Source organism: Pezoporus occidentalis, unplaced genomic scaffold (assembly GCF_034315485.1).
Source record: "Pezoporus occidentalis ecotype Australia unplaced genomic scaffold, CSIRO_AGI_Poc_V1 ctg86, whole genome shotgun sequence".
NCBI lineage: Eukaryota > Metazoa > Chordata > Aves > Psittaciformes > Psittacidae > Pezoporus > Pezoporus occidentalis.
Genome location: NW_026916220.1, coordinates 2,752,311 through 2,896,489, shown reverse-complemented (window position 1 = coordinate 2,896,489; position 144,179 = coordinate 2,752,311). Strand labels below are relative to the sequence as shown.

The 144,179-nt window shown below is 38.4% G+C and overlaps 1 protein-coding gene across 4 annotated transcripts; it reads right to left on the bottom strand.

Annotated features, from left to right (window-relative positions):
- Window positions 1-34,566: 34,566 nt before the first annotated feature.
- DTWD2 (DTW domain containing 2) lies at window positions 34,567-125,146 on the bottom strand. 4 transcript variants are annotated; one of them, XM_062604446.1, is made up of 6 exons: window positions 103,881-104,909; window positions 97,700-97,790; window positions 91,934-92,028; window positions 72,469-72,658; window positions 39,636-39,764; window positions 34,567-35,785 (listed from the first exon to the last, which is right to left on the bottom strand). In XM_062604446.1, the coding sequence occupies exons 1-6, from the start codon at window positions 103,883-103,885 to the stop codon at window positions 35,615-35,617; spliced, it is 681 nt and encodes a 226-aa protein (XP_062460430.1). In that variant the 5' UTR covers window positions 103,886-104,909; the 3' UTR covers window positions 34,567-35,614. The 4 variants fall into 4 exon arrangements, 3 of the variants coding, with proteins under 3 accessions (XP_062460430.1, XP_062460431.1, XP_062460432.1); XR_009961905.1 differs by lacking the exons at window positions 34,567-35,785; window positions 103,881-104,909 and adding exons at window positions 71,010-71,147; window positions 124,878-125,146; XM_062604447.1 differs by lacking the exons at window positions 39,636-39,764; window positions 103,881-104,909 and adding an exon at window positions 124,878-125,146.
- Between the last annotated feature and the right edge of the window lie 19,033 nt (window positions 125,147-144,179).

Sequence of the window (144,179 nt, the reverse complement as noted above, 5' to 3'; positions counted from 1 at the left end):
GACCCGGGTAACTATAGACCGGTCAGCCTCACCTCCATCCCTGGGAAAGTGATGGAACACCTTATCCTTGGTGCCATCTTCAGGCATATCAAGGATAAGAGGGTTATGAGGGGCAGTCAACATGGCTTCACCAGGGGGAAATCATGTTTGACCAATCTCTTAGCCTTTTATGAGGAAATAACACAGTGGATGGATAATGGCAGAGCGGTGGATGTGGTCTACCTTGACTTCAGTGAAGCATTTGACACAGTCTCCCACAGCATCCTCACAGCTAAATTGAGGAAGTGTGGTCTGGATGATCAGGTAGTGAGGTGGACTGCGAACTGGCTGAAGGAGAGAAGACAGAGAGTTGTAGTCTATGGGGCTGAGTCTAGTCGGAGGCCTGTAACTAGTGGAGTGCCTCAAGGGTCAGTACTGGGACCGGTATTATTTAATATATTCATCAACGATTTAGATGAGGGAATTGAGTGTACTATCAGCAAGTTTGCTGATGACACTAAGCTGGGAGGAGTGGCTGACACGCCAGAAGGCTGTGCTGCCATCCAGTGAGACCTGGACAGGCTGGAGAGTTGGGCAGGGAATAACTTGATGAAATATAACAAGGGAAAGTGTAGAGTCCTGCATCTGGGCAGGAACAACCCCAGGTTCCAGTATAGGTTGGGGAACGACCTGTTAGCAGTGTAGGGGAGAGGGACCTGGGGGTCCTAGTGGACGACAGGATGACCATGAGCCAACACTGTGCCCTTGTGGCCAAGAAGGCCAATGGCATCCTGGGGTGTATTAGAAGGGGGGTGGTTAGTAGGTCGAGAGAGGTCCTCCTTCCCCTCTACTCTGCCCTGGTGAGACCCCATCTGGAATATTGTGTCCAGTTCTGGGCCCCTCAGTTCAAGAAGGACAGGGACCTGCTGGAGAGAGTCCAGCGCAGGGCAACGAAGATGATTAAGGGAGTGGAGCATCTCCCTTATGAGGAAAGACTGAGGGAGCTGGGTCTCTACAGTTTGGAGAAGAGGAGACTGAGGGGTGACCTTATTAGTGTCTATAAATATATAAAGGGGGAGTGTCACGAGGATGGAGGCAGGCTCTACTCGGTGGCAAACAATGATAGGACAAGGGGTAATGGGTACAAACTGGAACACAAGAGATTCCACTTAAACTTGAGAAGAAACTTCTTCTCAGTGAGGGTGACAGAACACTGGAACAGGCTGCCCAGGGAGGTTGTGGAGTCTCCTTCCCTGGAGACATTCAAAACCCACCTGGACACATTCCTGTGTAACATTATCTAGGTGTTCCTGCTCCGGCAGGGGGATTGGACTAGATGATCTTTCGAGGTCCCTTCCAATCTCTGGCATACTGTGTACTGTGTACTGTGTAAATGAAAGAAGTGGAGTTTGTTTCTGTTTAGCAGATTTCCAGTCCTTCCATGACAGAATTGAGACTTAACAGAGGAAAGTTTTTAATTGGGCTACCAAAGCAATAGGGTTGAAAATGAATGCACTTTCAAGAGAGAAGCATTTCTCTATCACATTTTGAAAGTAGGTCATAGGTGAAATAAAATAATATAACTTTAAAATAACTTTAATAAAGATCTTCCTTCTTAGGATGGAATGCTATGTAAGTATGTCTCCACTACTCTAATATATGTACATGATAAAAAAGACATTTGTCACATATAATGTTTGAAGCAGGTAATTTGATTGCTTCCTTATATAAAAAGAGTCTGAAATACTTGATAGACCTCCATATGACAATGGCTGCTCCATTTTTTCAGAGGAACTGCTGAGCTATTAGCCAGGGAATACTGGAGCCTGAAGGTTCTTATGGTTTACTTTGCAAGCATGACCTATGAGTTTTTAGTTTCATGTGTGTACATCCATCTGTCACAAATCAACTTCAATTGTGAAATAGTTTTCCTCAGTGTACACTTAGATAATGAACTCTCCCTGTTGCAGTGACCTCTAGAGTCTGAGAACTTGTTTCATTTCAATTTCTGTCAATGAAATACTTGACAAATTGCTCTATTTAGAGTCACGTATATCCTAGATTTCACTGCTGAGCATTGCTTCCCCTCTGACAGAGATAAATCAGGGTAAGGTTTGCCCTTTATGTCATGACTGCAATTACAGATATGAGCTCAAAGTGCAGTATCTGAACAAAGTAGGATGCATCACAGTGACACATATTTACTTTTGTAAAGATTGCAGGCATCATGAAACTTGCAGGTCTTAGAGCTTTAAACAGAGTATGAGGCCTACCTAAGGAAAACCAAACACACTAACTAGTAAGTGTATACACTTTTTTTTTTCTTGTATTTTGTTCTTTTTTTTTCTATTTAAGTGAATACCAGTTAGATGCACTGTCAGCTCAGTTTAGCATCGAGGCTATTGATTTAAGTCTCTCTTCAAGATGCAAAGAGCATTTCTGGAGGGAAGCCACATCTTGGCTTCTTTTGTGACTCTGCAGGATTCTCCTGGAGGAGCCATAATCCAATCTTCTTTATTAACAAAGAAAAAAAAAAAACAACAAAATTTGTATACTATTGATCTGAAGGAGAAGCCTTCAGAACATGGATGATGAAATCATGTGCTTATGATCCGCCCTTCCATATGCTGCATTGAGAGAAACCAATGTTTCTTGGAGCAGCTGTCACTTGTTTTTTTTTTCCTTGCTCCTAAATTATTTGAGCTTCACCTGTTCTTTTCTCAAATTAGCCCAAAATTGTTTTTCATTTCTAGGCTTATGCCAAAACTAATAACTGTGCCAACTGGTACCTAGGCCTTAGATCAGTGGACCATTCATTTCTGAAATAATGTGTCCTTAAATTTCTTTTAATAGAATCAAAGATTTACTAAATTTAAAAAAATTGGAAACTATTCCTGAGTTCCAATGCAGATGCAATATACAAACAGATACTATCACGTATCTCCAGAATAAAAAATTATATAATGTCATCTCCAAGAAACTGAGCAATGAACCAAAACCATAGAAAAATGTTTTTGTTAAGGAGCCTGTGATGACATTAATTAGAAATGGTCTGACTCCAAAATCCTCAGACTGTTACAAACTTGTTACAGTTTTCAAGTCCACATCCAAATCAGAATTGGAATATTTCACTGCAGATCTTTTCTCTATTTCTAAATATTTCTAAAATATTAGAAATATTTTTTATCACGTTAAGCTCTTACTGACTCTAAAATAATCAATAAGCTTTACCTAGACAATATCAACTTAGGACTTATACACAAATTATTATTTAAAATTACAACTAAATTTCATGTTTATAACAATAAAGTTATTTTGTTCAAAAAAAAGAAAGAATGCAAAAACATGCATGGGTTGCATGCCTTAATCTGAAAGTGAGAAAATCAATCTTCTATACAGTTACTTTTCTGATATTTCTGAAGACAAGAGAATGTAGAATTTGTACTTAGTCCAACTCCGTTTTATATTTTCAATTATATTTCCTGGGGAAGTATAATTTCTTTTTTTAAATGCGCATTCTTTTTTCTCAAGATCTGTTTTTTTTTTTTTTTTACGAATGATTGTTATCCTACAGTTGCAAAACCATTATCTCCTATCTGATCCTAAGGAATGCAAGATGGTGTTTCTATACCTTCCAGTAAATGTTTCTAACTCAGCTCTTAAAAAAGCAGTGGAAAGCTCTCACTCGCTGTGTTCAGTGAAAGCTGAGCACATCTTAAAACCTGTAACAAGTCTCATTGACTGGAGATTACAAAAAGAATTCAATTTCCATCTATCATTTATGATCCTACATGACTAAAAGACCATCATCAGCCACAATTCAGAATCTCTGACTTTTAAGACTGCTCCCAAAGCAAAAGCCCTAATCAGCTCCTAGAAATAATTATCAGTAGACAAGATGAATAAGGACTCCTTGCTTGTAAGCTTTATAGCTGTAAGAAGACCTATGAGTAGAATTTTCCATATGCTTAAATTTTTGGGACTGGCATAAAGCCATTGGTAAAAAAACATATCCCTACAGGGTTTGAAGAACTGAGACAAATCAGTGGTGAAATCCATACCTTATTTATTTAAAAGAAAACTTAGAAAAAAAATGTATAGCAAAACTTCAATATATTCCAATCCACACTCTACAAGGACATTTTGAAAAATATCACTATATCATTACAAGGAATACTGCTGTTATCACTTTGGAAGGAGAAAAAACAAACTCCATATAACCATGGTTTCTGGAAGCACAAGCATTCTGCCTCCTCACATATAGACATAGTAAATCAAAGTAGACTTTTATGCAAACTGGATTGGAAAGAAAAAAGGGGGAGATCTCAATTTGATGCCATGATTGCTTTTGTTTCTTTAAGTGGGGTTTGAATTGAAGATTTTTTAAATTATATTGAAGTAAAATTAAGAAAAGGCAAGATGTCATAGGCAGGATCGCTAACCAAACACAGCCTAGATAATGTGTATCATGTCTTGCTCAATGGGAAGTAATTACTATAACATTAGCTTTGCAGTGTTTAAACAACCATTTCATTTTTTCTACACTGATTAAATTTTCTCAGCATTTATAATGCATCAGTACATCTGCTTTGTGCACACATAATGCACAGCATAGCTACTCATTAAAACTTCCCTGACCTCCTTCATAATTTTTAATAAATCTAATTTGAAGGATTTGCATAAAGTTTTAAAAAGAATAGTTAGTTTTTTCTTAACACCATATCATAGGTGTGAAGTGACTAGGTTAGCACTTGTCAAAAGCAGGCTTTTTTCAGTTTCAAAGCCTCAGGGAACTACACAGGCCAGAGGTAAATAAGAGTAAGCTCCAATCACAAACACTGGTATAATACAGTGGCCCACATCCAAGCATCACTGTTGCATGGCATGAGTATATTTTTTGCCATTCCTTATTGCCATTCCCCTTGATTCTATGACATTTTCTCTCATAGATGCAGTAATGGAAAAACAACTTAAAATCTCAGTCTTCTGACATATAATAAGCTTCATGGATATAGAATCATGGAATAGTTAGGGTTGGAAAAGACTTTAAGATTATTTAGTTCCAACCCCTCTACCATGGGCAGAGACGCTTCACACTAGACCATGTGTCGTGGTTTAAACCCTAGCCAGACAGCTTGTTCACTCACTCCCAGTGACTGGTGCCAGGCTGAGAGCAATGGAGGCCCCCCCCCTCCCCCCCGTCCCGGGGCTCTCCCCTTCCCCGCTCCCAGAGGAATGGGGAGGAGGATCAAAAGAGTGCAACTCCCACGGGTTGAGACAAGAACAGTCCAGCAACCAATGTACAACACAAATCACCACCGCTACCACCAACGACAACAATGATAAGGGAAAATAACAAGGGAAGAGAATACGATACCACCGGCCAAGAAACGAGTTCCACCCGGAAGCCCGTGTCCTTCCGGGTAACTCCCAGTTACCCCCCACCCCGGGCATGACGTGCTGTGGTATGGAATACCTCCTTGGCTAGCCTGGGTCAGGCGCCCCGTCTCTGCTTCCTCACAGCTTCCCCTCCTCCCTAGCGGAGCATGAGCCTCACAAAGTCCTTGGTCAGGGTAAACATCACTTAGCAACAACCGAAAACATCGGTATCACCAGCACTGTTCCCAGGCTGGAAGTCAAAACACAGCACTGCACCAGCTACCAGCTTTGAGCACTGCCAGGGGTGTAGCATTCACAGCTTCCTTTGGCAACCTGTTCCGGAGCCTCACCACCCTCACAGTAAAGAACTTTCTTATGTTTAACCTGAATCTATCACTTGCTTCTAACACTGTTCTGGTCAAGATATTGTATTAAACTAGACTGACTCCAAATAGTGGATGATATTTTGATTATAGCTGTGCAAACAGGTGGTCACTCCCAGCAAACAAGCTTATATTGCAAAACAGTGAGGTTGGAAAGTGGTGAAAAATTTTGTGACTCATTTGAAAGATGTCTATATGCAAATCAGTTGTGGCTAGTGATGAACCATTGCACTGGGAAATATTTCTTTCCCAAAATCATGTTGATAATTTTTTAAAGTCCCAACAGCCTATTTCCCTTCTGTGTGCAAGCTGATCTGGTTTAGACTTGTTTCTGCTTGCTCTACAGGCACTTCACAATAGAAAGAGAAAAGGCATCTTCTATTCTTGTTATAGATGCAAATATTTTCTTTCAGAAGAAATGAAGACTTTTATCTGATCAGTAGATTACAACTTGTCCTCTGCTCAAAGAGAACATGTCTGATTGGAAAATTTTTTTTGATGGGAATTGAACACCACCATTTTATTCATGTATCTGGTCTATACTAACTAGATAGCAACAGAAGTTTTATACTAGACATGAAAGCCTAGCATCACTTTCAGCTTTATGGGCATGCTGCCAAAAATTACTCCTTAGCAATCTTTGTCTCAAGAAAGATGACTCCTCTGAATGAGGACTGCTCTGTCCTCACGCATTTCTGTAGGCAGAAGTTCTTGAAGTCCTTCTCCTGCATTTATACACAACAATACTATTTCAAAAGGATGCGCTGGGCTGTGATCAAATAGAATAAATACTTCCCCTTCCCCTTTCCTCCTCAGAGAGGCCACACTATTTGGATTTTTCCAAATCAGCCAAATACAAACAAAAAAGAATCAAAATATTGTAAAGGAACAGCCTTTCAATAGCCTGACATCAGAAAAAAAACTCGTAAAAAATAAGAAAAACACCAGAGAATAACACCTGTCTTGAAACTCAGAACCACTCTGCAGTGCCATAATAAAATATTTTTTTAAGTTCCTTTCATTAGACATAATTAGAAGTTTCTCTTTTGAAGAGAACAGCCTTCTTCAGAAAGCTTTACTCTCCTCTACCTTCAGCTACCAGAAAAACTGGGACAAGCAGAAGTCTTAAGGGCCAAGCGCAGTACAGTTTTTTCATCCTTCAAATCATGAGACCAGATCCTTTAGAGGTGAACAGCACAACTCTCCAGAAATCGCTATCTTCTCTTTCTTTGCAAACAACTGGAGAAACAAGTGCCACATGGCTCATTTAGACTCTTCAGTGAGGACAATATTATAGTTCTCATTTTCTTGTCTCCTAAAACCACTTTAGCACATGTAAATGTAGCATGTTGGGTGCTAGATTATTATTTTCTAAAATTATTTTGAATGAGAATTGCCCCTGCTCTGCTCCAACTAGCAACTTATTATTAAAAGAATGGCTAAAGGATAGTGACTTCATTACTCAAATCAACATCCTGCACTGGACATAACTCTGAAAGTGTTGCTACATAATTCAGGCAAAATACATATGTTCTCCCTGCCTTACTACCCTAATTGTAAAACAAAGTCAGTTACTTCTCATGATCACACTTTGGTCTAACTAGCTGATCAACATCCTTAAAGCTGGAATATTTTATTACTTTTTTATTTACCTGCAGAAATCCTGCAGTCACTACATTGACACAAAAAACTTAGGTGATAAAAGCAAGAGGTAGAAGAATTTATGGACAAACCAATGAATTCAGATTGTGAATTTGAGGTCAAATAGCAGGAAGTGAAGAAAGAGAACAACTGAAACTCATATTTATCTAAAGAAGCAGACCTGATAAATAGCATGACCACCTTGGTTAAGAAGCAGCCAGATCCCATTTTCAGCTAAATGTAAGTCTTGGTGCATTATGAGTCTCTTTATTTCTGTTTGTTCTTACATAAACATCCCTGTTACCTCCACACCATCGTTTTCCTATGGAGTCCTTCCTTAATGCAATTACATCCGCTGGTCATAGAAACATCCCAAAGCCTCTTTGGTCTTTTTCCATTACTAACAAAATTTGTATTTTGTTCTGCCTTCATTACCCCTCCTAGAGCAACTATCTATTATTTGCCAGCTACAGAAAATGATTTTCTCTTCTACATTTAGGAATACTTGACTCCAGACATCTGAGTATAAGAGATGCCTTTGCATCCTCAGTAAAGACTGCTAGCTAGATGACACAACTAGGGACAGATTAAAGTAGTACAAAAAAGAATCTTTAGCACAAAGCTTTCTGAAAAGCTTCCCTGAATCTGCAAAGAAACTCTAGAGCAACAGTGCATTCAGGATACTAGAAACAGGAATCAAAGTACTATAAATAATTAACTACTGCATTCTCAATTAGAATAAAATTCTAATGAAGTAATTACTTTAGTACTGGAATAAAAGCTTTCTTTAGTGTATGTAATATGGTGTTATCTGATGGTAAAATTCATTCAAAAAAGTTGTAGATTAAATTTATCCTATCCATTCCCCTGTAGATATAAAGTGGAATAACCTTCACCTCAGAATTGTCACTACATATCTGGCTTTGCACAGAAACACCTTGGTTTTGTCCCAGCTATTGTCCTCAAGTTTTTCCTCTTGCATAATAGTTTTCCATATTATTATGGTTTCTGTAACATAGGCAGGCCAAGAAGTTTAAACCATTTGTGCGAGGATGAAGACTGTTTAACCAAGCAGGAGCTTCGTGGAATTTGGCACACCAGCGCTCATAACCTTATCAAACAGTTCAAGAGTGCAGGTGTAGATGTGTAAATGGACACTCCTACAGAAAGACATCTTTTTATAACTCCAAACACTTTCATACCTGTGAACAGAACACAGACTTAACAGTAATTGCTATTTGGCATATCCAGGATAGAGCCTGCACAAGTGAAGTGGCCAGCCGTAGTAGACTGGCTGCAGGGCACCAACACAATGAGTACTCTGTGTGGAGTGGCATCTACTGCTGTTTTCCACTCCCTATCTGGGAGCAGCAAAAGTGTTCACAGGCATTCTGCTCCCATCTCTGTTCCTTCCCTCTGTGGCCATAGCCTGACCAGATGCAAGCCCTTCAAAGCTTTAGTCTGTATATTCAAATCCAGTTCAATTTCAATAAAATTAAACTGTGACTCAAGTTTGACCAAGAAAACTGAAGATTACTACAAAATCAAAACTTAGTCCAGCCAACACGTTAAGTGTGATTGCAAACAGCCCACTTCTCACCTGGGAGGAATAATGCAGCACTGCCAAGAGATCTAGCAGGCTTAGATCAGATAAGACTGCCTCATAGAAGATCAGTGGGTGCCATTCTAAGAAGACCTCATCTCTGCTTGCAGACTGTTCTTTGGAGTTAGTTAGGCTAGAAAATAATAAAAAAATAAAAAAATAAAAACAACCAAAAAGAGAGAGTAAAATGAATGTTTTATTATTGTTCTGTTCACCTAAGGAGAACAGAGATAAAAATAGAATTTGGGGCAGGAGCACATTCTGGCAGTGAGCACACTCATTTCTTTCTGAAAGACAATACTACCTGTCAAGATCTATCCCATAAAAGGGTTTCACATGCTGCTGTTCTACTTCCTCACATTCAAGCTGAAAAGATCAGAAATTATTTTCTAGGAGACTCAGAGACATAAATCATTCTTTCTATCCAGGTTGCTCTAAGAACGAAAAAGGTTAGCAATACTAAGACAATAAAGGAAAGATACAGTGATAGAGGGAAACCTGAAAAGAGATGTGGGTAAAAGAGGAATTCAACATGCAAATTCAACACAACGTACTAAGAAACTTCAGCAGACTGGCAGGAAAAATTAGTACAATCAGTTGCATTCATAGTAATTCCCTCAGGTAGACGTCAGGAAATGCAACAAACAATACTTTGCTCTGATACACCATTTTAAACATTACCACGCTAAAAGGAAGCCCCTGTGGAAAATGTTATACCAATTTCAGATACTACTACTAAAAATGCAAAGTTACACGCAGGAGAGAGCTTGTCACTCTGTCAATTACTTCTATGTCCAGACTCTCCCAAGTCTCTGCATGAGAAAGCAGTTTGAGCTGGTTTGAGCTAAGCTTTGCTGTCTGTGCTCAGTTACAACTTCTTGCAGAAGTCTGCAGATATTCTGCAGCACACACTGACTACAGACAGAGGTAACACTGAACATCAGTCTTTCAGAACTCAAAAAGTGACATCCCCTACACTACCACAGTGCAAATTCTGAGCAGTAACAGGGAGACACAGAATTTAGAATTCTGTGCCACAGAGATGGCACCAAGGACTTTGTCCAGAATCCTTCATATCAGTCTCATTTCATTTCCCCTGTGGGAAAAGGACGGCTTCTTTCTCCCAGTGTACAGGGATCTCATTCTCACGGTACCTGTGACTGGGGAATGCAGGTCTTCATTCAGTGTCTGTGAAGTACTGCCCACAGATAAAAATGTTACCAGCAAGCAGCCAGAAGTAACTAGAAGTACAGCTATCAGTACTCCTGTTACATAAAATGTAATTCTCAGGTATTTGAAGGCTGTTTGGATTGAAGTCCCTATGCCATAGATCATAGGGAGTGATGCTGGAAAAACCCTTTTTCAAAAGTAAGCCCTTTAAGCTATTCAGTTTCTTACGTTCCTCAAAATACTTGCATTAAATCACTGAAGTCATTAAGCTGTGGCTTCTCTATCTTTTTAAAGAAAAGAAGGGTACATAATCTTCTCTGCCCATCAGAAGCATCCAGCAGCCATATTAACAACTATCTCAAACTCGGTATTTCTCCTCTTTTCTATCTTTTGTACTGTCTTTAAAAACATAGATCATAAAATTAATTTTAAACAATAGATGGACTCAAATTAGGAAAAGACAGAAACATTTTAATAAGAAATATTACTTCCAATGGTCATACAGATACTAGACATATTAGGTTATGATAGACTAATTTGATTACTTCCACTTATCACATTTTCAGCTTCATCCACATCATCAGAGATCCCAGGTGTACAGTGGCTTTTTTGAAGGTTTAGGGTATGGAGAAAGCATGAGGACTTTTTGACAGGAGCTCTTTCCACAGTTGGCCCATTTGTTTTCAGCTGAACACTTAGAGTTTCTATGCATTTCCCTTCCCCTTTCACAGTTGTATGGGAGGGGAAAAAAAAGCTAGTTGAAAACCTACATCTGACCACTCTGACAGGTGCTCTCAAAACGGTTTTCCCATCTAATATGGAATACAATTTTTCCTAGTTAGTGAACAAGTACAATGTTGCTTTTCACATTCCTTTAAGCAATGCCACTCTATTATAAACTAATTAAAGCTGTAAGACATATAAGAAAAAATCAAAACAAACTCATAACAAACTACTATCACTGCTTGAAAATACATAAATTCAATACAAGTTCTGAATTTTATCTAAGCAGTTCATTTTCTTTCCTATATAACATGATATAGAGAGTGGAACATTTTAACTTATTGCAATCTTTTCCTTCTGGAGATATTTTTTGACAGTGTTGCATACCTTTGTGGACTTCCTTAAACATTAGTTATTGTGCCCAACATGTGTCCTTAATGATCTGCTGATACATAGATTTGCAGGATTAAAATATTGAAATTCAAATCTTGAGGATACTTCCTCATAATTCTGAACACAACTGAACAAAAAAGAAGAACAAACTATGGAAAAAATAAAATTAAAAATAGCAGAGTTTTTGTTGTTTGTTTTTTTTTTTTGATAGGACTGTTTGGTCTTCCTGCCATGTTGGAAGTTAAAAGATCAACTTGCTTTACCTGTTGTTTTTTCTTTTTTTTTTTCTTGAGCCTCAGTATGCAGTCTGTCCTTGAATTCATGTCTGTACTGCAGCACAAGACCTCCTCCCACTTTTCCTTTAGTCCTTCCCCAGCACTACCACCTCTCTTTGCAGTACTCTATCAGAGTCTCTGTCTCCAATACAGATCAGCAGGTATGCCAGAACTGCGAGAACTCATTTCAGCATAACTGAATGTGGGGAAAAGGGTCAGGAAACAATCATGCCATAAGATAAACTAGAATGCAGGCTCTCAAAAAGGTTGTAATTCAGGGATCCCAACTGTATGTAGCCCCCTAGGCATCTGCTATGTGTCTGCCGCTGCCTTTTCATGTGATGTTGAAACTGTTGATGATTTCTGTAGAATGAATTGCTTTATACACATGGCTTAAATGGAATGCAACCACAGACTATGAAGCACATCAGCATTGCCACGATTCAAATAACATCACAAGCTCTATCAGGCCTCTGTGGAAATTATGTGCTTCCTATGGAGGTAGCTCTGTTTATGAGCTGCAAAATGGTTTTAATCAGATATCTGCTGTTCAAATCTGTTACTTCTGGCAAGTCTTTTGAATGATACCTCAGGGAGCAGTTCTGGACAAGGAGAGGTATTATCTAAAAAGTTTACAAGAGGCCATTCTTTAAAATATCCTATGCTATACTTGATCATTTCGTACATTTTCACTAATGCACGACTCCCTCCCTAAGGGCCTCACCTCATGAAGCCAGAAATTTGTCAGTTTTTCATGCTTTTTTTTCCACTTGATCTCCTCTTGTAAACTGGGACTGTGGAGTGTCAGGTATTTTGGACTGCGAACATAAATTCATTGGAGGTCTGCTTTTCACATAGCTGGCAAAGTACATAAACCAAAAAATGAAACATAGAAAAAGAATGTTCATTTCTAAATTCATTTGCGTATCACAATGTACAAGGGACTAACAATAACTGGAAATTCCTTTCTGTAAGCATACAGATGACATCTGAACCAGCAATGATCAACATGAGCAGATGCTAGTGCTAGGATAGAACTGAAAGTCACTGAATTCTCTAACCTGTGCATCTCAAATGCACCCCATTTCATATTTTCCAAACAGTAAGTGCCAGCAGCAAACAGGGGGAAGCTTCAGCATAGGTACCAACTTCATGGTCAGCAGGAGCTGTAACAGACTTCTGAGACAAGCTCAGAAGACACTAGGCAAAGAGTATTATTTATCAACACAAATGGAAAAATTAAAACTTCAGAAAAGCACACAATGGGAATTTCTTCACTTTCATATCCCAGATTTCACAGACGTGTGACACAGCACCGGCTACAAAATAATTTCCTGCCCTGGAAAGTCTCCCATCTCTAAAACAGGTACTAATGCCAGTAATTAAGTCACAGTGGAAAACTCAAGTCCTGCAGGATCATCATAAAAGAGAAGATGAGAAAAAAATAAAAATATACTAAGAAATGCAAAATGTGCTAAGAAATTTATAAACTTTATCAGAAATAACTGCTTAAATTGGTTCAAACAGCAAGGCTTAAGTCACTGACATCATACACAAATTGCGTTCCATTACAAATTACAGGTTATAAGGAGGTGATTGATAACCATCATATTTTTCCTTCTTCCAGTATCCCAAACAGCAGATTGCAGCATTCTTCTGTCTCATTCCCATCTGCCTTTAGGTTACAATCTCTCTTTGCTTATTCGTATTTGCCAGTGAAAGATCTGAAGGGTCTGGGAGGAAGCATAAAACCTGCCAAACAGTGCCAGAAATGTAACACATGAACTCACGTAGACACATTATTAGTTTTTTTCTGCAAATGGATTAATGTGGGAAGACAGAATTATTCTTTTTTTTGTGCAAATGGGGCATAGTGCATGCCCTTTCAACAGTAAAAGGCAAAATCACTGAATCAGTACAGTAGTCCACCCAGGTCTTGACCCCACCCCTTTGAAATTAACAAAAGTTTTGCTACTTCAATAGTACAAAGGTATATTCTGGTAATATCTAAAGCTCGATAGATGTGTGCATGAAATGCCACAGTGGAGTATCAGGAAACGAATTTAATAAGACAGCGTATCCCTCAAGTCAATATACTGCTCAAATGTAACATCCTCTGCCTTTCAAAGATAAGACTCCCTAAAACAGGAATCACAGAATGATCTCTGTGGAGAAACAAAGGGCAAAAAGAAAGACCTTTCAACCAAATCAAAAGCCATTTTGCTGGAGGACAATGTATGTAAATCATAAATGCCTACTTTAGCCTCTAAAACAGTAAATTCATGTCACTACTCAAACATTTTCTAGACAATTTTCTTTACTAATTTGGCACTAATTTTGCTCCAGGAACAAGACTCATCAATGCATATCTATGTCTATTACTAAAACAGATAGTAGGATGCTGTAATTCTGCATCTTTTATTGAAACTAGCATTCATGCTTCATCAGATGCAGCCTGCTTGCTGTTTAAAGTTCCTTTTCACAGTTCTTGCTATGGAATTACAGTTGTGCCTCACACTTGTATGTCAGGGCTTCAGGCAGACACACACCAGGACACAACTCTTTCAAAGTACCCTTGTTTTGGAACAGTCTCCTAGAATTGGTTATTCCTCCCAGCGACCACATTTATAACTGCATCATCCATAAGGCTGAGACTGATAAATACGCTGAAAAGGTCATGTCATGTAGCAGTTGCTAAATGGATACTTCAAAAGGCCACAAGTAATAAGTCATGCAGGAAAAATTTACTCACAACACTTAACACTCTCATTGTCCTTCCTTGCAGAAAGGAAAAATTGCTTGCCAGAGCAGAGGATGCCCCTGTACAGCCAACATTTTCAGTATCTTCCTGTTCAAAGTCTTCTACTGAGACTTACTGCTTGGTACATTTATATTGTAAAGTTGGGGCTTTCACAGCTACAGAATAAAAAAGGATGAGAATTTGCACATGGCTTCTGTTTTGTCAATTTAATTCATTAGCTTTAATTCATCCATTTACTATTTCATTGTGATCTACCACAGCACATGTAATGCCACAAACAAAACTGAAGCTGGTTTTCTTTTTCGTACTTCCCCCTTACCCACTACAAAATAAAACCAAACACCTGTGTGGTGTAAGGGTTAACTCCAGAAATGAGTGCAATAAACACTCTCAAAGCATTTGTTGTCTCTTGCAGCAATGCATGGATACTTGAAACTCATCTTGGATACAGACTGTCTTTTTATGATAGAGAGTGTATTTAGAAACAAAGTATATGGAACATTAGCTTACCTCACAAGATAAAATGATGGGAATATTTGTTTTGGCAGAACTCACAGTGAAATGGTTACTGTTTTGTAGGAATTTTTTAAAGATAAAATAAGGCTTGGTGCACCAAAAAAGTAAACTAAACTTCAACAGGAAGCAACCCAAGAAACAAAGTTTCTCTATTAATCCTTTTCATTGTTGTTTTTCCACTCAGCGACACAGATCATTTAAAATGATAACCAGTAGTAAGCTAAAAGACATCTCCTGATAAAGAGCAGCTTTAGGAGGGCAGGGAATTTTACCAGAAATATATTCTGCTACTATAAACTTTCAAATGCAAACATGAAATCTGAGTGCCTGGCTACAATAGTGCCCCAGGTGACATGCTTTGTTTCTATCAGTTTTTCCTGTGCACTAATGCTGTAACAGCACTGAAAAGGGACATGTATCAACCTGCTTAGGACCTGTACTTCCAGTTTTGAGCTACAGCTCATGCCCTGGAAAGTCTGCAACACACGTACAAATTCCACTTCAGCACCAGAAAAGAGCTGTGAGGATCAGCCTGGGTCTATCTCTTACCCAGTCCAATGGCTCTGACAGGAACGAAATAAGCTTCCATGCAATGATGTGGTATTACAGAGGTGCTGTTCTGTACCTCTTTGACAGCTGTTTCACGTAAAAACATTTATTCATCTACCAATATTTGCCAAGTGGAAAAATGCTAAAAAAAAAAAACAAAAAAAAACAATGCTGGGAAACAAATGGGAATTTGCAGGTGAGCAAGACAAACCAGGCTTGAAGAAATATTCAGTGACTGAACAGATCAGCCTTTATTCTGATCTCTTGCATTTCCTGAAGGATAGCTAGACCTCCTTTTTGGCCCAAAGAAAGGTTCAATCTAGGGATGGAGGTACACATGATGTTTCTAGCTCCACCACTTTCAGTCAAACATGCCCGGTCTCAGGCATTGCTAACAAGAACGGAGTGCAGAAGATACAATCCCTCAGCATCCTTACAAATCTGCCCTTGAAGCACAGACTTCGAATTCACATAGCATCGAGGAGTATACTTCACCCATTCCTGTTATCTATCTGCCAGTGGTCTCCAAAATCTGACTTAAATACATACCTAAAGCATAGGTAGGTGAGCATGCATGCCTTGCATTCATGCTGCCTCTCCTGAACTGGTCTCAGGAGTCTCACTTAAAGCGCTTTTACATTGCTGAAAGCCCAGATGTAACCGGCATGAACCTTTCACTGTAGACAAATTGAAACCAAGATGATTTAATAACTTAATTCTCCCAAATGTAGATAATTTTCTTTAAAAATTAGCTATAAAGGACTCTGAAATGTCAATAAAACTTTGTCTGTCAAACCATCAGTTCTGGACCACAGATCATTCCCAGTTAATTCATAGAGGTTTCTCCAAGAACACTTGCAAACAAATGAGGTCAAGATAGGCATATGCTGCTCATAACTGACTGAGAAACTTGGCATGGACTGAACAACATATTTGCTATTCATCCACCAAGACTTTCCTATTAAGAGGCACCTGATTGAGTAACACCGCTTTCCAAGTCTGCACTGCTGTTCTTGCATCCATTGAGGTGGAATTAAGATCATCATGTCCAACAAGGCAGCACAGGTTTGCAAGTAGACCAGGAAGAGATCTTACCCCACCCTAGAAGATATTTAAACACATCCTTAGGCATGTGTTTAAATACAAGCAGGCCTTGAAGTTTCAAGTGCTAGGGACCTTACAGGATTGAAGCCCCCTTCTCTAGAATCTGTGTGATATCTTTCTGACTGGTGAAGAAGTACAGGTTCTTCAGGCAGCAGCATTTGCGTTGGTTTGGGTTTGAGATTTGCTTGGGGTTTGGGGTATTTGGGGGGCTTGTATGGGGCTTTGGGTGTTGTGGGGTTTATTTGACAGTTTGAATTTAATAGGGAATATAACTGTATTTTCACTTGCTGCCAGGGGAAGAAAAATCAACACCTGCCATTTTTTAATCTGTACAGTAGAAGTGCTGGCTGCTACAAACATTTAATCAAAAGCTAGAAATCCCCAGCTAGCTGTTCCAGCTTATTAAGGGTGAAAATGTTTCAAACACCTCTGATTCCAGCTGTCTGTGTAATTTCTTTTCATAAAAAAGAAGTGAGGCCAGCTGTAGCTAGTTGTTTTCTAAACACTTAACCCAAGTGACTGAGTCATCTTCTCCATACCATTAATAGGCTAGTCAGCAATGCCCTTTGCTTCTGCTCAATAAGAGATAATATATTCAGGAGCTATCAATGGATTTTTTCTGTGATTTCTTCTTACTCAGGTTGTAGACTTAATAGGAATTTTGGATCTATTTCTTTACATATAGACTATATTGTTAGTAGGGTGGAAGCTAAGTGGACACCACTTAACCCCAACTGGCAAGATTAAAATCACTGCCATGGTGAAAAACCTATTCTGACCGCCTATGGCACCCCAAGTGCAACAAGTTTGAACACCGGCCTTTGGGAAGAACACAAAACAAAACACAACAAAAAATCAAAACTATGGCCCCATTCCTCCAAAAGCCCAGAATTTATATGACAATTTTCAAGTCAGTCAAAAAATAAAAAGCATGCATAAAATGGCAAACTAGCATTTTTTTCCCCAAGCTTTGAATTAATTCTGAATACCCTTCCACAACAGTATCCAGAATTAATTCAAAGGCTGGGATGAACGCTTGAGGTGGTAGGATAAAAGCACACATCCATTATGACTTTTGTTTTTATCACAGTGTTAACGAATTACTGCCTTTTCCCTTGTAAAGAGTCAGAAGCCAAGTTAGCTAGTCATAGGCTTTTTACTCTTACTGCAACAAAATACTTCAGCTGCCACCTCCTGGATAATCGCCCCTAGTGCACTGCACCAGGCTTGTTTCTAATCTCTGTTCCTAAATCCTGTAAATACAGACAAAACAGTATTAAACGTTTTCTTACCCCAATCCAAACAGATGCTTTCCCAACCGTACTTTTCACTATTAGTAAAGGGGGCAAACAACGCTAGATTTTCAGCCTTGATCCCAAGTCTGCATTCAGGAGACCAAAAAGGACTAGCAACTTTGATGCAATGCAGAAGCAAAGTGATGGGTCAAGTGGAGAACGGGGCAGGTACTACAGACCCACCTATCCAATACGATGGCAGTACTGAACTAGGCAGTCTCTCTTCTGCCCAGATCTGCCAAGTCCTGTCAAGTCTAGCTTCATGGGGAAGATCAAGAAGCTAAAAAGAGAAATCCTTGATAACCAGTAACAACACATCAAAAGTTTTAATAACATGATTGGGTACAAGTGGTCATTAAATAACGCATGTCAAATACAGGTTTGTGGTGAGGAAGAGAAAGATGAGAAATACGCACATATTTCTTCATTTGATTACTATCATGACATCACCTGCTACATAAGCCAGCATAGCTTGGTCATGGGTGATATCTGAGCAGTGGTGAGAATGAAGTGAATGCCTCTGAGTGACCCTGGACCTCTTTGAACAGCAATGTTTAAGGTCACCGTATCTGCCTATCTATCTGCTGCAATGCCCAAACTGAAATACAGAGAAAATGCGTATGATAAAGGCAGGGATTTAATGCTGGTGACTCAGGCTAAAAATAAGAATTGTAGGATTCTACTTAGAAAACTGAAAAAAAAGAGGACCCCCCCTGCCAAAAAAAAAAAAGGCAAAAAAACAAAAACAAAAACAAAAACAAAAAAACACACAACCCCCCCCTAATAAAACAATCCAAACATCCTGGATCTCTTAGAGACTATGCCTCAGGGCATCCTTGTACTACAAGTCAACAGAAACTTGTTGAGACAGTGACAACATATCTCCCTACTCATCGACCCCATGTGACTCTCTGTTGGACAAGCCAAGGTCATAATTGAACATTTGATCTAAACAAAGCATCACAATTAATTAAAAGCAGGGCCATAGAGAGTGGAACATCACAGGTACAGAAACCCTATAACCACAGCCATCAGCAGCATTCAGTTTCTCTCATCACAGACTAACTTGCTTCCAGTTGGTTTTACCTCATTCGTACAAGCCTTCAGCAGCTCAGGGGATTCTGACACTGTGAAACAAGTATATCAGATTCTCAGGAAATGTGAGGTTTTTTTAGGCAACGCCATGGCTGCATCCTCTATTCAAAACCTCTGTTCAGGGATGAGAAGACCAGAGAAGCAAGGCAGTAGACTTAATCCCTGGGTTTATAAAGCAGCAGCACTATTTCATTGTACCATATCACATTTACTTCCAGCCAAGCAAGACAACACTTACATAAAATAGCACACTACAACAAAAATTGCTTGTACATTTGAAGCTTGCATTTTACTCTCATAATCTCCCTGCACTTTTCCAGTTGTTGTTTTTTTTTTCTTTTCCCAAGTATGGTACTGACTTATCCAGTGCTCCGTATCAGTGTTTTTCTCTATGTGAAAAAGGCTGGGGATCTCTGGCATAGAAGCATAAAGATTATTAAAATGAAATTTCTAATAACTTAGACAATAAGATAATAAGAAAATCAGCATACTCAGCAAATCAACATAATGAGAATCTGGAAAGCAAGCTTAGGAGTTTCATCTGTTTTGATTCCTCTCTAATGGGAGGTAGCAGCCTGATTACCAGGTTCTCTGAATAAGCTAGTTTTTGCCTTTTTTACCTCTAAATCTCAGAGTGATTCTTCATGAACCTGAAAGTAAAATTTCCCACTTGTTTATCCCATAATGCAGAGCAGCGAATTTTCTCCTACTACTCACCTGAGAAAAGCACAGTCACTTACTCACATTAGCATCACATCCTCTGAGTTTTCTAACGCTAAGTATCAGCCATTCAATGCCATTTCTTCCCCACTAGTCTGCATTCATAGACTCCTTCCTCCCAGTACTGTTGCCAACCTCTCAAGAACACCCTGACTTCCTGCTGCAGCTGAACTTTTCCTTTGGCTACTGCCACTTTTGCCCCACAGTCTAATACAGGCAATTTTTCTTATCAGCAATTTCCAAGTAATTTTTTAAGGTGGGAATTACACTCTTTTGGCCTCTGCCAAAACCATATAGATTTGTGTATAAGCCACAATCATTTGCAAAGCACTTTATAGTTATTCTTGATGAAATGCACTGCATAAAAAAAAAATTGTATTATTTATTTACATTCTGTATCAGTGTTGCACTCAGACCTCACACAATATTTCATAAGATTTGGGGGTTGTGACAACTTTCTTACAAGCTGTAATTAATATTTTTTAAAGCAAAACAAAACAACAAACCAACTCCCCTCAAATTATATAGCCAGTCTTTGATCAAATCTTGGAAATACAGGCCAAATTGAATTAATCCAATTACCCCTCCCTCTCCTTTACTCTCTGTTTCAGCCACTTGTCACTAAGATGAAGCAGGAAAAAAAACTTTCCCTTTTATCTAGGAATAAAGGGCTTCTTGAAACAGAATGCTTTTTCATTTTGGTGTTGACCTTGCCTTCAGTTATTTTCACTCTTTATAGGCACACCACAACAGCAACGTTCCTAAGGCAAGGAGCCAGGTATTATCTGGCTGTTGTAAAGAACAACATCCAAGAAAGTATGTGCAATTCACATGCAACTATTAGGACAAAAACTTCTTGAGGATTTTCCTTCTTTCCACTAGCTGTATGAGGAATTTGCAACATCCTTCATGGCTGCTCTTAGCCCCATTTCTTCAGCTCTCAGAAAGCTGTGGGAAATTTGCATTCTCTTAGCACTCTTATAATGTGCAAATTTAATACAGCATGATGGTATTTAACTGCAGTTTCCCAAGGGCATCAATTAGTTTCCATTCTTTCATCTACACTTTCTTGACTGATACTTGGTCACACTGAAGAAGAGCTATCACCACTAGGGCTCTCAAATACACAAACTGCACTGTTCTTCTGAAGAGGGCAGTGCAAGGAATAAACATGAGCATGAGCTTAAGGAAATGCAGTGTAACACAGCTGCAGGATTAAATATGTCCACATATTATTTTTCTGGTTCATCATCCAGAATTGCAAGTACTACAGCTCAGAACTGGTGTTGCATCACCTTGAGGAATTCACAGCTATGCAACATCAGTCAGAGCCAGATCAAAGATCACTGCTAGAGGCAATAACTTTTTGGTCTCAGCTTGCTGTGTTCCGGCAATGTGGTTTCTCTGCAAAAGCCAGACTACTAACCTAGAAAATTCATCAAGCTGTTTCTTTCAATTAGTCATCACAACATGCAGAACGGGTTTTAGCACTTCTCAGTATTCTGTACAGGTCAGCACTGGTTTCTGAAGATCATTTTGAAGTAGCAAGGCTGGAGGGAGGATCAGGTTATTAAGTTTATCACTGTTATTAAAAACACTTTCATCAACTTTTGCCGAAGTTGATTGTCCATTACTGTACTCACCAGTTTTCCACACATTCAATACTGCCTTACAACCAGAAATTGAGGCTTCTGTTCCCCTTGTTTTTGTACTTCTTACTCAGAGTAAGAGAAAACACACTTACTTAGTATTCTCTTTCTCAAACTTTAGTAGGAAAAATGTCACTTTTATTCCTGATTGAAACCCTGTCAATGGGATTTATGAATGCAAACATGTATTGTTTGAAAATCAAGGAAGCTTAGCAATGAACAAAAAAAAAAATGTTGCAAATCAACCTGAAAAGAATCAAATCGGAACCTCTGCATTCAAAATAATTCAGAATACTGACACATAAATTACGCTGATTATTAATCGAGACTGCTCACTAGGATATAGAGCAAGGAAGTAAAAAATTACATTTGGGTCCTCCATCTCAGAGAGCTGGAGCAGTCATTTTCTAATAAAGTGATAGCACCAAGACTTTTGTCTATTTATCTAAGCAACTTACTGAAAAGCTTCAGACGAAGCAATATCAGCAAGAGAAGCTTGAGCACAAATTTTGGAAAAGGTCTTAAAAGACTGTCATGTATGCCAACTTAGCCAAGGTAAAATAAGGGCAAAATAAAGTGGATGTGAATATCCAAAGGAAAGAAACGGCAAAGCAAGAAGGATCATTTGCTGAAATAGAAAGCTTGATATGTTGAACAGAGATTAAATTAAAATAAGGACATTTAATATGGCTATTACCAAAACCAGTTTGTGCTAAAATACATGAGGCTATGGGAAATGTCACAAAGAGAATTGAAACTTCATAAGTATTTAGAGGAAATAAAACCCAGTATTTTTATATACAATCATTTTGCAGCAGAAATAAGATGATACAGAAACTACCAAACAACAGTGATCCTGTAACACTTCTGCCACAATGTTTGTAACTGTAGGACTGCCAAAGTGTTAAAAAGCTGCAAACATTTACATGCTGCATTGGTAATAACACTACACAGTTATTTTATTAAAAAGTTGGAAACTTGGCAGACCCTTGCAATCACTGACATGCTTTTCTACTTCACGTAGACATCCAAAACATTCAAATATACAATTCAAAGGTATTTATGCAACCTTTCACAATAAAAGTTTCAGGCAGTTTTCTCTGTTTCAGTTATTCCTCAATGATATGATAACGACAGAGAGTCCCACAGCAAAACACAACAACAGTATAGATGCCCTTTGTGATACTCCACCATACCATACAGGGCAAACCAGCATACCCTATACACAGAAAGCCACTTCCCAGGTGATACTGACACACTCCACCCCTGTGGCAGCACAGGGACCAGAAGAAAGCACCAGATTTTTAAATTATCCATAACTATTTATATTATTCATTTCATTAGTATTAAAACACTGACAGTGTGACAAAGATAGCAGATTTCTAGATAGATCTGCAGAACAAAGGGGCAGAACGCCCCGCAGCCTACACACAATTAAAATGATCAAGCTACAGAGACAGATGCAGTCCCCCCTGACCTTAGCCATGTTGATGTTTACATATGAACCTCCCCACTCCACTGCTGATAGGGAATGACAGACAACCCTACAAATTAGTGAAGGTCAATAGAGGAGGAGGCAGCAGTTAGTCAATTACAAAAACAAACCCTCTGCTAAAGCATCAAGTCCTGTGTTTTCTCAGTATAATCAACTGCCCGAGTCATGGAGTCTAGTAAAATTGACCTGTTTTTCTGTTGTCTAATTGACTGATGGAATTGCATGAACTTTAGGTGTGCTAGAATTTAAGTCTTAACATCATGCAGCAAAAGGCAGACATCTAATTAGTCCATCTTCAGGTCTAATGGCTGCTTCTGCAGTGAGCAGTTCCATCCAACCATGAAAAAAAAATCTTTGCTTTGAAAGTGTTTACACCTTCACAAAAACAAAATACACCTTTACAAAAATAAAAAAACTGCTTACAAGCTATATATGAACTCTACCGGGTGCTGGTAAAGTTGCTACAGCAAAACAGTTCTTTTGTGAAGAACAAGGATTGAATTAAAAACAAAAGTGAAAAAAAAAAAAAAACAACAAAGCCCCACACTTTCTTCAGTTAATATGTGTTCTTTCTGGCAGAGAGATCAAGAAAATCATGAAGTTAGTTTTCTTGAAATAGCTAGGTGTAATAATTTCCTGATTTATTTTCCAGACTAAGTGGTTTCCAATACTAAATAGCTTTATAGATGTTTTCCCCCCCTTAGTTCTGAGGGTCATCTACATAATTATTTGAGCCTTTTAGAAAGCTATACACAGCTTCAAGATTGTCAAAGAGATTTTTTCCACATATTCCCTATATATTTTGAGCTTAACTTACAACAGCCTTCCTATGGATGTCTCAAAGATTGCTCTCTGGTGATGAGTAATATTTTTATTTAGCTGTTGTTGTTGCTTCATGACTACTCCTTTACCCAAAAAATTTATGTGTGTGTTTGATCTTAGACACCATTGCTAAGCTTTAATTGAAATAAAGTTGGACACAGGTCTCAAGTATTATTTAACACTTGGGTTTTCAAATGAACCCAAGGACACCAAGATCTCACTGCAAGGGCTGGTGCCTAACAAAATCTCAATCCAATGCAGAACGTATCTTGCTAGTTTTTTGCCAGGTCTCAGAGTAAAAAAGTAGTTTGACATGGAAGGCCCATGAGGTTTCTTTAACTCAAGGCTTTATGATGCTCTTCCTCTCAAGCTATACTCATTGAAGTGAGAAACTGGAAAGTAGCTGTAAAAACTCCACTAATATATCACTTGCAGTATGAGAAGATACAATTTAAAAAAAAGTAATTAAAAAAAATAATAAAAATTTATACAAACTCCAAAAATGTTCTTTCTGTGTACAATTCCCTATGCATTCATAACAATATCATGTAGTTCTGCTTTGGACAAAACAATCGCCTAGGGTTATGACTAGTAAATTCTGTTTGAAAATACCTTATAAAGTTCTTATAACCGTGCACCACAAAGCACAGCCCCCACAAAGGGATTCTTCTGACACCAGAAAATACATTCCGAGGGGTTGAAAAGCACATTCTAGAAAACTGAAAGCAAAATTACAGCCTTTATTTATGCATGGTTTTGTGACGAAGTATACATATTCTCTCTAATCACACACAATATTTAATGTGTATGTTTACACATTTTTACATACATAAATAAAATATACAACTTGGAAAATCAACTTCCAAATCAATTCTATTTCGCACTGTTAGATTAGTACTTTCTCTGCACCACTAAACCTCTACCACAGTTTTCAACAGTCCCTCTCTTTTGGCTGGAAATTTCCTTGTTATTTTCCTTCTCTCCCAGCTACACAGTTTCCAATGCCTCACTAACACATTTCCCTTGAAGTGATATTGCTTCTTAACCACCTCTGTGCTCCCCAGTGTCATACTGCTATTTCTGGACTAAACAATGCATTCTATCATGACAAAATAGTCATCACCTACCCAGCAAATCAATTTATTTGCTATTTCTCATTTCTTTTACCAAAGGGCTACTTAGCTGAAAAATGAAAATTTGTTTTCAACATTCTTTAAAACATCACACTTAAAATGCACACCATGAAACTCAAGTTTTTAAAACAGCTTCAGTGCTCACATACATTCAGAAGTGAGCTTCCAATGCTTCTAGAAAGTATTAAAACAATATTTCATGTTGCCACATAAGGCTATCTAGATCTACAATAAAAGGCAAGGAAAAATGTAAAACCTTTAGTCACTGACACGAGCCTGTTACATGCATGAACTGTTGCAAATAGAAATATTTCAGAACCAGAAAAAGGGAAAATACGTCAACTTCATATCTGTTGAACAGATTTAGTACATTGTACAGGTCCATTCAGTTCCAGCAAATTCCACTGTTAGGTCTTAGAAACCTTTAACAAAGGTTTTAACCTTTAAAGCTTCTCTCAAACTGACCCTTATTTTATTTAAGGAAGTTCACAACAGCTACTAATCCGACAACATTAGCATTGTCACGCATACTGTCCTGGGTTCAGTTGTAACAGTTATTTTCCTTCTTCTTAGTAGCTGGTGCAGTGGTGTGCTTCAGCTTCAGCCTGAGAACAATGCTGGTATCACACTGATGTTTAAGCTACTGCTCAATACTGTCTACCCTGATCAAGGACTTTTCAGTCTCTCATGCTCTGCCAGTGAGGAGGGGCACGGGAAGCCTGGAGGGAGCAGAAACAAGGACCCCTGACCCAACCTAACCAAAGGGGTATTCCATACCACAGTACAACATGCCTAGTATATAAAATGGGGCGCATTATCTGGAAAGCCAGATCACTGCTCAGGTTGGGCTGGGTATTGGTTAGCAGGTTTTAAGCAATTGTATTGTGAATCACTGCTGGTTATTGAGTTGTTCCTTTTTCCCTTTCCACCCATGTCCTGGTACTCACATTGGCAGGATCAAGTATTTCCCATCATACTGGGTGTGCAATGCACGTGGACCTAAGTCCAGAAGGCTTGAGCTTTTACTGACCATACTGAACTGACACAAAAACTGCCTCTGGAAGACTCTGGTAAATATCTACACCACTGCATGCCAGTTGCATCTCCACCACAGTATACTTGGACCCCTCTAGAGTGCACCAGTGGCGTCCACTTGGAAAAGGGAAGGTTTGTTTCTACAGTTTGTGTTCGGCACTAGAGCTTCCTCACAAAGGGAAGTAGATACAAATCACAGCCAAGGCCTGGTGTATACCAATATACCAGTTACCAAGGGACAGGGTTTATGTGAGAAGACAAAAGAGCACCAACATCACCTTAACAACTCACCCACATACATCTACTATAACACAGTTAACAAATCTTGAGCTGGCTTTTGTATTTTACAGCAGTTAGTGCTCCACACAAGTTAAGATCTGATAAAATGTCAGTTAGCATACATGAAGACCAAAGAGGTCCCAAATGGGATAATTAGTGAAATCTTCCTGAACAGCAAATTTAAAAAATAACAGCTTATAGAAAACAGATGCCATGGCAGCACACAATTGTATGTTGCAGTTTTAGTTCAAGATACAGCCTTATGAACCATAAAATATCAGAAATTTATACTGAGATATGAGGTCTTTTGAGCAAAGAAAATGGATCTTTGAAAGCAATGTTAATAGAAAGTGGTTAGCACAGCAAGGCAAATGAAAAAATGAATTTACACGCAATTAAAATCCAGGCACTTGCAGAAGTAATTCCCAAGTCTGACCAATCAAAACTAGGCTTATAAAAATAGAGAAAGAATCTGATAATTCACTAGTTGGGAAAATTGGTATGCTGGGTTTTTTTTAGTAACTTGTCAGACAAAACCAAAGGAAAGATATTTAAATGCAGCCTTTCAGAGATGTGGGTCAGCCTATTCTCTTCTTTGGGAAGAGGGCATGTCAAAAGAGACATCAAGGAGGCTAGAATCCAATTCCTAGCATAAAGAAGATGTTGAAAATCAAGGAAGTCAACAGAGGAATTTGAAATGCTCAGGAAATCCAAGCAGTTCTGAAGAGGTATCTGCAGTATCCCATGCTTCTGTAAAGCATAAACAATGTTTGCAATTTCTTAGAATTACTTTACGAGAATTTTGCTATGGATAAATTGTGGCTTGAGAAACCTTTAGTAAGACTACAGACCTGATTTCTGTTTCACAGAGAGACAAAGTCTACTAAGACAACAGGAAAAAGCACCAGTAAAAGTTAACATTCTTTAATGCTGAAATTAGTTTGTGGGTTTTTTTTTTTGCCTGAGTATTTTTGCAGGAACAAGTCTAAAGACAAGTTTGACCTACATTGGTCTGCTGAGCATTTGCGGCTCACTGGATAGCTCACCAACTTGAGAAACACGATCACATGATGCTACCATTGTAACTGTTTGATGTTAATTACTCTACATTGCAGTTTGTATCAGTGACACACATGACCACTTACCGCATCTCACCCATCAAGAAATACTGTAAGTCTACAACATCTCCTGAAATCTGTTTGATCAGATCATTAAATAACAATCATGATTAACCATGTACTCTTTGAGATTTAAGCACAAAAATGTACTTTTGCTTGTTCGTTTTTAGCCCATATTTCCTAGCTTTTGTTTGCTGAAGTTGAATCTGACCTGCAATATGGCATTAATGTTTTTAATTTCCTGGAAGTAAATCAAAAGCTATAGGGAACCTGAATTACTGATACTCTTCCCAAAAACTGTCATTAAATTTCAGTGGGATCACGTCTCCTTTCCTGAAATCATGTCATACCATTCCCTGCAGCCTTAAGAATCAATGGCCTATGTATGTGTTGGCACCACAATGAAAATGCACAAATTAAGCAACCTTTTGAAGCTCTTCAAAGATTCTCATGTAAGTCATTTATCCTCTGTACAACTCAAGCTCCATTCATGACTGGGGCGTTATTTGCACAACAAATACATTTGTTTAATAAATATGGAAATTGAAACACAACAGTTGGTATTTACTATGTATTTCTTACATGCGCTACCAGAGTTCATTTTTAAAAGATACTTCTATTAAAGCTTGCTTGTGTTCCTGCTTAGATTAATTACGCAAAGGAATTCAACTCTTCAGGAAGCAGAGCAACATTGAGTGGGCTACCTGCTTCTTCCCTTCCATACCTATCTGTAACATTCTGTCACCATGCTCTCTTTTAAAAGCCAGTTCCACTTACCTGAGAACTGGAACCTGGTTCTACTTTAGGCTACAGTGATCATCCACTTGATTCTGTTTTAAAACAGAGCACTTGTGACAGCTTCAGAAGAGATACACACAAATTCTGTTTGGGGTTCAACCCTACTGCACCTCTAGCTATCCCTACAGGACAAAACTTATTAATACTTAAACATCAGCATTAAAACTATCATGCATTTTACATAGGATGCTTTGGTTCCAACATGATTTCTTCATTGAGTCATTGGCCAGTAAGGCACTTGTTTCCATCTTACCTGAATTATTCATGAGCCATTCCCCTGTAGGAATCAACTTAACTGGAAGAATCACTCAACAGAACGCTCCTGTCATATTATATTTTTTCCCCTTTATTAAGTTCCAATGTTAATCAAAAGCATTTCAATTTTCTTTTCCCAAGAAAGAAAGTGTGCAGCATTTATTCATGAATGTCTATTAACCTGCCAGCCATCAAAAACATCACTTGGACTAAGAGGTGGGAAATCTGTTGTACAGATGACAAAGTTTCTAAAAATTACTGAATAGATACAAATAGGTAGATAGAAGTAACATTTTGATATAAATACAATTTGATATAAGTAACTATTTGCTCTAAGAAATAGTATTTTTCTCAAAATAAAAGAACTAGTACAATTGTAACTTTAGATGAACTTATGAAAGGGATGAAAATCAGCTGTTGCCACTGAATAGACACAATTCATATAATTCAGGAAGATGATGTTTCATCAAGAAAGCTGAAAGCATATACAAGGTGCAACTAGGCTTCAATCCTCTATGGTTGCTTCAGCAATTTTACAGGCAAAAAATCTAAAACTTGCAGCAAATTCATTCCAAAATTTAATCTAAAGCTTCACAAAGTTCACACCTCTGCAAAGGGCAGCACAGGACCTCTTTTATTATTTCAACAGAATGTAAAGACTGAGTTAGCTCTCTGAAAGGTTATAGCATTCACATTAGAAATTTTCTGAATTGAAAGTGCCAAGAACTCAGAGCGGATGCACATTACAGGGTCTAAACTCATACATCTCTCCAAATCCTAACCAATTTCTCCCACGCTCCTGAATTTTAGAGATACCTTAAAAAATGAATCAAAATCAGAAACGCCCAATTCCCTGTCTGCAAATATTTATCACATTGACTTAGGTATCATTTTCTCATAAACAGAGTGAAACCAACAATAAATTCAGATCAGTTTATGTCTGAGGTCAACAATGATGCCAGGTAAGTAAATGTTTCTTACTTGATTTTTAACATCCTTTTGAGGTAAAGTCCTTAAAAGAGAACATTTCCTAAAGGAGAGGCTGAATCCATCCACAGAGTCACCTTTACAGCAGTAATGCAGTGTTACAACAATTTTGAGTTACACAATAGTCATGACCCTTTCCCTCTGTCTTTGAAGTGACACATGCCTCTAGAGAGAGAAAGAAGGAACTGTTCTTCCCTTGAACAGAAGGGCTGCAATTTTCCTTGCATCTTGTGAAGGGCACATAAGCAAAGACCTCCTGTTACCTGCTCCTAGGCAGTGTCTAAAAACTGGTCCTTAAAAGTACACTTTCATTTTTGTCCTTTATCATGCGAAAATACTGACTTGAGTTTCTTTTTTCTGTTTCAGATAAACCCCTATTAAACAGTAACTGCAACAGAAATTGATGTTCACACCGTTTTCTCATTCCTTGTATCAAAAGCACATAATGCCCCAACAGTGCCAAAACAGCTCAGCAAAATATCACCGTGACTCCACAGTAACAACGAGGTCAAAAATGAAACATGACTGCTGTCTGAAGAGAGAGGTAGGGGTGATTTAATTTTGCAGTTAGGCACGTAAATTCAGGCTGCACAGTTAAAGAATGTGAAACTCTGGCTGATGACAGGAAGACAAGAAGCAGGAACCCCAGAGGGGAGAACTGCTGTCTGAATGTGGGCAGACAGGTGAACAAAGCCAAGCAGAACAAGAATTGCAGAAGTGTTTCAAGGTCAAGTGAAGTACATATTTTGCCTATTACAAATACCTGCTCAAAATAAAAGAGAAGGGTCACAAATTGCAAGTGTTCAATCCTTACTGGCTAATACCTGAGTATCAGCATTACTGATACAGTCCAGAATGAAACAGACTGATCAGTAAAATTCCAGTTCTGCATAACTCTCTATGGCACACAAATGGAAAGAACATAGAAACTACTCCACAGACATTCTCAGTGGGGAAAAAAAAAAAAAAATCCACACAATCTTTCTAGGGAAAATTATATAAATGCTCTTTTCATCTAAACTTGGTAGTCTTTACAATTCTGATTCTACATTTGGCATACAACAGTACGTCTAGCACTGACTCAAGACTCCCTATCTAATCCCTGAAAAGAATAGGGAACTTGATTTTGTACAAAGTTATAATCTCTTAGAGTACTACTTCAAGTAGAGCAAAATATCAGAAGCTGATAAATTAACATACTACAGTATCACATTTTCCTCATTACCTTCTGCTAGTAGTTATGGAAAAGATTCAAATGTAACGTAAATTACCTCAATTCTTCAAATGCTTAATCACAACCAGTATGTGACCCATTTCTCAACACATTCAATAAAAATATATTAAAAAAGCATATATATATTAAAAAAACTAAAAATCTACTTTTTTCTACACATCCACTATATACATACACCACCCTTTCATCAGGAAAATGAAAGCAAGGAACTAGAAAACTACAAATTTTATTTTACCTTTAAAACATATTTTAAAATGGTGATAACTTTAAATAATTATGTATTTTGCAAACATATTATCTATAATTACATGTATGTTCAAATGCAAATGGTTCAGATATTATTAATTTGCCAAATATTCTATGTTGCTTTTCCACTAACACATAGGGGAGTACATATGTCTTAAGGTACTTTAAATCTTTTGTATGTACTCTTTGATACACTTTCTTATTGAGAATAAATCCCAGTACTCAAGCCCCAAATAATCTTTCATATGGCAAATAAAGCTCCAGTTTCAGTTCAGCTATAAAAGCTAAAATATGTTACCTATCCTTACAGACACAGTAGGCCACAGCACAGCATATGGTCTATTACAGCTACTGAGGTTTTTAATTATTACTTAGAAGGGCAGAGCAAACAGTTCAAAGCTACTTCCAGCTGAGCATCTGCTGCCTCTTGCATCTCTGACAGAAAATGTGCAAAATGCATGGTCCAACCAGATCAAGTGGTGTATACACATCAACTTAAGCCATAACTGTGCTGCAAGCATTGCTGCCCCATAGCTACTGCAAATTTTTCTGTTGCATAGTGATAAAAGTCCCTTCTCACACAGAAAACTAGTTAGCATCTTTTAGGAAATACAGAGGGAACCAAATAAGTATTTAGTCAATCTTAAACCAGCAAAACAAAGCAGCTGTCCTAGGATATACTCCACAGGAAAGTCAAAAGGTTAGGATAATCCTGGCATTAAATGAACACCAAACCATAGTGATAAGTATCATGCTTTACAGCAACTGTACCCTAGCAACAGAAGCAACTTTTATCTAGGACCCTTATTCAACTTCTTGAAGCACAAACCTTTTTCTCCTCCACTCTTTAGTTTCCCCAGTCATCTGTCTCCCATCACAAAAGCAGCAGCTCTCAGAACATGCAGTGCTGGGGCTTTGTAGGGATTGTGAAAAGGAACACAAGGAACAAGCCTGGTAACTAAGAGTGTTATGGAAGTCCCTAAAGCACGGGTTTTATGGCAGGGGGATGAGGAATGGCTGGATAAGAACAGAGATAGCTTTTTCTTTAGGATGAGTATGGCAATGTGGGGAAGGAAAAAAGTGCGTGAGATACAGGATGTTCAAATCATTAGTCCTAGTAGGGTACTGAGCTGGAGAGGCAGCACTTGGGGGATGCTAGAGTGTGGGAAGGTGTGTATGTCTGTGGGTAGCAAACAGGAATGAGCCACTACTGCGCAAGAAACTGAAATGTCCAAGAAATTGCCATAACAATTTAGTCTTCATGCAGGTTGCACTGGATTACAATGGAATCCTTTTCCTCAAATGGCATAAGAAAAGCAACATCTTGTCATTGACTGAATAGTGTTATACAGGCACAGAAAAGGATGAGGCTTACCTCTTTGTCATTCCAGTACATGCAAACAAATTCACTTCTGTAGAGACACGGTGGCACAGGTTCACAGTAAATTAGATCTTTTATTGCTTCGAAGCAGAAACAAATACATAATTTATGTGCATTTATATATGTAGGCATAATAAACACAAACCTCAGGAGAAAAGCATAAACCACTATCTCTTTTTAAAAGTTTTGGTTTTAATTAAATTTCCAAAAAAAAAGCAGGTATGTTGTAGAAAATAATGCAGCATAAGCAATTTTTTATCTAATGTAACAGTTGAGAAGAAAACCCTTGGTCTTAAACTAATTTTTGCCCCTTTTGAAATGAGTGTAAAAGTTTTCTTTTTATTTCAAGAGAATCTAATATAACAGTAATTTCTTGGTACTATGGTAACACCATCTTCCAGCTGGAATTCCAATAGCATTATAAGGCAATGAAAGTAAAATCTTGAAGAGAAATAAATTTATGCTTGCCCTGAGCATCTCTTCAATTTTAATTTGATAGCTTTCTAAACAAAAGGTGTAGTGTGGTTCTGCTCTTATCTTTTAAGATTTCTAGCTTTGTCTTTTTCTTAAACTTTACCTTGTGGATTATGAATATAGGAAGACTTAACAATTCCCAGCCTTTATGAACATTTAAAATGTGTTTGTGCATTCAAACAACTGATTTCCATACCTAACGATTCTGTGATTCTATGATTCTATTCTATAACTATTCTATGATCCATGTCACCAGTTCCCCAAAGAATGACATAGTGGCATGCGGAAGGGAGATTTCATTTTGGTAGCAATATTTGGAAGAGCAAAGTGGATAAGGACAAGGGACCAAACATCAGAAGCAAACAAATTCCTTTCTTTCTAATCAATATCTTGCTAAAACTGGTGAATTTCACACATTAATCTTTTAGTAAGTAAAAAATGAAACAGACTGATCACTACAGCAAAAAATAAAATTGCAAATTCAACTCATTCTAATGCTGTTGCTTACAAAAAAACTGCTACTTCATCACACACAACTTCCGTCAAGAGTCTGGACTTTGAAGTACACATGTATTTGAGGTAGTGTATTTAGAGGTAAATTCTGAATACGAAAGACCTGAAAACAAACTTTCTAAACAATTCCTCCCACACTGTGTATATTTTTAAAGCCACTTAAGTTCCACCAAAAATGTAAAAAAAAAATAAATTCTGTGTTTAATAGCTTTGAACAAATCTGAAATTGAACTTCACGTGACTGTGTTGCAGCTACACGATCACTATGTTATAGCTCAGATGAGACAACTTAAAACAATAAAATGCCTGTAGGTTTGCAATGAATTGCTTTTCATTTCTTCAGCAACTGCTGCAAAGTGACTGATCTAGTATTGTACAACACAGGAAATTAGCAGTTAAAATCTTCCATGCATCCAGCATTACATCCTACAAATCTTGTTAACCACAGGAGCAAAATTAGAAGAACAAGAGGAATCAACAAAACTAAGAAGTGCTTAATGTAAGCCATGTGGAATTTGTTCTTTGGTGAAAAACATGAAAACTGTGCACTGCATGCACAGGACAACTATTTCTCTGATCCTGTAATTCTAAGGCATTTTGCAGATGTCTGTGAATCTCAGGTTGTAATACAAATTTCTTTCTGTTCTCCATAATATAAACTCACATTTTATGAAAAGACACATTTAGCGTTCTGTTCAGAAAAGTAATCTTCCCAATGTAGATCAAAAGATACACTACTGTTCCAGATGAATCTAAAATACGGTAAATTAAATTAACATATACAACATTAAATGTGAATATAGTCCATATATGTAAATATTGCATTAACAATAAAGCCTAACTGATACCCTTGTTTCATTAAGGAATGCTTGGACCATGTTCCAGAGCACAGGGGAAGCAGACTCCCAGTCCAGCATGAGCCATGCCAAGCCCAGAACTGGAGGCAGTGCCATACACAAGGCTGTGCACACAAGTGGCACAAGACTGCAACTTCAGACTCGTAGCTATCAAGGAGATTGCTGTGCTGTGCTTTGCTACAGGAATAAACATGCCCTTTCTCTGTTCCAATGTGAACAAAAGTGCATCTACACTGTCATTAATCATATGAGACTGTTTTGCTTCAGATTTGTCAAAACTAATTCACATTTGCTGAACTTAGCAACAGATACAGGATTTATCTACACTGGGAGAAAAAGGTTATATAAACTTTGCTAACATAACCAAATTAAATTGTTAATCCATGCCTAAGCAAAAGGTCATTATTAGCTCAGGGTTAACTAAGACTTCGTAGCTAATCTCCAACCTAATTTTGCCCTCTGTTGTTAATTGCAGAAATGCTTTCAGTTAATATATTGGTAAGCTGCGCTTACATCCCCCATTTCTGTAGTTTCTTGCCTTGCAACTCATAAATTAAAAACAAACTATTTTTTTCTAAGACTAATTAGTGCCCAATTAGATCTATGTTGTTACCTAGAGTGGAAACAACAGTGAAGACAAACATTAAGTATTTTAATCTGTTTCATGAAGGATGCTTTTAAGAACATGAACAAAGGAACACCAAAACCTTTATTTCACTTTATTTTTTCCTCCAGATCATAAAATATTACTTTACAAAGCTTGTAAAAATACCCTATTCTTCCGCTTCTAGTGATTCCCATTAGAAAGAGGTACAGTTATACCACTGTTAAAACAAAACTAATTAAAGAATACATGAAATTAAAGGATCTGTAATCATATTAGTAGGTTGTATCCAGCCATAATAATTTCTCATTGCATATAGTTCTTACATAGCTCCTTACACTGGGCTGGCTTAATTCCTTTAGGGTATGGGTATGAGGTATCCACATTCATAAAATGTCCTGTTTTGTGGAAGAGTAGTTTTTGCTCAAGTAAAAGTGAAGTACCTGAGTTATAATTCCAAAAAACATTTCTCTACATTCACTTTCTTGTTTTTTTTCTAAGTTGGAAATGTTCAGGTTCTGGTAAAAACATATGCAGGCTTAATTTAAAAGTTCAGTCTGAGAGACAAACTAAGCCTGGCTGCATTGTAAATTGTATATAAATTTACAAAAAAGCAATTCTAATAATGTAAGAAATGAAAGTCTCAAAGTTAAAAAGAACTATCCAAATACCATGCCTTATGTTCATCTGAATTAAGCAATATAAGGAATTACAGTTTGAAAACCTACTGTAATTAGATCCTGAATTTCAGAAATTCAATATATTTCTAAATGCTGAAGCCTTACTATTCCATATTTCTTGTCTTTTTTGTCCTGATAAAAACTTCTTCAAAGTAAATTTATCCAGTCATATTGAGGATCATACTTGACACCCAAGAGATAACATAACTCTAAATTACGCTCAGAGTTTTCTTCTTTTTTTATAGGAAATGAAAATGATCTTCTATTACCTGAACAAAGGCACCTGGCCTACTGTGAACATGAAAAAGCATGTCCGTTACTGTTTGTCACATTGGTAGACAAACTCTTGCCTATGAAGGGCCTAAAGTTTTTTTTTATTACAGTACAGTCAACTGTTTGGATCAAATCGAGATTCATATTCATTTGCTAGATGCAAATGAATCCCACTGTACTGTCAGTACAGTTTTCTTATATTTTAACATTATTCACCAAAAGCTCCATTCTTCTGAGTTTGCGCTTATTCTTTGGCATTGGCTTGCCATATAAGCCATTTTTGAGAAGATGCTCCTTGCTGTGATGGATCTGGGCACCATGCTGAAGCTGGAAAGAGCATAAAGCTTGAAGTGGACGTAGTATAGTCTGCAGAAAGATGAAGGGGTTGGGGGAGACAAAAAACCCAACTTTTTAGTAAGTTCTTTAGATACATCAATTATTCCAGGTTTTGTATTCAAGGACTACTTAAAAATGCTGATAAAATATAATTTGGATTAAAAATACTGGCAAAGTATAACCTTCGGAGACACAAAGGGTACAGCTGAATAAGAGATGTACTAAAAGGAAGCCATATATTAGACATACATCCATCTACGTGCTGTTATTCCTTACTCTTTTCCTTGGACCCACTCAATCCTGACTTCAGCCCCAGCTGCATTATTTTAAGTTACGGCTTTAACTTGACCTTACCAAGGGACTAGAATCAATTACTGTGGCTCAGCTAACAAGCTATAATAAAATAAGTAACAATAAGCTGTTTGTGCTTGCATGAAAATACCTTGAGGCAAGGTTTTGGAAAAAGAGGAGAGGTGCATGATAAAGGCCCTGCTGTCCTGGAGACTGGACTGTATCCCTGCTTCTGCACAGTGATATTACGTAGGACTAATGAAGCCACACAACCCAAATTTATCTCAAGTGGTTCCTAATTGTAATTTCTTCATTTTCTGGTTGCCTGACTCAGTATCACAAGGCCTCGTGTGCAGATGTGTAAAGCAATCCTGCAGTCAGCAGGAGCTGAGTTTCTACCAAGTAAAATGTGACTCTCCCAAGCATAAAGGAAAATCACTTGACTTATATTTGGCATCAAACTATGTTTCCATTTTTAACTTCCATGGCTCTCAACTTCAATTCACTATCTTATATGCTGGGAATAGCACTCACTTAATTCAGAGAGGATATTAAAAAGTGAATAAATGTTTATGAAGCTCTTAGCTATTGCAACATTTATAGAAGCTCCCTTCAGCAATTGATAATTTTGTCTTTGAAAAAGAGGCTGAGCTAATTCTAAGGGATAGGGATAAAACAGAATACAGGACTGGGAACTGCAGACACTAATGAAACATTCACCCTGTATCTGAGTAAGGCAGATGTCCTAATGAAGGAAAAATATGCCAACATCATCCTAGCACACCAAATGAAAAAATAAATATACAAAACCCATTTTAATTTCATTATTTCAAATTTTTCATAACTCTAACTACTACAATAAATAATTACCTTCTTTTAGCATAAAAGCATATGATAGCTGCACTGCCATAAAAGAGACACAAGCTTTTAAAGAAGTTGCTTTATGCAGAGTTCCAGTTTCCGAGCCACAGTTTCTTGTGTTCACACACTTTGTCCCAGCCTGGTTCTAAATGCAACTGATTTAATGTTAAGGTGACTCTCTGGTGCCACAGAGTATGCCAGGAGTGGCATGCTCTCCACTATGCCAATTGCAGAAGCAATTTTTGACCTGGGAACACTTTTTAAGAGATGGAGGTCAAGTATCAAAATATTCATTATCTGATGGAGAGGGACTGGAGCACCCCAGGTTGGACAGTAGAATGTAGTGAATCGATGGATGAGCTTTAAATCTCTTTTCACAGACCCTTCTGTATTACATACCGGGCACACAATCAGATTGCAGACCTGGGTCTATGGTGTGAAATTACGAGTAGGTCTTTTTTAAAAGGCTTATTAAATTGACATTACTTATGTCATCAACAAAAGATTAAGAAGGACATTATCTGAATAACCTCTTCCTTCACAGACTAGTAGGATCACAACTTGCACAGAAAAAGGTAATGTCCAATTAGTATTCTCTGACCTGGGATAAACCTAACCTCCAGAACTGTTCAGTCACAAATTCCTTCAGTGACATGTAAGAGTTGTAAGCTGGCTGGAAAGAAGACATAACCCAGTGGGTTGCATTTGACAGTCACAGGAGTGCAGGAGGTCAGCAGGACAGGTTTACAAAAGCATTTTATCTTTGAGCTGGCTGTGAGGGGTTATTCAGATCATCTCTGCTGTCTAGTTTTTGCAGAAAACAACTTACCACTTTCCATGCATTAATAAACTCAATTTCCTCTCCCAAAGTCCATCAGACTTTGGGTTTTTCAGAGTCAAAGATCACCTTACTGTGCTTTGACTTCAGAGAATCACTGAAAAATAAGGAAATATTCTGACACCAACATGTTAAAAATTATCATAGAACCACAGAATGGTTTGAGTTGGAAAGGGCATTAAAATCACCTAGTTCCAACCCCCTGCCATGGACAAGAACACCTTCCACAAGACCAGGTTGCTCAAAGCCACGCCCAACCTGGCCTTGAATACTTCCGGGGATGGGGCATCCACAAATTCTCTAGGCAACCTGTTCCAGTGTCTCACCACTCGCATAGTAAAGAATGTCTTCCTTATATCTAATCTAAATCTATCTTCTTTCATGTTAAATCCATTCCCCCTTGTCCTATCACTACATGCACTTGTATAAAATGTTCCTACCCAGATTTTTTGTAAGCCCCCTTTAGAGACTGGAAGACTGCTATATTGTCTCCAAGAACCACTTCTTCTTCAGCTTAACAACCCCACCTCTTTCAGCCTGTCTTCACACGAGAGGTGTTCCAGCCTTCTGAGCATCTTTGTGGCACTCCTCTGGACTTGCTCCAACAGGTCTATGACCTTTTTTATGTTGGGGCCCCCCGAGCTGGAAGTGGTACTCCAGGTGGTGTCTCATGAGGGTGGAGTAGAGGGGGAGAATCAGCTTTCCCTCCTTTTGATGCAGCCCAGCACAAGGCTGGCTTTCTAGGCTGCAAGCACCCACTGACAGCTCATGTTTTGCTTCTCACCAACCAACATTTCCAAATGCTTCTCCTCAGAGCTCTTCATCTGTTCTCTGCCCAGCCTGTAGTTGTGTTTGGGACTGCCCCAAACCGGATGCAGGGGCTTGCACTTGGCCTTGAACTTCATGAGGTTTGCACTGGCCCACTTCTCAGGCCTGTTGAGGCTCTTCTGGAGAACATCCCTTCCCTCCAGCATGTCGACCGCACCACACAGCTTGGTGTTGCTGAAAAACTTGCTGAGGGTGCATCAATCCCACCGTCCATCTTGACAAGAAAAATGTTGAACAGCACCAGTACCAAAACCAACCCCTGAGGAACACCACTTGTCACTGATATCAAGTAACATCAAGCTGCTGATGTGGTCAATGGCTCCAAGTTATTTGGACATCAAGCCACTGACCACAACTCTTTGAGTGTGACCATCCAGCCAATTCCTTATCCACCAAGCAGTCCAACCACATGTCTACAATTTACAGACAAGCATGTCATGGAGGACAGTGTCACATGCCTTCCATAAGTCCAGGCGGATGATATCAGTTGCTCTTATCCACAAGTGAAGTGGCCTCATCGTAGAAGGCCACCAAATTTCTCAGGCATGATTTGCCCCTAGTGAAGCCATATTGGCTGTCACCAGTCATGCCTTTATTATTCATGTGCCTTAGCACAGTTTCCAGGAGGATCTGCTCGGACACCAAGGTGAGACTGATAGGCCTGTAGTTCACTTTTTCCCTGTTATAAAATATGCATTATATTTCCCCTTTTCCAGTCAGCAGGAACTTCACCGGACTGCCACAACTTCTCAGATATAATGATTACTGGCTTAGCCACTTCATCTGCCTTCAATCTGAGAGCAATATTGAATAAAGAATAGAAAAACTATAGAGACTTTTGGAATACAAGAAAAATTACACATTAATCCGAAAATACTAGAGTTAATAAATAACGTAAGAAAACCATTTTCTATTGATACATTCTTGTTTGAGTTGCTATGCAATAAAACCATTACAATGCTGTTAAGATTTTAATTGTCAAATGTGACATTAATAGGTAAGTACCTTCACTGCCCCTCTGCGATCCAATAAAGAAAAACGCAGGTGTTTACAGTTACATACCTCTTGTATATTCTTATTTTTTTCCATGATCGTAAGAGCAACAGCTGCACATTCAAGTGTAGACAGACAGGTGTTTGTTGGCTGTGTACGAATTACATATTGACTTGAAATGTTGGGTTTTATCTGCACCTGAAAAATAGCAAACTCTACTAAAACAAACAGGTCAGTATACCAAACAAGATACTTCTTCCCTACACTAAGCAAAACACAGTCCCTTCCACTCCATGTTCAGTTGCTTTCTCTCCTTTTTGCTGTTTTGTCGCCCAGTAGCCAATGACCTTATGCTACTTAGTTTAATACCATAATACCCATGAATTGTCCTAAGAGAAAAGAACTGCGAATTTGTTACTGTACAAACATGAAAATAAAATATAATTGTTTGTTAGAGAAAGACTGAGTGAATTTTTAGCAACCAATTTCAGTTGCCACAGATACATAACAAAAATAAAATTATTCATCTATGGTTGTTTTACTGCACTCTAAACATACATATGATCCAAGTACAATGGACAATGACTGTCTAGTCACTGACACTATTTACCTTGGTTAAATACTGGTCAAGTTCTGAGTGAAAGACTTTTAGAAACTACACTTATTCACACGATGTACTAGCTCACTGATTAGAATTATTTGCTTACCTAAATCATATTTGAATATTATTTACAGGCCCTTCCTCAAATGATAACCACTCTGTAAGCCACAAGTTAAAGGCTTTTAGGGAAAAGAAATTGAGTACACCCACTACACTGCCTGTTTCATCAGCTCCAAAAGCTTTTACTGAGTTTATAAACAGCAGTTGAAGCAAAGAATTTACATTATTCAACTTTGTGTGAAAATTTAGGTATTATTAATTTATTCCTAAAATTTGCATCTCCACATATGTTTCAATATAATCCAAACAAGTTAATGTCTTAGCAACATTGTGACCATTCTTAACCAAAAATTATCAGTTTCTTCTCAAAAAAAAATATAGTACAGTACAAAAAAACCCTAAGGAATTATTATAAAAAAGCAAGTCAATTTTCTCTTTTTTTAATCTCATCCCACAAACTCTTATTCTTTCTTCTTCTCGAGAAAATGAGTGACTGTTTCCCATGGCCATTACAATATTGCTCCCATTCTGCTTGCCAGGGAAAACATTTTTCAGTTACTTCACTTCACTATTTTCCCTCTTTACTTTTTCCATTTTGCTTTTATTTATAATGCTTCATTTTCCTTCATCTCTTTTATATGCAGTCACCCACTCTTAAAGGTTCAAGGTATCTTAGCACATCTTACAAAATCCATTTTGCTCCCTCGAGTGAAGATCGATGCCTTTGTTATTTTAAGGCTGCTTACCACAATAATTAACTCCAAAGCACTGTATTTTTAATCAGGTTATATGATTACCAGCTGTTAATTGAACTGAAAAAAAAAACAGTAGTCTCAAAGAACATATAAATGTATCTTTAGAATCACAGAATCATAGAATAGTTAGGGTTAGAAAGGACCTTAAGATCATCTAGTTCCAACCCCCCTGCCATGGGCAGGAACACCTCACACTAAACCATGTCACCCAAGGCTCTGTCCAACCTGGTCTTGAACTCCGCCAGGGATGGAGCATTCACAACCTCCCTGGGCAACCCATTCCAGTGCCTCACCACCCTCACAGTAAAGAACTTCATCCTTATATCCAATCTAAACTTCCCCTGTTTAAGTTTTAACCCGCTATCCCTTGTCCTATCACTAGAGTCCCTAATGAAGAGTCCCTCTCCAGCATCCTTGTAGGCCCCCTTCAGATGGAAGGCTGCTATGAGGTCTCCATGCTGCTTCTCTTCTCCAGGCCTAACAGCCCCAACTTTCTCAGCCTGTCTTCATACGGGAGGTGCTCCAGTCCCCTGATCATCCTCATGGCCCTCCTCTGGACTTCTTCCAACAGCTCCATGTCCTTTACATGTTGAGGACACCAGAACTGCACACAATACTCCAGGTGAGGTCTCACAAGAGCAGAGTAGAGGGGCAGGATCACCTCCTTTGACCTGCTGGTCATGCTCCTTTTGATGCAGCTCAGGATACGGTTGGCTTTCTGGGCTGTGAGCGCACACTGAAGCCGCCTCATGTGAAGTTTCTCATTGACCAGCACCCCCAAGTCCTTCTCTGCAGGGCTGCTCTGAATCTCTTCTCTGCCCAGCTGCAGCTGTGCCTGTGATTGCTCTGACCCAGGTGTAGGACCTTGCATTTGGCATGGTTAAACTTCATGAGATTGGCATCAGCCCACCTCACAAGCATGTCGAGGTCCCTCTAGATGGCATTCCTTCCCTCCAGGGTTATCAACCGAACCACACAGCTTGGTGTCACTGGCAAACTTGCTGAGGCCACACTCAATCCCAGTGTCCATGTCACCAACAAAGATGTTGAACAAGACCGGTCCCAACACCTATCCCTGAGGGACACCACTCATTACTGGTCTCCAGCTGGACATTGAGCCATTGACCACAACTCTTTGCGTGCAGCCATCCAGCCAGTTCTTTATCCAGCAGGTGGTCCAATCATCAAATTGACATCTTGCCAATTTAGAGACATGGATTTTGTGTTAAACACTTTGCATAAGTCCAGGTAGATGACATCAACTGTTCTACCCCTGTCCATCAGTTCTGTAGCCCCATCATAGAAGGCCACCAAATTGGTCAGGCAGGATTTCCCCTTAGTGAAGCCATGCTGGCTGTCACCAACCACCTTGTTGATTTTCATGTGCCTTAGCATGCCTTCCAGGAGAATCTGCTCCAAGATTTTGCCAGGCACAGAGGTGAGACTGACTGGTCTGTAATTCCCCGGGTCATCCATTTTCCCCTTCTTGAAAATGGGGGTTATATTTCCCTTTTTCCAGTCGTCAGGAACTTTAGCTGACTGCCACGATTTTTCAAATATGATGGACAGGGTTTTAGCAAATTCATTTGCCAGCTCCTTCAGGACCCACAGATGGATTTCATCAGGCCCCATGGACTTGTGCATGTTCAGGTTCTTAAGATGATCTCGAACCAGATCCTCTCCTACAGTGGGCCTAAGGTCTTCATTCTCACACTCCCTTCATCTGCCTTCCAAGACTTGGGTGGTGTGCTCAGAGCCTTTGGCAGTGAAGACTGAGGCAAAGAAGTCATTAAGAACCTCAGTTTTCTCCAAATCCAGGGTAGCCAGTTCTCCTGATAGCTTCCAGAGAGGGCCCATGCTGTCCCTAGTCTGTCTTTTATTTGCAATGTACCTGTAGAATCCCTTCCTGTTATCTTTCATATCCCTAGACAAGCTTAATTTTAACTGGGCCTTGGCTTCCCAAACCTGGTCCCTAGCTTCCCAGACAGCATCCCTGTATTCTTCCCAGGCCACCTGTCCTTGCTTCCACCTTTTATAAGCCTCTTTTTTTCCCCTCTAAGTTTCCTCAGCAGCTCCTTATCTATCCATGGAGGTCTCCTGGCCCTCCTGCTGCACTTCCTTCTAGTCAGGATGCAACATTCCTGAGCTTGGTATTCAGGTGATCCCTGAATACCAACCAACAGTCCTGCACCCCCGTGCCCTCTAGGGCTATATCCCATGGAACCTTACTAAGCAGGTTTTTGAAGAGGCCAAAGTCTGCTCTCTTGAAGTCCAGGGCAGTGAGCTTGCTGCACGCTCTTCTCACTGTCCTGAGGATCTCGAACTCGAACATCTCATGTTTGCTACAACCAAGGCTGCCCTGGAGCATCGCATTTCCAACCAGCCCCTCCCTGTTGGTGAGCAAGAGGTCAAGCATGGCACCTCTCCTTGTCAGCTCCTCTATTACTTGCAGGAGGAAGTTGCCTTGCACACAATTGAGGAACCTCCTGGACTGCTTGTGCCGGGCTGTACCGTCCCTCCAACAGATATCAGGATGGCTGAAGTCCCGCAAGAGGACAAGGACCTGAGAGCATGAGGCTGTTCCTATCTGTCTATAGAGCGCTTCATCCATAGGGTCCTCTTCATTAGGCAGTTTGTAACACATCCCCACAATAATATCCCACATCACTGTTCTCCCTTTAACTCTGACCCACAAAGTCTCTGTTCACTGCTCACCTGTCCCCAGACAGAGTTCCACACTCTCCAGCCTATCCCTAACATAAGGACAACTCCCCCTCCCCTTCTGCTGGGCCTGTTTCTTCTGAAGAGCCTGTAACCTTCCATTCCAACACTCCAGTCATAGGCACCATCCCACCATGTTTCTGTGACACCTATTATATCATATCCCCGTAGACAAGCACACATCTCTAATTCCTCTTGTTTGTTCCCCATGCTACGGGCATTGGTATAGAGGCATCTGAGCTGAGCTCCAAATGAAGCCGGCTCATTGGCTGCAGCAGCTGAAATATCTCTACATTGCTCCAAACATTTATTATAGGTGCTGGCAACTGACTGGGTGTGTTGGGATGGAATGATGCCCCCCACCCCCAACACATCTAGTTTAAAGCTTTCTTGACCAGCCTGGCAAGCCTCCTACCAAAACCGCTCTTCCCCTTTAGACCAGCTCCACTAGCCTCCAGTAGACCTGCCCTCCCAAATTGAGTCACATGTTCTAGATACCCAACCCCCTGACTATGGCGCCACTCTTCTAACCATTTATTAACCTGCCAAATCCACCTGGCCTTTTTAAGGTCCTTCCCTTTAACCTAAAGAATTGATGAAAAGACAATCTGAGCTCCTAACCACGTCTCCCGGGGCTCTGTAGCCCTTCGTAATGTTCTCTGGGCTACTGTTACCTATATCACTATCACCCACATGGATGACTATGGGTAATAGTCAGAGGGACTTCCTAGACCAGACAGCCTCTATGCAACATCCCTGATCTGAGCCTTTAGTAGGCAACACACCTCCCTTGAGACTGGGTCAGGCTGGCAGGTGGGTGCCTCTGTGCCTTTCAAAGTAGAGCCCCCTACTACTATGACCCATTGCTTTTTCCTGGCAGCACTATTAGTGATCTTCTTTACCGGTGCATCAGCCAGTTGTTCATGTGCTGGTGTGTGTTTCCTCATTACCCCCCTGCAGAACTGCGAAGCGGTTCTGGGTGGGCACATGAGATTTAGGAAGAAGCCCCTTGCTTTTAATTGTTCTCTTCCTCCTTTTTTTTTGTTGTCTTTTTTTGTTAACTAGTTCCCAGCTTCCTGGGTTAGCGGCCTCCTTCTTTCCTCCATGAGCTACAATGGACAGTTTGGGCGCGGAGTAAGCAGTCCTGCTTCCTCTCAGCCTCCCTGACATCTTGCAGCCTATTGACAGTGTCCCACAGCTCAGCCCCTGCTGCAGGAGGGCCTCCACCAGGGCGCAATGACTGCAGCCCTGCCCATTGTGCCCCGCCTCAAGAGAACAGTGCAGGCACTCTCGACACCCCGAGCTCTGCCCTGCAGCCTCCCCTCTCATCGGCTCTGTCTAGGTGCCTACACTGACCACCGCTGGCCACCAGAGATCCTGGTCATGAGGTGAGTGCTCACCATCCCACTCACTTGCCCACTCACCTGCCCACTCACCCTGCCTGCGCAAACTGCAGCACAAACTTCTTGAACATACTTACTATTCTTAGATATTTGAAAGTAATGGTTACAGGTATTAATGGTACTGCAAATTCAGTGGTCATCTCCACTTAAAACTCATTTTTATTTTCTGCATCTACTCAGCATATTTCTGCAAATGAATTGGCACAACGTCTGACAAATTACTCAGTGAATGCCTATTACTTACTATAAAATCAAACCTGATATTAAATATTGAAAGCCAAGGTAGTTGAAAAAGTTGATTTGTCTGCAAACTCACGGTCTTTAGTTTCTAGCTCTGTATGCTGTCTAAAAAAAAAAATAAATTTATACCTAGCATCTCATTAGCAGATTATACTTGCTATTACACTCTACTGGAAGACCATCATAAAATCTTTAATTTATAGGAATACTGTAGAATCTTTATCTATTGTATGAAAGATATTAATAGTTATTGGATATTCAACAGCAAATTTAGCCCATCTTCTACGGAATAGATCCAGGGCAGATTTAAGAATGAAGCTAGTGGATACATAATAAGATTTATCATACCTTCTTCAATTTGGTATTGAAAAATCAAAAGAGAATAAATTTATTTAGGAAAGAAAATGTAGAATTTGGACATCCGTGTATGCAATGAAACGCAAAAGAAAATTAAAATGAAATAAATATTTGTATTTGTTGTTCCTCAAGGTTTGCTTTGTTTTTATGCTCCCTTTACTGGTACCAGATATGGATCTCCATCATGACAGAGCAGGAAAGCTAGTTATTTCAAGCATACAGAGACCTAGTTTTAGTCCCTACTTAGAAATTCCTGTCGAGGTATTAAAACACAGGGTAAATTCTGTTCATGGGTTCTTCAGCGAGTATCCTGAACAGCAGAGAAGGCACATATCCACACTTTTCCTCAACAGCTGACAGCCACATTCTTGACAGAGTCTCTACAGAAATTGAAAATACCTCATGGACTACCTGCAGGCACACTGGCTTCCCCCTTTTCAGACATGGACAACAGTGTATTAAGGAGGTGGCTGGAAATACTTCTACCTGTCAGTTTTTGTATTTCATTTATTGGGTCTTATCTTTACAAACTTTTAAGATCATCAGCATTCCAAAGAAAAGGGAAATTACTCATGATTTCAAGACAGCCTCCATGGAAGAGAAGCTGCCTGCACACCACCTTACACTGTGGAGCCAAAAAGTCTAAGTATAGCTCTCAGAACAGCTGACAATATACAAAACACCAACTCTATTTCTAAGAGCAACAGCAGCAGCAACCAAATTTGTTACTTCCTGGGAAGACTGAGAGAGTATGGAAACAAGTGGTCCCCATCCATTTTTCCAAAAAATTACATATTCACTGGTGTGAGGTGAAAATACCATAGACAGCACAGTGGTAGTGATCAGAGGATGAACACCTGACCAGGTCAACTCCCTGCCAATTTGTCTCTTTGGCTTCTTTCAACAAGCACGCATTTACCCTATTCTTGACTCCAGAGTGGCATAGTATGTAAACAGTGATCTTTAGTCACCTGAAACACAGTCAGGGTACCCTTTGTCTATCATAAATTGTACAGACTCACCAAATGACTGTCTATCAGAAGCTAATACACTCACTGGAAAACACAAAATGAGGAGCACCAACAATTTAGAGCATATACTGAATGGTAAAGCCAAAACAATATAGAAACCTAGATGAACTAATATACCTAATATGTATTTCAGACACGGGAAGAATTTCAGACACGTCTCCTTGAAAAAAAAAAAAAAGCCTAGATATAAGAAATATTTACTGTTCTCAAACATCACTGGGTAGGGAAATGACCTCCTTCATTTTCAGCCAACAGATCTAAAACTTGCCTTGCCTTTGTGGAGTCAACAGTTTCAGGTATTGCATCAGCCTCATGAAAACTGCTGCACTACCTAGATGAATAAATTGTCTGTTACCTGCTTATCTTAAATCCTGCTGAACAAGCTTAATTACAAGTTACAGAACTGTTCCTCCTCAGTTCATGTAAACAAAATCTGATCATTTACCATTTACACTTCAAAAACTCAGAATAAGTACATACAAATACCCTATTTAAATGCATTTCAAAACAACAATCATGATGTTTCATAGCCACTTCTCCATAAAATGATAAGTATATAAGGATACCATGATATAATAATTTTCTTTTTTTCTCTTTAACTGTCAGCTATTTGCAAACGATATGCACACTTAGGAATCAGTTACTCAGCAATGTCAACTTGAAAAAAAAAGCAACCTATTTAACACCACTCAGTGAAATAAACAATAGTAATAGACAGAAGATGGAAACTACCACAACTAATTCAAACTAGAGACCAGAATTTAGATAAGCTGAATGAAATTACTGGAATTTAGCCAGGACACTGAAATCAGTGTATCTATTCTCTTTGTAAGTGCAAAGGAGTTTGGGGGCTTAGTTTCCAAGCCATCAGAAGCATGAAGCAACACATACTATCAAGTTTCATTTTTACGTGTAACTCATGGTTTCCAACAGCCTGAATGTCAGCAATTCTCCATAACTGGTACATTAACTTAATAAACACCGTCTCCTCTACTAACAGACACCCTCTTAGCAAATGCTACAGCCTTTGAGCATTTACAAAGGAGTTGAACCACAGTAGAAATACTGCATCTTCAGTATTTCTCAGGGTTTCAGAGTTCTTCCAGGGCCCTCTCTAGGGATGCTCCAGGCAAGGGGCAACCCAGCTGATCCTGTTCAGCTGTTCAGAACTGACAGAAGCAAAAGTGTTGCCTTGATGAGGTCAAAGACCAGCTGTTTGAAACTTCAAATATTTAAGTCAGTAAAGACAGGCAACTGATTTACACTTTTAAGTATCAGGACTAAAGCTCCTGCAGAATGCTCTAAGTGCTATCCTCAGTCCTCTCCTTAATGCCACTATCTTTATCCTTTTACCATCTCTGTGCTGATTTCTCCATCATTACTCATACTAGCTTTACTCTCTAAACAGTATCCATCATTTTGCAAAATTGTACTTGGAAAACAGTGCACAGAAAGTATATTAAGTCAGTACACCTGTCTCACACAAACACACTCAATAGTTCTTTGTTTTGTCTGTCCTGTTTACTGCAATTAGACTACAGGCATCTCAAAACTGGCAGGAACAGCATAACCTTCTGTGGCTTCCATGAAAAAAACAAGCATGTACTTTAAGATCCACTCCTCTTTTACTTACATTGATAGTATCCTTATAAAATCCAAATTTGTTTGGAAATTAATTTGATCAACCCTAAGAGAATTAAGAAAGCAAGTACCATCCGTCATGCTGCTTAATATAGGCAAAAGTTACTGTTCATATGTACTGCTATTTTGACAAATATCTTCCAGATAAAGTACCATAAGCCATTTTTTGAAGGAACTCAAAATGCACAAAACCCCCAGCAAGAGTATAACTACATCATGCCATCTTGGCCATCATTCTAGAAACTAAGAAAAAATTTTTTTAAGATACTGAAGGAGAAGACCATTCTCTGTGTGCTACTGCACAGACAACATCAGACAAAATGGAGCCAGGCATGGGAAAGATCTTTCACTCAAGTATCCAGCTGGCACAAGGACCTTTTACCTGTAAGCCAAATCAAACTATTTTCCAAATGTTATAGAGATTTCATGCAGTTAAACATAATTACCTTTGTGACAGAGAAGATTGTATGAGTAAATTTAATCTCACAATGATACTGAAATTTAAATCAAGAATATAAGTAAGTTATTTTGTTCAAAATTTTGGCTTTAATGTAAAGTGACATCTTAAGAGCACTCTGTTTCTAAATACTGGAGGGAAAAACTGCCATGCAACTGTGACAAATGGATAGCCTGAAAGAGTACATAGATGTCACAAAAACCTCTGTCCAGAGACATGCATGCCTTTTGACTGAATATTTAGGCATATGATGCTCCTGTATATGTTCCATGTAAATGGTGAAACAGCTCATAAATTATACTGTTACTTTCAGGTACACTTCAAGAAATTTGTTCAATTTCTACAAAATGCAACATATTCTGCACATTCTCTTTGACAATTTCCAATGAACTCCCAAAAATTTTCTTTTTGGGTATCCCACAAATCATTCCTCTCAGGCAAATTATGGCACCAGGTGACATTCCAGAGTCATCGTTAGAAGCCTCAGGATATCTCACTACTGCTATAATGGGAACTGCTGCAAACATGTAATATTCCACCGTGGCAAGAGAAGCATAATTGTTTCTGCTGAGCAGTGGCTGTGTGTATGTTCTATCTACTTAGGCTCCTCTCAGCCTGTGCAGAAGAACCTGAATTCAGAACTGCAATGAAAATTAGCTCTTTCACAGTTCAAACCCAGAAATCTTCTTACACCCCTTACACCCATGTAATAGCAGTGTCAGAATTTCTTTCATCAATTAATGTATGAAAATATATTAACTTTTATGCACTTTTGAGAATGCCCTTTCTTTGTATTAACCAAACAATATGAGAAACAGATACTAATGCTATGGGATATTACATGCTAAGGATAAATGTCCCAAAAGAAATCAGTAGAACTACCCACTGAATGAGCTAAGGCTCATCATCTGCATATAATCCTACACAATGTCTCTTTGTTCCGTGACTACATCAAATGACACCTCTTTTAAAAACGTCACCTCTGTATTTCATTAAGTCTCTTTCCTGTTACTATATAAACAGGTTTGGAAGAAAATAAATATCCTGTAATTTGATATATATATAAATATTTGAGAATGCCACGAGTATATTCTGGGAAAAAATATTTTTAATGTTTCACAATATTCTGACCTCTTTTTTAAAATATATTTTTAATGAGGATAACTCTGATTGTATACAGCATTTCTCTACTGTGTTTTTTACATGCATTTTCAGACATAGTTGATTGACAGGAAAAGAAATTAAATCACAAAAGGACTATGTCCTTCACAGACAGAACTTCTTATACCACATTCCACATTTTTGGGGAGCAAGAAAAAGAAGAAGTTTGGCAAAAAAATCACAAGTACAGGTACCTTATCTACCTCACCCCTGCCAAACTTTAAGTTTTTCGAGTACTCCTAAAGAAATTCAGCCAAATTCCTTCAATAGATATTCTTTCCCAAGAGCTGGGCAAGAAAGCAATGAACGTTAAGAAGGAAATACTGCCTCTAAAAAGTAAATCAGAATAAACACAAAGCTCTCATGATTGTTCAAGACAACAAAATATTTTTCACATGCAAAAATTGTGATAAATGAACCAGGGCAGAAAAAAAACACTATAAACAAAGAAAACATTACTTATACTATTATTTATCTGCAGAAGACAACTTTCTCACATAGTAATTTAGCTTGTGCAAAGACTGGAGAATTTGATACATAACCTTGACATTTGCATTTATTAACTAGTTGAAAGAATTGCAAGCTAAATACCTACTAAATTTAAAAAACATCCACCAAAACAGATACCTCACTTTTCTTAATGAATCTGTAATCTAATCTATATGTTTATATTAATCATCTTTAGATACGATACTATATGAAGTTAAGGTTAAATTCACTTTCCAAACTACAATTTCTCTTGTAGGAGAACCTGGTAATTCAAAATATTTAGTACCACATATGCAGATTGTTTTGAGAAAGTCCAATAACTACATAATAATTCCTTAGGCTATATATTTCTTTAATGTACTATGAAATCAAAGATCTACACAAAACATAGAATATTTTGCAGTGGCCTCCTTAACACTTCATTTGTTTTATAAAACTATTTACATCAGGCCCTTCTGCCTACACAATCATTTCTGAAGTGTTTTCACCAGGAATCTGTCACTACATTTTTGTCAGAACTCAAATTTTTTAGCATCTTCCCAAAGATGCTAAGAGAATTCAACAGTTTAGCACTTGTCACATCTTGCAAAATCAAATAAAATTGCCAACTCTTTAGACTGTCAAATACAGTATCAGCAACACCTGCAGACTTTCATAGTTTAGAAGTATCACCAAAGTAAGCAGTGCTTTTGAAAGTTATTTCAGATGCTTATGCCCGTCTGCATACCCTAAATCCTTAATGTTACATATAACGTGGAAGGAGTAAAATTATGGAATCACCAAATTTTTAAATAATTTCCCCCAATGTTTGTCATCACTTACACCATGCATGGAAAATGTATAATATGCAGCAAGTATTTGCCCCCAAAAGAAGTTTAGAAAATAAACCTGAGAACATTTATTTATTTATTTATTTATTTATCAAGCCAGAAAACAGAATATTCTGGCCTACACTTCAGTAGCCAATCTCTGCAGTATTGCTTTGTTGCTTAGTTTCTGCAGAAACTAAGTAACTTACTAGATAAGTAACACAAACTTTTACATTAATGAAAATCTTCACCGGTAAAAGTTATTTAAAATGGCATTTCTTAAGATGTCAAGACCAGGCTGCTGACAGTGACAGACAAGTTTCAGCCTCTAGTGCTGCAAGAAAACTGAAGAAAGTTTTTATGAACGTCTTCTGCTTCCCTGGAAGACAAGACATTGGACTTGATGTCAGAAAATAAACTGAGCTCACTATATCAGAGTACAGCTTTAGGCAAGCTGCCTACCTTCCTTCTTTGAGCTTGAAGGTCTCTATCAGTATGATGATATTTACCCAGTACAGTCAAGCACTTTGAAAGGTGGAGGAAGGGATGCTGGAGAAGCTGGAGACAGTATCAGAAATGTAAGTGCTGTTACTGGAGATAAGAAGTGAATCTTCTTTCTGATATTTTTTTGCGATGTGTATCTAAAAAAGCTATGGATATGGTTAAGTAGAAAAAAGCAAACAAGAATTATGACAATCTCTCTTACATATAGGTATAAAAGAGAATCAACGTTCCCTTCGCTATTTGCCCTGTGTTTCTTGTATGAATATTTACAAGCACAAGAAGAACTACCAAAAAGAAAGAAATAAAAGCAGAGGCCCTTGATATACTTAAAAGAAAGAAAAATAGTATGGTCTTCAGTTACAACAAATAACTGAAATAAAGTCCAAGTGCAAACAAGCTGTAGTTCTAAATATAATACTTCAAATTCCTGTAAAAGAAGGCAGCCTGAGACTGACCCAGCTGACATAAATATTGAGCTAAAAAAAAAAAAAAAAAAACACACAGAAAAAGCTAACAGTGAAATTGTAAGGGGAAAAAAGCTAAGATGTAACAGAAGACAGTACTGATCTAGTCATATTTGCACTACATATTTTTCACAAATAATTGAAATACTACCTGGTTAAGGTCTCAGGTTCTGAAATTGCAGGATTTTGCCTATAACTAAAGAATAAAATATCTTAATACTGCCATTATGTTATGCGAAAATAATTGTGCAAGTTGTAGAGGGTATGGCTGACACTTCATAAAATGACTATACATTTTTAGCTAATTTTCATGCATTGTAGTCTATTGTATTTAGAGAAAGAAAAATCCAGAAATAACTTCTGGTAATATTTCTCTTACTCTTCTTAACATTTAAAAAATGAATGTCAGGCAGCAGATCAATATTTTATGCAGCGCTATTCTTTTAATAATTAATACAATAGGAAAGTGCTGCAAGTAAATTCAGTCAGTGAGCAGAATACAGATCTAGAGAATGGGGTCATGAAATGAAGGAAGAAAATTTAATTACATGTATTGTCACAGACATTTAATTACCTGCAAATATCAGAAAACTGAAAAGGAAAATTAAATACCTCACTGTCAAAAAGTTGCATCAACAGAATGACATTGTTCTTTGGAATCTACTAATTACTTCTGCTTTCTCCAATTTTTTTTTTTTTTTTTTTTTTTTGTTATATGTGAATACTAGTAAGCACTTCCTTAGATATGGAAAAAGAAGTGGAAGAAGCACCACAGAAGAACTTTGGCAGAGGCACAAGGGAACATGTAAAGAAAGATTAAAAGAAGAAAAAAGCTTTCAATTAATCTAGCTATTTTAAAGCAAGGTCAATCAAAATGAAAAATATTTCTAGTTGCCTTTTTACAAAGGGTTCATATCCCATGAGTACTTCAGCATGGATACAATGATACAAAACCTTTCTACCAATTGCTCCTTAATCGTTCTAGCAGCAGGATATTGAGATATTTGGCAAAGAGTTTGACAATAATTATGAAAGAAATGACAAATAAAAGCAAAGTTTCCACCGAAAAGTGAAAAATGCATATAGTTCAGGCATCTGGCAAACTACCAGAGACCTTTCAGTCACAACGAAAATGTCACTATATTGAGAAGTAATAAATACATACTTATGACCAGAAAAATGTCAAAGCGGACCAATGTCATTCAAATTAACGTAAATGTCAGAAGGAAAGACTCCTGTTGATTGCTTAGCATCATATCTCAACTGTGCACAAAGTCTTGACCCAAAGTAATTCCCAGTTCTCTCCCTCTGATCTCAGTCTTCTCAAACAGCAATTTCTACCAGTCCTAGCATTTAAAAAATTTGTTTTTCAGGGTTCATAATATTATTTTGTTTTTAATGTTTTAGTTGTAATGAGACAGCAGCTAAAACGTGAACATAAAACATTTCAGAATATTTAATAGATTTTTATGAGTATCTTTATCCGTCGGGTCACCATACAGCAGAAGATATGAACTGCTTACTTAATGAACTCAGTTTGTCTTACTGTATCAAAAATTACACAATTTAAAAACACCAACATAACTCACAAACAAAGACTTCTACAGCCTACAGGTAACGAGGATTTTCTGCAGCATTAATAGTAAAATCACCATTGTCACACACATACAGATAAAAAACATTTATAGAACAAGTCAGTGAAAGCAAGGTATTTTTCTTCCATTAGTATAAGGATCCATGGTTGAACGCATACCACTTCCTGGGACCTATGTTACTACAGCTTTCCTCACAGTAACTTCTAATGGCTGGCATTTGTCACCCTGGGTTCTGACTTGCCTCCTGCCTACCCTGCACCCTTTATACACCATGTTCCCTCTTTCCTTTGAAGAATTAAACTGGACATTGTCCAGTTACTTAGGTTCTCTTGCGCTCACGAAAACTGGAATTGTGACGAAAGAAAACACAGATAGGAAAACAGAAATTCAAATGGGAGTATATTGGAAACTGTAATAAAATGTATTTACTACCTGGCACTACTTATTATTTGGTCCTCGTATGTTCATTTGCCTAAGTCCCATAACTGTTGAGGATGAAAGAACATAATTTTTCTCTGCACATTCTCAGCTCACTGAATAGGAGATTTTATAAAAATACTTCAGAAAGTAAACATCAGAAAAGGCATAAACTAAGATACAGCCAGATAACAACAGTGACTCTTGATGTTTTGTTCTTTTCTTCTGGGTGTTTTCTGTATGCAATGTTTTTCTATTTATGTTTTTACACTAAATGTAATCCTGTCCCAAGTTGTTCAGGCTGTTGCATTACATGACTGTATTGCATTCATGTCTGTGAACACAAACTATACTAGAAAAAGTTTTTTACTTCATCTAGAAGGAAATTAACTAATGGCAGATTGCATTTTAGAATACCTGTCTGCCCCCACAAAGAAATTATTCTAATTTTTGGACATGTTTTCAGAAATAGACTACTACACCTTCTTCAACCCTCTAGGCTTGAAAACAGCAAATATCCAGATAAAGTTTTATTATCTAAACATACGAGGGGACTAGACAACAAAAACCACTTTAGTTAAAAAGCACATCAATGTAACTTTTCACACATCTGTACCCATTACAGTTTGTGTATCAACTGGAAAACAGAATTAATTTCAGCTTCTGGTCAACTATGCATGCTGACAATCTTGTATCGATAATTCTGGCACTCCTCCAAGTTGAACTGCTGGAAGCTAAGAGTAAGAAAAAGTTGCCCCTGACATTGCTAAAATGCTCTTTCATTGACTGGAATTCAAGAAAGCATATAACCTTGACATTGCAGATTTCTAGAGCCTTTTTAGCAGACAGCACATTAACTATAAACTGGTAGCAACACTTTTAATTAACTAGTTTATGAGGTCAAAGACCATAGCTTCCTGTCATTGGCAACACCTTTCCCAAACCTTCCCTTTCCAATGAAGACAATAAAGCATTTTTTAGTACTATGGTATTACAAATTACAAACAACCTGCTTGTATTGTCTGCTAATTGGAGAATGTTTAGTTGTGCCCATTATGCATGAAGTGAGAATGTTACACTCAGCAGCAGTCAGAAAGGAGTAAAGACACTTAGCAGAAAGGAACCTGTTATAAATACAGTGCTGAATAACTGTGTGGTACCTTGAAACTCTGAAGCTTACTGTCACAAATTAGTTCGTAAGCAAATAACCCTGAAGGTCTTGGCTCAAAACCATTACGTTTACCTGCAAAAGTACAACCTATTTTAATAGCTTTATAATAGTGCATTTTACTGCAGAATTCCTAAGATCTCATATAAATAGGGGTAACTTGCTGTAAAAGCTTTTTTAAAAAAGCATATGGTAGCATTTACCTCACCTACTAGTAGGTCACATTTTTTTCTAGTTCATTTAACAGTTCATTTCAAGGCCATAAAACTATGTAACAAAGAACACTTAATTCAATTGGAAAAATAGGGGAAATTTAATTTAAGAGAATGTTTAATTACTCCAGGAAGAATCTGGTTAGGATGCCTGAGCTAACAGCCCATCATTCATAGGAAGACATCATAAAAACCTCAGGGTTTTGCTTTTTGTTTTGTTTAAAAGAGTTGAAAGCACTTCAGCAAAAGAGCATTTCCAGCAACAGGGGGTTCCTACACTTATCTTGTTTGATACAGAGAAGAGAATATGTGCATGGGCCTAAAATCCTGGTATCATTTGAGAGCAACCTGCAGACTATTCCATGCAGTCAGGCCCAGCCATTTGGAGCAATCTATCTGAAAGGGAAAACCTTATTTACCACAGCTCACCACCTATTACATGTCTCCTCAGTCATTCCTACGCTGGTGGTATGGAACACCTTCCCACTTCACCCACTGGACAGAGGGACACCACTGTGCTGCTCCCTGAGCCTTTCTGAGCTTGTCTTGGAATCTTCACAAGGTGAGGAAGTCTCAGCACAGAGATGAAGACCTAAAACTTGTACATTTACCCTTAACTGCCACTGTTCTGGTAGCAGGGGGCAGCAGGGCAGACCTTGATGGGAGGACATGCCCTGCTGCCCCTGACCCTGTCACACACAATTTCAGACAGCTCCACAATAGACCTGCTTCAAGTGCATGACCTGGTAGGTTTAGCATCCTGGGCCATCACTACAGGAAGACCAGGACCGCTTAGCAGAGCTGGGGAGTCCAGCTAGCACTGTGTTGGAATAGGAGGGCACCACCAAGTGCTCAGCTCTAAGAGAACCAGCAGCCAGCAGTTCTGAGCTGCCCATGTTTGAAGCTGCTGCCCAGGCTGCGGAGGAAGGGAGGACACTGCCAGAGAGTTGGGAAGCTACTGTCCCAAGTGGGCACCCCAATAGCTGGGACAGGAAAACGGGGGCCCTGATGCTGAGTAAACAACACAGACAGATCAGACCACCCCAGTTACAGTACTTCACTTAGAAAAGAGAAGTCATCTATCCTTCACTATGAGGGTAGCGAGGCACCGGAACAGGCTGCCCAGAGAAGTTGTGGATGCCTCATCCCTGGAATTATTCAAGGCCAGGTTGGGCAGGGCTCTGAGCAACCTGGTGTAGTGGAAGGTGTCCCTGCCTGTGGCACATGGTTGGAACTAGATGAGCTTTAAGGTCCCTTCCAACCCAAACCAGCCTGTGGTGCTATAACTACAAAGAAGGAATTCAGACCTGTATAAAAGAGGAATACCTCTGGTGTAGCAGGATAGTATTTAAACCTGAAAAGCTACATATATAATGCTACAAATAAGAGAAGCCTCCTCATATATTCCCAGCAGTAATGAAACAGCACAGCAGGCTTCAGCTTCCTGCAGCTGTTTTCTCAAAACTTGTTTAATGGCATTAGCTAACAGTGTGGCTCCGCTATTTTAAAGGAAATTTGTCTTAACTTTCCTTAAGTTAGCCACAGAACATAGCACCAAAAGAATGACAGCAATTCTGCCATCTGTAGACCACCAAGCACAGCACAGAAGGTCCAGCTTTGCATTAGAAAATGTAGCTACACAGTATTCCCCATAACACTCGTAAGAACCACTGTCTCCTAATTAGTTCTCAGCTTAACAATTTTGCAAAAGCACACATGGCTCTTTTACTAGAATCTACAATGGGGAAGATTTTATTCCTCTTCAGCCTTCAACTATTTAGATGGCATTAAAAACAAAATAAAATAAAACTTTTATGTATATGTAGAACAGTTATCTAAAAATAAGCCCATGGCAATCCACCTGCAGTTCATATCAGGGTTACTGAAACGAAGTTGGCAACTATTTTAAAATTCATTTTATTTTTCTGAGATTAAATGATCAAAAATTCCTTTTATTAATAGGATGGTTCTGTATTCTAATGAATAAATCTGTATTAAGAAAAGTTGAAATTACTTTTCCAAGACAACAAAACCTTCTAGACGACCACAGGCTATTGAATAAAAAGTGTTTTGCTTTTGCTCCCATATGCACCTATGAGGACTTCCAAAAATGTGCTGCAATAAAAATAAAATTCCCCATACTTCCCAATATTAACTAAAGAAAGAAGATACTAGAAGATACCTACTCCTTTTTTTCAGAGCTATAAGCACTTCTTGTCCAAGGGACTTCAGCATTTCAACTCCAAATTTAGCTGTTTCACTCACAGTTATGTGTATATCTAACTATAATAATTGTTACTATAAAAATACAAATGCTTAACTAACTGCAAACAACTAAACTGACACATGTATGAACTGTCAGATGGATTAAGCATGAGATTTACAAAGTCCTTGAATCCATTTTATCAACTCCCCTGATACTTTTGACCTTGCATTTTTTTAAATACAGAACGTAAGTCCCTTACATTCTGCATAATTCTTTTTCCCTCTCTATGAAGTGACATTGTCTCTCTTTGGACAGAAAGGAATCTCTGGAACCTCATGGCAAAGTAAGAACCGATCCCCTGGCTTTAGGTAACAAGAATTTTGTCTTGGGATTCAGGAGTTAATCACATCTTCTCCCACTGCCTTTGGCATAATACAGTAGGAGCTTTTACTGCCTCTGAATTCGTGACTCATCACAAAAAAAAAATAAATATGTGTTTCAGGATTTGCAAGAGAATTTTTTGTATACATTGTAGAAGACTTCAAACTAGTTGCCAAGGCAGTAAAATACAAACAGGTGGGATTTATCGCTGAGCAGGAATTGACTCACATCCAAATAAATGCTGGACAGGGTGTTACATTTCATGTCATGGAAGTAAGTCTACAAACACTGCAGGTTGAGAGTCTTGTATGAAGTTCATCTATAATCACATTTGATCACTATTACTTAACAGAATGTCAACTAATTTAAATCCCACTTCTAATTAACTTCAAAAGGGTTAAAAAATTAGGATTTCTGCCCTGGACTGTTTTTTTTAATTTATTTTTTTATTTGTAGTAAAGAAGCATTCCACATGTCATTGGTGAAGCAATTTTAAAGCAGACAGTATGTGATCCACAATGGTAATGCTTAGGGACATGCCAACTTAACATTTTCAAATCTGGTCCTGAATTTGAAATACTGTCTTGCTTGTACATAAAGTCCAAACTGTACAGAGATAATGTAGTTAGATACTTGGGTTCTGCCCTTAATTGAAAATATCTTTAAGTAAATGGAAAAATTACTATCAAACATCCAAGTTCACAGGCTTAAGGACTGCAAGAAAGCCACTACCTACCTATTGAGCAGTTTCTTACATGAATATTTAGTATCTGCTCAGTGATATGAGAAAAAAGATGGAATGAAATTTTTAAACTAAGGACCAATTCTGCCATCTTTTATCTGCACAGTAAAATTCTAAGTAAACTCAACTTTTCAATAAATGAAACTGATTTGTCACATGAGTAAGACAAGTAAACTCTGGTCCTAATTTTTCTTCTTAAATTCTGAGAGCTAACTTTAAAATTATGCTTCTAAAATTAAAGCACGCATAGTCATCCCCTTTTTATAATGAACCCTGCAGAACCACCACTCCACTAGAAAGTGGCTGCAAAGTGACTTTGTCAATAGCAGAACTTTCACAAAAGAATCTGCAACAAAATTGTTTCTGTAAGATGAATTTTCAGGTGGTGAGGTCAAAAAAGTTTGCTTCAGCTTTCTCATAAGATGAAGATAAAAGACCTTAATAAAAGAAACAGTTATTCTAAAAATAGAGTGACATGGGGACAGCTGGAGAAACATAGCTTGCACTGGGGAGGAAATCTAAAATAAAATGAGGGGTGTGATCAAGTACAGAATCTGCAAAATCACAGAAGTGACTTTCTAAGTCAAACAGTCCAGCAGTTAGAAAAAAAAAAAAAAAGACACAAGACTAAGTAACATAAGAGATCATTCTGAAGTTTAAACAAAAAGAAAGCCTGGTTAAATCAGCAGTAGGTGTACGGAAAGGAAACAAAAAAGAGCAAAACGTTGTCCATTTTCTGTCTTCTTAAAACTAATTTATACCAAACACACATAAAGACAACGATAAAACAGAAGCTGTAGGTAGTAAATCTGCAGAGGAGAGGTCAGCCCTACTGTGCAGAAAATAACTCTAGAAAACAAACAAACAAAGACAATGGAGTGTCAGTTTTAACAAGTTTTAGTACTGAAGGAGCCAACAGTAGTTGTATTAGCATGGCAAAATGATGCGATTGGAGGCTCTTGGAAAAATTACTTCGTATCCTCCTCTCTCTTGAAAGGTGTCTTGTTCTCACCATCAATTGCTATTTCTCATTTACACTAACACCACCCACTCAAGGGTCCAGCAAGTTTCAGGGCCTCAGTGTCAATCTCCTCAGTGTCACTGTCCCCCACATTATTTCATCTTTTATTCTATTTATATTTTCTACTTTCTCTTTTGGGGGAGGGATGGCACAACAGACTATTTAATTTGCAAAGTAGATTTACATGTCATTAATGGGAAAAAATATAAACAGAAGAAGTCTATAATAAAATATATATATATAAAATACTTCCTCTGAATGTTTTTCTAGCCTCCAACAACTCAGGGATCTCACAGCCTGGAAGTGATCCCTTGGCATTTAACAATAGTTTAATCCTTGATGGATTTTTCTTGCCTTACTTTGTTCAGTTACTTTCCAAACTTCAAAAAATATACAAATTCCAATGGCTCTGGCACATGGGTGAAGAACTACCACTTTCTCATCTGAATTTCTCACTACTTTTTTCTTTCAATGCCTTTTATTTCATGTGTTGCAAAAGACAGTCATTGATTGGTCCATATTTACCCTCTGTGTGTCACTTATGCCTTCATAAATCTTTATTATGCTGAACCAGTTGTCTTTACAAACTAAAGAATACTCCACTTTGCTGTTTGTTATATGCAACTCCTCCTATTCGATAATTTCTTGGCTTTCTTTGAACCTCTTCTAGTTGTTGGGTTGGTTTGGTGGTTTTTTTTAAATACAAGGGCTGCTGGCTGTGAAAGAGACAACATGCATGCAAGCAAGCAGATAGGCATCTAACATTAAACTTAATTTTTTAATGTTTTGGGCAGTGTAAACTTAATTTTTTAATGTTTTAGGCAGTGAAGAGAGATTTTCATGGAATTTGTTATTATAATAAAAAAATTTCATTGCTCATGAGTAAAATGCCCAGTTAAAAAGCTTTTTTTTTTTTTTTTAAGTCAAATCAAGATAATTTTTGGCATATGCTTTCCTTAACATTTATCTACAGTGAATTTCTTGTACTATGTTAATGTTCAGTTACTGAGCTTCATAGTCTTTCTAGAACTCTCTACAGCTGGCCATTCTCATGATCGTTGCAAACAAAATTTCATTAGGACATTAAGTTATCACTTGACTAGTAAACACTTGTTTGTATTAATTCAGAATATGCTGAACAGCATGGATTCACTGGCGCCAAAAGAGGCCTCTGCACACTGCTTCACTCAAATTGCTTCTGAAGGAGTCACGAAGCAGGTGAGTAAAGAGCTTCAGGTAACTTGTGAGACATGCCATCTGTTTTCAACAGCAGTACTGGGCTAATAACATATTTATCCACAGATCTTCTAATTCTATTCTTTAGCATCTTTTCCATTAATTTATTACATAATTACTGCAGCATCTCTGGGTATGTGGAAGGATAAGCAGAAACACAGCCAACATGTTGGGACTATGATAACCTTAGCCTGTGGAGATGTTCAGACTTCCTCATGCCCACATTCTCCAAGTCTTTGCTGTTGACTAGGTGAGACGGCAATGAGGCATGACTGTGCTCAGAAACCTGATGAGTCTAGAGCTGAACATAAATTCTGTGGGCTTCTTTCAAGGGGCATCAAATGTCCTGGAAGTTTAAAGCATAGGTTTCTTCCTTAGAAGGGTCTGCATGTGCTTAAATACATGTCATGATGTCGAGTACATACGACATTAACACCTTTTCTGACACAGATATTTTATTTGTCTGCTAAGAATTACTAGGTGCATAGATCAACAAAATAAGTATGATTTTAAATTACATGGCCCTCATTACAAATGTTTATAGAGAGATCCTGCTTCGCATCAATTGAAATAACTTCTCTTACAGGTTGCTCTTCCCCTAGGGTTACTGCAAACAGACGCTCTCAACACTGAACAAAAACACTAGCCTTCAAAATCTCTAAATATTCACCAAAATATTGTGACCAGCATTTGCTAAAACATCTCAATAACAATCAAAGTCTGTACATACACATGCTTGTCATTTCTGGGTGCCGTATATTCTCAAGTCAGCATTTGGTACTCTGGCTTCTCTTGCAGGCAAAGAAATACACAAATAATTTTGAACTGTTAAAACAATGAGCAAATGCTCACACTAGTCAAGCAGATTTTAGCATACAGTGCAAGCTGAATTGAATGGTAAACCTCAAGGCTTAAAAATTTTCTTTAAGAAACCAGATTATATCTGATTATACCAATTTTCATATAACAAGGGAAGTATAAAGAAAAAATTTTTGTCAGAAATTGCGAAAGCATGATGGGAAAGGAAATTGAGTTGAATATTTGAATAACAGCAGTGCTGTGATTAATGTATAAATAGATGAGATGATTTGTTGGCATTATGCTACTGACATTATTATGCTCATTAAGTAGCAGAGGAGTGCATCAACAAAGAATTACAGAGCCAAAGTGAATATGAAGCTACCCCAGCCTCAAACAACGCCCACTCATGCACAAGCAGGCACACCATTCAGACTTGCAGTGAATTAAGCTAGAAGCAAAAAGTTATATATACTGTGTAAACAGTAACATTACAACTGAAATACTCTATGAAAACTTACTGCACTTTCCTGAGACATTTACTCTGTGACTACAAAGTATCAAGGAATTATATATTATTAGGTATAAATGTTACGCATGACAACACAGGAAGAAAAAGCAAAATACTTAAAAGTGAACTACACTTTACACCTCTTTCCTGTCTGAAATTATTTCTCTTCACTGTTAGCTAGATTGATGTCAGCTTAAAAATCACAGAGAAATACTCACAGTTTTCACAGATATATACCCAAAATATCATTGTATATTCAGATCAAATTATTTTTGATATGTGAATACCAATACATAAATTCCTCTCCCACCCCAATTCTCCAAATCAAGTGGGTAGCACTTTTCAACACTTTTAGGAGATGAATAATTCTTTTTTTTTTTTTTTTTTCCTACAACTATACAGCGTAATGTCTCCAAGGAGATTTTCATTGGCTGATTCAAAAATGAAAACACGGTATCCGGTGACAGAAGTCAGGATTTAGATAGCGGATGCTTGGATTTACAACAGTAGCCCAGAAACACACATAAATAAAACTGATTCCTGTATTACCTACTTCCAGTAAGACAGTAAGTACCTGGGATTTTGTATGCTTGTCACTAGGTTAATTTTTTTTCAGCCTTTTTCTGGTGCTGAAGAAGTAGAAGGTCAAACGTTTATTTTTTGGCCATCTGTTCCCACTATGCTACACTTATCTTCACATAAACAGAAACGGCTTCACCCACAGCGATCTGGGATTGCTTCATGCAATACACTACCAGCCTAACTGTGCCAAGCACGCCTGCTGCGCAAACCAGCTCGTTCTTCCCTCTGAACTAATTGCATCCAAGTTAACAGAATATTTCCACCGCTCCAAGTTAACAGAATATTTTTTGCTGTATCACCTTTGCAAACCACAACATCTGCTGCAAGAAAGCCACACACTAACACCTGTGGCTTACTCCTTAGCTGTGGCTATGCAAAAAACTTCCTGGGATAGTGTGCTTCTCTAGAGGGTGCCAGCTCATGGAGTACAAGACATAATCAATGTAATCATATTAAAAACTATAAAAGTAACCTTAAGCCATGTATCCGTTTATGCTATAAAGTTTGTCAAAGCTCATGCTTTGTAAAAATTCCAGACAACAATTCTTGATCGAGACATAAATTTAAATCTTTCTGATTAAGTTAAATATGTTATATTCATAAATATATTTCCTCTGGGACTTTCTGGAAGAGCTCAACTAAAATTTCTTCAAAGATTCTTTTCAGAGAAAAAAGCTCTGCTGTCTGAACTGTTGGTTAAAAGAGCTTTTGGTTGAAGATCTTTAAATTTTTAATACTAATTTTAATCAACAAAGCTTATTAAAAATATCCTACAGTATCTTTAAAATCATTCAATATAGCAATTTGTAATACCCAAAATCAGTGAAGCTGTGAAGCAACACAATTAAATGTGATCCTCTACTGCCTCCAACCTATAGTGTCTTTGTAGTCTATCTTGCAATTAAGAATTGCTAATCTCTTAATTATGAAAATAGCTCTTTTCTGCCAGCAGAACACAGATTAAAAGTTCAAACTGCCATTTGTGGAAGAATTTTAGTTGTAATAATTTATTTTTCATTTACAGATACTGCCTGCAGCAATCATATCCACTTTTCCTTTAATATCCCCTTTCTTCAGATATTGTCATATCCACCTCATTCTCCTTCTGGGACAAATCTGCACCCTTAAATTTCAAATATAATGCATTCTTCTCATTTTAATCTTGCAAAATTGCATTATCAACCTGAAGTTTCAAAACATAAAAACTATTCAGATATAAAAAACATTGACAGAGTATTTAAATATGCATTGTAATGTAGGAAAATAGGAAATAATATAGCAACAGGAAAAAGCCAGAAAAACCCTACAGCGTTGGCCCTCGTATCTAGCTCAAGGAGAAAGGTGAAACAGAACACAGTAACAAGGACAAACAAAATTCAATCTGTAAGAGTGCTGGTGTTTGCTTACATGAAATTGTATTATACTCTTTTACCACCTGACTGCTAATTTTAACCATTTGGAAGTTACAGTAGACTGCACAAGTATCTAGCTCATTTCAGCACAAAATGATCAAACTTAGTTTAATACACACCGCTTTAGCACAGCATTTGCACTGCTCCATGTTCAACTGGTGTCTTCGCTGAGTGCTACCCGTCTTGTAGATGACTGACTGCCTGTAGTAACAGCACAAATTCTGTTGTAGCACTGGACCACCAGGACAGCACAAGCAAAGCTCAAACAACACTCAAATAACTAAACATAACCTTTGGACTTAATCTAAGAGACTAAAGCCAGAAGATCCTACTGCAACAAGGGAAAACTTTCCTTTGTCCTGCAGGAAGCTATTTCTGCATCTGAGAACTCCAACAACGTAAATAAAACAGCTCCATGTGATCTGAATTACAGCAAGTACCAACCAGCATATAAAATGAAAATCAAATCAAATACTGATTTTAGGTCTGGTATATTTAGTAAGAACCAATTATGCATCCTATTTTTTAAAAGTATTCTAATACACTTATCAACTTAATACTTCAGGAACCGCTGTATTTTTCATTTTTACTAGGAATTTAAACCCTTCCAAACAAGAGTTGCAATGCAATTCCAATAAAAAGAACGGTAGGACAGCAGAATATTCTTTTCCTTTTTTTAAAAAAGGATCATATACAAAGTGCAGAATGTGAATTCAGACAGGCTGTAGATGCAACCGTTAAAGGCTGTGATCCATGCAATACAGAACTGAATTATGCACAAAGAAACAAATCGTTTTGAAATGTTTTTGATATTCCTGCTTATATTTTTTTCCCCAGGAGCATAGGGTATGATCCTTTGCATTACTGCCTCACCAATCAGTGCCTTGTAAGTTTCTCAGAAGGAAAGTCTGTGACCCATCTCAGTGACAAACCACGTTTTTATCCATGTTCATGTACAGAGGGCTCCAGAGTAACATCGCCACACTTACCTTTGCTCCTACATCTATACAAGTTTGCACAAAACACTTAAAAATCCACAAAACTGTTAAGCTTCTACAAAATCACATGTAGATGTGATTTATGCCTAGTCTTTCTGGTGTAATCCAACCCAAATCATTCTATGATTCTATGATTCTAATAAACACCTACAGTAAAAGCAGATTTGTTTTCAAACAGCAAATGTTTTTCCATTTCTGGTAGTGCACAAATACATTTTAACATCCTAGTGAAATCTAAAATAACAGTAAAGTAAATGTAAAGTAATAAACTGGGGTTTACTGGATTTTTTAATACTTATTAAATATCTATATTTTGTATGAAAATATGAATGCTTTGGAAAAAAACATTTCACACAAAATCAAAAATGAAAGAATAAATCTTAAGAACATTAATTCTAAGAAGACTTTTTCAGAATACCAATTATAAGCATGTAAAACTCAACATTCCCTCTGACTACCATTTTCTCATTAGTATCATTCCACTCTTAAAAAGCAATCCCTAGTCTTTTAATGAAGAAATGCTATTATGCTCTATCATTGTTTAAGAAAATATTATGTATCCAGACCGATGTGTAGGGACAAGTATATTTTTAAGCACAGTGGGAATGATGAGAATATCCAGCACATGTTTAATATTTCAGTTTTGCATACAGAAGCTCATTTCTATCACCATTTAGTGGTACTATCTCAAAAAGCAAAGAATGTTTTGTGCAGCATTGTCACTACTATTGCTCTCGTTTCCAAGAGCTTCTTGGCATATTATCTTACTTTACTCTCACTACATTATTTTTACTCATCCTACCACTTCAAAGTCTTTTCCAGTTCTATTTTGCATTAGGTAGGATTTCAGAATTTTAAAAGAATAATTTGTATATTAAATTATCCTCATTTTTTTCTCCCCATTATTTTAATAAAGCAAACTTTATAACGGCCTCAGGGATACTAATTGCATTCTACACTCCACTACAAGGCCCAAGAAAATTTAGGCAGGTAAAAATGCCAAAATTCAAAAGTAGTTAGTCCACCTCCCCTTAACTTTCAGTAAATGATCAGACCTGAATGTTCATATGGAGAATTTATATAGCTAGGTTCAATTCCGTCAGTACTTAACAGCACTGGCTTACGCCACTGTTTACCAGATCATAGCCACACTTACACAGCACATGCTGTAACCACATACTGCTGTCGTAAGATTACTATTGTTATTTATGTAAGTCAGACTAGTTTAAACTGATTGCTTCAAAACTGTCTCAAGGACATATGCATAATCAGGAAACAACCCTCTCAAGCGTAATGCAGATACAATTTTAGACTCAAAGTGTCAACACTTGAAAATGTAATTAAACACTGGAGTCTCTTCAGACTTGAAGGATGCCATATCAAGGTGAAATATCATCTTTAATATTTGACTGTTATTTCACCCAGCACTGCAATGTTTCATATTTTTTCTCCCTGGAAAAGAGAATGTTCAGTGGGACCTCATCACAGTATTTCAGTACTTAAAGTGCAGCTACAGAGGATAGAAGCGCTCCACAAGGAATCACATGGAGAGGACAAGGGGCAACAGGTACAAGTTGCATTGGGAAGGGTTTCACCTCAACATAAGGTTTTTCACAGTGCATACAATCAATTGCTGGAACAACTTCCCCAGTGAAGTGGTGAAGTCCCCATCACTTCAGGTTTTCAAGATGTGACTAGGCAAAATGATAGATAATCTCATCTAGGTTTCCTTTCCCACAAATGACTTCACCAGATGGTCTTTCAAGGTCCCTTCCAACCTGGGTCATTCCATGATTCTATGATTCCAGTTCAGCAGACTTTTTCAGGGGGTCCCATGTGAATGAAAAACAAAACAGTTCTCCCACATGGAGAACTAAAGAAATTAATTATAAAATGTAAGGAAAAGTCTGAAAGGATCACAGGAATTTTTTAAATGTATGGTGAGGCTGAGTATTAGAGGGCTTTTTTCAGAGCCTCTATGGACCCCTGCTCTGAAGAATTATTTTTTATGAATCCTAAAATTTCACCCAAGGATTCTTGCCATAAGATTAAATCACTAACATAACCCAAAAGGCCTAATATGACATTACATACTTATGACAAGGAAAAAAGAAAAAAGAAATAAAACAACCCCAAATGTTGAAACCATCTGGATTTTGAAAATAAAAGAACTTTAAGGAATGTGTTTTTAACATTAAGCTCTTTCATAATGATAATGTATAGACCAGATTCTGGCTTTTCAGATGCTGCAATCAGAAATCAGTGAGGCAGAATTCGACGACTAGTAGGTCAGCAGGGTATATTTTTTCATAGATATGTTTCTTGTCTGACAAGCACATCAGGTGATGTTCTAATTACGTTGCTGTGACCAAATTAATTTATTTGTGTCCTGGGTTCAGCAGTAGCAGTCATTTTTCCCCTTCTTGGTAGCTGGTGCAGTGCAATGTTTTGACTTTCAGCTCGGGAACAGAGCTGATAACAAGCGATGTTTTGGTTTGGCCAAGGACTTTGTGAGCCTCATGCTCTGCCAGGGAGGAGGGGAAGCCGGGAGGAAGCAGAGACAGGACACCTGACCCAAACTGACCAAAGAGGTATTCCATACCACAGCACGTCATGCCCAGGATGTAACTGGGAGTGAGCCGGAAGGGCTGGGAGACTGCAGGGTTGGAGGAGGTATCGGTCAGAGCTTGGTCGGGCTGAGGGGGGGCAAGTTATCGGTCGGCTGGTGGTGAGATGATGTATTCTCTTCCCTTGTTATTTCCTTTATCATTATTATCATTGGTGGTAGCAGTAGTGATTTGTGTTATACCTTAGTTACTAAACTGTTCTTATCTCAACCCGTGGGAGTTGCATTCTTTTCGATTCTCCTCTCCGTCCCTCCGAGAGCAGGGGGAGGGCAAGAAAAAGGGGGGGAAGTGAGTGAACGAGTTACCTGACTGGGTTTAAACCACGACAATTTGTAATACAGAAGGTTAAGAGAGGACCTTATCCTGAAGTATTATTCATTTTCTGCATGTTATTTACTCAGTGTTATGCTTCACAGGGTACAAGAAGTATTTCAGTTCTATGTAAAATACAGATTCTTGTTATGTCCCTGAATTTACATATGAATATGTAACATTTTACTCTTTGGAACACTGCAGTTTTCACCTGAAAAGAACTTCTCAACTATTTGACAAAACTGGATCAACTATCTCTCTTTATATTCTTCTACTTGTCAATGAAAAAAATGCAGTACCACAGTAAAGGGTTTCTTCATTTAAAAAGAGAGAGAAAAGAAATAGTGTCAATTTCTTTCAGGTACACTTATTTTTATTTCAACAGGTCATAAAATCTATATTTAGTTTACATGTTTAGAACTGATTAGAGAAAAAATTTATAGTTTATAATACAGGATAAGAAACATGTCCTACATAGCACTAGCAAATAACAGTAATCTGAGTAACAGCCCAGAAATTGAAGATGATGCTAAGTAGAAGAGACAGATAACAAAAATGGTTTATGTATCTACACACAGTCCTCTCTCATATCACAATGCTCCTACTGATCTGATCTGCCAAAATCACTGACTGTGGGCAGGCACAGGTAGTAGTTAAATGCCATAAAACACTAGTCACCTGGAATATACTCAAATAACTGACCTTCCAAAAATCAAAATCCACCATTGAAGACTTGTCAGCAGAAAATAAACAAAACAAAAAAAAAACAAACAACTAAAAAAAATTATCAGGTTTCAGCTTTCCAGAGGAAGGTAGTATGAACATCAAAGAAACCTGAATCAGACACAATACAATTAAGTAACTTAAGTCAGTTTTGAAATGACTGGGAAAAAAACCCCACTCTTAGAAAACAATCAATACACTTCTGTGCACATAGGTTTTGCAGAGATTACTTTACATGAACCCACTGAGAGGAAGTTCTGTTGGCAGTAAGCACACAAGAGAAGGAAAGTGACAGGAAAATGCTATCTAGAACACCTAAGCTACTCCCCAAGTTAATTGCCAAGAGAGGAACAATAATCGCAGTACAAATTAATTGAAAATGGCTGTTGTGGATAGGGGGCTGGGTTTTAGCTGCAACCACTATACCTTATCTTTGAAGACATAAATCTCTTTCTCCCAGGGAGGGGGAGAAAAAAAAAAAAACAAACCACCAAAACCACACACATACATGGAAATCAAAACCACCAAACCCAAAGCCACAAAAGAACAGGAATACTTTGATAAATAGTTTTAAAAGGAACAGACAAGGATGATAACTAATTTGTTTTCTTTATCTACCCTTCCCTCCAAATGGATAAATTAGGAAAAAAGTGTTTTCTTCTGCTTCTTCTAACACTGCAATTCAGAATAACCATTTTACAGAATTTGTGGGTTTTTTACTTCTGCTGGCAAATTTGATAGGGCTCCACTAAAGAGATTATGAATGGAAACACTTTCTCACTCACAAAGGCAAGTCATGTATCTATGGTCAGTGCCTCAGCATGTAACAAATGTTCTGCAGAATTTGAAACAGATTGTAGTGAAATAAATTCTATAAAATCTATTCATAAAGTTGCAGTTAAATGGAAATACACTGAAATGAATCCCATAAATTCCTTGATGTAAATTCCATCTGTTTCACCATCTTCCTCTGAAGGCCAAAGTAATTTGACTAAAACAGAATCTACTCTTCTGTTTCACTCACAACAATATAACCTAATTGCTATACTATAGTAAAAGCCTAAAAACAACTCCCAGATTTGATATAAAGCAGATTGCATCCCCCAAAGCAAACTACTTCTAAGACTTATAGTAGCTCTTTTTTTGAATTAGAAACATGTTGACTAACAGTACTCCATTTAAACTACTCTCACATCATAGTCATAAGGCTTTGGTTTTTACATTTTCAAATTGCCACCTTCTCTCCCCTCATGAAGAGGTAGTCACCTTTTCACTGACCAAAAGTTGATCCAATGATGAAGAGAATTTTTTCTGTTAGTAAAACTGTTGATATTAATACACCTTCTACAACAGACTCAATAATTCCCCTTAATGAAAAAGGCAGCTTTGTCAACAAACTACAGTTGGTCTTACAGAAATACTTAACAAATAAGAAATTAAATCCTTGTTTATACCACCTAGCAGGCAGTATTTTTCATACATTTTGAAAAACTTCCCTCTAAGACAAACTGTTATAACAATATTTGGGTAGAAATACCTCACAGGCATCATGTCATCTACAGCAACTGAAGTGATCCCATCAAATTTCTGCCCCATTTTGATCTGTAGCAAAACTGCTCCTTTCTGTGATTTTGGACAGTCAAATCAAGCTAACTGATGGGAACAAATATTCCAGAACACTTACAGAGTTGTGAATCCACACCAAGAGCCTCCAGTCCCCAGAAGTTTAAAAAGCACAATAAATGAGGATCTGCAAACTAGTTATAAACTAGAACAAAGACTGGAGACTTTTTTAAGACAGAAATTTACACAAGAGCTGTTTTCACTGCATTTGACTGTTCATAGAGGTGCACATCTTTTTTTCCAGAATGCCCAAGGCCCTTCACCCCTCCAGGAGCTGTGTTATATGCCACACCCCAGCTTCCCTCCAGTCTGACCATACGGAAACTGGTCAGGAACGAAATCAAGAATTTCATTGCAAGAACCAACACAAAAGGAAATCTAAAGCAATAGCAGTGCTAAAATTTAGTCAGCATGTGACTTCCAAACAAATTCAAGCTTATGGTATATCACACAATTTCCAGCCACAAAAGAAATGTAATGGTTCAACCAGTTTTTCCATGCTCGACTGACAAGCATATGACAAAATTAGAAAAACAAGAAGTTATGTTTCTTTTCAAAAACTCAAAGAACCCAACCAGTAACATTTTACAACTTCTGGATTTAGAAGTTATGAATGACGCACAATGCAGCTACATCGTGTGAGAAAACTGCAGTGTGCAAAATAACAGCCTTTCCCAGAAAACCTGCAATTTGAGCATTTAACTCAGACACACCATTGCAGTACATAATGAAATGATGTCTTGTGGGTTTAAAGGACATAGATATAAGTGAGTCTGATTTAATTACATCTTGCTCAGTAACAGCAACTGAGTCACACAAGATTAAGTTTTACCATCAAAATTTATATTCAAGACTCCTGAGCCAAAGCCATACAATTATTCACTAAAAAATTCCTTGAAAAGTAGTCATACCATTGACAACGCAGCAACAGGAACCTATGTGCACTAATATTTTCAACATTGTGTTACAATCTAGGGTACTTTTGCTACAGTAAGGATAGCTGTAACAATTGTACAGCCATACCTCAACTACGTCAGGTGATATTCGTAAGGCAGGGACGACAAATAAAAACAATCCAACAAAACCCCCAAGCCACACATGGCCAGTATTGTTTTGCTTAAGTTCTAAGGAAAACTTACCAAAAGTCATAAAGTTTTTAGTACAGTGGAGACGAAACATGTGGGAAAGAATGTGACACCTTCATAAGAGGCTACAAAATTCTACTTTCAGTGTTCCTACCACTGCAATGCAAAATACTTATATGGAAAGGGAGGGGAACAGGAAATGCTTATGTGATCCCATATGTTCTAATGTCTTTGGCAACAGGCAAAACATTTCTACAGAAACCAGTTTTCAATTTTGCAAATCAGTGATTCACTGTAAAGTTAGATGCATTACCTCGAAACAAAATCAAATTTCAAGTGACAAACTGAATCCCCCTTGCCCCCCCATATTTGCAGTCATTTTTCTCACAGTCCTATAGGCTGTTTTATTTAATTCTTCAAGTTTTTCTTGTCACCTGGTTAGAGCTGAGAAGGCAAAAAAGATTTCCATTATTTTCATCCTCATGTAACCACTTCTTTCTGGCTTGCCAGAAAGTAATCATCTGTTAGACAAAATTTTTATTATATACATTATAACTCACCTGCTTGGGAAGCCGGAAGAGAGAATTTTTGTAAAATATATCTTTAGCCTGACTCCATGTTCCATCGATGATAATCATAACAGATGGACTAGAAGACACCACAACAATTTCCTCCAAATTGGTTGCTTCAGCTCCAGGATACAGAATTAGAGTATTGGGATTTCTGCACACAGCTGCTAATTCAGGATACCTTCAATGCACAGAAATATTAAATTACAATAATTATTAAAATTTTTCACAGCAAATACATATTTCCAGATATTTCAAGTTACTAACCCCCACTCATCTCCAAAATTTACTTAAATTTCAAAAAAGGTCCCTTTGCTCAGCTACCACTTTCTCTTTTCAACACCTCTAAAGTTGTTGGTTCTCCTTCAGCTCCTGAAGGGGGAACGAAAAAAACACCCACTAAAGTAATCAATGAAAAACTGATAAAGTGATACATCAGGAATATTTTCCAATGTTTTAATCATTAAGTCTCTAATCATAGAGCACTTAGGGTTAGAAAGGACCTTAAGATCATCTAGTTCCAATCTCCCTGCCACAGGCAGGGACATCTTCCAGTAGACCAAGTTGCTCAAGCCCCATCCAGCCTGGCCTTTAACACTGCCAGGGATGGTGCAGCCACAATTTCCTTGGGCAGCCTGTGTCAGTTCCTCACCATCCTCACAGCAAAACTTTCTTCTTAGATTCTAATAGAAATCTCCTCTGTTTAAGTCCTGTGCATCCTTGTAGGCCCCCTTCAGATACTGGAAGGCTACTACGAGATCTCCACACAGCCTTCTCTTCTCCAGGCTGAATAGCCCCAACTTTCTCAGCCTGTCTTCACACGGAAGGTGCTCCAGCCTCCTTATTGCCCTCCAGGCGCCCCGTGTCCTTCTTATGTTGAAGTCACCAGAACTGCACACACTACTTCAAGCGCGATCTCAGAAGAGCAGAATAAAGGGGCAGCATGACCTTCAACCTGCTGGTCACGCTCCTTTTGATGCAGCCCAGCATAAGGCTAGCTTTCTAAAAGGCTGATGTCTATTAGAAGCAAAGATGTCTTGAACTGCTTACCAAAATTTAACATACATAATCTAGCAAAATTTCTTCAATTATTTGGCCCAAAAATACTACAGTCACCCAAATTAGAACCTTAAATATATAAAGAACATCAACAGTTCACTGTCCACACACACAGGTTATTTTTGAAAATTTTACTATCTCAATTTTATTTTTTTTTAAATTACTACTTTTACAGTTACAGTCCCCTAACTTGTACACTCTCTTCTTCCTTCCTGTTGGCTTCTACTTTTGACAATGGTATCAGAGGAACAACTAATGCCTTTAAAGTCTTCAGTGAATGTACATAGAAATTCCTGAGGTTTTTGCAGGATACCACTGTAAGTCAGTTTATAAAAAACTATGAAAGGCATTGTCATTTAAGCAGTATTGCAAGCCTCAAAAACTACCTATTCAAGTAAGGCTGGTAAGGGAGAATCTCAAAAAGCTGGTCTTGTAACAAAGACAGTATTACTTGTCTTGAATGAACTTCAGCAGTATCATCATATAATCTTCAGAATCATCTCCATTAGAAAGCAAGAAGAAATACAAAGAAAAAACTGTCTGAAGCATGTGACAATGAATAAGAAATAAATTCTGCACAGTACCTCAGAGGTTATAATATGGTTATAAAAATTAAATTATGTGGGAGGAGGAAAAGAGCAAAATGTAGGTGAAATAGTGTGTGACTTTTTGCGCTCTAAAGTGGAAAGGGAAGCCAGTACAGCTAATCAGAGAAAATAAGATGTATCAGAAGGAAGTTAAGAAGAGCCAGCACACAAAATGGGCTCTCCATGCTACCTATCAAGAACCCACAGGTGCAAGAGCACAGACACAGACACACAAGCAGGATGTCAGTATGTAAGTTCACACAGAGAAACTCCCAACTTTTAAGCTCCAGAAACTGGGTATCTGCACAACTCCTCCAAAACTAAAGAAAGAACCCCTTTCTTATGGGGGGGTGGAGGAAGGTTAGAGAAGAAAGAAGTGGTTAATAATAGGGTTTGAGTTTTTATATACTAGGAGTACTTCAAATCTGTGCACTAAATTATCACTCTCTAGGGATATATGTGAAAACACAATTTTAGCAGTGTTGAGGCAAAATTGCAGTGCCTGAGACATACAAGTCCTGATCTTAAGACTCATATAGGACCATACAGGAAATATCTGAAATGAAAATGGAACTATAATTAGTATACCAGAGTTAATATTCCAGTATTTGACCTTCCTTGCTCCCTCAGGCTGCCATGGTTTAAACCCTAGCCGGACAGCTTGTTCACTCACTCCCAGTGAGTGGTGCCGGGCTGAGAGCAATCGAGGGCATCCCCCCACTGGGGCTCTCCCCTTCCCCACTCCCGGAGAAACAGGGAGGAGGATCAAAAGAGTGCAACTCCCACGGGTTGAGACAAGAACAGTCCAGCAACCAATGTACAACACAAATCACCACCGCTACCACCAACGACAACAATGATAAGAGAAAATAACAAGGGAAGAGAATACAATACCACCGGCCAAGAAACGAGTCCCACCCGGAAGCCCGTGCCCTTCCGGGTAACTCCCAGTTACCCCCCACCCCGGGCATGACGTGCTGTGGTATGGAATACCTCTTTGGCTAGCCTGGGTCAGGCGCCCCGTCTCTGCTTCCTCACGGCTTCCCCTCCTCCCTGGCAGAGCATGAGCCTCACAAAGTCCTTGGTCAGGGTAAACATCACTTAGCAACAACCGAAAACATCGGTATCACCAACACTGTTCCCAGGCTGAAAGTCAAAACACAGCACTGCACCAGCTACCACGAAGGAGAAACATGACTGCTACTGCTGAACGCAGGACATGGGCAAACAGTCCAGACTGATCATCATTCATCACTACATCATTCATGCCCCATCCATGGCAGTGTTCAAGGCCAACTTGGATGGGGCTTTGAAGCAACCTGGCCTAGTGGAAGGTGTCCCTGCCCATGGCAGGAGGATTGGAACTAGATGATCTTAAGGTTCTTTCCAAGCCTAACCATTCTATGATTCTTTGACTACTGTCAACATCATTTACTAAAAAAAATAAAAAAAATAAAAAAAGCAATGCTCTTTCAAAATGAATAGTGAAAACAGTGACATGAAATGTTAAAGTGTAATTAGAGACAGGAAACCTGTAAGATGAATCTGTGGCAAATAGAAGAACATAGAAATTCTCTGACCGCTATTTTTTTAAACTTTTTATTTACATTATGGTAATTTGGTATCATTTTAGTTTAGCCTATCTCACAACAGGCTACTTAGGACTCAAGGTTTAAATCTAGAAAATTGGTCATTATTTTCCGATGTTTGTCTTCAGAACGCAACTCCTCGAAGAGCAAAGTATCCTAATTATGGGATAGCAGAGTTTTCAAATCATTGATATGTCTTAGATGATTTTTAAAAAATAATAAATTCTTAAAACTAATCCAAAACCGTAATGATTATGAAGCATTACAAGTTCACATCATGAATACTACAACTCAAGTCTTTGTCTTCAAAATGCTATTCATCTGAAAACAATTATTTTCAATGCATATTCATCCAAGATTTCCAGTCACTTCAGTCTGCAACAGCAGGGCAGCAAAGACAGGAGGTTGATTCGAACAAATTGTGTAAATTTGTCCCACAGGTTTAACCTAGGATCTGAGGGCTGATTATACATATACTGCTATAAGAACTCATAGCATTTAACAGACTAGTAGGAGTTCAAATCTTCAAATTGTTTACTGTCCACCAACTTCATCTTAGAGTGACACCAAGCACATGCAGAAAGTTATTTAACACTCTGAACAGGTTCTCAGAAATACATGCTGCATAACCCCTTCTAGGTTGTGGTTCACACTGACGTTCGGTGTTACTAACTTTATTAAAACATGCATAAAACATGCTTGTACTTCCTTCCTTAAAGAAGCAAAGAAGGAATGAGCTAAACATAAATACCTAATGATTTGCTTACAAAGGGATACAGCTTGTATAAAAGAAATACAAAAAAATTTCTGTATGTATTTCTATACAGGTACATCCTGTTAATTCCACTGAAGTTTTTGTATTTGCTAAGGTTTAAGGCTTTGCTTCCTGTTAGTTTGTTCCTGATATATAGTGCAATTACACTTTTTCTATTCACATACTACCACTCTTAAGAATTTGTCCCCCAAAAAAGTTTTATGTACAACCTTCAACTTCATTTAATTAGAAACGTGAAAGAAATTAGAAGTCTCTGTAGAAGACCGATTTTTTATCTGGTAAATAAGAATGAATCTGTTAACTGAACAAATTGCTATGGCATTCAAATGGCAACTACATATCAATAATATCACTTTTCACAGCCAGTTAGAAAGAATATGCTTCTTACACTCTTGTTTTGGGCAAACACTGTAATGCAGTATATTTAATCACACGCTACTTCTGAAATACTGCTGTAGGGAGGATTTTCTCTACAAGAGTCAGATGTTTTTAAAGGAAACTTACAGGAAACAATTGTGAAAAATTAGTCACTTCACCATAATGCTGAAATAGGGCAGTTGCCCGCTGAGCTATTTTGAAAACCTGAGCCACACCTTATGTAGATCACACCCTATATAAGCTTTCACTTGTATGCTTAAACTTACTACTGTATGTAAGTAAAAGGACTAAGAATTAGATTTCATTTTCTGAGTTTTACTTCTAGAAGTAAGCACATATAATCCCACCATAAATTCACATTTAAACAATGTAAATATTTATATTTTTGTTAATACCAAAAATGTATTCCATTGTTTAATTACAAGAGTGATTTCAGATAAATAGTATGTCTTATTAAAAATACAGGAGATAATTTCATTAAGGCTGATGTTTGCATTCATGACAACTCATGAAATATTAAAGCATATATGCCAGTGTTGAAACTCTCCTTGAAGCAGCAGCAGAAGCTCTTTGCTCAGTCCTGTGCTGCCTGGGAAAACGTATTTTTGCTTTTCAAGCCTGTCTAAATTTCCCCTGTAAAACAAACGTGAGGTCAAAAACTCAGTACCAGGTCAGTTGGCAGTCCAGACTGCCTTGTTTAGAATGCCTAGGCAGAAATTTCAGGACACACACTAGATCGCTGCCCTGGGAGGTAGATAAGCAACTTTGCAGCAAGCCACATCTCTGGTGCCAAGTCCTCCAAATTGCTAAAAGGAGAGAATTGCCTAAGTCTCACCAGGCTTGCAGCCACTCTTCTGTGAGCTCTTTACCATCTGGGGTGATTTTAGTTTGTTTGTTTCTTTTAAATTCAAGCTGGTTTTATTTAAATTCAGGAACACAGTTCTATATTCCAACTGTACTTGTATACGTGGGGAAATTAGACCCAACAGAAACACAAAGGTAAGTTAGGAGTAGAGGGCTGAGTTAGGATAAGCACAAGGACATGCTTGGGAGCATAAGCACGAACAGTCACACCAGAGTAAACTAGTCCAAGCTACCAAAGGAACAGTTGATTATGATGGTGGAAGATTTTCACACAGCAGCTGCCCACAGTCAAAAAACTGTCATCTTGCTCTTCTTGCAATGTTGTAGCATACAGCAATACACAGTTTCACAGCATTTGCAACTTCAAACATGGCAAAAATACAACACGTCTGTCATCAAGACATGTAACTTTGGCAGTGCAGATGCAGAATGAGGGGGGATGTTTGTGCTGGGGACACCAGTCGCTGTAGGCAAGATAGCTGGACAACATGCCCCACAAAAAAGCTTTGTTTATGAAACATCTCTGCAAATGAGTTTGTCTGTTAGTTTATGACAACCTGGATTCAGAACAATTAAGTGAAAAAAGTTCCTCCTTTAATTGTACCTCCTCTCCCCAGCGTCTCCCATATCTGCAAATGCTTGAACATGACTGTGAGCTGGTACCAGCACACACATCGAGGCTGGGCATAGTAAAGGGGTATAGCAGTAAGCTCAAGAGGCTAAAATGGGAGGGAAAGAGGGTGAAGAATAGTATGGTTATGGGTCAGTACTGGAGACTACTTGAAGTTACGTCTTATTCCACATCACAGTTCTAGATCCTTATACAGCACTTTTGTAGAAGTCTGTCTTAGTGTGAAGCATGACTAACTGTAGAGAATTAATGGGGACTTGAATTTTACCTTCCATTCCAGTCAGAATGGACATGTTGATAGCCCGCTCCTTGAAGCCACCAAATTTCAAGAGAAGACTGAGAAGCAGAATTTCTAAACAAGTACTTTTCTTCTACAGATCAGAAGATTGTTGACTTCTAAAGAATTCAGAACTTTGTGTCAGGGCAAAAAAAGAAAACATTCCTACACATGAAAAAGATCTCTTAAATGGTCTGTTCCTCTTTAGCCTTCCTTAAAGACACTGCAAGGAATGGTATAAACTCCTGAGTGACAACGAAAACTTACTTCTTAAGTTACTTAAGTTACTACTTAATTTAGGTACTTCACTTCAGTATATTACCAGACTTAGTGGGGTTTGGAATTACTTTGTTTTGCATGCTACTTCACAAACAACTTTTCTTATTAAAGGAGTGGACCAGGTGAAGAATTTAACATACAAAGTTGTTCTATGTTAATTTAATAGCCATGAAGACAATCAATTAAGCAAATCATTTCTTATATGTCACATGCACTAGTGCACTATTAACAGCACTTATCAAAAGCTTCCTGTAAATTGGTTATGACTACACTTCAAAGCCACAAAACTCAACACTTAAGTAAAAATCTCAGAAGAATACATTACACATGAAAGGTGTCCCCGCCCATGGCAAGGGAGTTGGAATCAGATGATCTTTCAGGTCCCTTCTAACCCAAATCATTCTATGTTTCTGTAAACACCTGAGGAAGTTACAAATATACACAATTCACTCATACATGTGTAACACCGAAAAAAAGATGTGCACCTCAGTAATGTTTGCCTCTAGCCAAGGCAATCATTAACTGAGATCTTTACTGTCAGAGCAGGGTGGAAAAAAAACAGGAAAACTTAATTTTTCCTTTTGGAAATATTACAACTGTAACAGTTTATAACAGTTTTCATTTGATGTTACCTGAAAAGGCCTGATAATGAAACTAGGTTTGTCGCCTGTAAGGCATGATTTACATTTGTGAATTACTGTAAAATGAGTATGTAGCAATATAATTATAAAAATATGATACAAGTGATATAAGTGACACTTGGTAGGAACTAAAGGGATTTTAAATTCACATATGTTGGACATTAATAGAAGAAGAGCTTGCCTGAAAAATACACTCAGGTAAAAAAAGGAGTTACTTTCTTGCTGTGCCTTGCAGGCTTCAGAGATGTATTCTTTTCTCTGTGGATCTCTAGCTAATAACTAAAGAGGAAAAGAATAAACTGGAGACATATGAAGAATCAGATGGTTTCAGATTTTCATTTCTAACCATTTCTAGGTTGCTAAAAACTAGCAGAGACTCTCCAAAAAGCTTTCCAAACATAGAATCATAGAAAAAAAGACAACAGAATTCTAAAAACAAAAGTTGCTCACAGATGTTCACAGAATTGGCAGGCAATTCTAAGAATAAATATGAAAGGAAAGAAAGAGTTACTATTTCCAAGGAAGAAATAAGTGCAAATTATGGGAATAAAATGCAAAGGATGAAAAAGAAATGCAACAAAAACTTTTGCCAAATCCTGACACTGATGTCATAAACCCTAAAAATATAAGAACTATAAGCAAATATGAATATTGATACAACACTCACTAAGATGATAATGATGGTTATAAAAGCATAGAACAAGTCTAAGTGAGTTCCATGAAAACTACGTGAAAAATAAGCACATTAATATCGGAGTGAGAAAAAGCCCAAAATGAACCACTAAAGTGAAGTTTAATCCATGGGAAAAATTAGTTATAAATAAAATCAGGAATAAGTAAAACCACAAAAAATTGAATTTCACAGTTGACCTGTTCAGTGAAATCATGTGGGCGATACAACCAGCATCAATAAACAAGTCAGCTGTTATGTCAGAATATAGGTCACCTCAAAAAGTACTCTACTGAAGTTAAAAAAGGGTCCTTCCTTACAAAATGAAACTAAAAAATGCAGAACCACAAACATACAGGTGTTAACAAGCTGGAGAATGTCTACTGAAAAGTACAGCAAGACACAGAGAAAATGAATAAACTAAGGTTGTAGGGAAAACCATAGAGAAACCTAGTTAATAGTCTCCAAAGCCACAAGAGGAAGGAAATAACCTATTCTCTGTGTCCACAGAGGGCAAGAAAAGAAATAATGAGTACAACTGCAGCAATGAAGGTTCAAACTAAACAGGGACAAAACCTCACAAGCCTTCTAATGGTAATAAGTTAAGTTTACATGTTAAAACAGACCCACTGAGAATTCTGCAGCCTCTTGTGTCCATGGTATTAATACCATTGCTGCATGCAACTGATCTCACTTTCATAGGGGAGTAACAGTGGCATCCTGAGGATCTTTCTCTCCCTACTTTTCCAGCTATGCTGTGATATATATGTCTGTTATGAATATCAAATACCAACGCTGGTTTTTAGTTGATCTTAAGGTAATGATTTCAAGTAATGGAACTACACTGAAGGAATATCGTCTATACACACACCATGCTTCCAGCGTTCTTAAGGAGGTACTAAATAACACATGATTTTCCTATGGAAATTCATTCCTGGCACTGTACTTGCTGCATTTTTACATATTGTTAGCTGTGTGTTTTCATAAGCCATTTGTAGACTTTAGACAATGTTAAAATTCCCAAGAAAAAACAATTTTTAATCATTTACAGTTGAAGTATTCCATTTCAATCAAGGTAGCAATTTACTGCAACAATTAAAATTAAGATCAATCTCAAGGTAATAATTTTCTAATTCTATAAATACATCATTACAAAATTTCTTACCTGTTACCCATATTTCCATGACTGACAGCTATGTACAGCTTAAAAAGATGATGTGATCTGAAAGATATGTTAATGTGCAACTATGGTCTTGAACTGTATAACAGAAATACTTGCAATACTTGCTTCTCATACAAAATCATTGTTCAGCCTTCATTTTGGTATGCAGCAGGCATTGCAGACCTATATAATCCATTTAGTCTGACAACAATCTCTGGTAAGCAGAACTATTCATATCTTTCATGCATGCCTGAACTGTATCAGGCCACTTTGCCATAGCAGATTTGTATGTTCTCATGACTGTACTTAAGGCAAGTGGCATTTCATTGTTTCTGGGATGCATTCTCTTGAGATGTGTAATTTAAACACTATCTTATCTCATTATAAACCAGTTTTTGTATCATAAACATTTTATTACACATCTATATTCAGCTTCTCTCTAAATGTTTTTAATTCAACAGGGATCTATTAAACTTTGCCAGTGCAAAACGTAAGTGTTCAAACTTCAAAAATCCAACACTGCTGTTCATGGCAAACAGTTCTAATATTACAGAACAGACACTTATTTATTATCGGTGGAAAACATCAGGTTAATGGGAATTTCTCAGCTTTTCTCATCAGTTTTACTATTTCACCTTGGTCATAAGTATGTGCCTTTGCCTCTCTCAATACTCCTGACACCTGAAGATTGTAGGAATACTGATCTAAATAATTCCCATAAGGTAATAAAATGATTAAAACTAACAGCAACAAACCTCTATCATCTCCACACTTGGAAACAGTCCCTTAGGATCAGAACTGAAGCATAAGAGATACCCAGAAAGAGGGGAAAAAAAACATTTTCATATTAGTTATTTTTTGTAGATAAATGACATTTGGTATCTAGCACAATTTGAAATTTTTCTTCCCCTTTAAACAGATCAATTCTATAAAAAAATTATCTTGGTCAAAAGATCAAATCATGAGATATATTTTTAAATTTTGGAAACTGTAATTTTACAAGTAAATATTTTACCATCCACTAGAGAAAAGGTCATAAATACAGCTTATTAAATAATTCTTTTTGATCTATGAAAACCTGTATATAAAACACTTCATTAGCAAAAATTCTGAAAAGTTCCCCAATGAAAAACATTGTTACCAATGCCTCCATTGGTTCCTACAGCATAAATATGTAAATTAAACAGAGGTAAGTTTGTCTTTACCAGCACCCTAGTATGTCATACCAAGTTTCTTGTTACTGTCACAAGTGGAGCTAGCCTGCAACACTTAATAAACTAGAATAAAAAAGAATAATGGGTAATAATGGGTTGGGTTTATTGTGTCTTCTATTATACCAGTTTCAATTTATTTCTCTTCACTGTGTACTGTGCTTAAATTAAAATAAAAATAGAACATAAGCTAGTAATAAAAGGATAACTACTTCCTGTCTGTACTATTAGAGTACTAATACTTACTTTTTTTTTCCTAGAAAAACAATTTTCAACCAATCTCAACATTTAAAAACTTGAGTCTTCTAACTAATATGACAACAACCATATTTGGTAACAGGGGCAGGTCAGCTTTGAAAATTAATTAAATGGCAGCCCAAGGCACAGTCCTGTCAAGAAATGAAAAGCATGAGCCATTATCTTGGCAAGTGTTTGCTTTCTTAGCAGACCTCAATACCAATTCCCTCAAATATTTAATGACTTCCTCAATGAAGACGTTATTGCAAACTTCTCCCCATTCCTCTGCAAAAAAAAAAAAGTAATAATAAAAATAAATAAAAAAACACCCACAAAACACAATCCAACAGATTATTATGCACTAAAACACAGGATGCCACATTCTACTGTAGATACATTGTTTCTTTACACTGCATTCAAGTAACCCCTTTCCATGCTGCTCATACAAGAGTTATCAAAAAAAAATTATGGTTTATCTAGCATCATGGAAAAAAAGAAAAATCAATACACAATTTTCTTATGAAGAAAATGAATATTCTTTCTATGAAACAGCAGCAGCAATCATTTGATGAAGTTATACCCAGTTTCTTTAAGTAATTAACTGCTAGAGAATCCTAGCATAATTTAGCAATACCTAGATGCCATAACTATGGGCTAAATCACTTCTCTAACAAATACATCCAGCCTAAGAATTCTAATCCTTTCTCAAGCAGCATGTGGGACCTGTACAAAAAAAGCAGCTGGAGGAACTGCAGTAATTCTAGCAGACTTTTACAGATTTTTACTGAATCTTAAGTTGCCTTTTACGTAACACAAGCTAGCCATCTGTTAACATCTCTAAGTAACCTAAAACCTTAATTTCAGTAACAAATTCCTTTCTACATCTGCAAAAATCCAATTAAACATTTTCTGAAATACCTGTATTGCATTATTTGCAAGTTGTTTGCTAAAATTTAGGATTTTAACACACACACATTCTAAAAGCCTGTACTTCTCTCCAAAACAAGCACATTGAAGAAGGGGAATAAAAGAGGAATAGAATAATAGAATAGTATCCTGGTTTCAGCTGTAAATGGTTACTTTTCTTCCTAGCAGCTAGTGCATGTTTTCAGCTTTAGACTGAGAACAATGTTGATAACACACTGATGTTTTAGTTGCTGCTTAGTAGCAACAAAGGCTTTTCAGTCTCTCATGCTCTGCCAGTGAAGAGGGGCACAAGAATTCAGGAGGAAGTAGAAACAGGACACCTGACCCAAACTAGCTAAAGGGGTATTCCATACCACAGCACATCATGCCCAGTATATAAACTGAGCTGCTCGGGTCAGGTTGGATATTGGTCCGCCAGTGGGGAACAATTGTACTGTGTATCACTTGTGTTTACTATTTTTTCCTTTACCTTTCAGTTTTATATTCTCTCTTCTTGTTATTCTGCCTATCATTATTATTATTATTAGTAGTAGTACTATATTGTACTTTAGTTATTGGACTGTTCTTATATTAACCCATGGAGTTTACATTCTTTAAATTCTCCTCCCCATCCTGCCAGGGGGAGAGCAAAAGTGGGGGTGTGAGTGGCTGTGTGCTGCTGAGTTACTGGCTGGATCTAAACCATGACAAATGGTTAGAATTCCAAGGGACCTTAAAGATCATTTAGTTCCAACTCCCCTGATGAAGAATTTTTGAAGTGTCATCACCAGAGACAAAAGTAACCTTCAACTTGTTCTAGTAGAGAAAAAAAAACTCAAAATGCAACCTAACCCCAGTCAGTAGCAAGGGGGAGAGGAAGGAATTTCAAAGCTCCACCCCCAGAATACTAGGAAAAGAGTATCTCAGGTATATCAAGAAAACAAAGCAGAGAACTGTACAGAGAAAACTTCAGAACAAAACCCCTAAATAGAGCAAAAATATACAAGAAAATTAGAAACTGAAGCTCAGGAAATAAAGGCACATATTTAAAACAGCAGCAGCAATAAGTGTACCTAAAAATGCCACATCCCTTTAAAATAAATTACATCCATTACTGTTTCTCTAAAACAGGTCCAAGTTCTGCTTCAAGAAGTAACACATCTGTTTCTCATCTGTAATTTGGGCTAATGCAACTAGCTTTACTATTAACACGAAGTATCCGCAACGAAGTTCACTTAGAAAAGTTAAACAGAGAAGAAATTACTAATACCAGATAACTGCTACTTTGTACTCAATGGGACAAACAAAAAGAAATCAGTATAAATTTTGCACTAGTTCATAGAATTATAGAATGGTTTGGGTTGGAAGGGATCTTAAAGATCACCTAGTTCCAACCCCATGCTGTTGTAACAGACTGATCTCTGGGTGCATTTACTCGTTGATTGAGACAAGGAGTAAAAAGGTACATATTTAGTTTAATAAACACAATGACACTGAAGCACATTAAAAAAAAGCCTTACAAGAAAGTTGACTGAATACAGAACCATATGTTGCAAATAGTTTTAGATTATTTGGTAAGTGATAAAGCTCAATTAGTTGATATTTGGTACAGTAAGAATATTTTTATTCATGAACAAGCAGTAGGAAAGTACCATACTTACAGTATGAATTACTAGAAACAGCTTTATAAAATTAAAACAAATAACTTGCATTTTGTTATTTCAAAACTGGTTGAAGTTACAAATTTTCTCAAGTCCCCAGTTAATTTCTGATCTAAACTACTTAACTGTAGCAGAGCTAGCAAATATAATGTGCAGAGTGTACTGGAGATTTGCATAGCTTTATTTCAGACAGCAATGCAAAGAAACTTGCAATTGCCCCCTCACTGTCCTAAATGACAAGCTGATGGATGCAGAGATATTTGCATCTGTTTTCCTGTTCATGATAATTCATTACACTGCAGAATTTTACCTCAATGCCCAGAATTAGCTAACTACAGAAATGTGAATATTTGCAAAGAGGGAAGGCTTGAAAATTAGACTACTTTCCTGGAAAGAAAAAAAAAAAGGCAAAATCACCCCTCCCAAACTGCCACAAACTATGAAATTAAAGTAAAAGCAATAGTTATAAGGCTGTTTATATGACTATATATATATATATAAACTATGATACCAAATTTATTCAAATTTTTTACATTAAGATTTTAGATACAGTTGCTACCTCTGCTCAGTATATGCCAGAAATGCCTGCAGAGCAAACAGTATTATTATTCAGAAACAATTGCCTGCAAAAAGTTTATTAGTAGCCTAAAAAGAACACAAATTCCAGAAGTTATATTTTACTAATGAATATAAGAGTATAGTTGTTTTTTTCCCTAATATGTTCACAGTGAATATCAAATCTACTGCTCAAAGAATGTATTCAAAGTATCATGTCTCTATAAAGAGTATCACAATAAACATCCTTCAAATGTAAATGTTTCTGTAACTGCAGTTTCAGAAAATCATACTGCTCACTGTATGTTCAGCTATATAAACTAGCCCTAACTCTACCTTCAGGGAAGAATAATTACCTAGACAAATTGAGACGATAGATGCCCTAGCTACCCTACTGTCCTCCCCCACACTTTTTAATTGCTGTTGCTCACTATGTCATGTGTACTAACGACAACATTTCATTTTCAATGCATGGCTTGCAATCTGTATCATAAAACCCAAACTTATTGTTGAACATATTTTACTGGGCAGACTTTTGGATGTGATCTTCTTTCAAGTGTGCCAAATGGGCATCTTGGTCCCCCTTTATCACCTTTATCATTGCTACTGTGCAAACTTCATAATCTACTAGGAGCTCAATAGACTTCTTTTCCTGGAGTACTCCCAGTGCAAGTGTAACACACAGGAAACAGGCTCTGCTAAAAGGGGTTTGCGTACACTTAAATTTACTGCTGAAAATGCCCGAAGTCAGAATTTCAAGCATTTAGTGCAGAAGTCAGCCAGCCCTTGTAGGATATTTAACAAAACATTCAGTGAAACATTTTCTAAGTGTCATCACTTGAATGCAATTCATTATGAAATAGTTTTCCAAAAAAGCGCAAATTTATCTGGTGGAAGAGCAGGAGGAGGAAAAGAATAGACATTCAGTGTTCCAACACCAACACATATGTTCATGACCAAATTTGATTTAAGCTATGTGTGTTCCTGCACATGTAATCACACACTAATGTGCTTAGAAAGCCACAAACGTGATATACTAAAAATAGTACCTGCTACACTAGCACATGTAATATTACAACTGCATATGCAAATTGGACGTAGAAATTCTAATGAATTAATTTGTGTTATTCAAGCACTGAAGCCCTCACTTTTTGAGACCAGACATCATCAGTTCACTGAGGAGTTGTAAGCCCAAAGATATCTAGTCTCTATCAAAGTAATTAATAAACTAAATCTAAAACAGATTAAGTAAAAGACTAAGAAACTTATAATAAATATAATGCTGAACACAAACCTCACGTATTTTCAGTACAGTTGAAGACTGACTTATGATTCTGCATGCGCATATTAAAATCTATGGCAAAATGAGGTAAAGCAAAGACTAGCTACAAGTGTTTCCAGGACAACCAACCAGGCCTCAACAGATCCACACGAAAAAGTCAACTAACAGTCAAAACCAAACAGGCATCTTTGAGTAACAGGAGGTAAAAGTACACATTTCAAGAGTGAGTGGTATGATGGGGCACCAGGCAAAGAAAAGCTCTGAAAACAGTGTATTTCTTTTCAGTCTGACAACAAGAGATAGCATACTGACTTGTAAAACAACCAGGTCAAAGCAGTTCAAATAAGCTGAGAAAACAATTGTTCAGCAGGATTTTGGATGGACCTTCATGGGAAAAGACTCTTATGTTTACCAAGTCCAAAGAAAAGAATGCTATAGCATTTGAAACAGATGAGAGTCATGACAAGAATTGTAAGCTCAAGCTTAACAGTTACCAGAACATGTTAGAGAATTAGGACCTCTCCTACTCCAAAAGAGCATAAATATTCAAGTTTTCATCATTTGGCCAAGATATCACCACATCTGTAGATAATCAGCAAAATCAAAAAATCAGGGAAAAGAAGCAGACTTCTATGAAAACAATACATAAAACTGAACCAGAAAAGAACATCATTTCCAAGTCAAAATCATGATAGAGGGACAGAAACAGAACAGTAAGAGAATATAAAAATGTAGAAGATATCCCACCATTAAAATAAGGTTTTGAAAGACAGCTAATAGAGGAGAGGCAACTAGGCCAAGAGAAATCAGAAGATAAAGTGTCAATAGAAGAAATATGTAACACAGAAGAAAGAAATGGAGGAGAGAAACATAATTTTTTGCCAGTGCAGAGTGGAATGAAGGAAAGTCAACAAAACAAGAACAAAACCCACATTACTATGTTCTGTCACTATTATCCTAGAAAAATCATCAATATTGAGGAAAGACAGCAAAATAGTTGGAGGAATATCTGCATTTTTCAAGGAATTAAATCATGATGGGTGGCAGTGAAGGCTGTAAAATACACTGGGTTGACTTAAATGAAAATGTATTTTTTAGTTGCAAAGATAGCAGAACTGAAGAAGAAGAGAACAAGGTGAGCGCAGAAAGTAAGTTCTGATATACCAGTGGACATCAGGAAGTGGCTTTTAGGACTAATAATATTGGCAGTGAACACTGTCAAACTGGAAGCCATCTGATGACTGACTAAGAGCAGAAAGTACAAAGGTGCTAGAAATTACTCATAAGGAGGCGAGAATATTTAGAAATCTAAAAGAACACTACATTTGAAGAATTTTATATATGCCTTTGATAAACAGAAGCACTGACCCAGAGATACTGATTTAATAAAAATAGGTCTTGATCAAGAACTATGAAGCAGAAGTTATCCTAACTAATCCTAGAGAATTTGAGATACCAACAACTAAGGAAGACCTAGAAGTCTTAAGTCAAACACAAAGGGCTTGGATAGGTGGTAGCCAATGAAAACAGACAGGGATTTGTAAAATAATCATATTAAGTAATAGTATAAGAGGCAAAACATTAGGAAATATTATCTGGATTTGTGCTGCTGAAGACTTAAAGAATGGAAAAAAAGACAGAAGCCATCTGTAATTTCCAACATGTGAATGTACCAAGGAAGGCAGAGGAAAAGGGAAAGAAAATTATGCACATCTGAATGCTGACAGGCAGAAAAGGACCAATATGAATGGCATGAGATGCTAGTACAAAAAACAGAATTAAAAAAAAAAAAAAAAAAAGAAGCAAACAGCAACTGCAGCCATGAGAAAACCAATGTTTCTAAGTGAGAGAGGAAAAAAATAAAATTAATACAATGGTAAAAAAATGCATATAAACACTTTCCTACCATTCCTAATGAAGGTGATTAAGTTACACAGATTACAATTATTATAACCAGTTACAAAATCCATCTGTTTCATGAATACAGGATAAAAATATTTTAAGATATCAAGAGCAAATAACTTTTAAATCTTTCACATTTTCTTTTCTAGAAGGTTAAAAAAACTATAGTACAGGCTGCTAGAAAACCTCTAGTCAAATTTACCGGTAGAACGTATTTTGTCAAGGTTGTAATCACTCTAAATATTCCTGTGTTTTGCAACATCAACACCACAAAACCAACAGTTTTATAAATAAATTAATAGAAATAACTGAAACTACTGTCAATTTAGAAATTAACCAGATCCTACCACTGTTTAGATAGGTCTGGCTAATCTTTACTATAAATTTTTCAGTGTTCATTGCATGACACATGGTCATTTCATGAAGTCAGAAGCGAAAACTCCAGTTACCATGGAATCATCCTGACCTTGTGCAAGTAAGAAAACTTGTTTCACAGAAAAGTTTTTAAAATTTTAGTACAAGTGATTTGAGTCCTTTGCTTGTTTATGCTGTTCTCCTAGCCAAAGTATAAAATGTACCTATATTTAACAGGCTCAGCATCTATATGAGTAAGGTATGTCAGACACACAAACAAGTGCTCTACACTTTTACATAAAAATTCAATCTCTAATCTGGCAGTGATGATAACCCCACCCTCCCATACCCCTGCCTGCCATACTACTTGATACTGGGTTCATTGTATATCTGTAAAAAGAACTGAACAGAAAATATTAACAACTCACAAAAGTGCTGTTTTTACAATAGCAATATTCAGTAAGTACTCATAACCAAGCTGTTCACTTTTAATCATTTTAGCACATCAAAGACTAACCCTAATATCTGAAAATAATGTAATCAATACAAAAAAAGTTAAAAAGTAAACAAAAAAAGAAACCCCAGACCTGGTCTTTTAATTCAGAAATGCCATCTGTTGAGCTAAGTCACTTTGCAAACACTACATACTTTCAGTAGACTTAAAATGACAGATGGTAGGAAGAATGGACATGACTGGGAAAAATCTAAAGTTAGCACTTCAAAACAATTGGATTAATCACTTCTCATCTTTACAATTACTGTGCCAGTTATACGTTGAAGATACCAACTTCAAAAAGCTTTGATTAGCTGTCTGCTTCTGGAAAGACTTACAAAAGTTGGTTCTTTAGCTGTTCTGCAATATAGGCCAATTAAGAGTAAGGTAATCTACATAATTTCTCTATCAGATTTCGATCACAAGAAATGGTGACCTGAGAAGGTAGAACTGGGTAAAGGATATGCTAACAAAAAAAAAAAAAAGTAAAATAAAAAAGTGTTCACTCTTTCATCCAAACACAAGTTTAGAAAAAATAATTATCCTTATTTTCAATCTCACTGTCATAAACATCAGAGGCTTAAATGCTAAACTTTTCAATCATCCCAGTTACCCCGTAATGTATGACTACCACCTAATTACTTTTGGCCCTGCATCTGGATGAGTCAGATCACCAAAATTCATATTAACCTAAGGAAGGAAACCTTCAATTTCTTTCACCATCTCCAATACGTTTTACAGCAAAAAAGCCTCACAGCAACTAGGTAATTATGAATCTATTTAAACTATTTTGAGGCTGAGATATTCCACAACTGGTTTTGACCTAAACAGTATGCTTTAGGTTAGAGAAATTACTCCCTTTAGGTTAGAGAAATGCCTCTGGATTCAAACTTGAGGAAGCTTTAATACTGTAATCATCACCTGTAAAAAAAAAAAAATTATCTAAGGAAATTTACTAGAAGCAGAATAGTATACTATTTCTTGCACTGATAGTGTTCCACCCTGTGCACATCAGTATGAAAAGTTGCTTCATTTTCAGGTTTAATGGGAAGATAGTACAATTTCCCTGTAGCCTGGAACTTCTTAATTACTACAGCTATTAGCATAGAATACTAATAGAAAACCAATATATTTCTAATGTGCTCTAGCTACTATTGCAGGTAGCACAAAGGTGTGGGAGCACAAATTCTGAATCACCTTATGACATTTTTATTCACTGAGCTCTACAAAAAGTTCTCCAAAGATTAAACTCAATTTTAGAATTAATTTATTTCATCAGTATTCATGATTTTTATTTGCTTTCATTGAAAATCTGTGTAGTAATGTCATTAGCATTTCTACCAAGAACTGGTTTCTAAGACTTAGCTTCCTCTAATGAAGACTAAAGATACGATACGGGAGACCAATATTATACAAGGCCTCAGAATAATAAAAGAAATTCTGAAAGCTGTTCTTTCTTATAATTAATTTTAAGGAGAAAAGATTTTTAAATTGTACATTCTCTAACAGTTTTTCACCACGGGACTCCCTTCTCAAGTACAATCTCCCACACTCAAGGGAAAACTATTACTTATATTTCAGTAATACCAAATAGTTTGTCAGACAAGGCTAATACAAAAGGAACCAAGAGGACACCAAGACAAACCTAATACCAGGTTAGAACAGAACTGCAAAAAGCTAAGAGAGGTATAGGAGCCACCTAAACTTCCCAAGAGCACAAAATTGAGACAGTAAAAGCCACGACTTAGAGGACAACATATGAAGTGTTTCTGACTATTATATGGAATTTATCTTTGCTGGAAACTAAACGCTGGTATCGAGTGAATGTGCACACTTAACATAAAAATTTAGAACACTGTTGTGTTTTTACTAAAAAAAAAAAATTAGAAAAATATCTCCATAATTTACAGAACACATGAAACTGCATAAGCAATCTCACTCACCTGTCTTCACTAAAACGTCGACCAACCACAATTTTACACTTGTCTGGAGGGAGACAAGCTGCTAGCAAAGGCACCGTCCTTAACACTCGACTTTCCTGTAAAACAGAAAGGTTACTTTTGAATAAATTCAAGGAGGGCTTCTACGAATTGTTAATGTTTCCATTTACTTTCAAGTTCTTTTGACAGTGGACACAGAAAAAAGCTTGTCAGCTAACAGAAAAAAAAATCTACAAGAAAAAGAATACCCAATTTTGATGCATTCACATCCTATTGTTTTGATTGACAGTATTGAACTTGGTCTTAACTAGCCTATGATCACCAGCATAAATTTCAACTGGGTATCAAAAAGTACAATGAAATTTCACAGAATAATAAATAGTAGGCAAAAACGAGCATTAACATTAATTATTACATTAACCTATTCACGTAATAGGTTGGGGATCTAACGTCTCTATTGGAAAATGAGTAGAGAGCTTAATTTCCACAAACAAGTGTTAAAATAAAAGCTCTGAGTGCATCAGAAAAGGCAGTTTGAAATATAAACATATCTGTTCCACTGTCACTTCACAGTAACCAGGACAACAGCACCAACACTACCACATACATTATGCTATACAGGCTCTATTCACCAGGCACCTGCCAACACCTTTATGCCACTGATGAGGAAGGTGACTACCAGGTCTGGGTAAGGAGCAGGGGTTCTTGAGATCTCAAAAAGTATTAAAGAGAGCTCTGTTGGAGCAGAGCTTCAGAAAGTGAAGGAAGACAGAAGTACTGCCAGCTGAAGAAAACCCCCTACTTATCAAACAGAAATTTGTTTCTGTCCTTCATTTAAGACAGCTGGGAACATACAAGTTTTTGTCCAGACAAGAAATACTGCAAACTGAGCTTGAATATCTAGGATGTCAGTTTCTGTTTTTTTATCAATGAAGTGTGATGATACTTTTATCTTGCATTTAATGAAGACATCAAGCCAAAACAGAAAACTGAATGAAAGTTTCTGTTTATTTACTTATCACAAGAGGAATAAAGGAAAGTTATTACCTGAATCTAGCAGGCGAAAAGACACTAGAGGTCAGGTGAGGATTATGAAAGCCCTAAGCTCAGTTAGAAACGAGCTCTTCCAATATTCTTAACTTGAATGTCTCATGATTCAGATAATGAAAATCCAAAGATCAGTCCTTAAACCACAGGACTAATTAAGGAAAAGCAAGGCAGGGAGAGGTGGGGAGAGGAGGTCCATCTTTTGATTTATGAGCAATATATATAAACAATTCAGTATTTGTGAAGGCCTTGATTAGCTCTCACAGTTCTCCCTGGGTGGCTGTTACCTTCCACAAGTACAATGTGCAGCAGCCTGGGGTTCTCACATTGTCTTGCTAACAAACTGCTGTTAAATTAGTTCTGCAAAGACTTTTATCACTGTTGCCTGAAGCCTTTATTAATATTGCTTTTTCTGATCCATAGACATATTGATATAAGTACTGCTCCTCTATAAATGAAACATCATGGAGTTGAAGGAATAAGCTGTCCTGCTACATTCACCACCACTTTGCACAGCAGATGCATCATGATGTCTCCTAGGGACAGAAGATCAAAGTACCTGGGGAGTCAAGTGTTAGCAAGAGGAGGGAAAAATATCCCTCAAACTACCATTGATTTCTTCTACCACAGCAAAGTGCAATAAGCCACCAAGAGTGGTTGAGTATTATTTGTCTTTATCTTATCCTATTTAAATAAGTCTTCAATTGACTAGTCAGAAGGCTCCCTTGTTCATGCAAAGTTGCAATAAAGGAACTGGAAGAAAATCAATTATTTGTCTCTGGTAAGCAAAACCAAAAGAGCTATCATCAGTCAAGGAAAGTCATTCAACTGTTCCCTCCAACGTCATATCATTACTTCAGAATTACCTTTCATATCAAATAAATACATTCTCTTCCAATAGGGAAAGCTGAAATTCCCAGCTTAAAAAACAAGCAATGTTTACAAGAAGATAAACATAAAATTCGAAGCTAAAAGGAACTGCTTGAGAACAGAACCTTAAGAACAGCTAAGTTAAACTAACATTAAAAAAAGGTTTCATGTCTTCATAATTTTCTTCATTTAAAACCATTTGCATTTAACTAGACTATATATAACCTGTTTGTTACCATATCAGCTATTTCCATTTACCGGAGCACTTTCTCTCTCCTTTGTTATTCTGAGTGTTCTAATAGTGATTGGCAATTCTTTGTTTGTTCATTATTTGGCCATTGAAGTACATAAATAAAAATATCACTGGAGGACCTATGTTGTGGGCTAACCTTGATTGGCCTCCTGGTGCCCACCAAGCCATATTATCACTGCCCCTCCTAAGCACAATGGCAAAGGAGGAGGAAATAACATGCAGATGAACTCATGGGTCAAGATAAAGGCAGTTTAATAGAGAAAAGCAAAGGCCATATGTGAAGCAAAGGAAAACAAAGAGACCTTATTCTCCCCTTTCCATCAGCAGGCAATGTCCAGCCACTTCCTGGGAAGTAAGGACTCAACACGCACAGCAGCTGCTCCAGAAAACATATGCCATAATAATTAATGCTGCCCTCCCTTCCTCCTTCTTCCCCACAGCTTTTATTGCATCATATGGTACAGAATATCCCTTTGGACAGCTTGGGTTGGCTGTTCTGGCTATGTCCCTTCCTAGTCTCTTGCCCACTCTCAGCCCACTGAACTTTGGAGAAGGGGTTTGGGGGAAAAGCTCTGACAGCACCACTCGGCAATAGCCAAAATACTGGTGTGTTATTAACATTGTTCCAGACACAAATACAAAGCACAGCACGATGAGTCCAGCTGTGAGGAAAGTTAACTCCATCCCAGCCAGACACAATACAACTTTTGCCTTTTTTATTTTTTTCTTTTCTGAGAATTAGTGGTACTTGTTGTTACCATAGCATTATCCACCTGCAACGAACCAGGCAGTTCTAACTAATATCAATATTTATTAAATTCAGCAAATATACTCCTTCCATTTTTATTTATGAATTGGCAAGACAATTAGCAAAACTTTTCCCCTTACATTTGATTCTTACTGTTCAATAAAGTATACCATAATGAGCAATTCAAAGCTAATTACTTGCATTAGATCAATATATAAATTCACTAAATACACACAATCTAAGTATTCTTCACAGATGCTTAACACAGACAGTTCTTACATTTATAGAAAGAAGGCAGGGAAGCAGAACAACCTAAAAAGATACTCTTTGCTATGCTTTAAGGGTTCAGTCCTCGGTTATAGCTATCACTCAGGTTTTGAAAAGCACATAATAGCATACACTCTGCTGACAATAACTACAGGGACAATAAAAGGCAAAGGTAGAGACAAACGTGTAAAGGGTTTGTACACCTAGTTATACCACTGACCTGACATGAGGTTCATAACAGTACATACGAGAAGGAGAAAAGTAAAATAATCTTGTCATTTTATATATATAACTATATGCAAAGAAGAAAAAGAGATTAGGCTAAGCAAATAACTTCTTCACCCTTCCATTATTCCTGATATTGGGTTTGGGATGTAAAATGGAAGCTAGATGGCAGGATTCCTCACCTGGGATCCACTGCTCTGCAATGAGTGATTGCTCTCTCTTTCCCAGTATCTGATACCTGCACAGGTCTATCTGGCAGCATGGCCTCTGGACAGTAAGAATGTGGAGAGACTGTCACATTAATCATAGCACAGAGAATATTGCTCGTGATTTCCTATATCTCAGCTGAATACAGGCCTCAGTAGCACCATTTGACCATAGTTGGTGGCTTACTTCACTGTACTGTGGACTTCCAAAGACAATAAATAACAAAACACATGGAGAACGACAGGCAGCACTGATATGCAGTAGAGGAAAGACATTTCCTGTCTGATTAGTTTAATGAGATACCTTTGAAATGGATTCTTAGAGTCTATCTGTAATGAAATGGCAGACTGAAGGATGAGATACAGTCTAGAAGGCTTATCTGCCTTCAAGACTGATTGTATTTTGAGTATGAGCAGCTACAGCAAAGGGAATCTATCTTTTGCCATGTATGCCTCAGCTGTTCTGGAGTCAAAAACATCATCTATGATCACCTAAGACAAACACTTGTGGAAAAGTGGCATTCCATTATAACAGAAAGGTTTTGTGATTGCTGATTAATAAAAAGTGTAGATATCCTTTCAGAAGAACACAGGAATGGTGTATGAAACCTAAAAAAAAAACCTGAAAACATTTTCTAATATCTTCCACCATAAACAAGAAATTCAACACAACTCAAATGCCAGTTTAAATACCAGTTCCCTGGCACACTCTTAAACCTTTTTTCTAGCAAGTGATTTAGGCATATATTTAAGTACCTCTGAATTACAAAGTAACACAAAACAGTATTCTTAATTAGAAATAGCCAACTAAAAATCACAGCTTTCCCATTCACATACGTCATGGCTTCTGTTCTATTTCTCTGCAAAAGAACATTTTTCTCCAACTTGCCCTTTTACATTTTTTTTAAGTTCCTTCAGGCAAAGACCTTCTGCATGCTGACTGAGCTACTCTAAGTAAACAGCTGGATCAGAAGAATAAAGGTTTCTGAACTTCACAGTCTAATTTGTAGATCCGCCATCTATCCAGATCTGTGTAAATGCAGTCTAACTTCTAAAACCCTTTTCACCCACTACCATACTCCATTATTAACAAACGAGAAAACATGAACATAAATTCTTGTATTAGGGAAACCAAAACATACTGTTTTGAAGCTTAACTATAATTTTTCAATGGCTAAACAGCTGCGGCCATCACTAAGATGAAGTGCTTAATTTATATTTTTAACAAACCAGTGTCCTGGGTTCAGCAGTAGCAGTCATTTTTTCTCCTTCTTAGTAGCTGGTGCAGTGCTGCGGTTTTGAGACTCAGCCTGAGAACAACACTGATACCATCAGTGGTTTTAGTTGTTGCTCAATAATGTTTACTCTGACCAAGGACTTTCTGAGTCTCATGCTCTGCCAGGGAGGAAGTAGAGACAGGACACCTGACCCAAACTAGCCAAAGAGGTATTCCATACCACAGCACGTCATGACCAGTATATAAACTGGGGGCAGTTACCCAGAAGGGTGAGATCACTGCTCGGGTCGGGCTGGGTATTGGTCAGCGAGTGGTGAGTGTCTGTATTCTCTCCCCTTGTTATCTCCCTTATCACTATTATTATTGGTGGTAGCAGTAGTGGTTTGTGTTATACCTTAGTGACTGGACTGTTCTTACCTCAACCTGTGGGAGTTACATTCTTTCGATTCTCCTCCCCATCCCTCCAGGAACATGGGGGAGGAAGTGGGGGGAGTGAGCGAGCGGCTGCATGGCTGACTGGGCTTAAACTATGACAACTAATAATATCAATAAAAGACCACTGCTATAATCAAAACACATTCCATGGATCAACTCTAAGGACCTGAATAAGACACCATATCAAGATTAATCCTTGCAACTTGTACCAAGGGAGGCAGACTTCAGATCCTAGCAGGACAATTCAGCTAAGAAAAGATGTCTTGCACGCATGAAGTTGCAGAAATAAGTTATGATTTCAGAAGGTAGAATAATTCAGATGAACTGAATAAAAGATACAATAGGTGAGCTGGCATTTCAATCATTAGTTTAAAAAGAAAATTCACTACATGTTGCTAACAGCACAGCTGCTTCCTCTTGCCTACCTTCTGCTCCATTGAGATTCTAGCTGAACTCCAACAATTACCACAGCCTTACTCACCTCTGCTGGATGCTGAATTATATACAAGCAGGCAGAGATCTTCAGCGGATGTATTGGCAGGAATGGGCATAAACACACCTTCTGAGGACGGCTAGATGACAGAGGGAAGTGCGAGAACAATAAAAGCAATCAGCAATTTATGACAGATGGGATAAATACATTGCACAAATACACACTGTATCCCACGAGACACACTAAGAACTTCCCCTTATGACACAGTGTACTAAAACCAATGTAATTTTCTGTTTGAAACTCCTCTATTCCTAAAAATAAAGAAACAAGATTTTCATTGAAATGGAGTTTTGAGAAAAGTGTCCAGATCCCTCCTGTGATCTGGTTAGGATTAAAGCACTCCAAAAATCCTTTCATCATCTTCAAGAGGAGCAACTTGCTAGTATCCATACCCCAACCAGAGAAGTCTGCTACTGCTTTTCATATCAAGTTAGTGTTTCAACAATTCGATAAAAATATAATAGAATATATAACATTTATAATTGAAATCTTTATAATAGATTAATTAAAATAGAAAATTTTAGAAGTATACACATATGAAACGTCATCATTCTTTATTTATTTATTTTATTTATTTATGCCCCTCTACTCTGCTCTCATGAGACCTCACTTGGAGTATTGTGTACAGTTCTGGTGTCCTCAACATAAAAAGGACATGGAACTGTTGAAACAAGTCCAGAGGAGGGCCACGAGGATGATCAGGGGACTGGAGCACCTCCCGTATGAAGACAAGCTGAGAAAGTTGGGGCTGTTCAGCCTGGAGAAGAGAAGACTGCGTGGAGACCTCATAGCAGCCTTCCAGTATCTGAAGGGGGCCTATAGGGATGCTGGGGAGGGACTCTTCATTACAGACTCTAGTGATAGGACAAGCGGTAACAGGTTAAAACTTAAACAGGGGAAGTTTAGGTTGGATATAAGGAAGAAGTTCTTTACTGTGAGGGTGGTGAGGCACTGGAATGGGTTGCTCAGGGCAGTCGTGAATGCTCCATCCCTGGCAGTGTTCAAGGCCAGGTTGGACAGAGCCCTGGGTGACATGGTTTAGTGTGAGGTGTTCCTGCCCATGGCAGGGGGGTTGGAACTTGATGATTTTAAGGTCCTTTCCAACCCTAACTATTCTATGAGTCTACAAGTCTACGACTGTGTTCACTTTTTATAATACTATCTATTCTGAAGTATGCAGTAGACATATAGCAACACAAACCAAAAAAAAAAAAAAACAAAATTATCAGAAACTTCTAATTTAAATCTGAAAAAAAAAGAAAAAATTCTTTAAAATTTTTTGCTGTACTGCATGTAGCTGTTCAAATTACTAGCAGAAGAACTGTTTCTAGAGAAATTAACTTAAATATTGCTTGGCATATATCAGTCACTACAGCTACTCATATATTTTATTCAGCAACTCAATGAAACTAAGGATTTCTTTAACATGAAGCTATTACCACCTAAAATCACTCCACTCCTGCAAACAGAGTTCTCTCAGCTTGAAAAAAAAATACTTAGAATTTTCAGCAGAATGCTAGGGATTCAGAGCACAACTTCACCTGCATTCTCCTTATAATCTTTATTGGCAACAGTTTATAGGTTGATCACACATAACAGACAGTAAGCATAGAAGTGAATTCTGAAGACAGTCTCAGATCAAGTCCATGATGAGCCTGACTGACACTGTGCTTGCTCATCCACGAGAGCATGCACCCACCCAAATGCATTAAATAATGTTACAGTAATCCAAGCCAGTACAACTGTTACCTCGTCAAACATTAGTACTTACCGGTAAATGGCAGCATTATAAGAGGACAATAATAGATAAGCTCCGCTTTAACAGCTGACAGGTTATGTTAATTTGAACCCCCTGCTTCTAGCCCCGGCTACTGAGACACTGAGACTATTCCCTTCTCCACAGCGTATATAGTTAAAGGTTACTCAGCAACATTCTAAATTCAAAGCAGTGTTGATGCAAGAGCAGGAATTGGTACTGATTAAAAATAAGCACTGAAAAAAGTATTTTAAAATATTTAGAATAAAAGGCTTATGGCCAAGAAATTACCTTAATGACAAAATGGAAATTTTTCTCTTAACCTCTTCTGTTAGACTGTTCCAGTAGCCTGCTGTCTGTCTTTCCTTTGCCCTTCTAGTGCTGGCATTTTCCTGTTGCTAATCCTGCAGAAATCTGGCACATTCTGCTTTACTAATGGACAGGCTTTAGCCTAAAATTAGGTATTCATTAATTTCGCTAGCTGGTGGGCTATTCTGGGGACCTTCACTGTGAATAAACTGAAACCAACCTCACTTCCAGGTCTGGTGGGCTGTTTTCCAGTGCACTACCACTGCCTTTTTTCCAAAATTTTCTCACATGTAACCAATTTAAACAGAAGTTTCTGTTAATAGTTTTGTTAACAACCTGAAAGCAGCAAATGCCCCCAGAGACTGTTTTCTGCCCATGCCCGAACTGTTAAGTAGAAGCTCATCCTCTTTTTGGTCATCAGACTTAGTCAAAACACAGTTCTGTACTAAATGTGATTCCTTAAATTCTCCCTGTTATTAAATGGCTGGTTTCACTAGCAAGTGAAGTTGATAAAGTTTTCCCCATTACTGTATTTTCTACTGACAAGAGATTAAGGCATGAAAATCTACTACACAAAGCCGTTCCAAAACAGTTAGCTGGTGACTGAAATCCAAAGAGCTGCATTGTTCACTAGCTTTTATAAGCAGACAGAAACAGTTTCTGGTGATTTCAAACCTCAGGGTGTTTAACTATAACAAAGCTGGCTAGACATAACTTACTTATTTTCAAGTCTCCCTTTTGCAAATGCGTTTTGTGTTTTCCACACTGGCTTGGATTTTTCGTGGGTAATTTTTTAAGCTTTGTTAAACAAAAAAAAAACAAAACAAAACAAAACAAAAAAAAAAAAACAACAAAAACAACACCGAGCCCAAACCAAAAAAGGAAATTATCCAGAAAGCAAGCATTTTCAAATGGTTACAGAATCAAACCTACCTATAATTTGATTTGTAAGGAGTAGAGCACAAACCATGGCAAATAAAATACTTTCCAATATAACTTAATTACTTACATATGTACATACATTACTTAACTTTAAGCACCCAATTAGGTACCTAATTATGTTGGACATGTACTTTTACAACCCCATCCTGGGGCCACAAAACTTATTTCTGTACTTCCACTTTGGGGTTACTGTGCCCCAACAAGAAAAATATTCCTACATGAATCTCGCATTACCACCCTACATCAGTTGGATAGGAAGCACTGCAGAACAACAGAAGTTCTGCTTTACCACCTTTGCTCTGAGAAAGGCTACATAGGCCCAAAAGGATTTTTCGTCTTTTTCTTTTGTTTTAAGATTCTGCTAGTCTTGCCCTACATACACATCTAATGTAATGGAAGAGTAGGAGCAGCACCAGAAAACTTACTTCATGATGAACATCATTTTCTCCCATTTCTAGAATGAAAGTAGCAATCCACTCTAGGCAGGAACAGTATTGTTCGGAATATTAAGGAAGTTGGGGGGGGGGGGGGGGTAGGGTTTGAAGGAGGATAATTTTTGCAGTATTTTTCACCTGTTTGCTATTTCACTAAGACTCAAAGCCATCCAGTGGGTTCTTACCTTTCAGCACTTCTAGTTTAAAAGCTCATGAAAAAATGTTCTATATGCAAAAGACAGCCATGCACAGACTGCTCATAGTTTTCTCTCCATTATTCGCATTTAAATTAATGCTGCTCAGATTCAGAATAACATTTAGTCTATTCTCCCAGCAGAAGTGGACAGTGGACTGTGCTGTACTGTGGTGTCAGGTTTAGTGTATTTACTAGTTTCTGGGCAAAGATACTCTGAAAGTGAATATGCAGCAGCCTGGAAAGTAGTGAGCTAATTCTGAAACTCTTTCCAAGCCTCTGTATGATTTGCCTGCAAATATAAGCACCTCATTTGTTTCAGGACTTTTACCCTGATACATGTCCAAAGGGTTTCCAAAAACAAAAACCATTTGGGGAATGCAAATGAGGGTAGTCTTTCACCCATATTTAGAGAACTAAAGGCAGGTAATTTGAGGATTTAAACACAGAGTAAGCAAAGAACAAGCATGTCACAATTTTATGCTCAGCATTTGTAGAGGTTTCTAGGGAAGGGTATAAAGATGTTAAGTGTGCCAAGCAGATGTTCTGGAAACAATGCTTGGAATATTAAAAAGGAAGCTGATGTTTTTAAACTACTGGCACTTGTGGCAACATTTTTATGTTACAATACATATTGCCAATGTCTGGCCCCAGACACTGTATATTCAAAGAAACATGCCTGCCCAAGGAGAAATGGCTGCTTCAAATAAATTAGATTCCTCTATTGTTTAGGTCAAAACACCCAGGGTTTCAAGGTCAAAACCCACCTAAGAAGTCTGGAGTAAAGCCACAAAGTTAGCATACGCTTGGTTTATACTGATGGTTTAATATAGGTTTTATACTAATGCAAGAACATTACACACATGCATTAAAACAATATTCGGGAGACTTACAAAGCTGTGTTGGAAGTTTAAAGGCATAAGCCCATATATTTTATAAAAATTAAGAACAAATTTTATTTTTGTTAGCTTTATGTTAGAGGACAAACACAAATTAAAAATGGTTTTAAGATTAAATTTTGCAGCCTCCACCTTGGGCACTACAGCTGCAGAAGGACCTTAAAAGAATGAGTGGATTAACACAGATAAACATAAAGTGATACACTTAGGAGGAAACAATCCTGACTCAAGAAAACCCCCCAGTCTGAGGTTAATGTGGCATGACATTCAGGAGTAAGACCTTATGATAAGCAGTTCTGTGAAAATGGCAGTTTAATGTCTGGCAGTTCTCAAAAATGCAGATCAGATATTAAGTGAACATTACTATGCCACTAAACAAACCTTTGGTTTGCACTTTGAGTGCAAAAAAGGTTGGAGAACCCAGGTCAAAAAATAAAACACAAGGAGTAATTCCTCATGTCAAGACCCACAGATCCCCCTGATGACTGTGTTGTGGATAAAAGAGCTTTACAGCTTTATATGGTTTCAAGGGAAAATGGGAAAACTTGTGAAATAAGAATCCATCAGACAGGGAATGGCCATTGCTGAAGGTACAAAGCTCTCCTGGGTTCAGCAGTAGCAGTCATTTTTCTCCTTCTTGGTAGCTGGTACAGTGCAGTGTTTTGACTTTCAGCTTGGGAACAGAGCTTATAACAAGGATGTTTTGGTTTGGCCAAGGACTTTGTGAGCCTCATGCTCTGCCAGGGAGGAGGGGAAGCCGGGAGGAAGCAGAGACAGGACACCTGACCCAAGCTAGCCAAAGAGGTATTCCATACCACAGCACGTCATGCCCAGGATGTAACTGGGAGTTACCCGGAAGGGCTGGGAGCCTGCAGGGTTGGAGGAGATATGGGTCAGTGCTTGGTTGGGCTGGGGGGGCGAGTTATCGGTTGGCTGGTGGTGAGGTGATGTATTCTCTTCGCTTGTTATTTCCTTTATCATTGTTATCATTGGTGGTAGCAGTAGTGATTTGTGTTATACCTTAGTTACTAAACTGTTCTTATCTCAACCCGTGGGAGTTGCATTCTTTTGATTCTCCTCTCTGTCCCTCCAGGAGTAGGGGGAGAGAAAGAAGGGGGGGAGTGAGTGAACGAGCCCTCTGCCTGGTTTTAAACCACGACAAAAGCCAAAGCCAGCATGTGAAGTCCCCTGAGCTAAAGGCAGAGAAATATCAGTGTATGCTTACCCTTTGCTGTGGAACTTTTGATATGCTCTAGTATGGCCATTTTTCTATTCTCAGTCATGCTGCACAATTTAAAATGAATGTGTATAATGCCAGTTGCAGTGCCTTGAGATTACCTAGCTGTAATTTTTTACTTTCTGTATTTTAGCTCTGAAATTTGTCTGTATGTACTTGTGCATTTCCCTGGGCAAAATCTTACAGCTCCTTTGGGGCAGTCTTCTGTCATTGACTGGCCTTACTGCCATACTAGACAGAATTTGCTGAGTATATTACATATTAGCTTTCCCTCACTTTATGGCTACACATAATGTGATCTGACGCCATTGCCACAACTTTCAAGGAAGATAAGAAGCCAGCCCTGTTAACTGAAAACCACTCTCTCTTGCACTTAACAGAAGTGAAATAATGGGTTACCTCATCCACTACAAACCCAGGGCCAGTGCAGCCATGAAGAGGATTTCGTATTCACTGTAATGCTGCTGATAAGCATAGATCCTGCAAGAAGAGCCAAACTGCCATGGTCACCAGCTGAACTGTACATTAAAGACAGGCTTAAAGTTCACTCTAGCTAAGTCTACTCAGAAGACTTGAGATTTCTGAAAACTTACCCATGCGCCGATCCTAATGAGTCAGATTTAAACTAGAACACCATCACTGCTGCCTTACATATACAAGCTCTGCTGATCTGTTTTGTTAACAAACTCACACAGTCTTTTAAACTACTGAGAGGAAAGCTGTGAGCTATAATACTGAAACAATAAATGAAGGAATTACTTGGAGTTCTCCCTCTTATTTTAAAATTGGAGGGGATGAGCCAATTCAACCCTTACCACTGCTTCAATTATTATAAGCTGGACTTATTTTCTCAGTAGCAGGTAGTTTGTTAGCCATGTTGCTGGGCAATTTTAAGGCACAACAAGATGGGTATGTAAGTAATTTGTCACCATTGTAGTGCTAGAAGTCCTTTAGTCTCATGCTTAGTTACACTGGAACACAGAAAAGAAACAAAATATTATCTTTGCCTTACTTCAGATTTAATTATGAAATTTATGGTCATAGTATTTTGTTGTTTTAACTCTCATGCTTGCATTACTGTACTTTGAAGATGTCTACTACTATCCTCAGAACCACTGAAATCAACTAGCCTACAGAAGACTGACTCCCACTAATAAATCCAGAAATAAAAACTTTCCAGGAAGAAAATGTGATAGAAGCTCGGCAGTTTATTTTTAGCCCCAGTTCTCTAATTACACGCCCACCAACTCTTTAATTTATCTTTAAAGTAAGTTTTGGAAAGCTATATTTCACGAAAAGTGCTACAACTCTCACGAAATGCAGAGGAACTCAAGGAGCCATCAGAACTAGTTTCTTTTAGGCTTATTTTGAACATTCTTCACTTGAACAAAATTTCCAAGACTTAGTCGAATCATGTTTCCAGGAAAAAATCAGGCATAGAAGATTATTCTGACTGCATTGTGTTCCAGCTTCCATTCTTTCTTCTAGTCTCTTCCAAAAGACTTTGGAACTCACTGGCCACAAGGCATAAAAATTTAAAATTAAATTCTTACAAACTTCATTAAGAGTCAATAGCCACATAAATTAAAAACAAGTATCAGAAACACATGTGGATAGGTATTAAGAACAATCAACAAAGCACTTCCTTTTCCATTCAGTAACCTGTATAGCACCAGCTTCCTGGTAAGAAAAAAGAAAAAAAAAAAAGTCATATTGCTGAGGTTTTACTTCCCACAAGAAGTTAAAAATAAATAAAACAGGTGTATGATTTTATGATTTTGGTTTGTTTTGTTGTTTTGTTTTTAATGGTGCAGTCACTGAATTTAATGGAATATATCTTTATTCCCAGAGTATAAAGATACATTTGAATGGAGAATTATCTAATACAAATCATAATGAAAATTATTAGAGCATTTTCAATTTCAAATATATAACTTAAAGGGTGATTAATTATATATGTATATTAATTAAAACCTAACTTCCAAAACTGATGATATCTACTGATTAGTGAACCTGCATTCCTGGACAAATCACACAAATACTCCTTCTCATCCCCAGCCCCTCAACCACTTTATCAGCCCTAGAGGCATTTAAAGAGCACAAGACTAATTATTCTGCTAACTTCCTCTGAAAAGGGGTACAGAGACAAGATATTCTGCCCAAAGAAAAGATCACACACAACAGGAAAATCTTATTTCTATGCTATTCATCAACATGCATGAACTACTTTGTAAACTGCCTTTAAAGAGGTACAGAAAGAGGTTCAGAAAGGAGAACAAGTAGACAGATCCATCTCCCTGCCTCTCAACAAGGCATGCACTACTACTGAGCAGCTAAGAGATCACAGCACTGTTTCCCAGCATTCAGATTCCCCTGGCACCAGCTCTCAGCAGTTCTGCTTCTGTGTGCTATGGTGAGAAGATATATCCCTTGCCCTTCATTCCATTTTCCACTCAACTCTCACTCTCAGCAATATGGCTTACAACCCTCCTGATCAACACCCCAATTATATTTTCCATCATCTGTAATCAAGACTTCTCCATCAATTTGAAAATTACTGCTCTCCTGCAAATGTGAAACAATCCTGTACCACTGCCCAGAGCAACAGACTTCAGAAAATCCAAATAAAGAATAAGGCTGTTAATTGATAAAAGGTATCAAGCAATATCAGCCAAGTTCAAAAAGAAACACATTTGCATCTGTTTCATTAATAGCTACATTGTACATCTTATTATCACGGGAACAAAAACAGCAGGAAAAAAAGTATCAATTTTCAAGAACTAGTAAAGAATGAAGGCACGCTTTTTGGTTCAGAAAATCCCAGAAAAAACAAAATATCACTTAAGAGTTACCCTGTATTTACGCTGATCCCAAGGCACCTATTGCTCATCACTGTTAGATCCCTACAATACAAACCTTGGGTCTGACCCATTTGTTCTGAGTACAGTTTACTGGCACAAATCACTACCTAAAAGAATACAGCTGTGAGGCCATGCACAAGAAGCTCTCAGGTCTTGCAGTCTTCCCCAGCACATTAAGCATGAGTGCATGGTTTACTGTTACTGAACAATAAAAACAAATGGTTGAGCCACACATCTCTAAAAAACCCGAGAAAATAAACTTCAGCAAAATAAGTGTTTGGAACAAGCACAGACTACATGTGGCCCTATTTTAACATTTACTTTCAGAATAACCCAAAACATTTCAGGAACTACGTCTTAAGCTCTTCCTGGAAAAAAGTAGCAAAATGTAACTCAAAAAGCATCAAATCTATCCTTAGTGCAAGTCTTAAAGAAGCTGTTATGCCAGTCCCGATTTTAAGCCCGGAGTTTTTTATTGTTGAGACCCAGCCGCTGGAAACGCGATTTTCATCACCAACTAATTTTTTTTACAGCACCAAAGAGCTAACAGCAATGATTTTCAGTCAAAGCTCAGCTGGTCTGGATTTCAACAACTGCAGCAAAACATTTGAAAAGCCTTATTTACAGAGATTACAAGATGTCATTCTTCCTAGATTTAAGACTAAAACTGGACAAAACATGATTCTCCGGCGGTAAGGGATGGAAGCAGTCATTTATTTCATGACAAGCTCAGAGATGTCACTGATGACAGCATTCTTGTCATTCTGAAAACTACATCAGCTCATGTGTTTCTCGAAAAATCAGGCAAATAAGAAAACCTACTTTTTTTTTTTCTCCAGAAAACATATCTCTGTAAAAATATCTAAAATTAGTAAAGAAAAAAAAAAAACACCTTTCTTTTCAAGTATTTGGGAGTTTATGTGTCATTCCAAACTTTCTTTCTATTCATTGCCATGTTTTTCACAGTGGTGTTGAACACTAAAATAGTACAAGAGATATTATTATTTATTGAAGATATAGCTGTATTTAGAGAAGTACCACTTAAGGATGAGGTGGCTTTTAACAGAGAAGTTTCTAATGCTACAGTAACAGGCTATTGCATTGGAAGAATTTTAATTTAATTTTGACATTTCCTTTAAACTTTGACTTTAAATAGATGGTAACAGGTTACCCAACAAAATTAGTAGATTAATTAGTACAGAATCTGTATGAATGCTATATGTTAAATGTATACATACTCAAGGAGTTTTCTTTCCTATATTGTCACATTGAAGGTATATAGACAAAAAATAATATATTTCAGAAACGTAGAGAAGGTCCATGCTGCCTTTATTACAGGCTCTGAGTTGTGCAGTGTTCTCATGTGACCGTTTTCCAAGGCAAATAACCATTTTGCCTTACCAATTACATAACAAATAAAAGACAAACAGGTAAGGAGATTTTTTTTTTGCCTGGAATATTCATGGAAGCTTTACAAGGCTAACCTGGACATATTAAAAACAACAAATACCTTTCAATGCTATAGAAAAGATACAAAGAAGAATAAAATATCCACACTGTATACTTTCCTAACTTCTTATATGGAAGCAGACCTTGGCAAGCAGCTTTCCTTGCAAATAAATTAACAAATCAATAGGAGAACACTCTTTCAACTGTTTACATTAAAGTTGGCTGTGGTTTCCACTGTAACTAATAGAAGTAAATAAAAAAAATACCATTTAGCTTATGCACCACTGCAGTCACTACAGAAAGGCCAGGAAAGCCAAAAACTAATGAGCCTGAAATTGTTGACATTTTCATGCATCTTGGCTCTACAGTCTGGCAAAGTAGCTGGCACTCTGACAAGCCTGATGCCAGACAGTTAGCAGAGCTTTAAATTTGTTGAAAAAGGTGAAGTAGTAATGGCATTTAAAAAGCAGGCCATCAAGACATTAAGATTAAGAAGTTAGAATGAAGTTTTACATTGCCAGCTTTATAATTCCCCACGTTTCAGAAGTTTTGAGGCTGTCACAAGAAAAGACTAACCAGAAAAAATCTTTAACAAAAAGGTATTGTGGAAAAACTCAGAATTTTCCAGGCAAAAGAAGACTCCCACCTCCCCTCACACCCTCAATATAAGAAAGAAAAATAAATTAAAAAAAAAAGAAATCCAATAATACGGACTCAATATCTTGATTTTTCATCCATTTGAATATATGCAGAAAACACTCCAGTTAAGAGCATGAAGTAAAACCAGAAGTATATTTTTTAAACAGCATATTAAAATTAATACTTTCTAACTTAATGAGGTCTGTGGACATTATTGGCAGAAGATATATTTTTTTCAATGCTACAAAAGTATGTATGTTTGAATGTTTGCTTCAAACTGAAAAGCTGTGTTTGTCCAAATGCTTGTTACTATCTTAGCCTTTGAAATAATAATTACAGAATGATAAACTGTGCCACTGGCTTCCTGTGATAGTGTTCAGTGCAGCTATGGTTTAATGTAAGTTGACATGCAGCTTGTTTAAAAGATGGTTAAGAAGTGCCTATATCTGAAAATGCTGCACCAAATAATTTCCATCATAAAAATAAAGCCTGTCAAAGATACTCTCTAAAAGTTTCAGTTTCTAGCCCTTCCTTAATTTATGTCTCTCCCTCAATTTTAACTGAAGAGACACAGAATCTGAACTTTGTGTAGGCAGTTATATGAACCCCAGCTATACAATCTGACCTATTCTCATTTCTAAAGGATTATACATGAAGTAGGAGAAAAGATGTGAGCAGTTACTTGACCAGAATTAGAGTTGTTGTTTATGTACCTTCAACAATATAACGTATTAGGAAGGTCTGTCCTAGCCTGGCCTCAAATGCTTCCATTATCTTATTTTCTTGACTAGAACGGAAAATAAAAAGCTGAAAACTATCTTAAAGCATGGACTGGAACAGGGCAGAGACCAACACATTCTAACAGTCTACAGAAGCAAAAACGATCATTAGAAGGTACCTGGCATGTTAGCAAGGGCCTTAAAGGCAAAATGGGAGCAGGGCTGCTCCTTGCAGGCACTGGGGGTCCCCACCAGGCAGCACCCAGCCACCCACCACCACTGCACCTGCTCCTCAGCCACTCCAATTTCAGCTAGCTTCGAAATAAAAAATTGCATTCAATGTTATGTTTTATTTAATATTGTGGAATGGCATTTTAGCAAGCTTTAATATGCTCACCACCAGTTAACCATTTTTTAGCAGTATTCCATCATCTGTTTAGGTTATCAACAAATTATGTAAGTCTTAACTGTGTATGTACACATTACTCACGAATCTTATTACATTTTTATATGTATTTGCAAGTCAAATCAGTCCAGTGCACTAGTAACCTCTCTATCCCCACACACAAGAAAATACATAACAGATAATTTAGGGTGCATTAGCACAGCCTTAGGGCACTTTGCTTCTGCCTCCTACTAAGCCTGTTTTCAGAACTTTAGGGTCCTTCCAAAGCAATAAAAGCCACCACACACAGAGCTCAGTCCTGATTCTCTGCTGGCACCAAGCTTTCAATATAATCCAGAACAGGACCAAAAATATATTACACATGGAACCTGGACTTCTGTACAGCAGATGACCTCTTCTGACCTGCAATGGTCCTCTCTTTAGCCTCAGGTCCCTTAGCCTTGCTAGCCCCTGCATACCTGCTCAAAGAGCCTCCCCGCAGAGGGCTCTCAGACACTGCAGCTAACTAGCCCTTCTCCCCCTCTCCTTCTCAGGCTGGTACCTTGGCTTGACAGAACACAGGCTCTTTTGCACCCCATGCAGATAAAAGTCCATAGTGAATTTTGTAGTGACTCAGTGGAAAAGCAGCTTGAGAAGCCTAGGGATAAAGACTCTGCTAGCTGGAGCTAGGAAAAGTAGATTTCAGCTGCATTCACTAGTTCAACTGAACCTGTGTAAATGCAGTCTCAAGTTAAATCTCAAGTTAAATTACCTATCTTCCTCCACTGTTGTTTTGTTGTTGATTTCTTGATTGAAAAGGATAACTACAACCTGTCATTAAGGGTAACCTTGCAAGAATCTTTGCAAGAATAAAGACTTATAACACTAACTTTCCATGTTAAACATTTATGATGTTTTTCAGTTGTGCTTTGACGTTAAAGTTACACCCACAGCATTCTCTTGTTCCAAAACCAGACCAAGTATCAACAAAGCTGACTTTTCTATCTACACAAAAGCAAACAGTTCTTTTAATATCTGAAATTTAGGTCTACCTATGCAACTTTACCTTATTTAATATAGTATTTTAAAGACAGAGCCTATTGGCATGTACAGTTTATTTGCTAACAGCAAAACAAGCCTGAATGCTACTTTGAAACAAGCAGATGAGAAAGGGGACTTAAATTAAAAGCTCAGTTCTGCATCAAATGAAGTCAGAACAAAATTCAGCCACTGATTTTTAACGAAAGCAAGCTCAGTACCCACACATCTCTCAGAAATTAAAAGGAGAGCTAGGTTTTTGTATCTCTCAATCAATGCAACAATGCCACACATCCTGTAATTTAGAGCTAAGAATTTAAACTTTCTTCCTTTCACAAATAAAAAAATAAATTAAAAAAAAAGAAAGAAAAAAAGGAATAAATATGCAATGAAATTAAGGTATTGCTATATTTTGGTAAAACAGATGAATACATAATACAAAGCCCATTCTAATCTATATTAAGCATTAACATGAAAATGGATGCTTTCTACCTGACAAAACTTCTGTTAAAAAAGTACATAGTCCTGTTAAAAGAAGAATCTACTATTCTCTGCTATTTATGTTCAGCTAATTGTAAGCAAAAAATACAGTTAACAGAGCTTCATATGCCGAATAACCAATGTTAGGAAAATGGCTGAATATTTAATAGACTTTTCAATTAAAGGAATTTAGTTTACTACTCACTTCCGCTCTAGATGGTAGAAGAATGGAGTTGTGTTTATGCATTCAGGGAACTTCAGTATAACTTCACATATAACACCATATGAAAAAAGGCTGTATGCAAGCAATCTTCTGTTCAGACTTCCTGACACCGCTTAGCTGAAGAGTACTGCAAGCGCTACACTACACTCTAGCGTCCCTTTTCTGAATAGCAGCCACTTCTGAGGAACACACTTTGATTTTGATCTAGCATCAATCTTACTAAAATAGGTCAACCAGTTTCATGGTTTAATACAAAGAAATAACGTATTTTTAAATAGTATACCTGTTATTAAACAGTTATTATTTTATTAAGGCGTGTTGATTTTTACTTCATACGAATATTTTATTTATTTAACCAGGCATCAAGTTCATGAAGTTATTCTAAAGCTTTTTGGGGATACTGTAAGATGATGCTGCTAAAGTATACAATCAATTAAGCACAAGTGCTTTTAAATACTCAGTATAGCAGTCACCACATCAAACCCCAGAATCATACTGATTTGTAACCTAACAACCACTCAAGATGCTCTGCAGGCAGCATTTCTTAGGAAAAAATATCTCACAATAATACTTCCATATTAAAAAGGAATGCTAGACACCTGTTGTACAGAGAGACCACCCAGAGCACAACAGTACAAAGCTAAAAACATACTCAGGAAATAACTGAGATTGGGAAAGACTTCTGGAGGTCATCTAGGCCAGCTTCACAGGAATAATTTCAAAAGCTTTGAGCAACCTGGTCTGAGCACTTCCAAGACTGACTCCACAGTCTCACCAGACAACCAACTGTAGCATTTAACCACTCTCACAGAGAGTAATCTGTCTGCATTTAAGTCAAAACACAGCTAGGATTGAACAGCTAGAACAGACTTTGAAACAGCCAGGGTAGACTGGACCTCTTCTGCTCCAGGGCTCGCGACCAGTCCCCGCTCAGCCCCTGGCCCACTTCAGTGCCCTAGTTCTTTGCTGTAGAGTGGCTCCCTCGCCAGTCAGTACACAGGCTTATAATCTTGCCAGGGCTTCTTCTGCGTCCTGAGTGCAGGGCTTTACATTTGCTGAATTTTGTGATATTCCTCATGACAATCTGTCCTTGTGTCTCTGAATGGCAGCTCTATCCTGCAGTACAGCAACTGTTCCCTCCACATTGGTGCCACCTGCCAGCTTGCCATACATGCCTTCCACCATACCAACCTGGTCACTAGGAACATGTCCATCAGCTTTGCACACAGCATAAACCTGAATGGAAATTCCTCCTAAAATGCTCTCTCAAGAGACTCACTCAAGTCAATCATTTGGGCTCATCAATCCAGCCAGCTCTTTGTTCATTTTGTAAGCCCCACTCATTTAGTCTTTATCTTCTCAGCTTGATTATCAGGATACACTGCAACATTGTCAAATGCCTCCTAGTATTCTTATCCACTCAGACAAATGCATCCACTACTATTCCAGAGCCTGTCACCATGGTTAGATACTATTAGATCAATTAACCAGTCTGGCAAAGGAGGTAGGCTGCTGTTCTTTCTGCCCCTACTCCCACTTGTTTTTACATTACTCCATTAGTTCTCTGATAGTGTTTTTATTAAATTTCTTCCCTGACCCTTCTCCAAACAGGTACATAATCTGTATTTGCAGACATTAACAGAATACAAAAGGAAAGCAATGGCTCACAACCAAATATTAAAGGATAACTAACTTAATAGGGTTTGACAGATTATATCCACTGTACTGTTACAAATGTCAAAGACATTATCAGATAGTTTTAGAGACTGAAGCTCTAAGATATTTAGGTGTTTGGATCCCTTTGAAAATATCTGAGTTTAAAACAAACATATCCATTAGAATATCTGCTTCAGTTTCATAAGTCATGAAAGGGCTATACACACTTGTGGAATTTTTTAATGTTTTTAATCTACTTAGAGATGATACATTCTAAAAGGCATTTAAAATCAACAATGCACTGCATTAGCTGCCTGCTTTTCCATACATTAGGGTTTTTTTAAAGAACTTCGATGTTCATGGAGAATTAGATGTAGGTCTCCAAGAGAAACAGTACATCTGGATTTAACTGCTCATCTCTTTGATATTTTGATAGGGAATTTAAGAAAATCCTTATTATAGGGTACAATTACCAAGCCCTTCTATTAAAAATATCAAAATACATTTAACCCCTGATGATTTTACAGGCTCACAACTCCATTTGATGAAAAGAGAGAAATTATCAAGTTTCTAAATCAAATCTAAATAGGCACTGAGGAAAAATTAAAGGAATTATTCCCATAAGTGTAATACTGTATTCAGAGCTACAGGAAAAACAAGTTCCATACATTATAAAACTGGAATGAAACACTATTGTTGTCTCACACACGTAGCAAACCATAGGAACCTGCAAATCACCCTTTTTGAGCATCCTTCTTTACAAAATACAACTCTCTTGGTTTAGTGTTTTCTAGCCATTAAGAATATAAACTAGCATTAACAAAACTAGATACAGTCACTGTCTCCTCATAACAGTCTGACCTTATCTCTGATTAACTTTTCTGGCAATGGATTTCTCCAAATTGGCTTCCTTAATAAACCCACAAAATGTAGGTACTATTTAAAGTAAGGAACATTTTCTTTTCGCTATCTGATGTGAGCACCAAAATACATAATTCCTGAACATTTTACATTCCTTCTAATTTCCTCCATTTATTGACTTCCTAGTGCATGATTCACCTATTTTCAATTTCATTTAACTGGACTTTTGAAATAAATAGAAGTGCTGGTACTAAACAAAAATATAGGGAAAATGCCCACTGTATGGTACCATAAGAAAATGAAAATAATTTGTAATAAACACTGTGAGGCTGTATAAGCAGATATTATCAATTAATCAAAAAAAAAACCAAACAAACAAAAAAAAAACAAAAACACACTCACATGCATTTTAAGGTGTTCCTTCCAAAACCTAAGGAGCATGCACTCTCAATTTTATTTAAGATCTCTAGCTTTTTGGAGAACAGTTGATTGAACGCTTAAAAGGGGGAAAAACAAACAAAACAAAACAAGAACAACTCAGAAAACTTGTTAATATAGAAACAATTAAGAAAACCATGTACAAAGATCAGCCACCGTATCTATTTAGATACTCATTAGGTAAGAAAAATTCCAGTTAACTTTGTAACATAAACCATGTATCATCTACTACTGTTGAGCCAGAAGAGCCATAGGATGAGGCCTCCAGGACTCATTTTGCATGTTTTCTTTACACAGTGCCCAGCAAGACAAAAATTAAGCACAGCAAGGATGTATTCTCCTTTACACAACTAAGTTGATACAGTTTGGACATTGAAAAGAAGATAAATTTGAGATTAAACAAGAAACACCTGTTAACAGACAGTTTGTAGGTCTTAATATCGGACATAGAAGTTTAATAGCTCTAGGAACTGAGACAAGAATTTAAAACAAAACTCTTACCAAAAATGATAGGCATCATTGATGTAACTCAGAAATGGTGTGTAGAAAAATGAACCAAAAAAAAAAAAAAAAATAGCTGAGGACTATGCCCTAGAAGCCAAAGGAGAGTTATGCTTCCAGTAATGACACAGGCAACTAACTACTAGGCTGATATATCCAGGAGCTTGATGTGGGGTTATTTGTTCCAAGCAGAAGAAAGCATTAGAGACTGACAAAAAAAACATTTCAGCAGAGTTTGCAGAGCAAAAGTATGATCTTCATAAAGCTATAAAACAGCCAAGAGAAAACTGAATCCAGTGCTCAGAAGACAGATTTGACTTATATAAGAAAGTGACACACGTGCATTGCAAGGGATAAATCTGGATGGGAGATCAGATGGTGGAATGAAATACAGTCACTAAAAGGAGGAGAGAAGACTCCAACAATCAACTTCCACAACTTAAATGGAAGACAAAAAAAAAAAAAAAAAACACAAAAAACACACAAAAAAAAGAACCACAAAACCAAAAAAGATCACAAATGAAAGGCAGCTAGAAAACTAGGGATGGAAGAAGTCAGCTTACTCTGATGATTCTTTTTTACAGAAATTATTTAAAAAAAAAAATAACCACAAAGAAATTCTGAGCACACAGATTCTGTAAGGGAAAGAGGTTTGAGTGGTGCATCTGACAGGAAGTGGACAAGAGTGGTGTAAAGTGACAGGAAAGCTTGGTTTTATAAAAATTAAAGTAGGCTGTGTGGAAAACAAAAGAAGGCAGGGAGAGAAGATGGGGTAACTAAAGAAGAATCTGAATGACATAAGAACATGTCAGTCACAGGATGTTCAGGCAAACTCTACAGTACTTTTATGTAAAAAATAACTCTGGGATATGTCAGGGCTGTCTTTCCTCAAACATAAATACTGTTCTGTTCCATAGCACCACATTACAGGTGAAATTCACTTATGCTAATCCCAGATGCAAGCTTCAGAAATTATAAGAAAAATCATGGAATTGGCTGTGCTTCTTTGGGTATACAGACAATACTCTTCAGTTGTCACCTACTTTTGCACAGCATGAAATATAAAATTTTCTATCTTTTTCTTTTTTCTTTTTTAGTTTTTTGCTCTGTGTTTTGTTTATAAAAATCAACAGCAATTCTTCTAAAGGAACCACATTGGTATTTTTAGTATTCCTTATGATTAAATTGGGAAGGCTTGAACAATGACAAAATATCTTTACCTTGTCTTACAATACACTACTACCCCCAGTGCAAAGTTGCACTTCGTGTGATTACAGAAAACAAGCAGATCAAAGGTACTAGAGCTGCTTTAATTAAAAAGATTACCTCTCTTCTCTCTGGTCATGCTCCTATTAGCCCATAGCTGTCCACAGTTAAGTAGCCAGCCTGACATATACATACAAACACCCTTTTTTTTTTTTTAATTTTAATGCCAGCAGATCAAAATAGATGCTAACCAGGTCAACCAAGCACAAAATAAATGGCCTAAAAAGGTCACTACCCATTAATCTGATCATAATATAACAGAAAATGAACAAATGCCTTTGAAAATTAGCCCAGCAGAAAAAAAGTAACATTCAAGCCACTAACAGTTTTAATACATCAACAGTTCCAGTACCACTCATTACTGTCAATAAAGGCCAAACAGCATGAGAAACTTCTCCAGATACGGCAACCACTAAAGGAAGAGCAAAAATAAACTGAAACCCACTGACAAGTGTTTAGCTTGGTATCTATAATTCTAAGCAATAGAAACCACAGATTTTAGTGTGTAGACTACAATCATTTAGAGCAACATTAATGAGAGTGTGCTAATATAATAAGAGGCAATGAACTTGAAAACTAACACGATAATTTTTTCACTTACCTTTAGCTTCCCTTCATAAAATGTAGTGCAGGTAACATACATCTTAGTTCATTAACTTCAAACAAGTTACATCTTTCATCTGCAGTAGGTAAATTCTATATTTGTTTTACTATTAAGTATATAATTTCACGTGTTTAAATGTAAAACAACAGTAATGTTTCTGTGGCCTTGCAGCTGGATTTTTGCTTGCCAGTGAAGTACAATTAACTCCAAGTCTGGGAGCACACAGACTGATAGCACCTCCTGTCTTAAGAACTTAACTCACCTTCTAAGTTTCTAACAGCACTGCTTCAGTGAATATATCCTTCTATGTGAATATATCCAAGCTGGCAGTTAAGGCAAAAGTATTAAAATGAACACAGTCATCACAACAGAGCTCTTCTTCATGCTACTCAAGAGTTGACTCACAGCATGGTCAGACATCTGATTAACACCAAGGTCTCTCTTACTTTCTCAGCTGCCTGTATTCCTATGTTTATGGACTGAAATACATTTAGATCTCTACCCTTCTGTATTAAATTACATACATACTTGAAATCATTTATATAAAAATCACTAAATATCAGGAATAACACTTATTTTACATTCACAATAAGGAGATGAGACATCTTTGTCAATACTTCCATTTATTTTTTAAAAGAAATAAAATTTACAGGTGAAAAGGCCTGTAACTATTTTATCAGGCTCACCTGTGTTGAAACGAGCTTACAGAAGTTTCATCAATTCACCAGTTCAGGGAATTCTGCCCCTGCTTCTGAAAAACATATGCATGCCATCACTGTGCCAACACAAGGGTATGACAGAATTGCAAATGAACCAAGTTTTTGGAAAAGAAATAAATTTTAAAAGTTATAAGACATAAAATTCAGTTCCACGGGCAAAAATCCATTAAGAGATATCATTTCTGATTCCTTTAGCTATAGTACAACACAGAACAATTTAGCCACTTTGCTATTAACAGCAACAGCTGAATACAACTCTTCTAAAAAAGTAATTCCTCTCCCCAGTGTTTCCCTGCTAGGCACTCCCTTCTTCCCCAGCCTCAAACTGGCTTTGTGGCTGTGTCACCGACAAAGCCTTTCCACACAGATCCAGTGGCAGACCTAAGATGTGATTTCTTCAACATAATCACTCTTCACACATGCTCTGTTAGACATATCTGCAAAATACTGAATACTACCAACCAGCAAATTGCAAATGCTGATGGTGCAGAGAGTCTTGAGATATTGTCATGTAAACTACAATATGTGGCATCTTCCAACGCAACCTTGACTGCACCTAAGAACTTTCCAGTTCTTTTTAGAAGCTTTCACACCATCTCAGAACTATTTTTTTTTACCAGCTACTTGTGCTCTTCTGGCAGATCTCCAATTTGCCAATGTCTCATTACCATCCTATTACTTCACCAAGACCAACTCCTCTCTTCTGTTCACTACTTCTTTCTGACAGCTTTGGGTCAAACGGCCAGCAATGACAGTACTAGTATAACCTCATTATCAGTGGTTACATTATTATCTTCTGTATCTCCCAAGATACACCCACAGCAGGTAGAAAGCTGGTAAAAGCCTGTCCAGCAGAAAATTCACGCAGCAGAACAGCCAATTTATTTGCTCAGCTTGGAGAATAGAAGGCTGAGAGGTGACTTCATGGCAGTCTGCAACTTCCTCACGGGGCCCATGGCGGGGCGGGGGGAGGGGAAGGGGAGCGGGGCTGGGGAGCTGATCTCCTCTCTCTGGTGACAGGAAATGGAGTGAGCTGCAGCAGGGGAAGTTCAGATTGGATATCAGAAAAAGCTTCTTCACTGAGAGGTGGGTTGGTTCCTGGAACAGGCTCCCTAGGGAAGTGGTCACGGCATCAAGCCTGTCATAGTTCAAGGAGTGTCTGGAAGATGCTCTTGGCCATATAGTTTAGTTTTAGGTAGTCCTGAAAGGAGCAGGGAGTTGGACTAAGTGATCCTCATGGGTCCCTTCCAACTTAAGATATTCCATGATAATTAATCTACGTTGAATTACAACATTGCTCTCAGTAACGGTGGCCACAGGGTCCACTTCTTAGCCACCACTGAAGCAACCATCCCTTTGCTATTAGACTCCAAGACCCACATGGAGCTTTAGAAGGAGGACACCTCTGCAAGTCCCAGGCTGCAGGGAGTGTTCCGGGTTTATCACTGAGGCGTTTAGTCTTATGGCCTGCAGGAGGCGTGCAGTTGTCCACTAGCTGTGCTACACTGTGAAAGAGCTGCGGGAGGAGGTCACCCTGTACAGCATCAAAAAGCATTAAGATATCAGCTGGATCTCTTCTGAGACCCCGAACATTCAAGCTGCAGCAGAGGGGCACAAACAACCTGTGCCAATGAAGCTGATCAGTCAAAACTCCTATTATAATGAAGGCTGGAAGGTGGTGAGCACTCACAACAGGAGGAAGGATCCTGCCCCACCAATGACTTGCAGTTACACAGTATGTTCACTGTCTTCATACCTGATAAGAAGCTGGAAGTGCTGTCCCACTTGACTCATGCAGCATCTCTGATGGCTTGGCATGACACATTCAGGACCAGTAGAAGAAAGCAGGAAGTGATAGCGGTAAAAGACTCCCTGCTGCAGGGGATGAAGATCTCCATGATGTCTTTCAGAGAAGTTTGCTGCATGTTGGGGTTTCATATTTGGGTTATTGTGGAAAAGCTACCAAGGCACATCTAGCCCTCTGACTAGTACTCTCTGCTGCTCTTCCATGTAGGCACTAATGACTGTTGGGGCTACCTGAGAAGTATCAAGTGTGACTACAGAGCTCTGGGGGTGGCCCTCTGGGAAACAGGTCATATTCTCAATCCTGTTGGTGAGGGCAAGGGTCTCAGAAGGATCTGATGTAGGTTAACAGCTGGTTGTACAGCTGGTGTCAGCTGCAGGTTTTGGTTTTTACAGCCATGGGATCCTCTCTGAGTTGACCCTCAGAGACTTGAAAAGCTACTTGAAAGAAATGGGATGCATTTCCCAAATGGGGTAAAACCAACTTTGGAAACAGGCTGGCTAAAGTATTGTTAGGGAGAGTTTTAAAGTAGAAATTATAGGGAAGGTAGTGATTCCTCAACAAACGAGTAAATTGTATAGGCAAGCCTCACAGTGACGGAAACAGAAAGGATATAGCAACCAAAAAAAAACAGAGGTGAAGTGAGGATAGGCATGTGAAGAAGGAGGTACCTGCAGAACAATCTAATGGGGAAGGCTTTTAAGCCTATACTGGCCTTGGTCCTCATGGACAGCTATACCCATCTTGGTATCTGCTGGCTGATGCCTTTGGGAGGCCAATTTTTATTATCTTTGGATAGTGAGAGAGGTTGCTGAAGACTAAAAGAAAGCAAATGTTACTTCTGTCTGAAGGGCAAGATCCAGGAAACTGCAGGTCAGCCAACTTCACCTCAATCCCTGGTAAGGTAGTTGATAAAATCCTCACGAAAACCATTTCCAAACACATGAAGGATAAGAAGGTGATTTGGAATAGCGATATGGATCTACAAAAGGAAAACCATGCTTGACCAACTTGATGGCCTTCTACAGTGACCTGACTAGCTTAGTGGATGAGGGGAGAGTGGTGGATGTTGTTTACCTAAACTTTAGTAAGGCTTCTGACAGCGTCTCTGCCTCCCAAAACATCCCCCCCAGATGTTTATTTCACTTTCTTTGATAGTTAAACTTTAAAATTTGCATTTACAATTAAATACCATATCAATATGCTATAAAGCAACTACGTATATTTACTGTGTTGAAGAAAGACTATACTGCTTCCTCAGAATCAGCCTTTATATGACTTAACAGGATTATTAACAAATATGGGTCTTATTTATGTAAAAACACTGTGTTTCTCCTCAAAATATGAAGCAGCACTATGCCACCATGTCACTATCAACCTATCAGTGTTATCAAGAGCACTCAGACAGTACCCAGATTAAGTATAGTATCTTTTAAATACAGTATATATTAAGTATAGTAATATTTTAAATACAGGCAAAGGAGGCATTTGTATTAAAGGATTAAAGTTATTCCTTCTTAAACACTCCTCAGAAATTCTACTACAGTAAAACTCTGCACACGCACAGTTAAGATCTGTGGCTACAAGCTATTGTGCATTTATTGCTTTTGTGGTACCAAAAAGCTTTAACCCTAACAGCACACCAAGTATCCAGAAAACAGTGAAATCTCACTCACACAAGGACACAATTTAAAAATACTACATTGCTTTCAGAGTGCCACACTACAAAATCAAATTGTTGTCCTACACGGCTTTAGTTGTGAGGCCTGCCTATTTTATTTTCCATGCTAACAGCAACTTGGAAACTGTATTGATCTTACTCTCCAATTTAAATGTTTGGGTTTGGTGCTTTAACTTCTGAAAGCAAGTTCATCATTAAAGTCAGCTGAAAAAACCTTAAGAAGTGATCAAACGACCATTGGTGACTCAAAGTTTATCATCACTGACCTTTTGGTTTTGGCAGACAAGCAGAATATGTATTAAACTGTAGCCTCAAGAATAAAACAGCATAAAGTCAACTGCATATACTTCATTTGCATCAGCCATTTGCCATCTCAAACACCAACTGTGACTAGGATCATTTTCCACAATCTTTTTCTTTAAACTAAACCATACACACACACGCACATACATACACACACACAAACCTTTAAAATGTAAAATTTTAATTACATCGTTTCATTCAAAAACTTCACCATAAGCTATTGCAAATGGTAGCATTTTCTCCATGACCACCATAGGCAAAAGAAAGTCTCAAACATGTAATACTCAGAAACATTCTGTTCCTTCAGGACACTCAAGTCATTCACATTATCCAAAATAAACTTATCTACCTTGCTGCTATATTTCTGTTTTACATCTTGACTGATTGAGTACTTGTCAGAATGCTGTAATTCAGCTGCCCTGCTTTATTTAAAAAAAAAACGAAACAAAACAAAACAACAAAACCTGAAGTTGGTCCCATGAGGAATCACCAGATGATGCTAAAAAGAACCCATTTTTCTATGCTTTTGTACTGAATTCAGTCCATCACCACTATAAACATTGATTGCACATGCATTAAGGTGCCTTACCACAAAAACCTATTCTATAATTTAGAAAACCAAAGGATTCAGTTAAAGATACCTGCCCCAAACCAGCATCATCACAATGATGTTCAGGGTAATAGTCAAGTTTCATAATATTCCTGCCCATGAGGTTCCCTAAGTCCCACTGACCTACTCATTTTTATTTCAAGTCATGCCACAGAATGCTGTGCTTAATGACAAACATAATTTAGTTATAATCCTGAGGAAGAGGTTAGAGAGGATACTCCACAAAAACAGACCAAGTGCACAATTCAAAATGTTAAAAAAAAAAAAAAAGCCACTTTCCTTGTTTATTAAAAAGCAAGCAGGTCTGTGGCTTTTTTATCCTCCTTGGTTTCTCTGTCCCTACATTTCTTCCCATGTCCATGCTCACTGAACCCGTGCTCTTCACAGCAAGTGTAATTCATTTAGGAAGCTGGTGTTTCGGTACTACATGGTGATGAGAAGCTGAGTAAATACTTTCCACTGGGTTTTAATATGAAAGAAAAAATTTCCAGATTTCCTAATCTGGAAATAATTTTTGTAAGTAACTCCTCAGAGAATCTATCCAGAATTGAAGGAACTAGAGCAAAGGTTACAAAAAACACTGACAAAACAAGCAACAGTAATTGGCAATAACCTATGGGCATTTTAAAAGAACTCAAGGTTAAATAGCTGAATAAGGAACAACAGTGGATTAACTCTCATTCAGCAGTTCGTTTTGCTCAGGAACGTTGTCGTTCAGGTCTACAAACGGCAAACGTGAAACAACTCTTAAAAATCAAAATCTGCAACAAATAAAACTGTTAATGTAAGCAGAAACTACAATTAAAAATATGGTTAGTGAACACTTACAAAATATACAATTACACAAGAAGAACTGGCATGGCTTTTGCAAGAGGAAACTCTGCTTTTCAAAACTGTTTAAGATCTCTGAAAGGTTCAACAAACATGCGAGTGAAGGTGCTATAGCTGCCAAAAATCAACTTGGGTTTTCCAAAAGACTTTTAAAAAAATTCCTTACCAAAAGATTACTAAGAAAGTAAGCAGCCTCGGCATTAGGAAGGGTCATTATGAGAGTAAGAAGAAACACACTAGCCGAGGCTTGCTTGACTTGAATACCATATGCAAAAGAGGAAGGTGGAAGCCATAATCAAATGTCCTGGTTTCAGCTGTAACAGTTATTTTTCCTCCTAGTAGCTGGTACAGGTCTGTGTTTTGGCTTTAGTCTGACAACAATGATGATAACACATTGATGTTTTAGTTGCTGCTGAGCAGCACTTACCCTGACCACGGACTTTTCAGTCTCTTATGCTCTGCCAAGTGACAAGGGGAAGCCAGGAGGGAGCACGGACAGGACTCCTGACCCAAACTAGCCCAGGCCATTATGCCTAGTATATAAACAGAAGGGAGTAACCCAGAAGGGACTGATCACTGCTCAGGTGGGGCTTGGTATCGGTCGACAGTTGGTGAGCAATTGTACTGTGTATCACTGCTGTTTTCTGAGCTTTCATTCCTTGTTTTGTTGCTTCCTATTATTATCATTACTGTTGGTATTCTTACTATTATCACTATATTGCATTTTAATTAACTGTTCTTATCTCAACCTGTGGGGTTGATTCTTTCGATTCTCCTTCCCATTCCACTGGTGGCAGGGGGAAGAGGGAAGTGAGCAAGCAGCTGTGTGGTGCTGAGTTACCAGCTGGGCTTAAACCATGACACCAAAGTAAAATAAAAGGTAGTGCTTCCTACCCACGGTTTGTAGGCCTGAGGTGCCACCTTGACAGCCATTTGTTCAAAATATGAAAACTGTACATAGGTTCAAGGGGGGCTGCCCAAACTGCCAGAAGGAAAAAGAAAAATCTGCTGATGCATAGTAAATAAACAGAAAACCACACCTGGCTCAAGAAGTCCCCTGAGCTAAAACTCACTGGAGAAAAAAAGAGCAGTGAAAGAGAGGTGTCATGCATCTGCATGGTTTTCATCTTTGAGCATCAACTATTGCCCACAACTATTTGTTTTTAAGAGGTAACATTCACAGACGTTATGACTTCCACGATACATGTGGTTTTTGATGACCTCGCCATATATAAGCTCCTGAACTCTGACCCTTTATGGAGACTACAACTACACTGTTAGTAAAATTACATGCCTTCTACTTAACAATCAACAGAAATGGATAAAACCAATATAGATACTGGAAAATTATGTTTGGTGGTTTTGTACAAGCTTTTCAGTTCAGGAACAACCGACTTACTCCCAACTCACTCCATTAAAAGCACACAGATATGCAGACATATAGAATTACAGAACAGTTTGGGTTGGAAGGAGCCTTAAAGATCACCTAGTTCCAGGCCCTGCCATGGATAAGGATACCTTCCACTAAACCAGGTTGCTCAGAGCCCAGCCTGGCCTTGAACATTGGCATACAATTAGGTTTTATCATTTAGGATAGAGCATATAATAAGGTTACAAGATATCCCTGTATGATCAGAAGTCGCTATCACCGCACCCTCCTGTCCCCACCTCACTCCCACAGACGCGAGGTCACATTTTCCACCTTGCGCAGGAGTGACAGAGGCAGGGTGTACTTGGAAAAGGGAGGCCCGGAGTCAAATCCACAAGCCTGGTGACAAGCACAGACTTTAAAAAACAAAAGCACAAAACCCAAAACAAGATAAAAAAACCCACACCCTTCAAAGGAGCTCACTGCTGGCCGCTGTAAGCCCCCCACAAGCCCTCCCCACTCTCCTGCTGCCCAACACCTTTGCGGCAGAGCCCGGCCGAAGCGGTTTCCCCGCTCAGCCGCAGGGACGGCGGCTTCCTGAGAAGAGGGCCCGAAGCTCTGACCAACGGCCAACTCCGCAGCCCAAGTACGGACGCATATCCCGATGTGTGTGTATACGTCGACATATGCACGACACTGACCGGCACAGCCTGCCTCACACACAGGCAAGCGAGATGCAGGCTAAACTCGAGCCTCTACCTTAGCCTAGAAGGACCACTTCTTCACAGCCAAGATGCCTGCCCCTGCCTGGCCCGTTGCTAAGTAACAAGCCCCGTTCGCCCCCCGCCCCGCCACCGTCACGACGCACCGCCCCGGGCCCTCAGCGCAGCCTCCTGCACACCGGGGCGGAGCGAGAGCTGTCGGGCCCGGCAGTCCCGCGGCCCTTCTCCCCGTGTCACCTGCAGCGTCCGCACTCCGGCCGCCGCTCGCAGCGCTCCACCGGCAGCTCCCACAGACCCGCGCAGCCCTCTCCCTCCTCGCCCAGGACTGGGGCTGTGGCAGGGGCCGCCACGCTGCCCGCTTCCATGCTGGGGGCAGGAACAGCCCGTCTCCAGCAGAGGGCGCCGGCAGGCAACAAAGCCCGCCGCCTCGGCCACGGTGAGGCAGCCCTGCCCCTTCGCTGGGGCCTCGTCCAATCGGGGCACGGGGGAGCCGGACATCCGGTCCGTTGGGGAGCGGCATGCCCAGTGGGGGATGCTGTTGGCGCATATTGCTCCCGGGGTTTGGTTTTACTGTTCTCGGGGCTTCTCTCGTCGCCCTGGCCGGGAAGTCGTCCGCGGCCCAGGCTCGGTCCCCGGAAGGTCGGGGTTTCCCCCTCCCTTACCCGAAGGGGTGCGGGTGGCTGGAGGCGACGGCAGCTGCTCTAGCACCTCGCCCGTTACAACGGCGCGGCCTGGCTTAACGCCTCACGGTAGGCCTCGGCCTCGCCCGCTTGGGAGCTACGGCGAAGCCACGGCTGCTCTGCCCGACCCCGCAGAAGCGGGATACAGGCTGCGGGCCCAGCCGGAACCTAGCTCTTGTTTGTGGGTATCAGCCGCTGGGTCAGCCACGGGGTGCGAGAAAACCCAGCAGAGGACTGGGGGCGCTGGGTGGCTGCGTGGCGTTGTGTGTGTGTGTGCGGGAGAGAAAGGATCCCAAAAAAATCCCCACTGCAGGTCGTTGCGTACATATCTGACGGTTTTAATTGCTGTTTCATTTGATTTTTGAGTAGACGTTTGGAACTTCCATGTCTGTAGGTATCGTTTGCACTGGAGTCCACACAGCTACAGGAGAGAGGCTGCAGCGCAAGCCATGCTGGCAAGGGCCGGTAAAATAACATCGTTTCTGACAGTCTTTCCCAACCTCAATAGAGCTTGCTCTTAAGAAATGAAGTGTAGATACAGACCAGGATTTAGCTGCATTAGGCCAGATACAGTAATAAACAATGTACTGGAGTCTCTTACACAGCAAAATGAAATTCATCACCAGGCTTCAGTTTACCATAGAAACATACTGAAACACAGTAACTAGGGAATCTGCACAAGAGATCCTCTCTGAAATTAGCAACTGCAGATGAGTTGGACAGTTGTGTTATCTCGTGTTTTCTGTTCTGCATCCTAAATGTATTGTGTTCACATACTTAAAATCATCTGAGCCATTTGATATTTAGGCCTAACAGCACTAGCAACATGCACAGTATTAAGATTGTTTTGCTATTAGGTTTTGTATTTTTCTACTGTAGTTCAGTATTTGTAGCTCAAGCTACAAATAAATTTGTTCTCTTGTATAGCCACTAGAATACATTTTAGTCACAAGTTTAAAAATATTAGACCAATGATTATGAATCTGGCTGTAAAATTACGCAAGGTAAATGCAAAAAAAAAAGACAACAAAAGGAAAATACTGGTATGCAAATTTTTTAATTACAAAGTTATTTATAGCTGGTATTGTATGTCACCTAACTTAGGATGGGGGGTGCAGTGAGTGGGAAGACTTTTCTATTAAACCAAAAATCCCTTCATGAGATAAATTGGTATAAATGACAAAAAGCTCATTTAGGCTGATTATTAGAAGTAACACAGTTGTAGTGGACAGGAGGAGTATTGATGACTTAATGCAGGGTCACCTTCTGCTTCCGCCTTACTGAAAGGAGTCTTCAGCCAGTGCTACTGACAGGAACAAAGGTGTGCCTTCACAGCTTCCCATGAAAGTCTTCTAAGAGTGAGTTTTTTCTCTGGCCTAGTAAGAATAATCGGCTTCAGTCATAAGCTTAAAAGTAAACTATTGCAAACCATTGTGGTCTGACTGCACAGAAGTCAGATCTGCAGTTAGATGCTTAAAATAAATGTAGTAATGATATGAAGTAATTTGTTGTTAGGGGATAGGCAGATGTAGCAGGGAACAGCTAGAGGCTCCCCAGAGAGAGCATGCTATAGCTCTTCTCTAAACATGTCTGAAGAGTAAAGCGAACAGTTAAACTGAAGGAAGACATTAGCATGACATCAGGTTAGGATAAACTGCCCATGACTAAAATGCAGGCTTAAAAATAAGGGTTCCTGTTATCAGAACATTGCTAACAACAAAAGCAGGGATTAAAAGCCACCTCAACCCTAGAGTTTCTTGGAACAGAGCTAGTATTTTCTATATGCATGTCGATGCAGAGCCTAACAGACCAACAACTGCTTTCAATACAGGCCAGTAAAGTATAAATCTGACACTAAGTATTCTTTAAAAAAATTTGGAAGCCTGATATCTAGGCCAAGAAGTCTTAAACAACAGAACAAGCTTTAGAGAATAAATGCCTGAATATTGAAGATTAAGGCAAAAACTAAAGTAGTTTTATGGCTGATCTTGGTAATCTTTTGCAGGCTAATAGGTACCTGAGGCACCCACAGCATCTCTTTGGACCAGTGTTTTCAATTTGCAGATTTACAGACCTAAATGATGGTGTGACTGGGAGCTTCTTACTTGCATTTAATATCCTTTGACGTACTGCGCTTCCCATTTTTGGGATGATGAATGATCATATGTTTAGTGACTAGCTGTAGACACACTGTAGTATGGAAAGTCCATTAAATTTTATGGAAAGTACCATCCCTCTGGAAGTCAAGTCTTTTCAGGATCTTCACATAAATTATTTCTCCTTTATTCTAGGGTGAGCCCGTGTTAAATAAGAACAAGTTTCGTTTCTTCCTGTCAAGTGGTGTATTCAGAAAAGTCATGTGTATCCCCACCCTGAGAAGTTCCAATTTTATATATGTCTGTTTTAGGAGATGGAAGGAAGCTGTCAGAATGGCAGTTCTCAAACAAGCATATTCAAATGGCAGCTGTAGTTCCCCAGCAGCTTTAGCCAGTTTAATTCAAAGTGCCCTGTTTCTAGACCCTGGCTTGACTCATGATTTAAAATACCAACTAAGTAATTAAAAATCCTGCTGTATTTGTGATGTTTTTGGTTGGTTGTTTTGGTTTGGTTTTTTTTTTTACAAATGTGATATCCTCATACAGAGTGTGCTTTCATGGCAGGTCACAAATGCAGAATTCGGGCCAGTTATGATTCTTTCCTGTCCACCTCCATACTTGGCCATACACTCAGGGGGTTGATCCAAAAGCCAGTGGTTAAGCTGGATGAACTACCTGAACGTGCTCACTGCACAGTTGCTGGTGTCATCATAAGGCGTAGGCTGTGGAAGTGGAGCCAGCGCTGGAAGCTTGGAAGTCATGAGAGGCTGAGCTGGTGACTGAGCCCACTCCAAGGGAGCTGACTAGCACTGAGGATTGTGAACTGAGGGGAAACAGGGTTGGTGGCAGGTTCACTAGGAGATGTTCATACGAAGGCTGCAGTGAAAAGAGAAGAGATGCTGGGTTGGTTTGTTTTCCTGTATTTCTGCCTCAGTTCTTCAAAACAAGACAGACAACTTGCTATTTGTATGGAAGAATGGTTTTAACAAAGCCCCTAAGCTGGCAGTGTGTGTCAGCAGAAGCCTCTGTGCACATATGGTAGCCAGTATATTAGATAAGAGGGTTCATGAGCAATGTTGGTAAATATAACTATGGGTGGCAATAGAGCTCTGTGCAGGCCAAATCTGGGGGTGTGTGAACTCAAAAGCAGGAGCTGCTGTGTTTGGGGAAGATGGCCAAAATAATACAACTCCAGCCTCCTGCCAAGACCCTGCTAGAGGTGCTGTGTTTTTCCACATGCGCATTGATGCTGTAAGGGAAAAAGTTGTCTTTGACTGTCTCTGTTCTAGAAGATGCCATGCTGTAATTGTTTTGCAACACAGAAGCTGAGAGTAAGACATCCTAGCTTGCTAAGGATTATAGATAAGAGGAAAAAAATGGGGAAAAAAAAACAAACAAAACAAAACCCAACACAAAAAAAAAAGCAAAACCAAACAAAATGAAAAACACCACACAGAAAAAAACAGTGATAAGGTTTTAGACATCCAATACTGAAAAATTGATTGCATGGTATTAACACTGTAGCAGTGATGCACAGTGCATAATGTTGTCTCCTGACCTATTGAACCTGTTGGCTTCAGACATTACTTGAGACATTCTATTTAAAGTCTGAATTTGTCCATCATTTATGATAACTTACTGTTCTGCTGATAGACGGGGTACACAACAAAACAACCACACACTAGTATCCTAGAATAGGATGGAAAGGACCTTAAGATCATCCAGTTTCAGCCCTCCTGCCATGGGCAGGGACACCTCACACTAGACCATGTCACCCAAGGCTCTGTCCAACCTGGTCTTGAACACTGCCAGGGACAGAGCATTTACCATTTCTTTGGGCAACCTGTTCCAGTGCCTCACCACCCTTGTAGTAAAGAGCTTCTTCCTTGTCTCTGTCTTGAACTTCCCGTTTCAGTTTCAGTTTGAACACAGTACCCCTTGTCCTGTCATTACTATCACTAGCTGTATAACATGGCCAGTTTATTAAACAAGCACAAGAACACAAATCAGGTATATATCTCTCTATAAGTAGTAAATAAATAAAGCAAATCAGACATATATATAAGTAAAGTACAGAAGAAAATTAGCAATTCATCAAATGATTACTGCATAGAGAGACACAGATTAAGAAGAAAAATGTCACCAATTACAACTGAATTATGATCCAGGCCCACACTTTCATGAGTGTGACAATGGGAAGGAATCTAAGGTAATTGGGGAAACTTCGTGGTGCGTCTAGCCAGAGGTGAGGCTTTGGATTTGGCTACAAGAGGGTCTTGCTTTTGTACCCTTAGAAACAACCGGCTTTATGCCAGCTCTGTAACTGTTTACTTGTGGGGCCGTGCAGTTTCTCATGATCTTTGTTGTCCACTCTGAGAGTGTTGGCCAGGCGCCCCAGTGCGGCCAAGTATGAAGGTCATAGAACAGCTGCACACCTATGTTTTCCTGCCTCTTTCTGACAGTCACAATGAACATAAACATATATACCCTACCAAATACACTTTGGCAAAAACATGCTTTGTTATGTCTCTCAGTCATGAGAGGAAATCAACTCTCAGCTAGGTTCTTGTCCATTACATTTACTGCTTTGTAAGAACTGACAGCAGGTTACTTGAAAAACACAGAATTAATTTCAGACATTTTATTCACTACAGGGTGAAACAGCAGGAGTGACAGAAACATTCTGCATGTTGCTTAATCTTCATCTGCATTTTATGTGTTGACATAAGAGCTAAAATTTGTGCAATCCTGTCCAAAATGCTTGAAGTGATTTTGCGTTCATTCTTGTCTGATGAAAATTCTTCTGCAGTGCTAACTATTGTTCTTTAGTGTCTCTTGTTTACAGTGTTCACTGAAAGAGAGACACTTTCCAAAACATCATTTTCTTCTCAGAATCACAGGATTTTTATCAGGGGTTAATAATGTTCATCCTTTAAAACTTTTTTTCTCCACAACCTTGAGATACCCTTTAAGGAAGCACTGTTGAGAACTATTTCTGTCTGAGGAAATAGCTCAAAGTAACTGTTCCATCCCAGCTGTCTCATGCTAACTCCCATATATACACCTTTATTTTTAGTTAAAACTACACAGATGAGTTACTGTGAAATAATGAGCATCTGACTTTCAAGGTAACTACTACATCACAAAACTGCCATTGTACATGTTTTCACGTGCTTTTCATACCAGGAAGTATACTTCTTCTTTCTCCCTTTCACTTCAGGATAATTACATGTCATTTTCAAATGTAATAGTGTAGATGATACATAGCATGAGTAAAACCATATTTCTTTACTCAGTCTTACAACACTGAAACCTTTTTGGCAATCTGCATTGGAATGAATTTCCAGTGAGTTAGATAAAGGTACTTATATTGTATTTTTCTTCCAAGAAGGTGGAAAGTACTGAGGCAGAACAAATATTGATACAGAGTGCAGCTTTGCTTTCCAAGTATCACCCAGGTTAGGCTAAGTGGTTTAGATACTTTAGTCTCATTTTGAAGCGATAATCCTTAGGAGGCTGAAGATTGATCTGCAATTAGGGATGTCATGGACATCAGGAGGGACTTCTTATAGGTATGTCACCAACAAAACACAGACTAGGGACAACGTGGGCCTTCTCTGGAAGCTGTCAGGAGAACTGGCTGCCCTGGATTTGGAGCAGGCTGAGGTTCTCCATGACTCATTCCCTCAGTCTTCACTGGCAAATGCTCTGACCAGACTGCCCAAGTCTTGGAAGGCAGATGCAGGAACTGTGAGAATGATAACCTTAGGCCCACTGTAGGAGAGGATCAGATTCGACATAATCTTAAGGACCTGAAAGTGCACAACAAGTCCATGCAAGACAATGAAATCCATCTGCGGGTCCTGAAGGAGCTGGCGAATGAAGTTGCTAAGCCACTGTCCATCCTATCTGAAAAATGGCAGTAAGGTACAGTGCCTGACAACTGGAAAAATGGAAATCCCCATTATTAAGAAGGAGAAAATGGAAGACCTGGGAAACTGCAGACCAGTCAGTCTCACCTCTGTGCCTGGCAAAATCTTGGAGCAGATTGTCCTGGAAATTGTGCTAAGGCACATGAAAAACAATTAGGTGGTTGGTGACAGCCAGCATGGCTTCACTAAGGGGAAATCCTGCCTGACCAATTTGGTGGCTTTCTATGATGGGGCTACAGAACGGATGGATGGGGCAAAGTAGTTGCTGTCATCTACCTGGACTTGTGCAAAGTGTTTGACACTGTCCTGCACGACATCCTTGTCTCTAAACAGGAGAGACATGGATCTGGTGGATGGACCACTTGGTGGATAAAGAATGGGCTGGATGGCTGCATGCAAAGAGTTGTGGTCAATGGCTCAGTGTCCAATTGGAAACCAGTAACGAGTGGTGTCCCTCAGTGGTCTGTGGTGGGACCGATCCAGTTAAACATCCTTGTCAGCCACATGGACAGTGGGATTGATGCACCTTCAGCGAGTCTGCTGATGACACCAAGCTGTATGGTTCAGTTGGAGGGAAGGAATGCCATCCAGAGGGACCTTGACACGCTTGTGAGGTGGGCTGATGCCAACCTCATGAAGTTTAACCATGACAAGTGCAAGGTCCTACACCTGGGTCGGAGCAGTCCCAGGCACAGCTACAGGTTGGGTGGAGAAGAGATTCGGAGCAGCCCTGCAGAGAAGGACTTGGGTGTTTTGGTTGATGGGAAGCTGAACATGAGCTGACTTCAGTGTGCGCTTGCAGCCCAGAAAGCCAACCGTATCCTGGGCTGCATCAAAAGCAGTGTGACCAGCAGGTCGAAGGAGATGATCCTGCCCCTCTACTCTGCTCTCGTGAGACCTCACTTGGAGTATTGTGTGCAGTTCTGGTGTCCTCAGCATAAAAAGGACACGGAACTGTTGGAACAAGTCCAGAGGAGGGCCACGAGGATGATCAGAGACTGGAGCACCTCCTGTATGAAAACAGACTGAGAAAGTTGGGGCTGTTGAGCCTGGAGCAGAGAAGGCAGCATGGAGACCTGAAGGGGGCCTACAAGGATGCTGGAGAGGGACTCTTCACTGGGGGCTGTAGTGATAGGACAAGGAGTAATGTGTTCAACCTAAAACAGGGGAAATTCAGGTTAGATATGAGAAAGAAGTTCTTTACTATGAAGATGGTGAGGCACTGAAACAGGTTGCCCAAAGAAGTTGGGCATTCACCCCTGGCAGTGTTCAGGGCCAGTTTGGACAGAATGTTGGGTGATAGGGTCTAGTGTGAGGTGTCCCTGGCCATGATGAGGTGCTGAAACTAGATGATCTTAAGGTCCTTTCCAATCCTAGCTATTCTATCATTTTATGAACTACATACTTCTGCAGGCATCATTCATCACTTGCAAAAATATTTTACCTAACACAGGTCTATTAGCAGAGTCCAAAGCCCCTGGCATAGATACAATTATGGCAGCTGATACTGAGAGGGAGCTTTCAATCACTTGGGTGATATTTGTTGCTATAAAATGTTACTAATTAGACTGTAAGTTTGTTACACAAGTGAATTTAATTAATACTGGAGTGCTTTCATAGCTGTTCGCAGTCTATCTGAGCTTCAAGTTCAGCATTCTGCATATGATGAGCAGAAAATGCCAATGGCATTGTATGCCACTGCAATGCAATATTGCAAGGCAATAGCAATGACAAAATGAAGACATTTGGCCTCATAAAGAGTCACTTTTAATGGTGGATTAGTGATACCTTCTAATGAGAACTGTCAACAAATATGCACATATAGAATTCTCATAAAATAACATTTTTTTGTTCCAGCTCAGACACTGGTTAGGGTTGGCAGTGTAGCAGGTGTTAGAGAATGCTGCTGCAGACTGCCTTCAGCCAGTTTCCATCAAGTTCAAATAAGAATGTTGTTCAAGCGTACATATATTTAGCAAACTCTGAAAGTCACAGCATATTTCAAAATGTGACAAATAATATGAAGGTGTACGTGAATTGTTACTGCTGCTGAAGGTGATGATTTTCTGTTTCTTCCCACTCTCCACATCTCCCCTGTTGCTAGTCCAAGTCATCATGTGCCACGCAACCACCCTGCAAGTTTCTTTCTCTTGTTTATTCTCAGATAAACCAGCTTAGTTTACCCTGTGGGTAGCCAGGCACTAGAGCTGTGAAGTAGTATGCCACCCTGCTGCACTGCCTGCCAGCATGCCGCATCACACAATGCTATGTTTCTGTGATTTGGAAAATCTCTGTGTGCTCAATTCCTCATTTTGCTGTTAGTGGTTAGTTGCAAATGATGTGGAAGAGATCATAATCTGGAAAATGCATTAAAGTGCTGTTTCAGTTGCTAAAGTTGGCTCATGAGTCTGGTTGTTTTTACATTTGTAAAAATTAACTGCCTTCTCAGTCACTTTATCTCTTGTAAGTAGATCTCCTATTTTGTGTAAGAAACTCACATGGAATTTCATAAAGTACTTACATGCAAGTGCCATCTCTCTTTTTCAAACCATTTATACTGAACATCTGTGGTAAATTAACTGCATCATGTGACAGATTATTCACTTCCATTCACTTCTTTTATGAAAAAAAAAAGTGAACGTTTGTAAAATGTAAACACATTTTCAAACTCAGTCATTTCAGCAGTGATCTTAAAGTCTGATAACAAGGCTTCTGATTGCATCATGGCCTAACTTACAATACTGCACTAATAACAGAGGTAATTCTAATCACTGAACCTGTAATTGCAGCCTGTGATTGCATCTCTGATGGCCTGGAGCACATTACAGTAATAGGTAACTGAGAACTCTTGCTAATGTGAAAATCCTTGCCTAAAATCAGATTCATAAAAACATAAAAATCTGTACATTGTATAGATACAAGCATAGTTGGTCACATAATCTCTGTATGCTTTGTATGTCATTTACTATCTGTAAAACACAGTTGAGAAGACAAAAAGCAGGTGCAAACCAAAACAGGTTAAATTCAGTGGTGGGGAGGTTAAACCAAACAGCACTCAGAAAGCCTTTGAAGCAGCATCTGCTACAATACTGTAGGTATGGTCAATGTGTCCTCCATGGCTTTGTGTCTTTAGAGCTACACTAGACAGCTTCTGTTTTCAGGACTACCTGGTGGAGACTCCCGTACATTTCATATCTCTGGGAAGCTTGACAGTCATGTACAGGGAATTCACTTGCGTCAGCTTGCACTGCTGGTGCAGAGGTGGTGTGTCATAGGGAGAGGAGAGTTTGTGACTACACTGGTTAAGGAATACTGACTGAAATCTTTAACTGGAAGCATTCATTAAAGGCCTCTGAAAACCAGTGTTCCGTTCAGCTGCACTTTCACAGGGCACTCTGGGATGTCAGAGGCCCTTTTTCCAGTCACTTTAGAAGCTTTGCATTCAGCAAGTCAGTTCAAAGCTGCAACAAAAATATCCTGAGTATGTTTCACAAACTTGTGTTGGCAATTTGGTCAAACATTGTAATTACAGTATTCCTTCAGTGTTTCCTGTTCCAGCGTCAGTAATGGTATGGCCTACCCTAGGTAGTCAAAGGAGGCAGGTTCCACACATGTGGAAACTACTCCCTGTTCTTTGACAAACCTCACACACAGTAAATGTAGCTGCATTACTTTTGGTCTTAACAAACAAGCAAAAAGCTTTAGGAATGAAAGGATTGTAATCTGTATGTGTCTTGCAATATAACATGCAGCTTGTTCACTTGTCCTTCTATCAGAATAGTATATGCAACTAACAGAGATGATCAGTGTGATTTATTCTTAGCTACAAGAATGCACCTCCAAAAAGGAGAAGTACCTCTCTCTTTTAACCCAAGAGGATTTGGTCATTTGGAAAACGTGAGAATGCAAAGGGGAAGTGTCATGGCAAAGTTTACTGATGCCCACACGCTTAGCAATATCTTGCCATCACTTAGTTGGGGCAGTTTCACAGAACAAATGCACAATACATTCCAGAAGATCAATTTTTCTGGTTCTGTAAACAGTCTCCTTGACAACTCCACATCGAATGGAGTAAAAGCCTCATTTTAAAGCAATAGCACAGGGGTTTCAACTGAAATTTCCTTTAAAGAACAAGAAAATAATACTATAGGTCTGTAAAATGGGAGAATCCCATAGTTTCATCTCTAGACTGCTTAAGAAAATTATTGATAGATGTGGAACCATAAAGCAAGCCAGAAAAACTCTCTTCTTACAAAGTGGTATTCATGCAGCACAATTGTCCTCTATTCATAGACCAGACCCTAAACAAGTATTAAATAATATTTGTGGATATCTGCCACTCTGCTGTAAGACTAGAGTGTAGTTTGAATACAAACCACAGCAAAGTGTGAGAGGGGCAATTATGAAACCAGATTTTCATCCTGGGTAATAAAATAGGATGAAATAGGATGTGGCATCGAAAGAAAGTCTATTTATAGAGACACATATTTCTAGCAGAAGGAACTTTGAACAAAGCTATAACTTAGCAAAGCATACAACACAGCAGATCGTTTTCTTCTAGCAAGTCTTGGCTATGAGGAATGATTCAGGGTGCCAGCTGGTCCCAGACAGGATCTTTCTTGGATGCTTCCTGCTCATTGTCACAGGGCAGCTCAGTTCTCTCACTCTGTGTCTACCAGCATACATGTCTGCTCGTACTTAGGTACAGTTTCTTGTCCTCTCTTCCCTGTTGAGACACACTACATCTGTCACAGCCGTATCTTTAGTTTGTATTTATTCTTATGGTTAAGCTCGAATTGTTAAATGGATGCATACGAACATAAAATTATTTTTAGATAAACTGTTATCAGTCATGCGTGATGTAATAATGTTTCAGCAGTTACCTCTGCTGAAACATCTTGGGTCTTGTGATTCTGTTTTTGCTTTCCTTCTGATCATTTTGCTTAGTCTGTCAATATACTTGCTAATCCTTCATCACCCCAACAATGTCATTAATGATATCAGGCATTTAAGGAAGTTAAGTTGAAGTTCATGGATTCGTTTCCCCTACAAAGAGTTGTTTACATAATAAAAAGCACTATCAGGCAAAACATACTGTTTCTTCTAGTAGTCAGTAAATCAGAGTGAGTAAAAATAACCTGCTTTATTTTAGAAGTCTTTCTATTCTGCTGAGCAGTCAGTTTCCTTTTTAATAGCCTTATTTGAACACTTTGCCCCCACCCTGATCAACTTCTTTTCCACAAACAGGACTAAATCTCTTTTCCCAAAAAGTTTTAACTCCAATGGAAGACAAACCTAAATAACCTAAATATGTAGTTCCATGGAGTGGCCTTGCACAATAAATAGTTGCGGTAATACAGATAATTTTGTCAAGCTCTACCATCTGCTTGACAGGTAATGAAGTAGATAAGATCAGTGCCTAAAATAATTATATTAGTAGAAACCTTGATGTAGTGTAGATATAATGGCACTTCAGTACATTTTCTGGGGCAGTCATCAGACAAAGACATGGCATCTGTATTATCTTTTCAACCTAAGCCTGACTTCTGGCAGTCTACAAAACCCCCCTGGCCTTGTAACAAGTCATTACAGGATTTTCTTTAAAGGATGCTGGGTCTGTTTCTCCCTGACATTGTCTCTGCAAGGAAAGCTAACTGTGCAGAGGTTAAATGGAACGACGGGGTGTGCTTGCACACCTAAACAGGGCTGCCTCTCTGCAAGCACCAGATGTGTTTCTTCAGGCATGCTATGTAGATGATTTTAGTTGTGAGGCTGCAGGAGGAATGGGGAAGACAGAAAAGGAGGGAAAATCTGCTCTATATAGCACTGTAGATGCCATGCCAGGAAAATCACAGTATCACAGTGTCACCGTATGCTAGAGATTGGAAGGGACCTCGAAAGATCATCTAGTCCAATCCCCCTGCCGGAGCAGGAACACCTAAATAATGTTACACAGGAATGTGTCCAGGCGGGTTTTGAATGTCTCCAGGGAAGGAGACTCCACAACCTCCCTGGGCAGCCTGTTCCAGTGTTCTGTCACCCTCACTGAGAAGAAGTTTCTTCTCAAGTTTAAGTGGAACCTCTTGTGTTCCAGTTTGTACCCATTACCCCTTGTCCTGTCACTGTTTGCCACTGAGTAGAGCCTGCCTCCATCCTCGTGACACTCCCCCTTTATATATTTATAGACACTAATAAGGTCACCCCTCAGTCTCCTCTTCTCCAAACTATAGAGACCCAGCTCCCTCAGTCTTTCCTCATAAGGGAGATGCTCCACTCCCTTAATCATCTTGGTTGCCCTGCGCTGGACTCTCTCCAGCAGCTCCCTGTCCTTCTTGAACTGAGGGGCCCAGAACTGGACACAATATTCCAGATGGGGTCTCACCAGGGCAGAGTAGAGGGGAAGGAGGACCTCTCTTGACTAAATATAGGATAAGGACGCAAGATGCAGGGGGATATATGGTTATTATAAGGTAGCACCCTGCTTAAGGACCTCCCTGTCTGTGAATTTAAAATATGTATTTGCATTTTATGGTATTGTCTGGCAAGAGAGAGAATGGTCACTCATGGTTTTGGGCAGACACTCCAGTAACAAGTGTGTTCTCAGGAGAACCAGATGCAGTGGGAGTAGGATATCTCAAACAGCCTACTGGCACCATTTTCTTTTCAAGACCAAGACCTGATTTTGTGCTGAACTAGTCATTTGACCTAGTCTGAAAAAAACCCTACTACCTCAAAATAGCTTAAAACTATTACAAGAAGTGCATGTGTAAGGAATAGGCTGTTGCAGAACTGTCATAGGCTGCGTGACCTGTGCAGATTTTGGCAGTGAACCACATGCACCACTCTCCCCTTCGAATATAAAGCACCATTAAGCCTTTCCTAATCTACATCCCTATTCAGCCCCCAGATCTGAGGAATCTCAGCCACTGTTCCCTGGCAGCAGGGGAATCCTCCAAGAGGACTTTGGGGATGAAAAAAAAATAAAAATTAGAAGGCTTGAAAACTGCTCACAATGTTGGGAATTCTGGGGAAAACTTAACAAGGCTTTTAACAAGCTGCATCCAAGGAGAAAGGAGACTCATTGAAACTACTGATTTTCTTCAATATTTCTGGAGTTTTTAACAAATCAGGATGAGAAGGCAAGTAGTGAGATTATATAGACAGTAAACTGAAGGTTACCTTAATTCCTAGGAAAAACTAGAAATACGGATTTCACACCAGACCGCAGCAGGGAGGAGAATTCTGTGGAGGATATGTTGACTGAACTTTAAATAATGATTCAGCCACAATTACATTCCTTATATTTATTTTAATTATACTTGATATCATACAGTGATCAAAATCAAGAATACAAAATGCAGAAAAGATTGGTAGAGGATAAGTCTCACCTCTATCAAGCTTTCTAGGTGAAATAAAGAAATTGACTGGAAATTAACTGTTAGAAAAGATACAACTATAGTTGTACACTGTAGTGCTTGAGGGTTTTTTTTTGAGATATTCTTGTGAAGCAAGTTAGAAACTCACAATATCCATAGGAAAGGAGAAATAAACAAATGAGCATGCCTCCCAAAACACAATGACTGGGGTTTTTCCCCCAGATATTACTCTTGTGATTGAATAATAGAGTGTAAACAGGGAAATAAAGATTGATGAAACATATGGTAAGATGAATATTGTCAATAGTATTTGAGAATCATATTTGAAAATTATAGGCTTTTATACCTAAATATTTTTTGTAGATTATCCAGTCTCAGAAATAACAAGAAATAAATCTGCAGAATCACAGTGAACGATGAGACATTGCAGAAACTCATGAACATCATCCCAATAAGCAGCCAGGGAAGTACACACTGACCCTTTCATTACCAGCTCAATTCAGAAGTACATATCACTGATGACTCACCACTTAAGCTAATAAAATGGTGCCAGCAAAAGTATGATAGCAGGCTTCAGAAAAATATGTGGTTACTCGGTATTGCAAACTGTAAAAGACAAGTCTGTAGAGAGAGAAAAAAATATAAGCATGAAACCTGTAAAAAATAGTGAAGTGGGTGAATTCAGTTCTGGACATGCAGAACCCAGTCTCTAAAGTAAGTACATTCTGGCAAAGATGATGTTACAACGTTGTGTCATTAGCCTGAAATTACATTATCAGAGACTAATAACAAATCATGCCACAGTACACCATAAATCTATATTTGTCAAACATAAAATATTAAAATTTATGCATCTACTAATTATTTATTGTGAGTGGTCAGGATTTTAAAGAACTAGTGGAAGATTGAAGAGTTGAATGAGAAACGTGCATTCCCAGGCATTATCCACTGCACTGTTTAATGGAAAGTGCAATAAAAGAGCAAAAGGATTTTCTAAAGTCTAGCCTTTAACAAAGGATCTGAGCTTGGCTCTGCTGAACTTCAGTGCCTTAAAATACAGATAGTGTCCAAGAAAGCTGTTAATTAATGTGAAATAGTAGCCAGAAATCTTTCTTTAACCAAAATCAGCAAAAAGCGTAATTGATCTCAATTAATTAAAACCATCATAGCAATACAAGGAAAAGTAAAACGGCTGGGCTGCTAAAGCTTTGAGATGATTTTTACATGTGCAGCAGGATGTGGTAGGCTCAGAGGGCTATCGTCACTGAGGAAACAGCTCATATCCCTGTGAAACACAAGCTTTTGAATAGGAATCTTTCAGGAAGAGCTGCCGTTTCTCCTTTATCTTTAGTGGGAGATATGAAGGAGGAACACGTAGCAGCAAAATAAAGATGAAGTGGAACAAGTGTAGAAATCTTCCACTAGCTCTCACATGGAAAAAGAAGTGAGCAGCTGTAGCAAGCAGGAGGGAGAAAGAGGAGACTCTTACAAATCTGCTTCATCAGACACACTCTTGAAGGAGTTCCTAAGCGCTTTCAGATTGATTAATATTGAAAGAGCTTGTAATATAAGAAGTTGTAATACAAAATTGCAAACTTGAATATTTTTATGCTAATGTCAAGGATAGGCTCATTATCATTAAAAGTGAGCAAGATCTAGGTTCAAAGGACTACGGTGCCATAGGATAATCCAGATGAGGGATGTTGGGAGGTACCTAGTACGAGAGGTTACTCCTAGCAGGGTCAGCCAGGCTGCCCAAGGAGGGAGGGAGACTGCACAGCCCTGGGGCAGCCTGTGCCACAGCTTGCCTCTCTTCCCAGGGAAAGGTTTCCTTACAGCCAGTCTCAGCCTGTCCTGTCACTTGCCTACCCCCCATACCCTGCTGAGAACATCCCAGCTCCCCAGCAGTCCCTCTTAGGCACCGGAGGCTGCTGGTGGTGCCCTAAACCCCAGTTGTCCAAGCTGAACCAGCCCTGGCAATCCAGCCTTTGTGCAGTGCTGGAGCAGGCTGAGAATCCTCTGTGGATGTAGGTCATATCTACAGAGTCTCTCACATCTGCTGTAGTGTGCTCAGGCACACTTGAACTGTGAGCCAGCTATCATTCTGCTTCCTTAAGAAGCCTGAAGCATCCCCATATTCCCCTTCTAAACCATGGAATCATAGAATCGTTAGGGTTGGAAAGGACCTTAAGATCATGTATTTCCAACCCCCCTGCCATAGGCAGGGAAAATGCTGAAATTTTTGTGGAAGAAAAGAAAACCCAAAGGGCAAAAGTAATATATAATACTGTATTTTATTTTTTGTTATGGTATTAAACCTGCGCATATAGAGACTTGGAAACACCTTGCTGAATAGACCTTAAATAATGACATCCTATCATTTCCCATGACAAGCAGGTTCTGGAGCACAGAGGAATTCGAAGTCCAATGCTACAACAGTGTAGCCTGAAGAGTAATGAGAACTGCTGTGAGCTAATACGAAAAGATGGCTCAATGCTCTTCCACTGAGATCAATAAGGAAACTTGACATTCACTTCAGTGAAGAGTGACAAATAGGCTGGAAGGAGTAAACCTCCTGCATGTTCAAGGCCAGCTAAGGTGACCATCCACATGGGGAAAAAATACCACAAAGCAATTGTACTGTCTCTATGCAGTGCTGAAAGAAAAACCACTTCACAGCCAAATGACAGAAATATTGCAATCAGTGCATCTTGTAGGTGCACAATATTATGCAAAACTGCACACTTTAGAGTTTTCTGTAGTATGGGCTGCATCTGGCACTGATTTTGCTGTTGTGTATCTGTGTGATCATGTGCAGCAAAGGTCTTTGTTACGGTGCTGCCACCTAAAGCTACAAAAGAGAAAGGGAGAGCAGTTTGTCAGTTTTGTGTGCTATTCTGAAGTATAAAATTAATAAATAGCCTCTATATTAAAAAATGCGCGTGCTGATAGCTTGCAAATTCTTGAGATGGCTTGTAAAGGGTTTATCTTCAGATTACCTTGATCTGGACACAGCTTGTTCACTAGAGTGCAACCCAAATTTTGTTTGTGTGATGTGTACACTGCAAAGTCAGAAAGGTGTACAAATGAGTACATTAAATTATTCACAAAATCACCTTCAGGTGCTCAGCATGTGCACTGCACTGAATAAGCTCCTTTGTGGAGAGGTAGAGAAATGTAAGCAGTTTTTAATGGAGAGCAGCTAACTGTAAATAACCTGGTTTGTATCAATCTGTACCTCACCTGGTTTGTCCTGTGCCCATGGCCCATTTGTAAGGAGATTGAAAGCAGCAAGGAGGGGAGCTGTGTGTGAGCCTGAAACAGACATAGTAAGCAGGTTTATGCTGTTGACTGCTGCTGCAGTACAGCCTGTCCGCAAAGTACTGGAAGGTGTGTTTAAAAACACTTAATAATGGCACCTGAGAATAAATATAGTGTCCCAGCCATCTTAGGCCAAGAACTCACAGGCTTCTCAGTGGTAATGGAAAAGAAGGGGCACACTTCTCTTTTCACTCAGTTAATTTATTCCTGTCCAATTGTGCTGGCCTCCCACTGGGGCTATTGCAAACATTTGCAATAGATGGGTGTCAAACACATCTTTAGAGGGCACTAGTGACCTTCTCACCCCGTTCCACTGGCAGGTTTCCAGGTATATTGCCTGGTTAGGTATTTCACCAATATTTGTATACTTTAGTATTGCTCAAGTTCACAAGTCAGATATCACTTATCTGATTTACATCAAAGAGGATCACATTCTTGTTTTGTGTGTATTTAGTATCTAAAAAAATTCCCAAGTCCATCTCATAGAATCATAGAATCATAGAATAGTTTGGGTTTGGAAGGGACCTTCAAATGTCATCTGGTCCAACCCCTCTGCAATGAGCAGGGACACCTTCAACTAGATCAGGTTGCCCAGAACTACATCCAGCCTGGCCTTGAATGTCTACATTCTGGGCAGCTGTGCCAGTGTTTTTGCTCTCCTCCTTATAAAGAATTTTTTTGTCACATCCAGCCTGAATCTCCCTTCTTTTAGTTTAAAACCATCATCCTTGTCCTATTGCAACAGGCCCTGCTAAAAAGTCTCTCCCCATCTTTCTTATAGGCCCCTTCTAAGTAATGGAAGGCGACAATACAGTCTCCCTGGAGCCTTCTCAAGGCAAATCAACCCCAACTCTCTCAGTTCCTTCCTCTCATCAGTAAATAAAATGCACTGAATCTTAGATCACTTGCCTTAGGAAGAAATGAAATTATTTGTAGACATCCTTCTCATTAGATTTCTCCCAAACTGATCAAATTAGCAGCTGATACGTTTAATACATGATTTGCATTGTGATTTAATTTCCATTCTTCTTCCCATCATCTGACCAGTGGGCAATACAAAGTTGTATTAACAACTCTGCTAATTTATTCTTCTTTTATGAAAATCTAAATTTCTTCCAATTATTCTAGTAAATGTAACATTTGGCAAAGTGTCCTTATGATGATTTCTATTTTCAGAGCCTAAAATGCATTCATGTTCTTTATGCAATGTATCTTCATTAAAAAAAAAATAAAATGCAGTGATAACATATAAGTTAAGAACTCCATAAATTCAAAGCTTTCATAACTAAAACCAGTTTGGAATTAACATGTAAGTTACAGAACATGAAAGCAGACACTTGATTTTTTCCCCCAGAAATATCTATATCCTTTTATGAAATGGGTGCATTGCTTTGTTAAAGAGTTCTGTGGGTTTTCAATATTTTTTGAGCCCTCTTTTGCTTACAGTTTTGTAATTTATTGAAGGTGACAGTTTTAAAACTGTGCAAGTATTAAATCAAGATTTAAACTTCAGTGGCACTTTCCTGAGGACAGTTGGTTTTAATTACATGTGTATCAACCATCCAATAGAAAATTGCAGTTGTCACAGTAAATTTCACCTAGATATGATAGAAAGCCAAATTGGTGATTTTAATGGGTTTGATATATTGTTTCATATTTCCTGTTACTTATTATATAGCACATTAAAATAAGGATTTGTCAAATAGTCATTTGGTGTTAACACAAAATCTGTAGTGATACATCTAGGAAAAGAATCCACTTTATATTTTCTTATGTAATATGAAAACACTGTCAATTCTTAGAACAGGAAGTATCTTGTGAAACAAAGGGCTGTGAGCTTTTGGTTGAATCAGCTTGCAATGAAATAATTAAAAATTCATATCTTCTCATATTTCAAGTAATCATTGCTGATTGCTGTGCATTCTGAAAACATAGCAAGTAGCATGCATTAGTGATGATTCATAATCTCTTTCTTTCTCTCACACAAAAACCCATACATACGGACACACACATATGCACACACAGACTTCCAAAAAGCTAAAGAGGACTGTTTAATGTTTAATGTTTAGATGGAAGTCAGGAGCAGGAAACAATTCCTGTATTGAACTACCAGTTTTAGGCTTTTGAGTGCTGA

What these genes read in the sequence shown, in the direction of transcription:
- DTWD2 (XM_062604446.1), bottom strand. An exon ending in CGACGTTTTAGTGAAGACAG is followed by an intron (nt 72,659 to 91,933) that starts GTGAGTGAGATT and finishes TGTGCATTGAAG; the next exon opens with GTATCCTGAATTAGCAGCTG. An exon ending in AAAATAAGAATATACAAGAG is followed by an intron (nt 35,786 to 39,635) that starts GTATGTAACTGT and finishes ATCTTTCTGCAG; the next exon opens with ACTATACTACGTCCACTTCA.